Source organism: Carex rostrata, chromosome 8 (assembly GCF_964058835.1).
Source record: "Carex rostrata chromosome 8, lpCarRost1.2, whole genome shotgun sequence".
Taxonomy (NCBI): Eukaryota; Viridiplantae; Streptophyta; class Magnoliopsida; order Poales; family Cyperaceae; genus Carex; species Carex rostrata.
The window spans coordinates 10841425-10973962 of NC_135925.1; the positions used below are offsets into that span (position 1 = coordinate 10841425).

The 132538-nt window shown below is 34.9% G+C and overlaps 7 protein-coding genes, 3 long non-coding RNA genes and 3 pseudogenes across 21 annotated transcripts; 8 read left to right on the forward strand and 5 right to left on the reverse strand.

The window, feature by feature from the left end:
• The first annotated feature begins 4401 nt into the window (after positions 1 to 4401).
• On the forward strand, positions 4402 to 6011 carry LOC144558799 (uncharacterized). Its single transcript, XM_078307679.1, has 2 exons — positions 4402 to 4763; positions 5046 to 6011. The coding sequence occupies exon 2, from the start codon at positions 5062 to 5064 to the stop codon at positions 5977 to 5979; it is 918 nt and encodes a 305-aa protein (XP_078163805.1). The 5' UTR covers positions 4402 to 4763; positions 5046 to 5061; the 3' UTR covers positions 5980 to 6011.
• A 23504-nt stretch (positions 6012 to 29515) lies between these two features.
• LOC144558652 (caffeoyl-CoA O-methyltransferase-like) lies at positions 29516 to 32521 on the forward strand (annotated as a pseudogene). Its single transcript, XR_013512956.1, has 5 exons — positions 29516 to 29798; positions 29889 to 29995; positions 30965 to 31109; positions 31574 to 31705; positions 32132 to 32521. The product of XR_013512956.1 is annotated as a caffeoyl-CoA O-methyltransferase-like (transcript).
• Positions 32522 to 33529: 1008 nt separating this feature from the next.
• Positions 33530 to 36054, reverse strand: LOC144558432 (caffeoyl-CoA O-methyltransferase 2-like; annotated as a pseudogene). Its single transcript, XR_013512908.1, has 5 exons — positions 35874 to 36054; positions 35689 to 35768; positions 34296 to 34438; positions 34045 to 34176; positions 33530 to 33932 (listed from the first exon to the last, which is right to left on the reverse strand). The product of XR_013512908.1 is annotated as a caffeoyl-CoA O-methyltransferase 2-like (transcript).
• Positions 36055 to 38567: 2513 nt separating this feature from the next.
• Positions 38568 to 39518, forward strand: LOC144558853 (uncharacterized). The gene is made up of 2 exons (XR_013513006.1): positions 38568 to 39134; positions 39247 to 39518. It is a non-coding gene; the product is annotated as an uncharacterized LOC144558853 (long non-coding RNA).
• A 5424-nt stretch (positions 39519 to 44942) lies between these two features.
• LOC144557756 (WPP domain-interacting protein 2-like) lies at positions 44943 to 48320 on the forward strand. Its single transcript, XM_078306328.1, has 2 exons — positions 44943 to 46186; positions 47521 to 48320. The coding sequence occupies exons 1-2, from the start codon at positions 45187 to 45189 to the stop codon at positions 48117 to 48119; spliced, it is 1599 nt and encodes a 532-aa protein (XP_078162454.1). The 5' UTR covers positions 44943 to 45186; the 3' UTR covers positions 48120 to 48320.
• Positions 48321 to 51455: 3135 nt separating this feature from the next.
• On the reverse strand, positions 51456 to 59574 carry LOC144557757 (putative WD repeat-containing protein C2A9.03). The gene is made up of 10 exons (XM_078306329.1): positions 59544 to 59574; positions 56740 to 56885; positions 55220 to 55378; positions 54364 to 54450; positions 53188 to 53322; positions 52979 to 53089; positions 52737 to 52828; positions 52509 to 52614; positions 52270 to 52356; positions 51456 to 52190 (listed from the first exon to the last, which is right to left on the reverse strand). Exons 2-10 carry the CDS (start codon positions 56872 to 56874, stop codon positions 51777 to 51779), a joined length of 1326 nt encoding a protein of 441 aa, XP_078162455.1. The 5' UTR covers positions 56875 to 56885; positions 59544 to 59574; the 3' UTR covers positions 51456 to 51776.
• A 5987-nt stretch (positions 59575 to 65561) lies between these two features.
• LLG1 (LORELEI-LIKE-GPI-ANCHORED PROTEIN 1) lies at positions 65562 to 67436 on the reverse strand. Its single transcript, XM_078306979.1, has 3 exons — positions 67103 to 67436; positions 66887 to 66943; positions 65562 to 66277 (listed from the first exon to the last, which is right to left on the reverse strand). Exons 1-3 carry the CDS (start codon positions 67182 to 67184, stop codon positions 65907 to 65909), a joined length of 510 nt encoding a protein of 169 aa, XP_078163105.1. The 5' UTR covers positions 67185 to 67436; the 3' UTR covers positions 65562 to 65906.
• A 3482-nt stretch (positions 67437 to 70918) lies between these two features.
• LOC144558192 (phosphatidylinositol/phosphatidylcholine transfer protein SFH13-like) lies at positions 70919 to 77474 on the reverse strand. Its single transcript, XM_078306966.1, has 15 exons — positions 77209 to 77474; positions 76284 to 76380; positions 75776 to 76094; positions 75440 to 75539; positions 74593 to 74859; positions 74159 to 74236; positions 73974 to 74075; positions 73663 to 73712; positions 73463 to 73562; positions 73223 to 73336; positions 72884 to 72997; positions 72319 to 72499; positions 71831 to 72219; positions 71486 to 71560; positions 70919 to 71381 (listed from the first exon to the last, which is right to left on the reverse strand). Exons 2-15 carry the CDS (start codon positions 76288 to 76290, stop codon positions 71361 to 71363), a joined length of 1917 nt encoding a protein of 638 aa, XP_078163092.1. The 5' UTR covers positions 76291 to 76380; positions 77209 to 77474; the 3' UTR covers positions 70919 to 71360.
• Positions 77475 to 105221: 27747 nt separating this feature from the next.
• On the forward strand, positions 105222 to 106668 carry LOC144558193 (uncharacterized). The gene is made up of 2 exons (XR_013512863.1): positions 105222 to 105596; positions 106437 to 106668. It is a non-coding gene; the product is annotated as an uncharacterized LOC144558193 (long non-coding RNA).
• Positions 106669 to 107106: 438 nt separating this feature from the next.
• LOC144558666 (uncharacterized) lies at positions 107107 to 108299 on the reverse strand. Of its 2 annotated transcripts, none has more exons than XR_013512958.1 (3): positions 107969 to 108299; positions 107719 to 107828; positions 107107 to 107616 (listed from the first exon to the last, which is right to left on the reverse strand). It is a non-coding gene; the product is annotated as an uncharacterized LOC144558666 (long non-coding RNA). The 2 variants fall into 2 exon arrangements; XR_013512959.1 differs by having other exon boundaries at positions 107719 to 107869.
• Positions 108300 to 111871: 3572 nt separating this feature from the next.
• Positions 111872 to 117990, forward strand: LOC144558194 (polyadenylation and cleavage factor homolog 4-like). 5 transcript variants are annotated; one of them, XR_013512865.1, is made up of 8 exons: positions 111872 to 112286; positions 112539 to 112896; positions 114113 to 114502; positions 114721 to 114831; positions 115060 to 115644; positions 115996 to 116718; positions 116814 to 117387; positions 117472 to 117990. XR_013512865.1 is itself a non-coding variant. In XM_078306967.1 (8 exons), the coding sequence occupies exons 2-7, from the start codon at positions 112555 to 112557 to the stop codon at positions 117312 to 117314; spliced, it is 2652 nt and encodes an 883-aa protein (XP_078163093.1). In that variant the 5' UTR covers positions 111928 to 112286; positions 112539 to 112554; the 3' UTR covers positions 117315 to 117328; positions 117472 to 117990. The 5 variants fall into 5 exon arrangements, 1 of the variants encoding a protein (XP_078163093.1); XR_013512864.1 differs by having other exon boundaries at positions 111928 to 112286; positions 116814 to 117391; positions 117477 to 117697; XM_078306967.1 differs by having other exon boundaries at positions 111928 to 112286; positions 116814 to 117328.
• A 3817-nt stretch (positions 117991 to 121807) lies between these two features.
• Positions 121808 to 126334, forward strand: LOC144558196 (uncharacterized). 3 transcript variants are annotated; one of them, XM_078306970.1, is made up of 2 exons: positions 121808 to 122900; positions 125734 to 126334. In XM_078306970.1, exon 1 carries the CDS (start codon positions 121854 to 121856, stop codon positions 122895 to 122897), a length of 1044 nt encoding a protein of 347 aa, XP_078163096.1. In that variant the 5' UTR covers positions 121808 to 121853; the 3' UTR covers positions 122898 to 122900; positions 125734 to 126334. The 3 variants fall into 3 exon arrangements, with proteins under 3 accessions (XP_078163096.1, XP_078163094.1, XP_078163097.1); XM_078306968.1 differs by having other exon boundaries at positions 121808 to 122927; positions 125734 to 126333; XM_078306971.1 differs by lacking the exon at positions 125734 to 126334 and adding an exon at positions 124917 to 124929.
• Positions 126335 to 127204: 870 nt separating this feature from the next.
• On the forward strand, positions 127205 to 130305 carry LOC144558195 (transmembrane 9 superfamily member 12 pseudogene; annotated as a pseudogene). Of its 2 annotated transcripts, none has more exons than XR_013512868.1 (3): positions 127205 to 127368; positions 127824 to 127849; positions 127892 to 130305. The product of XR_013512868.1 is annotated as a transmembrane 9 superfamily member 12 pseudogene, transcript variant X1 (transcript). The 2 variants fall into 2 exon arrangements; XR_013512869.1 differs by lacking the exon at positions 127205 to 127368 and adding an exon at positions 127407 to 127421.
• Positions 130306 to 132538: the final 2233 nt, after the last annotated feature.

A 132538-nucleotide genomic window follows, 5' to 3' on the forward strand; every position in this document is an offset into this window, starting at 1 on the left:
GAACAACCATTTTAACTAATAAAGTTGTGTTCATATTACTTAAATTTAAGGATCATGATAACAATCCCCGCAAGTCTATCCCCGCAAAAAACCCCGCACTAACTGCCAAAAAAGTCATGGGGGGACCGCTCAATCATTAATACTCCGCAAAAAATGTTAGTATTTAACTTGAAGCATCAAAGTATTTATCCTGAATTTGCAAAGTATTAATCCCTGTGCAATGATCTCTATTTATGACTGAATAAATCAATCCATTAATTGTCCCCACACAAAATTTCCTTTTTTTTTGAATTGTCCCCGCACAACTGGGGACCATTAAATAAACAATCCCCTCATAAATACTTGTCAGTTATCACCGCAAAAAATTTCCTTTTTTTTTGGATTGTCCCCGCACAATTGGGGACCATTAAATAAACAATCCCCTCACCCAATGATAAATACTTCTCACACATAATGATAAATACTTTATGTTACATAGATAAATACTTCTCAGACATAATTTCAATTTTCAGTAAAAACATCAATGATAAATACTCTAAGACATAATGATAAATACTCTATGTTACATGGATAAATACTCTACGTTACAAAGATAAATATTTCTCAAACATAATTGCACTTACAGTAAAACATCAGTGATAAATACTCTTAGACATAATGATAAATACTCTCATGTATAAGGATAAATACTTTATGTTACATGGATAAATACTTTATGTTACATAGATAAATATTTCTCAAACATAATTGCAACTTACAGTAAACATCAATGATAAATACTCTCATACATAATGATAAATACTTTATGTTATATTGATAAATACTTTATGTTACATGGATAAATACTTCTCAGAAATAACAAATAAACATTTATTAACGGTGATTGTTATTATATAACAGTATAATTAATGCGGAAATTATTTTTAAAGGAATAATTAATGCGGGAATTGTTATTAGAGGAAAGCATAATTAATGCAGGGATTGGTATTAAATGACTCTAATTTAATGCGGGGATAAATGGAAATTTTTAGCCAAATAAGTGAGGGGATATGACAGTTAAGGAAGTGAGAGAGTGCGGGGATAAATGGAGGGACAGGGGTGAGGGGCTTGTTATAATTATTCTAAATTTAAAAGCCCTAAACTCCCTTTCTCTATCTGCACATACAACATGCCAAGAAACTAACGATATTTTTTTCCTCACTGAACTACCTCCATACCATAAAAACCTCCTCCTTAACTGATCAATCATCTTTCTAATCTCTACATGCATCTTATAAATAGCAAGCCAATACATGAGAATTGTTGAAATGACAGCATTTAACATAGACATTCTACCACCTATAGAAAGTAATATACTTTTTCATCTCTGTAACATTTGTTCAATTTTATCAATTAACACATTTCAACACTCTCTTGACAAAGTTTTTCAATTAATAGGTACGCCAAGATAAGTAATCAGTAAATTAGTGATTTTACAATTAAATATATCAGCTAATATTTTATTTTTGTCCTAACTAATGTTCAAATGTATCATTTCACTTAATGATAATTAATTTTTAAACCAGTTATATTTTCAAAACCAGAAAGTTTGGTCAAGTATATATTTGATGATTTTCATTTTAGATGGGATAGGCATGAGAGTTTTTCTGAAGTTTTACGGGACGACGAGATTTTTTTTTTTTTTTTAAAACTTGAAAAGACTAATATGTTATGTAGATTTGAAAGGGTAAATTAAATTTTGCTAACAAAAATGTCAAAACTAAAAAACAACACGGTTGATTCATTACTTTGTCAATTTACCTTGTGGACTCCAAATAGTTGACTTTGTCTTGAGCCCAGCGGAGTAATGTACAAGCCATCTACGCAATCTCAACCTCCCAGATCTAATCCTACAGTTGAGATTGATTTGTCGGCTTGAACTTTCCTCCAAATTCTTTCCCTTAAATTGTAGAGTTGTTGCGAGCTTCATGCGGCTTTATTGTCTTCGCACTTCAAAATCAACTTTTCTTGCGCTGATTACATCTGCAAAGAATCAAAGATATATCAACCCCCCTATATTAGGGGGAATTTCATATATAGCCCTCAAAAACATGGAAATTACATATTTTTTCTCTAAAATTTTGTAATATCATATTTATTATTATACTTTAAAAACTCAACCCAATTTACTATATTTTCTGTTAAAACTCATTTTAAATTTATAAAGTATCCATTTTATATTTTATTTAAAAAAAAATAAAAACTAGCAGCATGTTTTAAAAAATGTCAATCTTCTAACTGATCAGTTTGCAAGGGAAAATAAGGCATTTCTCTATTTCTGACGCTTACACAAGTATCTACCTAAATATAGTTGTGGAAGCGTTAGAAGTAGAGAATGACAAATCTGCCTCAAAAACCGTCCAATTAGAAAACTAATATTTTACTAAAACATGTTATATACTTCTTATTTCCTTAATGAAAGATAAAATGGATACTTCATCAATTCAAATAGGTGCTTTAAACTTATTAATTGAGTTTTAATAAAAAATGACACTAAAATGGATAAATTTGTGTACATATGATATTATGAATTTTAGAGAGGGCCATACATAATTTCCAAATTTTTGAGGGGTATACATGAAATCCCCCAAATAAATTATATTTCATGTTCTCGCCACAATACCCTGCACTATGTTTTGTTATTGCCACCTCCACTATTATATATACCGTCAGTATAAGTAAATTTAGTATATGAGCTTAAGCGAATAAAAAGTTCGTAAATTTAATTTCAATCTGACATATCAGATCAGCTTTAAATGTTAAGATTAAATCGTTATTATTATTTTAATTGATTAGTCAAATGTTAGATCTTTTTTACCTTTCAAATTCAAAAAGGCAGATGATTAATTTTTATTAACCATTATACTTGCAATTCTAATAATAAACATGGCAGTCAGAGGTGTATTTAAAAAAAACGAGGGTTGAGAATTTGGGGGGTTAATTTGGTGGTTTTTGGCCTCTGAGCAAAACACAGGATAAATATAAAGAAAAATAAAGAGAGACTGAGGATACATTTTCTGTATGAAAATCACAGAACCATTTATATTTCTTTTTTTTTTTTTTGAGGGTTAGTGGATAATGATCCACTAAGATAGATTGATACTAAGAAAGTCGTACATTGTGGCTACAAGGATCAAGTAATCCATGTAGCCGGAAAATTATTTACAATCCTCTTACTTATTAAAAAGCCCAGCTAAAAAAAAAAAAAAAAAAAAAAAAAACAACAACTCCCAGAATGTCCATGCCTCTCCTGACGTTCTTGCATCTAACTGAATAATAGCCAATTATGTATATCCGTTGATGACTCATTAATCAGAATCACCTCAGTCTTTCTTTTTTGGGTGAAGGTCCTTCTGTTCCTTTCCTTCCACAGAACCATTTATATTTCATATTTGTGTAATTCTATCATATATCCGAGTATTAAGTTTTTCATGCATTCTAAATAATAACCCTTGATTCTTAAACAAGAGCAAAGTCATTCTCAATAATAATCTCAAATTGATTCTCTTAACAACAAAATTCATATCATAATTTCATAAATTAGTCTATATTAGTTTATCACAATCTCAATCTGTACGTTTGATGCAAATACTTTATTTTTATTTCTAATAAGAAAACTGACGAAAATACTCTTCTTCTGAAAAAAAAGGAATATTTTATTTCTTAAGTTTAAATTTAACTATTAATTGTATACTAAGACATTATATACCTCAAAACTTAAATATATGTATACGATCGAGAATCAACCTTTATATTTATAACTCGTACTTTTAAATAGACTAAGTCATCATAAATAATACTATAGTAGACTATAGAACATTGAAGTCAAATAAAAAATGTATACAAAGAATTTTTTTAATAAAAATTCTAATAACACTCTAGGCTAAACATACTAAAATCAATAAATAATGAATCGATATGATGTAGAAATTGGTGGTACCGTGAATGAAGCTCTTTAAAGTGTTGCTGAAATTTTTTAATCAGTAATATTTAAATTCGAACTAATTTAAAAAAATATAGCTGAATTTTAGGAAATAAGATAACGGAATTTGATATCATGTCGCCTATGGGCTATCCATTTTTCTGACCGGAAAATTAAACCTGCACACTACTCTACCATGAGAGGCCATAAATGATTGCCTCCGATCAACTCCGTTATAATTAAGAAAAAAACCAATTTTGAAGTTCTGTTTGTCTCATCTTGATGGCATTTACATATAGGGGCGAGGTTACAATTTACATATAAACCAAGGTGACCAAACACTAGGCATGTAGATTATAATAATATAGTGTGTAAAGAAAATTGAGAACTTAAATTCAAAGTGTGGTTGGTGGTGTATAATATGCATAGTACCATAGACTCACTCATTGTTTATTTCAAAAGTTGACTCCATCTCTAGACATCTTATACTTGGAATTCTCAATTTGAGAAACCCTATTTTTATTCTAATTCTAGTTTCCATGCATTAATTAGAGCCATTTAATTTTCTATGATTAGATCTTGCCTCGGTCGAAGATAGTGTGTTTTTCTTTATTACAATTGATGATAGTGTGTTTCAAAATGCACAGCAAAATCAAAGCGCGCGCACCAAAACACACAATCGCGCACCCCCATAAGCACTAGTACAGTAGTACGTGATTGATTAAGTCTTTTGGATGGAAGATTAGAGCGAAACTAGAAGAAACTGTATTTATTCAATTTGTGATGTTAATTTCCTCAATTGGTGAGTGCTTCAATCCTTTCAATATCATTGTTATTTCTCTTTGTTTTAATATTTTTCTGCCCTTCTTTGATAGATGAAACCATGAAATTTAAGAAAAAAAGGTTCATGGTCATTTTCAGAGGTTAGGTATTTCCATAATTCAAAGGTTCCTATTTTGAAGCTTATCCAAATTTGGTGTACTATTGCTAAAGAATAAATCAGTCAAATGCTATATTTTTGAACTTCTAATCTTGAGCTTTTTATGATTAATTTTTTTTCTTCCTCAAAATTCTCTTGATACAGGTTACTAGAGATAAAGATGGGTTGTATCTCTTCAAAATTATTAGGAAAGTCAGGGAATTTCTCAGAAACAGTCAGCCAAAGCTTTCCAAGGAGATCCAGTAATGTGTTAGAACTACTAATCTCCAATTCAGAAAGCAACAACGATCAACAGTTCCTTGCCCTTCTGTGTTCAACAAATACAGCAACCTCTATTAAACCAAATGGGTCTGAACCGACCCAACTCAGCAAAGACCCGGATCCAACTCCATCTCCTGATCCAACAAAGGTAGAAACTATCAATTCGTGGGAGCTGTTAGCTGGTTTGGAAGAAGAAAATGAAGAAAAAGAAACAGATAATCATGAAGTAAAAAATGCAGAGCAAAATGTCGAAGGAGTTATTAGTGGTAAAGAGAGAAGTTTTCGAACTGTCGAGGAGTTAGATGTAATTTTGACCTCCTCAGACAGTGAAGATAGCAACAATTTTGTAATTGAAGATAGTTCCGGTAGTAGCGACACGAGCAATAGCAGTAATTCGAGTGGTGCAAAGAGAAAAACCAGAGCAAGAGAACTTGCAGCGCTCGAATTACCAGCATTTGAATTTGGTAAAAGTGGCAGTTTGAGAGATTGGCTTTTAAAAGGAGGTCAGGTATTTTCTCCGGGTTCATACGTAACACCAAAATTCGGCTCTTCAGTTCAAAAGGAGGAGATAGTAAATAATAATTCAAATGATGAAGAACTTGTAGGCGGTGGATCTGTGTTTGATCCTGAAATGTTGGCACAGTTTGAAGATGCAATAGAAGAGATGAGAAGAGAGGAGGAGAGCATATTGAATGGGATTGTAGAGAGGTTAGCAGGAAATGAAGAACAGGAGAGACCTATTATGAGTATAGGAAAAGAATATATTGAATTAAATTGTCAAGGTAATAATGGATTTATTGGAGGTGTGTTAGTGTAGTAACCTGAACTTGAAGATTATTTTTATCGTCTTCATTTGCTTTTGTTTGTATTTTACTTTCCTTTCTGTTTTGGGTTGGTTTTGTAGTACTATGTATAATCAAATAGCTTAACTATGTTTATGCGAAATAAATTCCTCTCTTTCATTGTAAGTTTGTTTTTGAGACGCTCATAAGATGACATGGTTAGTCTTGATTTAAACTAGTATAGATTTCAACAAAACTGAAAAGAGCAGCTAAACATGTAAATATAAAATATGCAATAACAATTGAACTAGTTTACTCTTGCGGTGTTGTTTCTTTCGAGTAAATAAAAAAACTAACAATGTTTTGGAGAGAAGCGAATTTTCGCTCGTTTAATAAATTATATATGATTACTATTTACTAACAATCTTTAAAATCGTCTATTTCTCGTCCAGCACAATTTTATACACAATTAAGTATTTATATACTTTAAAACAATGTTTTGGAGAGAAGCTAATTTTCGCTCTTTTCTTGGCGACTCAAAAACCCTAGCCGGCCGTCATCCAAACCTCTTCTCTCTTTCCATTCAACTCCATCTTTTTTATATTTTGTAGTCTTTGTTTTCAATACAACATCTCTCCTTTCTCTCAATTCTATCTTCTCGAGTGGAGAGAAGAATGAGAGAGAAGGGAGAAACCGGAGCCAAGCGGAGCTGATTGGAGCTGAGAGTGCGGTATTGTCGGAGCTCTTAGTGTAGTCTCCATCTCAATTAGAGTGCAACGGTGAGTAGATCCGATCGTTGTCGGAACGCAGCGACGGTCGAAGAAACAAATCCGATTGTGGAGCAAGATAGTGTTAGAGTGATCGACATCTCGATTAGAGCGCAACGATGAGTAGATCTGGTCTTTGTCGGAGCACGATGGCGGTCAAAGAAGCGGATCCGGTCGTGGGGCGAGATGGCGTTAGGGTGATCAACATCTCGATTGGAGCCCGATGGTAAGTAGATCTAGTCATTGCCGGAGCGCAGCGGTGGTCGAAAAAGCGGATTCAGTCGTGGAGTGAGATGAAGATTAAAGTATTAGAGTAACTAAATTAGATTAGAATATTAGAGTAGTTTAAATATTTTTAAGAATAAAAGAGTAAATTTAGAGATTATGGTCATTTTATCGATTGTAAATATATTTTTTATCAATGAAATTGTTAGTAGGTATTTAAAACCACTAACCTTAAAAATAAACAATGTTTTGAAAAATAAAACAGGATCTTGAATAAAGGGATGTTTATATATTCCGCTAGAACATTAAAAAAAAAAAAAGAGGTGCTTGATATTGTCCATGATTGTATTCTTTTTATATTTGGTGCTTGATATTGTCAAAGAAAATGAGAGATAATATTTGTGGAATCATGGAATAAATTGTTTCGAAATTAACAAAGGAACTCAAGAAAGTTAATTAGCTCCGAGTACAAGGAATTCAGGACAGAACCAACTAAAGTTTCTGTTGAATTTGAGATAGAATTTGAAGAGTAGATATATTATTAATAATTATTCTACTCTCTATTATAGTCTTATTAAAATGCATGATCTATATATAATGGATACAAGGCGTATAGTCGTTAGAGAAAAGAAATACAATTAGAAAGTAAAGTGTACAAAACCTGTTGGAAAAATATTCATAAATGATAAATTTCGGAAGAATATAAAAAAAGCAAAAAGTTGGGGGATATTTTGTAAAGGGTTCACTTTATAGCATCTCCAATTTGTGTTTTGTTTCTTAATCTTTAACATTCTCTTTTTAAGTTGGGTTTGAACGTAAAATTTTTGCCGATTCTTTTACTTTTTTCTTCTTTAGATTTTCTCTTTTGAGCCCAAGTCTTAAATTCATTTTCACTTATTTGGACTGCTTCTCTTTCTTCCATTTAAAAAATTTTAGTCCAATTTATTCTCTTCGTTGGGTTGATTTCTTTTTTACTAATCTCGTTTTTCCTCTTCTTTTTTGGGCTTTGGCCTTTTTAATCCTTCTTTTATTTTTTATTATTATTTTTTTAATCTCCTGATTCTCCCAGTTACCTTCCATTCTCCTCTTTTATTTTACTCCATTTCATTATTTTTTATTTTTACTTCTCTTTTCTCTCTTTTCGACTCTTACAAAACTTCTTATCTTTGTTATTTTGTTCTCAATCCCGATCTAGGGTTTTCTCTCTTTGTGACACGATGTTGCTACTTTAGTTGTGTAGTGCGCAAGCTTGTCGCCGCAGCTGACGACAGAAGTACAGGTTATTTGATGTTTAATACCTTCCAAATTTTGTCAATTTGAATATCATTTGATTATTCATTTGAGTTGAGTTGAGATCCAGTCCCACAAAAAAAATTTCATGCACATATTTAGTTTGTCCGTTTGCCTTAAAATCTGTAAAAGACATGTCTCGTGCGTAAAAAGCAAAGGATTCGTGCTTATTTAAGATGGTTAGATTGTTGAACATTTGAACTGCGAGCTTAGTGCAGTGGCAAGAGCACTCGTTTCTCTTCTAAAAGAACGCAAGTTCAATTCTTAAAACTAACATCTAAAAGATACTAGGGTATGTCGGAGCTATTTAATAAAAAAAAAGAAAAAAATGTTGAATATTTTTTATTTAACAAAGGTTGGGGTTCAATATTTCATTTTCTATTAGCCATAAGTACAAGATGAAATACAACTAGTACAAGATGAAAAATAACCAGAAGAAGATGAAAGACAATTAGAAAAAAAAATATGAAAGACAATCAGAAGAAAATAAAATACAACAAGAAAAATATCAAATACAACTAGAAGAAGATAAAATACAACTAGTAGTAGACGAAAGACAAGTAGTATAACTTAAAAGACAACAAGTATAATATGAAATACATTGAGAAGAAAATAAAATACAACTTGAAGAAGATGAAATGCAATCAGTAGAGCATTAAAGACAACTAGAAGAAGATAAAAAATAACTAGAAGAAGATGTAAATACAACCAGTATTAGAAAGACAACCGAAACAAGATGAAGTACAACAAGTAGAAAATGAAATAAAACTAGAAGAAGAGGAAATACAACCAGTAGTAGATGAATGACAATCAGTAGTAGATGAATGACAACCAGTAGAATATGAAAGACAACCAGAATAATATGAATTATAACTAGAAGAAGATGAAAGACAACAGGAAGAACATGAAAGACAACAAGAAGAACATGAAAGACAACTTGTACACGATGAAAGACAACAAATACAAGATGCAACACAAATTGTACAAGATGAAAGACAACTAGAAGAAGATGAGAAATAACCATAAGAAAATGAAAAAAAAAAAAAACAACCAGTAGTAGATGAAACACAGCCATAAAAAGATGATGGACAATCAGTATAAGATGAAGCACAACTAGAATAATATGAAAGACAACCGGTACAAGCTGAGAGACAACTAGTATAAAATGAAAGACAACTAGAAGAACATGAAAGACAATAAGAAGAACATAAAATACAACTAAAAGAAGTTGAACTACAACCAGTATAACATGAAAGACAATTAAAAAATCCATCAGTAGAACATGAAAGACAACTAGTGCAAGATAAACAACAACTTGTACAATATGAAAAAAAAAACAAGAAAGATGAAAGACAACCAGAAGAAGATAAAATATAATTAGAAAAAAAATCAAATATAATTAGAAAAAAATCAAATACAACTAGAAGAAGATGAAATACAACCATTAGTAGACGAAAGAAAAAACATAAGAACATGAAAGAAAAACTAATAGAACAAGAAATACAATGAGAAAAAAAATAAAATATAACTTGAAGAATATGAAATGCTCAACAAGAAGAATATGAAATGCTCAACAAAAAGAATATGAAATACAACTAGTACTAGATAAAAGACAATTAGAACAAGATGAAATACAACAAGTAGAATATGAAATAAAACAATCAAATACAACTAGAAACAGATGAAATACAATCATTAGTAGACGAAAGAAAAATATAAGAACATGAAATAAAACTAATAGAACAAGAAAGACAATGAGAAGAAAATAAAATATAACTTGAAGAATATGAAATGCAATCAGTAGAATATGAAAGACAACAAGAAGAATATGAAATATAACTAGTACTAGATGAAAGACAACTAGAACAAGATGAAAGACAACAAGTAGAATATGAAATAAAACAAGAAAAGATGAAATACAACCAGTAGTAGATGAATGACAACTAGTAGAATATGAAAGACAACCAAAACAAGATGAATTACAACTAGAAGAAGAAGAAGAAAAACAATCAGTAGTAGATGAAAGACAATCAGTAGAACATAAAAAATAACTTGTACACGATAAAAAACAATCAGTAGAAGATGAAATACAAATTGTACAAAAGGAAATACAACTAGAAGAAGATGACAGAAAACCTGATGAGAATGAAAGACAACTAGAAGAAAAAAAAAACTATTACAAGACACAACCATAAGTAGATGAAAGACAACTAGAAGAAGTTGAAATACAACCAGAAGAACAAGAAATACAGCTACAAGAACATGAAATAAAACTAGAAAAAAAAATGAAATACAATCATTATAACATGAAAGTCAACTAGCAGAACAAGAAAGACAACCAGTAGAACATGAAATACAACTCGCACAAGATGAAAGACAACCAGTACAACGTAAAAAATAATAAGAAAAATATGAAATACAACCAAACAAAGATGTAATACAACTAGAAAAAGATGAAATATAACTAGAAGAAGATAAAATACAACCAATAGTAGACGAAAGACAAACATAATAACATGAAAAACAATTATTAGAACATGAAAGACAACAAGTTGAATATGAAAGACAGTGAGAAGAAAATGAAATACATCTAGAAGAAGATGAAATGAAATCAGTAGAACATGGAAGACAATCAGAAGAAGATGAAAGACAATCACAAGAAGATGAAATACAATACAACAATAAAGACAACAAGTACCAGATAGTAAGAGAAGGGAGTGGTTACTACACTCATACAACACTCCAATTGAAGGTGTTTGAAGCACTCTAGTAGAGTCCCCAAATGGCAAGAGAAAAAGGTAGTTGCAAACCTAATACAACCCTCCAATTGAAGGTCTTTGCAGCACTTTACAAGTGTCTATTGGTAAGGAAAATGGATAGTTGCTATCCTACTAAAACACTCCAATTAAATGTATTTGTAGCACACTTGTAGTGTCTCTAGATGGCAAGATATAATAACAGTTGCAACCCTAATACAATACTCCAATTGAAGATCTTTGTAGCACTCTAGTAGTGTCTCTAGATAGCAAGAGAAGGGGGTGGTTGCAACCCTAATACAACGCTCCAATTGAAGGTGTTTGGACCACTCTAGTATTGTTTACAGATGGCAAGAGAAGAGGGTAGTTGCAACTCTAATACAACACTCCAATGGAAAGTCTTTGTAGCACAACAATAGTGTCTCCTAATAGCAAAAGAAGGGGGTGGTTTCAACCCTAATACATCACTCCAATTAGAAGAAAAACAACCTTAATACAACACTTCAATTAAATACAACCAGAAGAAGGTGTATCCAGATGGCAAGATAATAGGGCATTTACAACCCTAATGCAACACTTCAATTAAAGGTGTTTAGAGCACTCCAATAGTGTCTCCAGATGACAAGATAATAGAAAATTTAAAACCCTAATACAACACTCCAATTGATGGTGTTTGGCGCACTCTAGTAGTGTCTCCAGATGGGAAGATAATAGGGCATTTACAACCCTAATACAATACTCCAATAGAAGGTGTTTGGCACACTCTAGTAGTGTCTACAGATGGAAGATAATAGGGCATTTACAACGCAAACGCAACACTCCAATTGATGGTGTTTGGAGTACTCTAGTAGTGTCTCCAGATGGCAAGATAATCGGCCATTTACAACCCTAATACAACCCTCCAATTGAAGGTGTTTGGAGCACTCTAATAATGCATCTATATCGGAAGATAATAGGGCATTTACAACACTAATACAACCCTCCAATTAAAGGTGTTTGGAGTATTCTAGTAGTGTCCCATGATGGCAAGATAATATGGCATTTAAAACCCCAATATATCACTCCAATTGATGGTGTTTGGAGCACTCTAGTAGCGTCTCCAGATGGCAAGATAATATGACATTTACCACCTTAATACAACACTCCAATTGAAGGTGTTTGAAGCACTCTAGTAGTGTCTCCAGATGGAAAGATAATAGGGCATTTACAACCCTAATACAGCACTCCAATTATTGATGTTTGGAGCACTCTAGTAGTGTCTCCAGATGGCAAGATAATCGGCCATTTACAATCCTATTATAGCCCTCTAATTGATGGTGTTTGGAGCACTCTAGTAGTGTCTCCAAAAGGCAAGATAATAGGGCATTTACAACCCTAATACAACAAGCCAATTGAAGGTCTTTGGAGCACTCTAGTGTCTCTAGATGGCAAGATAATAAGGCATTTACAACCCTAACACTCCAATTGAGGTTGTTTGGAGCACGCTAGTAGTGACCCCATATGACGAGATAATAGGGCATTTACAACCCTAATAAACACTCCAATTGATGGTGTTTGTAGAACTCAAGTGGTGTCTCTATATAGCAAGATAACAGGGCAATTACAACCCTAATACAACACTCCAATTATTGGTGTTTGGAGCACTTAGTGTCTCCAGAAACCCGTTTAAGGCATTTACAACCCTAATACAACACTCAAATTGATGGTGTTTGCAGCACTCTACTGCTGTCTCTATATAGCAATATAATAGGTCATTTACAACCCTAATACAACTCTCCAATTGATGGTGTTTGGAGCACTCTAGTAGTCTCTCCATATGGCAAGATAACAGGGCAATTACAACCCAAATACAACACTTTAATTGAAGGTGTTTGGAGCACCCTAGTAGTGTCTCCAGATGGAAAGATAAAAAAACATTTCCAACCCTAATACAGCGCTCCAATTGATGGTGTATGCAGCACTCTAATAGTGTCTCTATATGGAAATATAATAGGCCATTAACAACCCCAATACAACTCTCTAATTGATGGTGTTTGGAGCACTCTAGTAGTGTCTCTAGATGGAAATATAATAGGGCAATTACAACCCTAATACAACACTCCAATTATTGGTGTTTGGAATACTCTAGTACAGAAAGCAAGATAATCGGCCATTTACAATCCTAATATAACCCTCCAATTGAAGGTGTTTGGAGCACTCTAATAGTTTCTCCATATGACAAGATAAATGGACATTTACAACCCTAAAACAACACTCAAATTGATTGTGTTTGTAGCACTATAGTGCTGTCTCTATATAGCCATATAATAGGCCATTTACAACCCTAATATAACTCTCCAATTAATGGTGTTTGGAGCACTCTAGTAGTGTCTCTAGATGGCAAGATAATAGGGCAATAACAACCAAAATATAGCAACTCTAATTGAAGGTGTTTGGAGCACCCTAGTAGTGTCTCCAGATGGAAAGATAAAAGGGCATTTCCAACCTTAATACAGCACTTCAATTGATGGCGTATGCAGCACTCTAGTAGTGTCTCTATATGGCAATATAATAGGCCATTTACAACCCTAATACAACTCTCTAATTGATGGTGTTTGGAGCACTCTAGTAGTGTATCCAGATGGCAAGATAATAGGCATTTACAACTCTAATACAGCACTCCAATTGATGGTCTTTGGAGCACTCTAGTAGCGTCTCCATATGGCAAGATAATAAGCCATTCACAACCCTAATACAACACTCCAATTGGTGTTTTGAGCACTCTAATAGTGCCTTTAGATGGCAAGATTATAGGGCATTTACAACCCTAATAAAACAAGCCAATTGAATGTGTTTGGAGCACTCTAGTACTGTCTCTAGATGGCAAGATAATAGGACATTTACAACCCTAATACAACACTCCAATTGAAGTTGTTTGGAGCACTCTAGTAGTGTCTCCATATGACGAGATAATAGGGCATTTACAACCCTAATACAACACTCCAATTGATGGTATTTGTAGCACTCTAGTGCTGTCTCTATATAGCAATATAATAGGCCATTTACAACCCTAATACAACTCTCCAATTGAAATTGTTTGGAGCATTCCAGTAGTGTCTCCATATGACGAGATAATAGGGCATTTCCAACGCAAATACAACACTAAAATTGAATGTATTTGTAGCACTCTAGTAGCGTCTCCGGATGGCAAGATAATAAGCCATTTACAACCCTAATACAACCCTCAAATTGAAGGTGCTTCGAGCACTCTAATAGTGCCTTTAGATGGCAAGATTATGGGACATTTACAACCCTAATACAACACTCCAATTGAAGTTGTTTGGAGCACTCTAGTAGTGTCTCCATATGCCGAGATAATAGGTCATTTACAACCCAAATAGAGCACTCCAATTGATGGTGTTTGGAGCACCCTAGTAGCGTCTCCAGATGGCAAGATAATAAGCCATTTACAACCCTAATACAACCCTCCAATTGAAGGTGTTTGGAGCACTCTAATAGTGTCTTTAGATGGCAAGATTATAGGGCATTTACAACCCTAATACAACACTCCAATTGAAGTTGTTTGCAGCACTCTAGTAGTGTCTCCATATGACGAGATAATAGGGCATTTCCAACGCAAATACAACACTCCAATTGAATGTATTTGTAGCACTCTAGTAGCGTCTCCAGATGGCAAGATAATAAGCCATTTACAACCCTAATACAACCTTCAAATTGAAGGTGTTTCGAGCACTCTAATAGTGCCTTTAGATGGCAAGATTATGGGACATTTACAACCCTAATACAACACTCCAATTGAAGTTGTTTGGAGCACTCTAATAGTGCCTTTAGATGGCAAGATTATAGGGCATTTACAACCCTAATACAACACTCCAATTGAATGTATTTGTAGCACTCTAGAGTGCTCCAAACAAGATTATAGGGCATTTACAACCCTAATACAACACTCCAATTGAAATTGTTTGGAGCACTCTAGTAGTGTCTCCATATGACGAGATAATAGGGCATTTCCAACGCAAATACAACACTAAAATTGAATGTATTTGTAGCACTCTAGTAGCGTCTCCGGATGGCAAGATAATAAGCCATTTACAACCCTAATACAACCCTCAAATTGAAGGTGCTTCGAGCACTCTAATAGTGCCTTTAGATGGCAAGATTATGGGACATTTACAACCCTAATACACTCCAATTGAAGTTGTTTGGAGCACTCTAGTAGTGTCTCCATATGCCGAGATAATAGGTCATTTGCAACCCTAATAGAGCACTCCAATTGATGGTGTTTGGAGCACTCTAGTAGCGTCTCCAAATGTCAAGATAATAAGCCATTTACAACCCTAATACAACCCTCCAATTGAAGGTGTCTAGAGCACTCTAATAGTGCCTTTGGATGGCAAGATTATAGGGCATTTACAACCCTAATACAACACTCCAATTGAAGTTGTTTGCAGCACTCTAGTAGTGTCTCCATATGACGAGATAATAGGGTATTTCCAACCCAAATACAACATTCCAATTGAATGTATTTGTAGCACTCTAGTAGCGTCTCCAGATGGCAAGATAATAAGCCATTTACAACCCTAATACAACCCTCAAATTGAAGGTGTTTCGATCACTCTAATAGTGCCTTTAGATGGCAAGATTATGGGACATTTACAACCCTAATACAACACTCCAAATGAAGTTGTTTGGAGCACTCTAGTAGTGTCTCCATATGACGAGATAATAGGTCATTTACAACCCAAATACAACACTCCAATTGAATGTATTTGTAGCACTCTAGTGGTGTCTCCATACGACGAGATAATAGGGCATTTACAACCCAAATAGAGCACTCCAATTGATGGTGTTTGGAGCACTCCAATTGATGGTGTTTGGAGCATTCTAGTAGCGTCTCCAAATGGCAAGATAATAAGCCATTTACAACCATAACACAACTAATAGTGCCTTCAGATGGCAAGATTATAGGGCATTTACAACCCTAATACAACAAGTCAATTGAAGGTGTTTGGAGCACTCTAGTAGATGGCAAAATAATAGGTCATTTAAAACCCTAATACAACATTCCAATTGAAGGTGTTTGGGACACCCTAGTAGTGTCTCCAGATGGAAAGATAAAAGGGCATTTCCAACCCTAATACAGCACTCCAATTGATGGTGTATGCACCACTCTAGTAGTGTCTCTATATGGCTATATAATATGCCATTTACAACTCTAATACAACTCTCCAATTGATAGTGTTTGGAGAACTCTAGAAGTATCTCCAGATGGCAAGATAATAGGGCATTTACAACTCTAATACAGCACTCCAATTGATGGTGTTTGGAGCACTCTAGTAGCGTCTCCAGATGGCAAGATAATAGGCCATTTGCAACCCTAATACAACCCTCAAATTGAAGGTGTTTGGAGCACTCTAATAGTGCCTTTAGATGGCAAGATTATAGGGCATTTACAACCCTAATAAAACAAGCCAATTGAATGTGTTTGGAGCACTCTAGTAGTGTCTCTAGATGGCAAGATAATAGGGCATTTACAACCCAAATAGAGCACTCCATTTGATGGTGTTTGGAGCACTCCAGTAGCGTCTCCAAATGGCAAGATAATAAGCCATTTACAACCCTAATAAAACCCTCCAATTGAAGGTGTTTGGAGCACTCTAATAGTGCCTTTAGATGGGAAGATTATACGGCATTTACAATCCTAATAAAACAAGTCAATTGAAGGTGTTTGGAGCACTCTAGTAGTGTCTCTAGATGGAAATATAATAGGGCAATTACAACCCTAATACAACACTCCAATTATTGGTGTTTGGAATACTCTAGTACAGAAAGCAAGATAATCGGCCATTTACAATCCTAATATAACCCTCCAATTGAAGGTGTTTGGAGCAGTCCAATAGTTTCTCCATATGACAAGATAAATGGACATTTACAACCCTCATACAACACTCAAATTGATGGTGTTTGTAGCACTACAGTGCTGTCTCTATATAGCCATATAATAGGCCATTTACAACCCTAATATAACTCTCCAATTGATGGTGTTTGGTGCACTCTAGTAGTGTCTCCATATTACGAGATAATAGGCCATTTACAACCCTAATACAACACTCCAATTGATGGTCTTTGTAGCACTCTAGTGCTGTCTCTATATAGCAATATAATAAACCATTTACAACCCTAATACAACTCTCCAATTGATGGTGTTTGGAGCACTCTAGTAATGTCTTCAGATGGCAAGATAATAGGGCATTTACAACCCAAATAGAGCACTCCAATTGATGGTGTTTGGAGCACTCTAGTAGCTTCTCCAAATGGCAAGATAATAAGCCATTTACAACCCTAATACAACCCTCCAATTGAAGGTGTTTGGAGGACTCTAATAGTGCCTTTAGATGGCAAGATTATAGGGCATTTACAACCCTAATGAAACAAGTCAATTGAAGGTGTTTGGAGCACTCTAGTAGTGTCTCCATATGACAAGATAATAGGGCATTTACAACTCTAATACAACACTCCAATTGATGGTGTTTGGAGCACTCTAGTAGCGTCTCCAGATGGCAAGATAATAAGCCATTTACAACCCTAATACAACCCTCAAATTGAAGGTGTTTCGAGCACTCTAATAGTGCCTCTTTAGATGGCAAGACTATAGGACATTTACAACCCTAATACAACACTCCAATTGAAATTGTTTGGAGCACTCTAGTAGTGTCTCCATATGACGAGATAATAGGGCATTTCCAACGCAAATACAACACTAAATTTGAATGTATTTGTAGCACTCTAGTAGCGTCTCCGGATGGCAAGATAATAAGCCATTTACAACCCTAATACAACCCTCAAATTGAAGGTGCTTCGAGCTCTCTAATAGTGCCTTTAGATGACAAGATTATGGGACATTTACAACCCTAATACAACACTCCAATTGAAGTTGTTTGGAGCACTCGAGTAGTGTCTCCATATGCCGAGATAATAGGTCATTTACAACCCAAATAGAGCACTCCAATTGATGGTGTTTGGAGCACTCTAGTAGCGTCTCCAAATGGCAAGATTATAAGCCATTTACAACCCTAATACAACCCTCAAATTGAAGGTGCTTCGAGCACTCTAATAGTGGCTTTAGATGGCAAGATTATGGGACATTTACAACCCTAATACAACACTCCAATTGAAGTTGTTTGGAGCACTCTAGTAGTGTCTCCATATGCCGAGATAATAGGTCATTTACAACCCAAATAGAGCACTCCAATTGATGGTGTTTGGAGCACTCTAGTAGCGTCTCCAAATGGCAAGATTATAAGCCATTTACAACCCTAATACAACCCTCCAATTGAAGGTGTTTGGAGCACTCTAATAGTGCCTTTAGATGGCAAGATTATAGGGCATTTACAACCCTAATACAACAAGCCAATTGAAGGTGTTTGGAGCACTCTAGTAGTGTCTCTAGATGGCAAGATAATAGGTTATTTAAAAGCCCAATACAACACTCCAAGTGAAGTTGTTTGGAGCACTCTAGTAGTGTCTCCATATGACGAGATAATAAGCCATTTACAACCCTAATACAACCCTCCAATTGAAGGTGTTTAGAGCACTCTAATAGTGCCTTTAGATGGCAAGATTATAGGGCATTTACAACCCTAATAAATCAAGCCAATTGAAGGTGTTTGCAGCACTCTAGTAGTGTCTCTAGATGGAAATATAATAGGGCAATTACAACCCTAATACAACACTCCAATTATTGGTGTTTGGAATATTCTAGTACAGAAAGCAAGATAATCGGCCATTTACAATCCTAATATAACCCTCCAATTGAAGGTGTTTGGAGCACTCTAATAGTTTCTCCATATGACAAGATAAATGGACATTTACAACTCTAATACAACACTCAAATTGATGGTGTTTGTAGCACTATAGTGCTGTCTCTATATAGCCATATAATAGGTCATTTACAACCCTAATACAACTCTCCAATTGATGGGGTTTGGACCACTCTAGTAGTGTCTCCAGATGGCAAGTTAATAGGGCAATGACAACTCTAATACAGCACTCCAATTGATGCTGTATGCAGCACTCTAGTAGTGTCTCCAGATGGCAAGATAATAGGGCATTTACAACTCTAATACAGCACTCCAATTGATGGTGTTTGGAGCACTCTAGTAGCGTCTCCAGATGGCAAGATAATAAGCCATTTACAACCCTAATACAACCCTCAAATTGAAGGTGTTTCGAGCACTCTAATAGTGCCTTTAGATGGCAAGATTATAGGGCATTTACAACCCTAATAAAACAAGCCAATGGAAGGTGTTTGGAGCACTCTAGTAGTGTCTCTTGATGGCAAGATAATAGGACATTTACAACCCTAATACAACACTCCAATTGAAGTTGTTTGGAGCACTCTAGTAGTGTCTCCATATGACGAGATAATAGGGCAGTTACAACCCGAATACAACACTCCAATTGATGGTATTTGTAGCACTCTAGTGCTGTCTATATAGCAATATAATAGGCCATTTACAACCCTAATACAACTCTCCAATTGATGGTGTTTGGAGCACTCTAGTAATGTCTCCAGATGGCAAGATAATAGGGCATTTACAACCCAAATAGAGCACTCCAATTGATGGTGTTTGGAGCACTCTATTAGCGTCTCCAAATAGCAAGATAATAAGCCATTTACAACCCTAATACAACCCTCCAATTGAAGTTGTTTGGAGCACTCTAGTAGTGTCTCCATATGACGAGATAATAGGGCATTTACAACCCCAATACAACACTCCAATTGAATGTATTTGTAGCACTCTAGTGGTGTCACTTACAACACAAATACAACTCTCCAATTGATGGTGTTTGGAGCACTCTCGTAGTGTCTCTAGATGGCAAGATAATAGGGCAATTACAACACAAATGCAGCACTCCAATTGAAGGTGTCTGGGGCACATTAGTAGTGTCTCCAGATAGAAAGATAAAAGGGCATTTTCAACCCTAATACAGCACTCCAATTGATGGTGTATGCAGCACTCTAGTAGTGTCTCTATATGGCTATATAATATGTCATTTACAACCCTAATACAACTCTCCAATTCATGGTATTTGGAGCACTTTAGTAGTGTCTCCAGATGGCAAGATAATAGGGCAATTACAACCCTAATACAGCACTCCAAATATTGGTGTTTGGAGCACTCTCGTAGTGTCTCCAGATGGCAAGATAATAGGACAATTACAACCCTAATAAAACAAGCCAATTGAAGGTGTTTGGAGCACTCTAGTAGTGTCTCTAGATGGCAAGATAATAGGACATTTACAACCCTAATACAACACTCCAATTGAAGTTGTTTGGAGCACTCTAGTAGTGTCTCCATATGACGAGATAATAGGGCATTTACAACCCCAATACAACACTCCAATTGAATGTATTTGTAGCACTCTAGTGGTGTCACTATATAGCAATATAATAGGCCATTTACAACACAAATACAACTCTCCAATTGATGGTCTTTGGAGCACTCTCGTAGTGTCTCTAGATGGCAAGATAATAGGGCAATTACAACACAAATGCAGCACTCCAATTGAAGGTGTCTGGGGCACCCTAGTAGTGTCTCCAGATGGAAAGATAAAAGGGCATTTTCAACCCTAATACAGCACTCCAATTGATGATGCAGCACTCTAGTAGTGTCTCTATATGGCTATATAATATGCCATTTACAACCCTAATACAACTCTCCAATTGATGGTGTTTGGAGCACTCTAGAAGCGTTCCAGATGGCAAGATAATAGGGTATTTACAACTCTAATACAACACTCCAATTGATGGTGTTTGGAGTACTCTAGTAGCGTCTCCAGATGGCATGATAATAAGCCATTTACAACCCTAATACAACCCTCAAATTGAAGGTGTTTTGAGTACTCTAATAGTGCCTTTAGATGGCAAGATTATAGAGCATTTACAACCCTAATAAAACAAGCCAATTGAAGGTGTTTGGAGCACTCTAGTAGTGTCTCTAGATGGCAAGATAATAGGACATTTACAACTCTAATACAACACTCCAATTGAAGTTGTTTGGAGCACTCTAGTAGTGTCTCCATATAACGAGATAATATGGCATTTACAACCCTAATACAACACTCCAATTTATGGTATTTGTAGCACTCTAGTGCTGTCTCTATATAGCAATATAATAGGCCATTTACAACCCTAATATAACTCTACAATTGATGGTGTTTGGAGCACTCTAGTAGTGTCTCTAGATGGCAATACGAAGGGCAATTACCACCCAAATACAGCACTCCAATTGAAGGTATTTGGAGCACCCTTGTAGTGTCTCCAGATGGAAATATAAAAGGGCATCTCCAACCCTAATACAGCACTCCAATTGATGGTGTATTCAGCACTCTAGTAATGTCTCTAGATGGCAAGATAATAGGGCATTTACAACCCAAATACAGCACTCCAATTGATGGTGTTTGGAGCACTCTAGTAGCGTCTCCAGATGGCAAGATAATAAGCCATTTACAACCCTAATACAACCCTCAAATTGAAGGTGTTTCGAGCACTCTAATAGTGGCTTTAGATGGCAAGACTATAGGACATCTACAACCCTAATACAACACTCCATTTGAAGTTGTTTGGAGCACTCTAGTAGTGTCTCCATATGATGAGATAATAGGGCATTTACAACCCAAATACAACACTCCTATTGAATGTATTTTTAGTACTCTAGTGGTGTCGCTATATACCAATATAATAGGCCATTTACAACTCAAATACAACTCTCCAATTGATGGTGTTTGGAGCACTCTCGTAGTGTCTCTAGATGGCAAGATAATAGGGCAATTACAACACAAATACAGCACTCCAATTGAAGGTGTATGGGGCACCCTAGTAGTGTCTCCAGATGGAAAGATAAATGGGCATTTCCAACCCTAATACATCACTCCAATTGATGGTGTATGCAGCACTCTAGTAGTGTCTCTATATGGCTATATAATATGTCATTTACAACCCTAATACAACTCTCCAATTCATGGTATTTGGAGCACTTTAGTAGTGTCTCCAGATGGCAAGATAATAGGGCAATTACAACCCTAATACAGCACTCCAAATATTGGTGTTTGGAGCACTCTCGTAGTGTCTCCAGATGGCAAGATAATAGGACAATTACAACCCTAATAAAACAAGCCAATTGAAGGTGTTTGGAGCACTCTAGTAGTGTCTCTAGATGGCAAGATAATAGGACATTTACAACCCTAATACAACACTCCAATTGAAGTTGTTTGGAGCACTCTAGTAGTGTCTCCATATGACGAGATAATAGGGCATTTACAACCCCAATACAACACTCCAATTGAATGTATTTGTAGCACTCTAGTGGTGTCACTATATAGCAATATAATAGGCCATTTACAACACAAATACAACTCTCCAATTGATGGTCTTTGGAGCACTCTCGTAGTGTCTCTAGATGGCAAGATAATAGGGCAATTACAACACAAATGCAGCACTCCAATTGAAGGTGTCTGGGGCACCCTAGTAGTGTCTCCAGATGGAAAGATAAAAGGGCATTTTCAACCCTAATACAGCACTCCAATTGATGATGCAGCACTCTAGTAGTGTCTCTATATGGCTATATAATATGCCATTTACAACCCTAATACAACTCTCCAATTGATGGTGTTTGGAGCACTCTAGAAGCGTTCCAGATGGCAAGATAATAGGGTATTTACAACTCTAATACAACACTCCAATTGATGGTGTTTGGAGTACTCTAGTAGCGTCTCCAGATGGCATGATAATAAGCCATTTACAACCCTAATACAACCCTCAAATTGAAGGTGTTTTGAGTACTCTAATAGTGCCTTTAGATGGCAAGATTATAGAGCATTTACAACCCTAATAAAACAAGCCAATTGAAGGTGTTTGGAGCACTCTAGTAGTGTCTCTAGATGGCAAGATAATAGGACATTTACAACTCTAATACAACACTCCAATTGAAGTTGTTTGGAGCACTCTAGTAGTGTCTCCATATAACGAGATAATATGGCATTTACAACCCTAATACAACACTCCAATTTATGGTATTTGTAGCACTCTAGTGCTGTCTCTATATAGCAATATAATAGGCCATTTACAACCCTAATATAACTCTACAATTGATGGTGTTTGGAGCACTCTAGTAGTGTCTCTAGATGGCAATACGAAGGGCAATTACCACCCAAATACAGCACTCCAATTGAAGGTATTTGGAGCACCCTTGTAGTGTCTCCAGATGGAAATATAAAAGGGCATCTCCAACCCTAATACAGCACTCCAATTGATGGTGTATTCAGCACTCTAGTAATGTCTCTAGATGGCAAGATAATAGGGCATTTACAACCCAAATACAGCACTCCAATTGATGGTGTTTGGAGCACTCTAGTAGCGTCTCCAGATGGCAAGATAATAAGCCATTTACAACCCTAATACAACCCTCAAATTGAAGGTGTTTCGAGCACTCTAATAGTGGCTTTAGATGGCAAGACTATAGGACATCTACAACCCTAATACAACACTCCATTTGAAGTTGTTTGGAGCACTCTAGTAGTGTCTTCATATGATGAGATAATAGGGCATTTACAACCCAAATACAACACTCATATTGAATGTATTTTTAGTACTCTAGTGGTGTCGCTATATACCAATATAATAGGCCATTTACAACTCAAATACAACTCTCCAATTGATGGTGTTTGGAGCACTCTCGTAGTGTCTCTAGATGGCAAGATAATAGGGCAATTACAACACAAATACAGCACTCCAATTGAAGGTGTATGGGGCACCCTAGTAGTGTCTCTAGATGGAAAGATAAATGGGCATTTCCAACCCTAATACATCACTCCAATTGATGGTGTATGCAGCACTCTAGTAGTGTCTCTATATGGCTATATAATATGTCATTTACAACCCTAATACAACTCTCCAATTGATGGTGTTTGGAGCACTTTAGTAGTATCTCCAGATGGCAAGATAATAGGGCAATTACAACCCTAATACAGCACTCCAAATATTGGTGTTTGGAGCACTCTCGTAGTGTCTCCAGATGGCAAGATAATAGGACAATTACAACCCTAATAAAACAAGCCAATTGAAGGTGTTTGGAGCACTCTAGTAGTGTCTCTAGATGGCAAGATAATAGGACATTTACAACCCTAATACAACACTCCAATTGAAGTTGTTTGGAGCACTCTAGTAGTGTCTCCATATGACGAGATAATAGGAATTTACAACCCTAATACAACACTGCAATTGATAGTATATGTAGCACTCTAGTGCTGTCTCAATATAGCAATATAATAGGTCATTTACAACCCTAATACAACTCTCCAATTGATGGTGTTTGGAGCACTCTAGTAATGTCTCAAGATAATAGAGCATTTACAACCCAAATAGAGCACTCCAATTGATGGTGTTTGGGGCACTCTAGTAGCGTCTCCAAATGGCAAGATAATAGGACATTTACAACTCTAATACAACACTCCAATTGAAGTTGTTTGGAGGACTCTAGTAATGTCTCTAGATGGCAAGATAATAGGGCATTTACAACCCAAATACAGCACTCCAATTGATGGTGTTTGGAGCACTCTAGTAGTGCCTTTAGATGGCAAGATAATAAGCCATTTACAACCCTAATACAACCCTCCAATTGAAGGTGTTTGAAGCACTCTAATAGTGCCTTTAGATCGCAAGATTATAGGACATTTACAACCCTAATACAACACTCCAATTAGAGTATTAACAATACCCTTAACGGGTATACCCTACCCTACCCGCCCGTGCCCGCCGCCCGGGGTACCCGTGCCCGCGCCCGGGTATGGGTCGGGTACTCGGGTACGCGGGTAAGGGCAAAAACTAGACCGGACCCCGTTTTTTTGATCAATACCCGACCATACCCTACCCGACTATACCCGTACCCGACTAAACCCGTACCCGACTACCCGAGTATCCGTACCCGTATACCCGACCACTGTTCATGCCATTTCAAAATTCAAAATTTGTATTTTTTTTCCCCCAAAAAAATCAGATAAAAACCAGAAAAAACCAGAAAAAAACCAACAAAAAAACAAAAACAGAAAAAAACAGCAAAAAAAAAAATACCCGTACCCGCCCTACCCGTACCCGCCTTACCCGTCAAGGGTACACGGGTAAGGGTATAGGACGGGTAGGGTATGGTTTTTGAAAATTATACCCGCCATACCCGTACCCGTATACCCTTGTACCCGAGTATACCCGTACCCGTACCCGAGTCGGGTATACCCGGGGTACCCGTACCTGCCCGAGTATTCAAACACTAACTCCAATTGAAGTTGTTTGGAGCACTCTAGTCGTGTCTCCATATGACGAGATAATAGGGCATTTACAACTCAAATACAACACTCCAATTGAATGTATTTGTAGCACTCTAGTGGTGTCGCTATATAGCAATCTAATAGACCATTTACAACACAAATACATCCCTCCAATTGATGTTGTTTGGTGCACCCTCGTAGTGTCTCTAGATGGGAAGATAATATGGCATTTACAAACCTAGTACAACACTCAATTGAAGTTGTTTGGAGGACTCTAGCAGTGTCTCCATAAGACGAGATAATAGGGCATTTACAACCCTAATAAAACACTCTAATTGATGGTATTTGTAGCACTGTAGTGGTGTCTCTATATAACAATATAATAGGCCATTTACAACCCTAATACAACTCTCCAAGTGATAGTGTTTGGAGCACCCTAGTAGTGTCTCCAGATGGAAAGAAGAAATGGCATTTACAACTCTAATACAGCACTCCAATTGATGGTGTATGCAGCACTCTAGTAGTGTCTCTATATGGCAATATAATAGGCCATTTACAACCCTAATACAACTCTCCAATTGATGGTGTTTGGAGTACTCTAGTAGTGTCTCCAGATGACAATATAATAGGGAATTTACAACCCTAATACAACAAGCCAATTGAATGTGTTTGGAGCACTATAGTAGTGTCTCTAGATGGCAAGATAATAGGGCATTTACAACTCTAATACAACACTCCAATTGATGTTGTTTGGAGCACTCTATTAGTGTCTCCATATGACGAGATAATAGGGCATTTGCAACCCTAATACAACACTCCAATTTATGGTATTTGTAGCAATCTACTGGTGTCTCTATATAACAATATAATATGCCATTTACAACCCTAATACAACTCTCCAATTGATGGTGTTTGGAGCACTTTAGTAGTGTCTCTAGATGGCAAAATAATAGGGCATTTACAAACCTAGTACAACACTCCAATTGAAGTTGTTTGGAGGACTCTAGCAGTGTCTCCATAGGACGAGATAATAGGGCATTTACAACCCTAATAAAACACTCCAATTGATGGTATTTGTAGCACTCTAGTGGTGTCTCTATATAGCAATATAATAGGCCATTTACAACCCTAATACAACTCTCCAATTGATAGTGTTTGGAGCACCCTAGTAGTGTCTCCAGATGGAAAGAAGAAATGGCATTTACAACTCTAATACAGCACTCCAATTTATGGTGTATGCAGCACTCTAGTAGTGTCTCTATATGGCAATATAATAGGCCATTTACAACCCTAATACAACTCTCCAATTGATGGTGTTTGGAGTACTCTAGTAGTGTCTCTAGATGACAATATAATAGGGAATTTACAACCCTAATACAACATGCCAATTGAAGGTGTTTGGAGCACTATAGTAGTGTCTCTAGATGACAAGATAATAGGGCATTTACAACTCTAATACAACACTCCAATTGATGTTGTTTGGAGCACTCTAGTAGTGTCTCCATATGACGAGATAATAGGGCATTTACAACCCTAATACAACACTCCAATTGATGGTATTTGTAGCAATCTACTGGTGTCTCTATATAACAATATAATAGGCCATTTACAACCCTAAGACAACTCTCCAATTGATGGTGTTTGGAGCACTCTAGTAGTGTCTCTAGATGGCAAGATAGTATGGCAATTACAACCCAAATACAACACTCCATTTGAAGGTGTTCGGAGCACCCTAGTAGTGTCTCCAAATGGAAAGATAAAAGGGCATTTCCAACCCTAATACAGCAATCCAATTGATGGTGTATGCAGCACTCTAGTCTCTCTATATGGCAAAATAATAGGGCATTTACAACCCTAATACAGCACTCGAATTGATGGTGTTTGGAGCACTCTAGTAGCGTCTCAAGATGGCAAGATAATAAGCCATTTACAACCCTAATACGACCCTCCAATTGAAGGTGTTTGGAACACTCTAATAGTGTCCCTAGATGGCAAGATAATAGGGCATTTACAACCCTAATTCAACAAGTCAATTGAAGGTGTTTAGAGCACTTTAGTAGTGTCTCTAGATGACAAGATAATAGGGCAATTACAACCCTAATACAACACTCCAATTGAAGTTGTTTGGAGCACTCTAGTAGTGTCTCCATATGACGAGATAATAGGGTATTTACAACCCTAATAAAACACTCCAATTGATGGTATTTGTAGCACTCTAGTGGTGTCTCTATATAGCAATATAATAGTCATTTACAACCCTAATACAACTCTCCAATTGATGGTGTTTGGAGGACTCTTGTAGTGTCTCCGGATGGCAAGATAATAGGGCATTTACAACCATAATACAGCACTCCAATTGATGGTGTATGCAGCACTCTAGTAGTGTTTATATGGCAATATAATAGGACATTTCCAACTCAAATACAACTGTCCAATTGTTTGGAGCACTCTAGTAGTGTCTCCAGATTGCAAGATAATTGGGCATTTACAACCCTAATACAGCACTCCAATTCAAGGTGTTTGGATCACTCTAGTAGTGTCTCCAAACGCATTTTACTTCGCGGCGTGAAGTAGAAATGCATTTTACTTCGCAACTCACCGTAGCCCATATATATATATAGAGAGAGAGAGAGAGAATGGCTAATATCAAAACGTTTGCACCACGCCTCCCGTGCAACCGATTCATTTTCCGATTTTTAAAGTCCAAATGATAAATCTAAACCGTTAGATGTGTTCTCTAGATTAAAATGTGCTTGGAGACCAAATTTTACATTTTTTGGAATTTTTTTACTATTTATTAAGCCACTTTGAAAATCAAAAAAATGTAAGCGTAGCTCATCTCATATATATATATATAGAGGAGGGATCAAGTTACAAAATTTTAAATTTTGAATTTTAGATTTATGGTCCAATGCACAAACCCCTCCATGCATTGCAATGCACCATAGCCCATCTATATATATATATATATAGAGAGAGAGAGAGAGAGAGAGAGAGAGAGGTGGGGCACCATATGTTTTTCATTTATATTCTTTTTGTTTAAGCAAATACCGCTGCGTAGACTGTTTAGAGGAAATGAAAAGAAATCAGTCTTGCAATTATGCTTTAACAAAAAAAACTTATAGCATGATTGGTTAAATTATTTGTTTAATCTAATAAAAATACCATGATCAGATGATCTTTCTACCAATCGAAAATGTTTCTTAATATGTTTCAAATGGGCTCAATTAGGGCTGCAAACAAATCGAACTGAATCGAACTTACCTCAGTTTGAGTTTGGTTTGAATTAATTTCGAATCCAATTTTTACGAACTCAATTTCGAATCTTTTACAAACTTTTTTACAACAAGGAAGAGTGGCCGTAATCGCCGAAAGCGAGAGGTGAAAGTCATTTAGGATTTTAGAACTGAGAGCAAGGATTACGAGTTATGACTTATAGTTGGGCGGCCTTATGTTTTAACTTTTAAGTCATCAATGGAAATCAACGGTTCACGTTACTGTAAGATTCGAACTATAATAGTTCACGAACCTATTTCCAACTAACCAGGTCCAATTTGAATTTGGTTTGAATTAATTTTGAACTATTTCGAATTGAATTTTTTACAAACTTTTTCAAATCAAACTCGAATTTTTTGTGTAGCCCTAGGCTCAATAATAAATAAAAAATAGTTAGTGCACGTACAGAGATGTTCTACCGCATAAACAATAGAATTACAAGAGCTGATAGAACATTGAAACTGTTCTCAACTTGTCATAAATTGTTGTTTGTAAAAACTGTGGGAGTCTGTTTCAATTTGGTGGATATAGCTTTGAGGGACATTAACATTTAAGTTAAATTTTGCTTAATTTCCAAGCTTCTAGTAGCAAAAGATTCCAATTGACACACAAATTAACACAAACGAGCGTTCTTTCAAAGGAAAAGACACATTCATGGTCAAGCGTCTTTTCCATCAGCTTCATTTTGCTCAGATCTTCTAAAGTGCTTTAATTTATTGATTCTAGAAGGTAATCCGGGCATAGCTGGTATGAGTTCTTAATTGAAGACGGCATACAATATTTGGATCCACCAACTATTTTTTTATTCCTTTACTATTGTTTCATTTATCATAAATAAACTAGATTAATTATTGTTTAGTTATTTCTTACTCTTGTATCTTGTTTGTTCAATTACCAATATTTTATTGAAATTATAAATTAAAACTGAAGGGGTCTTCTAAAGTATAGCTTTGGACAAATCGATGATGGCAAGAGACGGAGTCATTCTAGAAAGTAATATGACAAACAATGAATTTGAAGGTAATAGAACAACTATAAAACCCCTTCTATCCTGCCAAAATATGTAAAGTTCAAATCTTAATCCCCACAAAAGAAATGGGGAGCTCAAACAATGAATTTCTTCATAAACTTAACTCTGTTGTAGACATCCTCAAAGAAAAAAACGAGTATATCAAGGTTCATGGAAAGAGCCTGCTCCGAAACGATGTTCTCTATAAGGTATGTAAAATTTGCATGTCATGAGTATGTAATTACAAAAAAAAAGTATCTGGCTAACAAATTGAATTTGTTTCGTGCTTGAATTTACAGTATATATTGGAGACAACAGTGTACCCTCGTGAACACGAGTGCTTGCGGGAGATTCGTCTAGCCACAAAACAACATGTTGGAATTAATTTCAATTAATTACAATATATGTGGGCTTATATGTAATATAAATATATATTGAATAATAGACCATCAAAATTAGACCCGTTATGAAGTGATCAAATTAAGTATTATTTATCGGATTCAATATGTGTCATGAGAAGTGGGGTCTTTAATGTGTGTAGAACGCGTATTAATAACTTTATGATTTAGTGATATATCTAAATTATATAAAGTTTGGTAATAATACAATTATGCTATTGGTTCCTGGGGAACACAATCAAATATGACAATGTTCCGTAAATAAGGAAATACCCAATAAGACAAGTTCTGAATTCAGACCCAGTAAGAATCCAATAAGATTTAATTAATTAATTAAATAAAAATGAAAGAGACGCATGATGAATGCACCTATTCATTTGATATCAATAAAAAGAGCATATTCATCAGATGAATTAATTAGGCCTCTTTGTCTCTCTCTCTACTCTCTCTCTAAAGAAGACTGAAAAAGAGATTAATATAGAGTGATTAAGAAGAGGAGTTTAAGTTCAGAACTTGAATCGGGTATCGGGTATCTCTCCTTGTGCGGAAGAGAACATTGTCGCTACCGCCTCTCTCGCTCTCTCCATCGGACTTGAGAGGGATTGCTTGGAAATCTAAAGGCTTCCGGTGATCAACGATGATTGTGCATCCCTGGAAGACCATGGCTACGGATCAAGGTAACTTTAAATTTCAGACTAGGGTTCACTAGAGTATCATGACAATTTAGGATTTATATATGTAATACGGTTCTGCATAGAATAATTCCATCACGACATCCTTTGTATGAAGCTTAATTTTCTTTTTGATTGATGATACTTACTCCAAGCATTTCTCAAATTTAGAAAACTTATTTAAAAAAATTAGGAGGTCGTTTAATAACTGGCTGATTATTCCTAAATCCATTTCAAAAATCAGAGTGATAAAGAATGCTCAATTGAAATGTTTATGTTATTGTTGCTGATGCATGTGCAATTCAGGGCATTGATGGCAGCATCACCAGATGAGGTACAGCTTTTACAAATGCTGCTAAAGGTCATGAACGCCAAAACAGCAATTGAAGTTGGAGTTTTCACTGGTTATTCTCTCCTTGCTACTGCTTTAGCTCTCCCAGACGATGGCAAGGTAGGAAATACTAACGAAAAAATGTTAACTGTCTATTTGATGGACAGAACAGAGAGAGTGACCCGTTTTTATTTTTAATAAAGTAAATGAGGTTTCAATGAAAAACAAACTATAATTAAAGTTGACAAAAGCCTTAGTTTAGGGACCTCTGCAAAAAAAATTATCTTTTTAGATATTTTTCACAAGAATATGCTTCGAAGAAGAGCAATTTCAAAAGTTTCTTATTTTTATACTTTCTGTTCGCCAATTTTATTTGCTTATTGAAAATGGTGCAGAAGACATGCAAATAACCCCAAAAGATGCAATTCTGTCATAAAATTATATCAAAAATCATCACAAGGGATGCCAGAAAAGGTTATGTACAACTTCCGTGTAAGGAACATCTGTTTCTTCACGTGAGTACATAGAAATTATCCTGGCTATGATCAAAACTAATGATGATCTATGTTTAAATTTTCTGGAAGATCATAGCAATTGATGCAGTAAGAGAGTTCTATGATATCGGCCTCCCATCTATTGAGAAAGCCGGTATGAACCACAAGATCGACTTTTGGGAGAGCACTGCACTACCAGTCCTAGACCAGTTGCTTTCTGAGGTATAGATTAATGAAACATCAATTCTACCATATTGTTGTCATAGGCGTTTTCTGAAGCTCAGTATTATTTTGTAATATACTGAAGTTAATAACAGCCCTCTACAAAGGATTACTCGGAAAATAATTTCATTAAAAATTTGACCTTTGCCTTCTTAATAACATAAACTTTTTTCCTTTGCCCTCCTAGAATTCTTAGATCTTCAATGAATGAAATATTTTGACATAAGAACAGCAGCAGCCTAAGTACTTTTATCTTTGCTACTTTTTTGATATATAAATATAAGAGTATATCAAGGATCCATTTGCATAAAGTAGATATAGTGTTACTAAACTTTACACAGGAAAAGAATGAAGGGTTATTTGACTATATAGCATATAGTGGTATTTAATTTCTTCTCCTGATTATTCTTATATACCTTCCAACAGGAAAAGAATGAAGGGTCATTCGACTTCATATTTGTTGATGCTGACAAAGATAACTACATCAACTATCACGAGCGTGCGATAAAATTAGTCAGAGTTGGTGGAATCATAGCTTACGACAACACTCTTTGGAGCGGATCAGTGGCGGCCTTGCCAGACGACCCGCTCCCGCAGTTTGATCGCATGTATGCAGAGTGCGCAAAAAAGTTCAATTCCGCGATGGTTGCCAACAAGCTCATTGAGGTGTCGCAGCTCTCCATTGCTGATGGTATCACTCTCTGTCGTCGTGTTGCTTGATGTTCTAATTTCTACAAGTTTATGCCAGCTCGCAATAAATGCATCATTTTATTTTCTTTCTGCTTTTGGAAGCTGCTTGAATTTTGCTTTTGATTTTATATTTCTGTTACACACACGTAGGACGTGTGAGCCTACAAATTGTTCTAGAAAAAAAAAAGTGTAATTAATTATTTGCTTCTGCTTCCTCTGACAATTTCCCAGAAGATGATTCACACTTACATGTTGTATTTTAAGATGCAAAGAAATTTTGTGGCAATTTCCATCTCCCAGACTTCGATAGGCCACTCATAGAACATGATTTGATGCCTATCTCCGTATTAAAAAATATAGAACAAGCATGAAAAATTGATAATAAGGTGATGAGATTCAAATGACTTCACTTTTTAATGCTTCTGCTTTCTAAATGTTCAATAACAAACTATTTAGTTAATTAATAATCTAAGTAACAATATGAAACCATTACAAATGATCGATACTCTTTTCTACATGCATATAAATAAATATAACATATTTATTTTTTATGAGCACCAAGAACAAGAAAAATGAAACAATGCATAAAAGTAGTCTACATCATAGTTACAAGATTCACAAATTATTCACAAATAATTTATTTCTTTTTGTAATAGCAAACCGAACACCGAATTATTCGGTTGACCGAACTTTGATCGAATTATTCACAAATTTTACAAAATTTTCTCCATTTTTTTTTGCTCCCTTGTGGGACTGAGATTTCCGGTCCAAATATTCAAAATCGTTTCCGAATTATACCTGAATTATTCCTGAATCACGAATTTTTGATCCCGCTGAACCGAAACTGAATAATCTATTTGTCACTGTGGTCCACACCAGCGGACAATTATATATAAAGAGGGTTGAATTTCTGAACTTCTTAACTCTACCACATTTGACATAACATGTCTTCAGCCATCTGATTTTGCTTTCTCTTCATTTATCATGTCAGAATGGATTCTGTTTTCAGTCCATTTTCATGTCAGAATGGATTCTGTTTTCTGGTCAATTTGTTTGTCATGTTAGTCTGCCTATTTAAAAAGTAACTATTAATATAGTTCTGTCTCCAAGAAAATAACTAATAAGAGATTTCTCAGATAACTTTGGAGCTTCTTTACATAGATCAAGGCAGTATCACACAGCCCCTTTATTCTCCTCTCTCTGTTCTTCTTTATTTAACTCAGGTTCTGTAACTAGCATGGCATCAAGCGATACGGCGGCAAAGTGTGAGACCATCAGCAATTGAGAGATGAGAAACCTCAACACGATGATCGTCTATGATTGCCTTGTTGAATTCCTTTGTGATATGCGCAAGCTGTCGGTCAATGTCTGACAGTGGCTCATCAGCCAGGGCCACCACAGAACCACCCCAGAGTGTGTTGTCATAGGCAATGATTCCTCCAACACGTACTAGCTTCAGTGCTCTCTCATGATAGTTTAAATAGTTTACTTTGTCAGCATCTATAAATGCAAAATCAAAGTTCCCTTTGTTTTTCTCCTGCAGTAATTACATATAACATGCCTCAAATGCATCCATATCATCAGCAGCGTATTAATTGAAAACATTGTCAGACATGAGTACATGACGAGGGGTTAGAGCTTGGAATTACCTCAGAGACTAACTGGTCTAGGATAGGTAGTGCAGGTCCCTCCCGGAAGTCAACCTTGTGGGCCATACCTGCCTTCTCTATTAACGGGCGACCAATTTCATAGTACTCGCGTTTCATGTCAATTGCTATTATCTGTTAATAACTTATTTTAAACAAGATCATGATTTGTAATCCTCCTAATAAACTGATTGCAAGATATGTCCAGTAATTTTATATGTTTTGTCATTCCAAAAAAATGAAGATTAACAGACCTTGCCATCACTGGGAAGTGCAAGAGCAGTTGCAAGGACGGAGTACCCAGTGAAGACCCCTATCTCCAGTGTGTTCCTTGCATTCAAAATTTTCAACAACATTCCAAGAAACTGTCTCATCAGGTGCTGACGCCATCATATACCTATTTCAGTACAATTCCAATTTCAGCACAATTTCTCCACAAAAATAATAAAGAAACAAAAAAATAAATACATCAGTTCCATAACCAAAAGGTCAAAAAGGCCTTCTTTTCCCTAAAACATCAAAAGTTAACCCAACAAAGAAAAGATAGGTTATATTGACAATAAATTTATTTCACAAACGTCACAACTGACAAAAAGTTTATCAAAATTGGATAAAAATTAAAATACAAATAAAAATAGATAGACCGCATTTCAAATTTGTCTGATTGTCCATTAAAATGACTAAAATTAGACCGTCAAAATTTTCTAATACTGATGAATGGAGTAGAACTAGGGTGTTCCTAAGTTCACCGAGCTTCTTTTTGAAATCAAACTCTCAAACCTATCAGAATGGCTTCAAATGGCGAATCTGAACTGTTGAAACTCATCTACCTTACAAGTGGTGCATCTACGTGCAAAAATTATAAACTTTTGAGTTAATTTAGTATAAAGTCAAGTTTGACCGCTTGACTTTAGTATAAACTTTTGATTTAATTTAGTATAATTTAGTATAAAGTCAAAAAATGTTCAGAAAATAAATGAATTAAAATTAATTTATAAAACTTCTAATTTTGACCGCTTGACTTTATACTAAATTAATTCAAAAGTTTATATTTTTTGTATGTAGATACAACACTTGCAAAGGCGGACCCACACTCCTGAATTTTGAGTTTTAGTGGAGATTAGAACATTACGATCGACTTTGCCCCTGAAAATTTGTTTGCCCCTTTGCTACTTGCCAGCTATCCTTCAAAAAAAAGAAAATTTTTTTGCCCCTTTGGATGTTTGATTTGTAATTCGGGTTAAATTTAGAGTTAAAATTAAAATAAATTTCTTCAATTAGAATTATAGGTTAGAGAATCAAAAATTACAAGTGATTATTGGAAAGTATAAGTAAAACATTGTTTTTAATCGAGTACCTAATTATTTAATATGTTTAAATCCGATTAATTATTTAAACCCGATTCAATATTTTTTTGCCCCCCTCCCTTGATGAAACTTGGTGAACTAAGAACACCCTAATTCTACTCCTGATGAATGTTTAAATGATCTTGAATTGTGCCAAATTTAATACTCATGCAGCCATGCTCTGTTAGAAGTACAATTTTAATTTACTCAATTTGAAAAATATCATTAATAATACTAAATCAGTGTACCACAAAACTGAATATTTATTGCTAAATAATGAATTATAGAATTGAAATTATACCGAGGGTGTTGAGCTGTAATCAGTCGGAGCTCTCGCATACAGTCGTGCTCCCGAGGGTATACGCTTGTCTCCAGTATATACTTCGGTTTATCCAGAAAGAAAAAAAAAAAGGAAAAGGGAAGTTAGAGAGTAGAAACCGAAGGGGCAGAAAGTGTTGCGTTAAGTGACTCAAGTCAGTAAAAAACCTGATAGACCGCATCGTTCTTTAGGAGAGTCTTGCTGTCAGAGGCCTCCATGAGTGATTTCTGAGAGAAGTCTTTTGTAAAACCTGGCGTTAGGTGTTGATTTTCTTACAAATCCCCGATTAGGTTTCGCATGCAGGTAATGCAAAGAGGCAAGAATTGGAAAAGGGAATGAGAAATTAGTTATATCCATTATCTCGAGTTGCACGCTGTCATCCCCACGCTATTCAGCCTTCTCTTTTTTATACTATTTTTGTCTTCCTTTTTTAAATGTCCCAATCCTACTATTTATTAATTGAAAAATCAATAACTGACATATAAAAAGAAGCATCTTTATTAAATAAATAAATAAACAACCACCAATCCAAAAGCAATCTATTTTTATCTTTGATCATTTATGGCTAAAAGTTGATGATTTCAATAGAATTGTTGTTAAATGGTAGAATGAATTTCCCCTTATTACAGATAATTTAGGACATAGTTGGCAAAATAAAATAAACTACATGGGAAGAAACATTAGAGATTGGGAGAAAATCTTTTAAGGTGCAAATAGAAAAAAATATATCTTAAATAATTAAGAGATTTTACTACTAAGGGAACATTGAATATGCATAGCTAAAAAATGAGGTTATATATGGTTTTGCAAATGTATATGTGGGCATCATGTATGAAAGAATAGGTAAATGTGAGTGTTCTAAATAGTGCGCTACAGCGGTGCTATTGTGTCAGATCTTAAATGCTAAATTATGGGATAAAAGTGTGATATTTCAGTTATGACCACTATAGCGGTAATAACGATCCACTATAGCGTGTAGCATGTAGCGCAAATAGCACACACTATGCTATCTAGATTTTTATTTCAAGGTCCAAATTAAAAATTTCTTTTAAAAATCAATTTTTCTAAGGTCTAAATAATTTTTGCTTCTAAATAGACAAATATAGATAGCTTTGACATGATACTTAGGTTATGAATAGAAAAAAAAATAATTAGTTTATGTTATGATGCTTATGTTATTTTGAATGCAAAAGATAAATAGTTTATGATACTAATAGAGATATTTTGAATAGAAATTTGAATTTTGTACTGGTTCAATATGAATATTATTATTTCTTAATCAATTTAGTGTTACTTGTTGCTCTATGAGACTTTAAATAATGTTAATAATTAGTAGAATTCTATAATATAATTTTTGAAAAAAAAAAACTATATAGGATAGTTTTCGCTATAGTGTTATGTATCTACCAACGTTTTGCAATCTGACAGGAGATGAATGTTTCACCACAGTTGTGACTCACCGGGATTCCTGCTTATCTGCAGCAGTTTTTGTAAGGCTTTGGCTTCTGCATGAAAAGGGTCTTCAGCCATTAATGGACGTCCTAGATACACTTGAATAAGGTTACTAGAAAATCTTAATAGGAGGGACTAAAAATTAAAATACAAAAATTGTGGCTAGTGGAAATTGAACCCAAGCACTTTCCAACACTACATAAGCTCTTACCACTAAACGAAAGTTAACATGTGATTATTTATGAAGAGAGCTGGACTATATAAAATGTTTCAAAAAAAAAAAATTTTAATTAAACCTTAGTATATACAACTAATATTTTAAAATCACGAGTGGCTAAAGCCACCTTTTGATTGACTTAGATCCATCCCTGGCTATCTGAGATGATTCGAGGTGCTCAATTATCATCAGAAATGCTCGAGGAAAGTTTAGAGGCAATTGGTCCACTCGGAGGGAGAAAGCCGAAAGGGGAAGCGTACCAAATTGCTCTAGAGAGGGGACAGAAGAACAATACATGGGTGATAAATTTATTCTCTATGTTGCACCTTTGACAATTGACACCTTGGGTTAATGGATCGAATCCTTCTGTGCATTGCGTCAGATGTTGCTAGACCACCATGTATCACCCCCGACCATTCCCATTCCAATTCCAGGTCACTTACTCGCACCTGCTGCTGTACCAGTAACTTATATCCTTCTTTCGTGTTGTACCTGCCTGTCTTAGTACCCAACCAAATTAGCCTGTCGTAGTTTTTTATTCATATGTATTTTTCCTATGGTTGAAGTAAAATATTGCAATCTGTTGGAGATACATCACCCGGGACATTTAGCATAACTGCTGACAATTTTACCGATTATACCTAGTTTCTTTCTCTCCTTTATGTCTCCATCCCAGTGAATTTCAAAGAAGATCGATATCCGGAATGGAAAATGTTTTCGTAGTTTCTACAAAGCACGTCACCACCATGTGGCACATTTTTTTTTTTTTTGGTTATAATAGTTAATTTTCTAATATATCACTGAACAAATTTTATAATATGGTATATATCGAAACGGAAAGCATAATTATTCAGAATTCGATGTCAAAGCAAACTTGATTGGCTGCCAAAAGGATTTGACCAGCCTAAAAAAAATAGGGGGGAATTTTATGGATCCCCCTCAAAAACTTCAATATTATGTATTTCCTAAAAAATTTGAAATATAATATTTACCCTTCAAAATCATAAAAACTCACGTATTTATCCAAAAATAATAAAATAATAGAACTTAACACTTAAATTTACCCAAAAATAATAAAATAATAAAACTTAACACTTAAATTTACCAAACAATATTAATTAATTGAAAAAAGACCATTATACCCCTCTTCGTTTTCTCCTCTCTCTGTGCCTTTCCAATTCCTGACGTCAAACAAAAAGTACTCCAAAACGCGCCTTGCTCCTCTTGCATATGGCATCCTTGCCCCTATATTTGTCTATTCTGCGCCTCTCCGATACTGCATCAGACTTGAATCGCTCCTTTTTGTTTGCTCTGTGCTGTGTCGATTCTCTGGACTTGGTTGTCAACGTTCCCTCGAAACCAAGATGGGAGATCATACCTGAGTCGCCTTCTATCGATTAAGTACTGAAATTAGGGAACTTGTGAAATCAGAGTCAAGAAATTTGTGAAATTTGTGAAATTTGTCAGTTATTTGTATTTTAAGGACATGCTTGCTGAAAATTACCAGGTCATTGCATTGTTTGTGCCACTGCCATCTACATGTTGTACCTTCAGTAACATGCCTTTGACGTGCTCCGTTTGTACCAGTAAAAAGTTTCATGGTTTAGAAGTAATTACAGTAGTATGTAATTAGTAAAAGGTTATCAATTAGTAATTCATGGTTTAGAAGTAATTGCATGCCTTGGGCGTGCCTCTTGTGAGTTGTGACTACATCTCAAGTATCTAAATCTGGTTACTCTCAACCATCAATTAGTAAAAGGTTTTCACTTATCTATGTTCTTATTTGATTAATTTTTTAGAAATTAAATCTCCATATTTATGGATGTCATTATAGTTTATAAATACTGACATTCTTTTCCCTTTTTTATTAGGGTACGAGGAAAGAATTCACAAGTATGTAGGAGTAAGAAGTCGAAGTCGTGTGATGCCATGAGTTGATTTTGTTTGATTGTCTAATAGTTATGATGTGATTTAATTTTTGGTTGTGATTATGATTGGCTATACTTGGCATTTTGTATGTTAAAAACTTGTTGGTACTGCAATGGCATTTTTCGGGGCTTTTGATTTGTATTAGGAGGGTACTGATATAGTGACTTGATTTGTAATATGGTAATACGGTTAAGGAGATAAATCAATTATGGAATTTTGGTCGAGAATGAGTTAATATTATGATTTGTTCAATCTTGAATTCTCCATTTTTATGCATGACACACTTATAATCTCTTGCCGTAACACGAAATTGTATCAGTTATGACATGAACTTACATTTTTTTGTTTAAAAAAAGATTGACAATGGCTCTCAAATTTGTGCTACCTCAAAGCAATTTTACAACTCTTAATGAGAGCATCCCCTTCAATAAATAAAAGAAACCAAAAACTACCCTGCACAAGTGATCGGTATCAAAACTGGTACAACACCTTAGTGCTTAATCCAAGCACTATCCTGTACCAGTGACCAGTACCAACACTAATACGGCACCTTGCAGTTCTTTAATCCAACTGCTACACTATACCAGTTACCGGTACCAACACTGGTACAACACCTAGAAGTGCTTAATCCAAAGTAAAACCTTCCTGAACTGCTGCATCTGCTGCAATGTTTGATGATAGCTTTCTCCATAAAAAAAACTCTCGCATTTCTTTGCTTCTGAATCAACCAACACGTTGATAAGAAGAGCAAGCCCCAAGTGTCAAAATTCATCATTTCCAATCTTTTAATTCTTGCAGCCGAACCCAACCAGACTTTGTGTACTGACTCATGCGGCCACATTATGCGCATGCCCAGTATGAATGCAACAAAAGAACATGTGAATAAAAGGTGTGGCGTTGTTTCAATTGGCCATGTCTCGCATGTAACACACTTCAAGTCACAATGAAATCATCTTCTACTCATCACTTCATGTGTGAGAAGTTTTGTCGTGAGCACTAGATATGCTAAGATACACCTGAATTCAGTTGAATATATGTAATGAAGAAAATGTAACTGAGTTATAAATTCAGTTGTATAAATCTTAAAGAAGAAAAAAAATTCAGGATATCAATTGCTAGAGCTCATCTCCCTTTTTCCATCGTTTTGAAATTGACGATGCTTCTAATGCCATCTCCACCCCTCAAATTTAAACAAAGTAAATTTTAATGCAATTACTTCTAAGTAATAAATCATAGCGGTTTTTGTTTGGTGCCAGGGAATTGGAGTGTGATTTGGCGCTTAGGTTGGAGAGGATTTTGTTTGGCGCTGAAAGGCACGGAGAGAGAACGGAGAGAACGGAGAGAACTTAGGGGTATAATAGTCCTTTTATTATTAGTTAATATTGTTTGGTAAATTTATGTGTTAACTTTTATTATTTTATTATTTTTTGGTAAATATGTGAGTTTTTATAATTTTGAAGGGTAAATATGATATTTCAAACTTTTGAGGAGAAAATATGTAATATTAAAATTTTTGAGGGGGATACATAAAATTCCCCCAAAAAAATACGACTGCGGTAGTGCCATACCTGTTATAAGAAAAAAAAAATTTAATATAAGCTTTACATAAATTTAACTAAGGAGTATAAAGAACAAATAGCAATGACCAATGAGAACTTAATTTAAATAAAAGGAGCAGCAGTTAAGGCATTTTAAGATTTAAGAACAGTAATCAGTCAATAAAAAATGATAACATAAAAGAATCATATTTAGTTCTGTTGAATAAAATATTTTTTGTTGGAGAAGGACACGAGAGTTGAAAACTGACTAATAGTTTCGGTCGGGTATTAAAAAAACAGACAAGCCATTTCATTACCTAAAAATATGATAAACCAAAAAATATATGATCGTTATATGCATATAATTCATCTCCGTTGTTATTTGTCTTCAGAAAAGTAGGAACTAGGAACAACATTTTTTTAGTTTTAACTATTTAATCTAAAACAAAGATATCATATTTACTTGTTAATCTAAAAAAAATATTCAATTCCCACAAGACTTTTTTTTTATTTGCAAGTTCAATGTATCTTGCCCTTATTAAATAATTAATCTAAATTAATTCGTTCTGAGACATCCATCGAACCAATCTTCTGTTGGGTGAACATTGACATTAGACCTCTTATAATTTGGTATGTAAAGTACTCGTACAATAGATTGGTGCCACCAAAATCGGAAATAAAATTAAATAAATGGATAAAAGGAACGGAGTGGAGCGAACCTCAATTCTACTTTTAGATTTAAGATGAATTTTAGAATAATGAGGTGCTGATGTGTTAGTTAGGGACAAGAAGCAGGTAAGTTCCTTCGTGTCATAGGTGCTTCCTCGTTGTTTCTCAAAAAAATAAATCAACTTTCTTTTAAAAAAATAAGGGTGATATCATAAGAGTTTCTCACACTTTTGGCTTTTGGCTTTTGCCAATTCTCATCTTATTTAAGGTACCCATTGACACTTTTGTTGGACAGTAGAATATAGGTAAAGTCAATTTTAATTGAAATGGGTATGAAAATGTCTTTACTTGATCTCTATTATACTAATTGACGCCTCTAAATGAATATTCTTTTTCAGGTAATCTATGAGCTGCTGCTTAATAAATATCATTAATTTTATGTGTATTATCAATGTGTATTAATTAAAAATAAATTTAAAAAAAGTACCACACTTTTGGCTTTTGCCAATTTTGGTTAAAAAGGTATCATTGACACCCCTATATTCATTATTCAAGTGAATATCCTGAGATAAGAAGACAAAATAGAAGCAATACTTGAAATGACAACCTATAAAAAAAACATCTATATCGAGATCAGCTAAAACAAGATGAGATATTCAAAAGAAATTACTAAATAACTTAGTTGCAATCACTATCCTAAGCCATATATTTAAAAATCTAAAGTTGCAATCACTATCCTAAGCATTTAGAAGTTTATTTTATATAAAATCAAAAGAACAATAGATAAATGTACTAAAAAGGAGAGGTTGACTAATATTAAAACGTTTGTTCCGGAGCTGTGGTGTAACCAATCAGTTTTTGGATTTCAAATTTCAAAAGGACGATCCAAACCGTTAGATATGATCTCTATATTAAAGTGCTTAGAAACAAAATTTTACATTTTTTTTGGAGTTTTTTTTACTATTTATTAAGCCAGTTTTAAAATAAACAGTGAAATTTTTTGAATCATTGAAAATAGCGATTTTAAAACTAGCTTAATAAATAGTAAACAAATTTCAAAAAATGTAAATTTTGATCTCCAAACACATTTTATTATAGATTGAATGTTGAACGATTTGGATTGATTGTTTGCACTTTGAAAATGTAAAAACTAAAAAATTTGTTCCACAGCCTAAGAACAAATATTTTAATATTCGTTAACCTCCTAAAAAGGAATAAATTAATTTCCTCAGTCTATTTATGAATTGCCAAAATAAATTCAAACGAATTTAAAAATTTATGTCATCAGTTTAACTTCTGTTTTTTAGAGTGTTATCCAGTGTTGAAAAAAAAGCTTGAGAGACGAATTTTGTATTCGGCCCATTCGGCCGAACTTCTATTCTTTTCTGCAATCGCAAAGAGCCTCTTGAATCTTGATTTCCGTGTGGTGTTTACATTTTTCTAATTATAGTAATTTAATATATTTTTGTTTTCTATTAATGAACAAAGACAATAATTTTGTATGCGAGCCATGCTCCCCGAGTTTTTTAAAAATACCCAAATTTATAAATATTTTATTATAAATAACCACAGTTTTGTCAAAGTTTTCTTTTTATCCAAACCGTACAGAATATTTACGGTTTGAATTTTTTTTTTAATTTAAAAATTCCAAACCGTATATATTCCTTACGGTTTGGATTTTTTTTTTTTAGTCCAACTTTGCACCTCTGGTTAACATATCAAAACACTGTCAAAAATTATGAAAATTTACCGACATGCATTCTTGATTTCATAGAAGAAGACTGTGAAGTTTCATACAAAATCTCAAAACAGATCATGAGATATTGGCTCTCAAAAATTGCCCGAGTTGCTGAAAGAGTGCTTCTGAGCCCAAATTTGCACCTCTGATTAACATATCAAAACACCTTCAAAAATCATGAAAATTTACCAACATGCATTCTTGACTTCATAGAACAAGACTGTGAAGTTTCATACAAAATCTTAAAACAGATCATGAGATATCGGCTCTCAAAAATTACCCGAACTGCTGAAGGAATGTTTCTGAGCCCAAATTTGCATCTCTGATTAACATATCAAAACACCTTCAAAAATCATGAAAATTTACCGACATGCATTCTTGACTGTGAAGTTTCATACAATATCTCATAACAGGTCGTGAGATATCGGCTTGTTCAATATTGGAATGAAATATAATTAGGGTTGAATGTTACATACCTCGACTCTACCTGTCAGTAGTGGAACGGAGAGGACGATGGCCCTGTCGCCTACCTTGCATTTCATGATTTTTGAAGGTGTTTTGATATGTTAATCAAAGGTGCAAATTTGGGCTTAGAAGCACTTCTTCAACAGTTCGGGCAATTTTTGAGAGCCGATATCTCACGATCTGTTTTGAGATTTTGTATGAAACTTCACAGACTTCTTCTATGAAGTCAAGAATGTATGTCATTAAATTTTCATAATTTTTGACAGTGTTTTGATATGTTAATCAGAGGTGCAAATTTGGGCTCATAAGCACTCATTCAGCAATTCGGACAATTTTTGAGAGTTGATATCTCACGATCTGTTTTGAGATTTTGTATGAAACTTCACAGTCTTCTTCTATGAAGTCAAGAATGCATGTCGGTAAATTTTCATAATTTTTGACAGTGTTTTGATATGTTTATTAGAGGTACAAAGTTGAACTAAAAAAAATAATTCAAACCGTAAGAAATATTCTGTACGGTTTGGACAAAAATAAAATTTTAACAAAACTATGATTATTTATAATAAAATATTTATAAATTTAGGTATTTTTAAAAAACTCGGCATGCTCCCCATATGTCATCAGCAGTTAATTGTCAGCGATGAAATTCTTGGACACAAACTTCTGACCGGTATCCGCGGATCGAATTTCATCTCTAGTGGGTAGAATGAAGGGAGCTTTCCATTGTTCAACTGTTGCTAAAAGGCAATTGCCTAGTGCGTTGAAACTGGAAACTGGAAATTCCATTATTTTCTAAAACTGGAGAGGAATATTGACTTGAAACAGATACACGTGCCGAAGGCCACATGCGAACGACCCCCACCGCCTCGTGTCCACGTTCTAGTCACGTCCTGGTTCTTCTGATAAAATTCCTAATCTAATTCTACTCCTTTTCACGTATCGCAACAGCAAATTTGGAGTTCCAATTACCAATGAAATTCCTTACTGTTATATTTGTAAGACTTTCGAGTATTCTCGAATTATTGACCTATCATTGAAACTGCCCCTACTACAACATTTTCCCGAGACGCTATTGTGTAACAAAAGTTCGTTACGCGGTGAGCTCCTTACTAGTTTCAGGTTTTCAGTTGAAACTCTATGATTCGTTACATACTTAATTTACCAAACGATTTATAGAAACTATAACATTCCGAACCAGTTATGCTTACCTCCGAACTTTTCCCTCGACCGTGATCGTGATAATAATAAAAAGCTAAAAATATTTCCGGATGAAGAAAAGTAAATTTCTTTTTTCTTATCCTGCTGTTCTCTACTACTACGCGGAATTCTAGGGTTGAACTCGTTCCCTCGGATCTCTGATCTCTTTCCTCCTAAAATCCACCTCGAAATTCGTGCGAAATTTCCCGACCTTTATGGTTGTAATTTCCCAAATTTCCTTTCGATAAACCCCTCTTTATTTCGCGCCACCTTCTATGGATTCAGACGAGCTCAACCAAGAAGAAACAACTACCGAAGAAGCTCCTAGGAAACCAACTACTTCCAGCGGTGAATTGGATTTCCACCCCAATTCCGGTGATTTGAAATCCAACGGGAGCTTAGAGAAACCGGTTGGATCTCCGGCCACTGCCCCGGAGCAACCGGTGAATACTAAGAAAGGTAAAGGTTTGAGGAAATGGAGAAGGATTAAACGAGAATTCATCAAAGAAGGATCAGCTGAATTCACCAAGGAGGGATCACCGTCTGATTTATCTGATATAGCGCAATTAGCTCAGATGCACAAGCGGCGGATCCCACTTCCAGATTCTTCTAGAAACGCTCCGGTTGGAGATGAGCGGGACGACGTAGAAGGAGAGAGCTCAGTGGCTTCAGTTGAATCAAGAAACACGGGATTGAATGAGGTTAGTGACTTTGCGCCCCCGTTTGTGCCATCTAAGAGTCCAGAGGATGAACGTCCTTTGATGTTAAATGAACAGCCTCTGTTTTCGATTGGGGCCATAGATTCTGACAATAGTGAAGATCGGAGCAGTAAATCCTCCACGGCAGCCAGTGCACCAAAAACACGGTATGACAATCTAGGGTTCGGAAGAGAAAGACACCGTAACAAAGGCTCCTCAGTGTTTGGCACCAGTCAGAGAGGCTCACGTGCCAAAGGGGAAACTGGTAGGAGCCACAGGTTAAAGGCTGAGGCTGAGAATTCAAATTCGAATTCAAATCCGGTGAGTAATGGAAAGCACAGTGATATATCAGTAAATTATGATGGAGGGGATAATAGTGATGAAGGATTGCAAGGGGAAGAGGTACGATCGGGGTTTTACAAAGAGAATGGAGGCATGGAGAATCCAGGTCACGATGAATTTGGGCCCGCTTTCGAGGAAAGGAAGGATGTGAATAACGGTTCAGAGAATCCAAGTCTGGACCCATTTGTCGAGTCAATCATGTTTCTGCAGACTGTTCAGGAGGCGCTTGAAACAGGTACAGTTTGGTTTTTGACTTGGGGATTATTTTATTTTTAGCATAGTGGTACATAAACCAGCTTGATTGGTATGACATGAATACTAGAAACCTTTTGGCATTCTCATTAGAAAACATTACCAGTGCCAGGTCTTAGTGGAAATACATATATGGTGGCAATCAATCTAGTAATAGTTAATTCTTCCACCTCTTAATGTTCTTCCACTAATATTTTGCGTTGTATTTCTAATTTTATTGTTTATATTCAAAAATGGTACAGCAAGCCCCTTCTGTAGTCCTATTACATGCAATAGATGTTAGTGACATGAAAAAAAGAATGATCAAGACCCAGTAGTTGGCTTTTAAAAATATCCATATTACAGTACATATTTTCGGCCTACTACTAATCACTTGATAATAGTTAATTTACCTCTTAGTGTTCCTCCACTAAAATTTTGTGTTATATCTATTTTTTTTGTTTATTTTCTTGGTACAATATGTGCCCCTTCTTCGTTATTTAAATGCAACTGATTTTAGTTGCCTGTTAAAAAATGGGCAAGACCCGGTTGCCAGCCTTTAGAAAATCCGTCTGCTTGGCAGACAACACATATTGTTAGCCTACTACTACTCTCTTGGAAGAGCCAGAAAGGGGTTCTTTTGTCCTTTAATAATAATAATTTTGGTATATTGTGGTATGGGATTTTCTGTTTGTCCTAATAAAGTATTACAAGTGGTTGGCATGAAGTAGTTAGGTCTAAATTAATTAAATTTTTTTCTTCCATGTCTTGTTGTTTGTTCTTTTCCATATGGTAATATTTTTCTCAGTAAGTGATTGACATGAAGTAGTATGTTTTTGATTCAGCACCCTGAAACGGTTGTTATGTGCCCTTACCCTTGAAAACAAGACATTTATTGTCTGCATATTACAATCCATAATCTTTTTGTTGATTATGTCACTATTTTGTAAAACCTTTCATTGTGAATAATAAATTAGTAACTTACTTTCAAATGTTTATTATGCACGGATAGTGTATTTGTTTCTTTCAATTTTTAAATTTGTAAATATTTTTCAATTGGGTAACAACTACTTTGTTGTTTTTGTTTTACATAGGAAATCACTATCTGATGAATTAAAAATTCAGGAATTATTTGAGTGAAGCACGAATTTTTGTATAAGCCATCATTTTTCTGGAGTATTAATTTCACTAACAGGGAATGCTTAATGGCTTAACGTGAAATGGCCCCATAGATTCCTAATTCATTAATAGAGCTCAACTAAGCAACCATCAGAAGTTAGGATTAGATATCTAATTACAACCATAATTCTCTGCTTATGGTCTTTTCTTATTTGTCAGAAATCGGGAAGTTCGTAGAAATAGAGAAAGAAGCCACTGGAGAATGTGAAGAGTCTGAATTGGGCGAATCTTTTGATTCAAATATCGAAATTAATCAACTTAATCAGAAGATCAACAGTCTAGAATCTGAACTAGAAGCAACATTAACCGCTCTCAGGGAAAAGGACTTGAAAATAGTAGAGCTGAAATCGCACGTAAACCAAATGCAGATGCAACCCGAGCTGGACCAGCTCATTCAAGAAAAACTGGAGGCTGAAATCAATTCCCTTGTGATTTTAAAGACAACACAAAAATGGAGACGAGTAGCTGAGGATGAAATTGCATTTTATGATGAAACAAAGTCTCTCTCGTCAGACCATAAAAAATTGACTGTTAAACTCAGAGAATATGAAAAAATGGAGGTGGTGCTGAAAGAAAAGTTTGAAGAACTGGAGACTGTGTTGAACGAAAAATATTGCAATGTCGAGGTTCTGGAATTTAAGAACCTCACTTATGACACCTCTCTTGTTTTTTTCATGGAGTTGGTGCTGTTGGTTCTCATGATGTTGATGTTTATCATGCACCTCTTGCCAACTTCTAGCGATATTGTGCCCACATAAATTAGTAATCTTTTTCTCTTCTTTTGTTGGTCGTTTCTTTTAAGATCCCATTTCATGTTTTTTTTTTTTCATTACTGTAAGATTTGTTAGGAAAACGGAGGTATTTTCTGCCTTATAAATTTTCCTTTTGTAAGATTGAGTAGATCATACCAATGATGCAATGTATTTTTCCTTTTGGTCCTCAAAGAGGGTATCCTTCCATAGTACGGATATTTGTCTTGTTGATCTTTTCCAAATACATTTTTGTCTTGTAAGATTGAGTCGTGTTAGTAGTGATATACCATTTTAATTTGGTCGTTAAAGTGGGTCCCCACATATAGCACGGACATTTCTTATGTGCAATTATGCTGTTAGCTAAATACAAGAAATGGTTCAAACATATAGCATGGTCATTTCTTATTTTGAAACTGGTATCGTGCTAGTTCTAGTAGGGCTGTTGGAGTAAGGAGAAGTGTCATTTGTTGACGAACTGATGTTCTACGGGACAAGTTACCTGAATGGCTGAATCTGTACAAGGTATTGAGATGAGGTTGTCTATGAATCTGAGTACCTTAGACATACACTTAGATTTGAATTTTGGGGACCACATGGTAGTGATTTTGCTAGGAACACCCTCACAGCTTTGGTGACTTTTCCATTTCTTTTTTTCTTTCTTTTTTTTTCCGTTTGTTGAGAACATGGAAATATGCCCAGGGGGGGGGTATTCTTCTTGGATTAAAGAAAAAGCACCAAATCTGCCAAATCAGTTTGTCTGTGAGACAGCTAACTCCCCCTTCCATGTATATCTTCCATTGGCCATCGAATTCGGTGAGGTGCAAAGATTCTTCAAGCCCAATCCCCAAGTATATGTGTCACACCCTGATCCGGATGTATAACAATCTATTTACTATTCACGTAACGCAAGGCACATAATTTTTATATATATTGTCAATATTATTTATTATTTTTGTGACATCTCAATTTATTTATAAGAATTATCTGACCATTTATAGTGAATAGTGCTAGATAAATGATCTAAGCACCACATCAGATAAATAATCCCAATTCCATATTTGTAGGTGACTCATGTTAATTATAATCTGAAAACATTTATCTGATTTTGTATAATGAACCTAGCACCACATCAGATAAATAACCCCAATTCCATATTTGTAGGTGACTCGTGTTAATTATATAATCTGAAAACATTTATCTGACTTTGTATAATGAACCTGTAAACTCACAAGGGAGAAACGAGTGAGAAATAATAAATTATTTTCAGTGTTGATTTTAACTCAGATTAATGAATTCAAAGGAAATCTATATTCATAATGAAATATCTGCACGAGAAACTAACAATTCATTCTATAATAACGAATGCAAATGCTCAATAACAATATTCAATTGAACAACAAAAATTGCATAAATAAATAAATCATAACTCTGTGAATTATTTCAATTTGGATCTAAATCTTTTAAACCATAAAGTCTGGTAATGTTTGGTTTTCTAACTTTATAATTTCTAGTCTAGTAACACAGACAGATACCATCCGACTTGCCGTGCAAACGCCATCCAACAACCCACGTCTGTCTTTTCACATAACATATATCTGTCGTGTCATGGATTATGCTTTTCTAACTATCTTGACAATTTGTTAATGAAAATAATACGAAACCAATATTAAAATATTATCATTATTGAAAAGAAAATCAATGATAAGACAGTTACCACGGTTCATTAGTTTACAGTCACAACTCACATTTATTTAATATCCTCTACCCAACCCGTACTGGGTTCAGTTGTGTATAAGGGTACTGGTGTAAAGTCTAGTAGCTAGCTAGACTTTACGATATAGTAATCTTTTTGCTCCACTATATGGAGGTTCAAGGATTGCAGTATTCAATATTCAATCAATTCAATCACTGTGGTCACAACCAATCATTTGCAATAAGAATCAATCAATCGATAAACAATATCAACATGACAGTCAACAGACTTACTTGTAATTCAATTTCAATTATATTGGACTATGCATATGATGCAACAGTTCAATCAATACAGTCAATCAAATATTCAAAATGCATAGTGAATTATAATTTAATTGCTAGTCATGAATCTCAGACTAATCCAATAACCACACACCTGATATCGTAAGGGAACATGTGAGGTCACTAGCAATCTATTCTTCCCGAGCATTCCATCTCACCAATCTCTTTCGCAATTTTACCTACTTTAAAACAATATATACTATAATCAATATTTGTAACATTTTCATAAAGCATAGCGGTGTGTTCATAAAGCAATCTATTCTTCCCGAACATTTTCAATATTTAAATCGTAACTATATGTTCATTCATTTATTTTTAGTTAATATTTCTATAAATATTAATCAAACTTCCATGTTAGATTAATTAAAGTTCCCATTTTAATTAGGAAGCTGATAACAATACCTGCGCTATAGTACCCACACTTGCGGTACTGTAATGCGAAGATAATAGTACCCGCATCACTATATCCGCACTATATCCGCGGGAGGACCACCGAAAATTAAATGCAGAAAGATAACTTCCTGTAAGGACTGCAAAATTTTCACAATTTTAATTTTTTTTCTATATTATTAATATCTACGTAATATTTTCTTTCAAATGAGATCCATGATGACGTACTTTCAGACTCGTCGTCGCGCAAGTATTTATACCTCGCCGTACAAGTATTTATACCTATACTTGCAAGTATTTTTTACATATGTCACTGAAAGTATTAATATCTAAGTATTGAAAGTATTTATACTTATACATTAAAATATTTATACGTATGAGGTTAACTATTTTTATTAGAGGAAAGCTAATGTATGGATGATTGGAAAACTCTAAAAAGGATAATCATAACAAGTCACGCATCAAAGTATTAATATTTTTTTAAGTGTTAATATCTTATCTTCTAAGTATTTATAACTATGAAGATATACATATCTAAGTATTTTTTACATATGACACTGAAAGTATTTTATAACTACAAAGGTATACATATTTAAGTATTTTTTACATATGACACTGACATATGACACTGAAAGTATTAATATTTGTGATGATACAATTTTGGTTGGTATGTTTCTGGGATCAAGCTTGAATTACACATTTGTAGTTCTTTTTATGCTAAAGAGCAAACATCAAATCTCATAACCAAATTCTACAACTACAGCACTTCATTTATAAATGGCATAGCACCATTAAGTACAGTATTTGCCAGAAAAATGATAGTAAGCATCATCTTCTACTGTAATTAAGGAGCTATCGTTTACCAGTCAGGTATGGAAATAATTAGCTAGACTTGAACATTTAGGGCACAGGTAAATGTTCAAGAAAAGAATTAATAACCATTGTGATACAAGGACACACAACAGGTGTGTGAAATGTCAATAAATGATATGAGAGTACATAAGCTCAAAGAATTACATCACAAGACACAAATCAGAACCAAACTCTAAATGCAAGTTATGCACTCTTAGCTTCTATGACAACCTATCTTATGCTTATACAATTTTAACCCCCATCAATTTCCCTTCGGTGCAAATCTCTACATATTCTGTACATTCTTTTTATATACTTTCAACTCTCCAGCATTTCTCCAAGCACCCCTTTCATAAACTCTAATCTTCTCAAACAAACAATACCCTCTCAGATTAGCAAGTCAAGGTATGAGTAGCTTCTTCTTCGGTTGTACTGTAACAAACTACCATATGTACGGTCCCAAACACCAATAAACAATGACTCTGTATCCGGACTGAAAGATATCCCTGAAATCTCACCAAAGAAATCCACCTCCTGTCTCTTGTTATACCCACTTGACACATCAAAAATGTGAACAAAATCAGCAGGCTCAGCCATGGCCATATACCGGCCATCTGATGAGAATCTGACAGAGCGAATTGCACCAAGGTTACCCCGCAAGACAGTAACAGGTTTGGATAGGTTTCGGGTATCCCATACCCGGCAAGTCCTGTCCTGGTTTCCTGTAGCAAATGTGAAACCATCCGGGTTCCATGCTGATGCAAAGGAGAAATCCACATGGCCCTTTAATTCGTGAATTGTCTATAGAAAACATCTGTTAGGTATAACATGCACATATACTAGTAGAAGCAGCAGCAGATAAACATTAGAAACATTTTACCTTTCCAGAGGTGGAATCGACTAGGAGAGCCTCAGGGTTGTCACCAACTACAACTACAAGTTTTCCATCTGGGCTAAGTGCTGTATGCTGCATTCACAAGAGAAGTAAATAATAAAAATACAGAAGTATAGCAAAATCCACTTTTGGTGGAACAATTGCTTCATAAACAATGTTATTCTATTTATGTGCGTGCATGTGTCATGTTGAGAGGTGGGGGAAAGAAGGATAGAAAAACTTACATTAACAGGCCAATCGAATCGAAAGGTTCTGCAAAGCAGAAATCGCTCCATGTCAAAAACCCTGATTCCACTGTCATTGTTTGAGGCCATGAAATGAACAGCACCGCTAAAAATCAGAAGAAGACAAAGTGCTTGAGGTGAAATGACTCCAATCGCCAATAGCCAAAGACCAAGATTACCAAAAGACCACAAATTATAAAAACCAAGATGACCAAGAAAGAAAGGTACCTAGGACCATTGTAGATCTCGATGGCATTAGTGATTGCATTCTCATCGAATGTTGTCCTGCAACAGTAGCTTACTCCTTCCCTATCTAAAAACTGAGAGAGAGATTCACACATATTGGTTCACATGTCAGTTTCTGAATTCTAAAACTCGTAGTTGCAAGAAAATGTAACTAATGGTATATCACAAGGAAAGTTATACTTGTGTTTAGTAAAAGAAATATGAACACAGATATGAAGGATTACTTTGCAAATTATCTCTCCTTGAAATCCACCGGCAACAAGCAAGTTATCTTTTATAGCTAATGTACTAACTTGAGTCTGGTAAAACCCTTCCAATAGACTTCCTGGATGTTTCTGTAATAAAGAGCAAAAAAAAAAATTAGTAAGAAAAAAGAATGACCATCACGAAGTTCGACAAAGACATGAAACATTTTGCACATAATTTCAATTACCTCAGTCGGGGCGACATGACCTTGCACGTCAATGAGCACTTCCTTCTCATTGGTTAAAGCTGACCAATGAAGCACTGAATAATGTGACATGAAATATACATCGTGTTTTGATGTTGCCCACACCAAATTTCTCAACTGCATAAAAAGCAGTTTAGTTTACAATTTTAGAAGTACTGTTCTTGTAGTGGAGTCCCCTCATGTATTATTATTTATTAATCAATCACTTGAACTCCTTATAGAGGTCATTTAACTGCTTGTTTCGCAACAGAATTCCGTGTAAATTTTATTTTCAGGGTGATCTGACTGTATATCAATGTATTGCCCTCATTAGCTTAGCTGATGATTTGAAAACGACAGGAGTGTAATACTCCACACTACCCCCACACACTAAGAGCCAGAAGTAATGTACATTCCAATCCCACTAAATGCATTGAAATAACTAAAATAATATATAACTTATTTTCATATGTCCATTTTGTTATGAGATATCATATGACAATGGAAACTTTTTATTAAAAGTAACCCAAATTTAAGTTTAAAAGTGTGTCGTTAAACATAAAGATAGCCTACCTATCAAAGTTTCATTCAATTTGTGTATAGTCTAAAAATGCATCAAGGTTCATTGAATTCCAACCGTAAAATGTTCAAATCATGAATTGTAAAACGCTACCAATATCTTATAATTTTCTATATGCATGATTTGTGTCCCATATCTAAAATGATGAATTACTTATTTAAACTTAATTTAACCCACTTGTTTCTTAAATGCAACCTCTTAGCCTAGCAAAAGATAGACTTCTTTCATAGTGACTGGGTGATTGATACTAAACATTTGTTTAACAAAAAAGAGCTAAATCAGTTTTTATCACTTGTCAAATTTTGTGTTTTTGCAAGCATCTTACATAGTTAAAAAAATTGAGTTGCCAAACAGTATCTTATTTTTTTGTCAACATTATCTTTTTCACAAAATAATTATCACCATTGTGCATCCATCGGAACCCTATAAGAACACAGCAATATCTAACAGCATGTGAATTCTCTTCTCGGATGGAAAGTCCCTGAGAATGCAGTTCCGTAACTAACCGAATACAATGAATATTAGGTGCTCAAATCTCCAACCAGCATATTAAAGGAACAGAAATGATAATAACAATACTTGAGAATTTAGTCAATTACCTGGAAATGAAGAATGGTAGATTTCACAGATCTGGAGTTATGATGGAAATCATAATAATTTTCTCCTTTCTCTGTGATTACGCTTTCCTGTTTTATAACACCAAAGAACTTGTAAGCAGAGTATCAAACAAACATTAAATTGAATCCAAAAAATCATATCTTGACATTATCAAGCTAATAGGTGAAAACAAGCACAAATTGAACAAAATCACCAAATATTCTATTTACTAATCATCGCACCGTTACAAACAGACATCAGACAAAACCAGTATGTAACATCAAATGCCAGACAAAACCAGTCTGTAACATCAAATGCCCCAATACCGGACAGTATTTAAGTGTTAATTTGTCAAAATTTGTTTTAATCACAAATCCTACATACAACCTCAACCAAACTAAAAATAAGGCGCTGATCACCAACGAAACAGATCACTGAATAGCAAACCATAGAATTTCCAGACATGCCCAAAATACCCTAATTTATATTTGAGCCTGCTTTCTCTTTGTTTTGCGCAAAATTATTGTATGCATATAAAATTATAAATGGCTGTCCCAAATGTAAATCATCCTTATGGTGCCCTTGACAGGAAGAAACATTAAAGAAGAATGATTTAGAATCTGACATCAAATTTATACCATAAAGAGTTTAATTGTCTTTGACACTTAAAAGCTATATTATCAACAACAACAACAAAAAACAAAGGGAAAAAATTATCCAAGAACCCTGCACCAACATATCCCCATAACAGGAGTATAGCGAACTGTGCAACTCAACCAGTACAGTGGACACCAGTAGACCAATGTGTCTGTACAATTGGGCCATTCCTACCTCTGGGTGTAAAATAGTAGTCAATACCTTCTGAGATTTTTCTCCAGAATTGGGTACATTCTCATAATTCTTGTATTGCGACAATCTGGTTAGGCGGTACTTTTCTCGGGTAATACTTAGCCTTTCCCAGGGAATACCCTGTATATCCTTCCCTTTCCGTGCCTCTGCTGCTGTTGTGTCCGTCACCTTGTTGTGCATGGAAGGAAGAGCAGATTAATTTGGTTCATTCAATCATTCAATTCAGTTTTCAATTAAATATAAAAATTTATATCAAAAAAGCTTCAGACTTATTACAAATTAGGTTTTAGGTTGAACATAATTTGTAACATTTCCAGTTTTGTGTGTTTCATAATTACAAAATAAATGGACAAAACAACAACAACCAAGCCTTTAGTCCCAAACAAGTTGGGGTAAGCCAGAAATGAAACCCAACTGGCTTCACAAAATCAAGGTAGATAGTAATATAATAATAATAATAATAATAACAACAACAACAACAACAACAACAACAATAGGAGTAATACTAATAGTAATAATGGTACCAATAATAATAGTATAATACTAATAATAATACCAACTATATTACGCCTACACTATTGATCATAGGGACCGAGGTCCTAAGCCCTACGTCCTTGACCCCGAATCACCAGACCTATGACCTAAAGCCTATAACAGTACTCCTAAAGCCTTAAGTCCTTCATTTTTGCGTTTGCCAACCTAATTTTATTTTGGTCATCCATTTATTTTCCAGTATTATATACGTCGCTCTCATTTACTATGACACAAGGGGGTAAATTGTCCACACCACCCCCCCATCCCCCCTCCACACACACACACACACACACAAAATAAAAAAAAAACAGAACAAACCCCTTGCACATAGGTAGAGAGAGAGGAAAAAAAGCAAAATTATGGGATCTCAACTTTTTTATTCTGTCATACTGGCCACTATGTATCATCTAAAACTTTGCAGAGGACAAACAAATGTGCCAGCTAAAAAAAAATTCAGTCAACTACACTACTCCAACCAAACAATTTTTTTTGTTTAGAAAATGTGTTCTAATACTTAGACCCAAGTTTTTAAAAAAATTCACCACACACTGTAAAGTCTTCACTATTCCCAAAAGAAAACTTTTACCCTGACATATATTTAATTGAATGATTTGACAAATTAATTTGACTACAGCAAATTTTAAATTTCAAATTAACAGAGCAAATTTGGACAATGCAAGACAAATAGTTGGGTGTCCAATTTGAAACAGGTGGTGATAATAGAGGTGATCTCAATTGAAATTGCATATGCATTATTGTTTATGTAATAATAAATTTTACTTACTCAGTAATGCTGAAAAAATGAGATTGGATTGATGATTTTCAGTTTTGTATGCAATTCATGACAATTTTTGCATTCAGATAGGTCTACATTTCACAGAGCTAACAAATTCAGTTTGCCTAACCCTGTTCGTAGTAAACTGAGACAGCCAAACAAAACAAAGGAAAAACGAAAACTAGTGCTAGAAATAAGAAATTAGCTAGAGGCAAATTACAGATTGTTCTTCGTCATCTGAATCAGAACCGATGACACGGGCCCCGTTGTATTCATCATCCATGTCATTATCCATATCAGACAAGTCATATTCATCAGCCATTTCTTCAAGTTCATCATGCCCTAGCTGAGACATGGCTCCTAGACCTATATGTCCATTTGAAAAATAAATAAATAAATAAATAAAAAATGAAGAAATCAACATTGAAATTATATTGTGCATTAACATAGTAAACAAGCTAAGGGCCTGAGCAATGATTCCACAAAGCTAATCATACCACTACTCAGACACAACCCCCCCCCCCCCCCCCCCCCCCCCTCCTCTTATTGCTTGTAAAGTACCTTACTTAAAATTAAGACCCTCTACCATATCAAGCCATAGTTCGACAATTGCTACCAAGGTTTGGAAAATCAATCGGCAGCCCACGATCCGACTGTCGAGAGATTTTCAAACCGACTGGACGCGTTTTTGGCGGAAGCGGAAGGATACTTCAATGGGAATCGGAAGAGACTCACCGTCGAGTTGTGTCGATGCTTCTAATTCTTCGCGACTGATGAGTCAGATTTGATTTTGCTACCTATTCTTCAGAGTTGGGTGCGATTGTTGATCGCGAGAGAAATTGGGGGTAGCTTTTGCTGTTGATTTGGGAGAAAGAAGATGGGTCGGTCTGCCGGGTCGGGGAGGGGCTCCGAGTTCCGATGGTCAATACGTAGGCTCGGGCTGCTGAGAGAGAATAATTGTCGATTGGGCCGTAAATTTAGAGTTATTATTGGCCCAGCTATTACTTTTTTTTTAGCCTTTCATTTAATTAAACTGTGAAATTATAATTTAAGTATATAAAAAAAAAATTTGTGAGTTGGTAAAGAAGGAAATATGTGACACGCCGTGATATGACGTGATAAATATATCGTTATCAAATTTTTTTTATCACATAATGTAACGTGACGTGACTAAAATGGTGGTGGACCGTCATGTCATGTGGTCACGCCATGACCACACGTGACATAAATTACGTCAAACTTTTTTTATATTGTAATTTAAATTGTTGAAAATTCAGAAAAAAAAATATCAAAAAATATGAAAAATTCTAAAAGAAATAAATAATGTTGCAAAGTTTTTTTTTTTTTTTTAAAGAAAGGTCTTTGTCTGTTAAGCATCTGACATTACTTTAAAGAAAGGCCTTTGTTACCTTGTTGTGCATGCAAGGAAGAGCAAATTAATTTGGTTCATTCAATCAGTCAGTTCAGTTTTCAATTAAATATAAAAATTTATATAAAAAAAGCTTCGAACTTATTACAAATTAGGTTTTAGGTTGAACATAATTTGTAACATTTTCAGTTTTGTGTGTTTTATAATTACAAAATAAATAGACAAAACAACAACTACTAAGCCTTTAGTCCCAAACAAGTTGGAGTAGACTAGAAATAAAACCCAACCGGCGTCACAAAATCAAAGTAAATAGTAATCTAATAATAATAAGAGGGGTGACAACTTACCCCCTTGTGACATAATAAATTAGAACTACGTATAATACTGCAGGTATAATGTTGCCAACCTAATGTTCTTAATTCATTTTATTTTTGTCATCCATTTATTTTTCAGTATTATACGTAGTTCTAATTTATTATGTCACAAAGGGGTAAAGTGTCCACACCACCTCCCATCCCCTCTCCACACACAGAGAAAAATTAAAAAAACAGAACACACTCCTTGCACATAGGCAGAGAGAGAGAGGGAAAGGACAAAATTATGGGATCTCAACTTTTTTATTCTGTCACACTGGCCACTATGTATCATCTAAAACTTTGCAGAGGACAAACAAATATGCCAGCTAATAAAATTCAGTCAACTACACTACTCCATCCAAACAATTTTTTTTTTTTTTTTTTTTGGAAAATGTAAAGTCTTCACTGCTCCCACAAGAAAACTTTTACCCTCACATTTATTTAATTGAATGATTTGACAAATTAATTTGACTACAGCAAATTTAAAATTTAAAATTAACAGAGCAAATATGGACAATGCAGGACAAATAGTTGGGTACTTGGGTGTCCAATTTGAAACAGGTACTGATAATAGAGGTGATCTCAAATGAAATCGCATATGCATTATTGTTTATGTAACAATAAATTATACTTACTCAGTAATGCTGAAAAAATGAGATTGGATTGATTGTTTTCAGTTTTGTATGCAATTCATGACCATTTTTGAATTCAGATAAGTCCACATTTCACAGAGCTAACAAATTCAGTTTGCCTAATCTAGTTCGTAGTAAACTGAGACAGCCAAACAAAACATAAGCAAAAAAGAAAACTAGTGCTAGAAATAAGAAATTAGGTAGAGGTAAATTACAAATTGTTCTTCGTTAACTGAATCAGAACCGATGACACAGACCCTGTTGTATTCATCAGCCATTTCTTTAAGTTCAACATACCCTAGCTGGGACATGGTTGCTAGACCTATATGTCCATTTGGGAAAAAAAAAAAGAATAAATCAACATTAAAATTATATTGTGCATTAACTTAGTAAATAAGCTAAGGGCCTGAGCAATGATTCCACAACGCTAATCATACCACTACTCAGACCCCCCCCCCCCCCCCCCCCCCTCCTCTTATTGTTTGTGAAGTACCCTACTTAAAATATAGACACTCTGCCATATCAAGCCATAGTTCGACAATTGCTACCAAGATTTGCAAAATTAATCGGCAGCCCACGATCCGACTGTCGAGAGATTTTCAAACCGACTGGCCGCGTTTTTGGCAGAAGCGGAAAGATACTTCAATGGGAATCGGAAGAGACTCACCATCGAGTTGCGCCGATGCCTCCTTGTAATTCTTCGCTTCGTGTTGAGTATTTTAAGTATAGGATTTTATGCTTATTTTTATACTCTTTAGACTTTTAAATTTATAAACTTAAATACTCAAAGAATGGTCGGATGCGAGCGCATAACCTATCCTTGTAGTACTTTAGGTATCAATCCACAGGAAAATCGGGAAATACTAGTCTTTAACTCTATTGATTTGTTTTAGACTTGTGTAAGAAAGTAAAGATTGATTGGGGGGGTTTGTTCTAACAATCCTAAGGTTGGGGTTCAATACTCGAGAAGAGAAGGTTTAAAACAATAAAAGTAAAGTAAAATAGAATCTTAGTTGCTTTCAAGAATTAGGAAGATCTAGGGGCATTTGATTTACAATCCCTTGCTAATTCTATTTATTCATTTGTTTAAATTCATGTTTGATTATGATGAGGTTTCTAACTTATGTCGTCCTTGGAATAAATATTGACACCATTATCTTGGGTGGATAGTTTAATGTTCTTCAAACTCTATCAGTTTTACCTTACCTAGCGGGATATTTAATACACATGCTCCAAAACAAACATCAATATTTATTCTAAGAAAGCTTGAAAAATGGTTTATAATTTGTGTTAGCCTTTGGAACAAATATTGATACAAATACTTTAGGTGGATAGATTAATGTTCCTCGAATTCTATGGCTGTCACTACCTAGAGGGATATTTAAGTCACATGCTTCAAAGTATATATCAATATTTGTTCTAAGGTGTCCTAATTAGGTTTTGACTTCAATTTAATACTTCACCAAACCCTAACCTTAATTTCTGGAAATCCGGTTTAGATATCAAAGTACGGTCACTTCTAATCCAAATCCTAAGATGTATGTTTATGGTTTCAATTAGTACTATCCTTACCTTGACCAATGATAGAATTTAATAAACTAAAGCGGAAAGACACGATATAACATGATTTCAAGTTACTTTAATTCATTTAAACCTAACCAGGTGAACTATAATTCAAGTACTAATGAAATTCATAAAAAATAAATCACAGAAATTAACATCAAATCAAACAATCATCATAAAAACTAAAATTCGAATAAAATAGAATTAAACAAGTTCATGCATTGATCTAAACTCCTAGAGAGAAAACTAGCCTCTCATGGAGATACAATAATTCAACAAAAGATTCATTACACCATTCTCTAGATGAAGAACCCTTATTTTTGCCTTCTTCTTGAAATCTTCTTCTTCCTCCTTGAATTGCTTTCTTGATTGAAGAATTTTTTGCTAAGTATTAGTGGAGAAGAGATTTTGAGAGATGAGATGATATTTGCGAAGAGATGCATTGAATGGGAAAAAATCTCCTCTTTTATAGCTGAAAACCATACCCAATTTAGAGGCTAGAATATGGGGTTAGTGGGTGCTATCTTTACATGTTTTTCAGACTAACATGTCTAATTTTAGGCCCTTGAAATGTGGCCAGTAGTTTCAAAAATAGAAAAATGCATCGAAAACGCATTTTTAAGTTGTCTGCAACCAAAGTGTAATCACACTGTTTCTCAAGTTGTAGATCTTCTTACTAGCTTTTCGAAAAGTGGTTATATGCCCAAAACAAAGTTACGAGTCAAAAGTTATGGCTATTTTAAGTTCAGGCTTCGGTTCTGCTTGCTGCTACAGTGCGGCCAGGCCACCCGCACTGGCTGCATCGATATCCGTGCATATGCATGGATTTTGATGCACAGCTCATTATACCTTTTTAAAATTGGCGCGTGTCCAGAAATCCATCTAAGTACTTAGTGTGTCTGCACTAGACATTTTTCTTCGTTTCCTGCAAATTAAAACTAACCAAACGTAGTAACTTGATTCTAGGTGTATTATATTCTCTTTATGTTCAAAATACAAGATATTTGACATTATTTCGTGATAAAAATTAGATCGAATATATATATAATTTAGGTCTATTACTTCATGACTGATGAGTCAGATTTGATTTTGCTACTGATTCTTTAGAGTTGGGTGTGATTGTTGATCGCAAGAGAATTTGGAGTCTGCGTCGTTTGTATTAACTAAAAAATGCTCTTTTATGCTATTTTGAGTTAATACATATCGGAACGGAGCCCATCCGACCCCGCCTAAAACATAGGCGCCTTTAAATTAGCGTGAATCTTAATGCTCTTTTTTAGTTAATGCAGAGGATACGAATTCGCCCATCCCAAGCCGGCAGACAAACCCTTTTCTTTCTCCCAATTCAATAGCAAAAGCATCTCCACCATCCGATTGACTTTAAAATTTGTGCAAATTAAATTTGCACTAATATTAAAGACCTCCTATATTTAGGCGAGGGCCAGATAGGCTCCGTTTACTCAAAAGATGCTATTTTGAGTTAATGCAGACGATGCGGACTCGGAGATGGACTCCGAATTCCAGGAAGCGTATCCTCTGCGGAGTCATAAGCTGGGGAGATGTGCGGAGCTTTTAATCTGGTATGTTCGTTTTGAATCTCGGACCAGATCAGATCTTGCCCAAATTGAAAAAAAAAATTCTCAAAATTTGCCCTTCCCTCAGAGGATACGCTTTCTGCCCGCTCAATTCAAAATGAATGAACCAAATTAAAAGCTCTGCAGCTTACGACTTCGCAGAGGATACGCTTCCCCGAATTCCTATGGTCAATGGCTCAATGCATAGGCTCGGGCTGCTGAGAGAGCATAATTATTGGGCCGTAAATTTAGAGTTATCGTTGGTTATTACTTTTCTTTTTTTTTCCTTTCATTTAATTAAACTGTGAATTATAATTTAAATATATAAATTTTTTGTTGTGAGATTAAAGGGTTAGTCGGTATTAACTGCACGGGTGATAACAACATAATGTAACTTTATAAAGTAGATAGAAATTTATTTGGAGGTTATTCAAGAAATGTGGAATACCGGTACACAGGTACTAACTACAAGAAACTCACAAAAGTTCCAATATACTATATATCAATAAGATAAGAGCAATTAAAGACAAATACAACTTGCATTCAACCAAAACTAACAGCAATAAAATAAAGATATTACCGCAAGATAGATCGAGACCTACAAGCACACAAGATAAAGCATACAAGAGAAAGCACACAAGAAGTAAGGTGGTTCAATCGAGCCTACTCCACTGGGAGGCAACCAACAGACAAACTTTACTATTAATTCTTGTATTCCAATTATTAGCACAAACAATCACTCTATCTCACTAATTTCTCTTCCTCTCTGTCTCTCTTTCTCTGTTTAGAACAAGAGCTACCTCAACCATCTATCTAAATGGCATGACCTAAAGAGAAGAAATAGGAAGGTTACAACTTTGATATGGGCCAGGCCGATTGGGTCTAAACCCAACAATCTTCATCGTAGGCTCAAATCGGCAACTCACTCCATCATCAACCGTCACGGCCCAATAGCTGTATGTCGGTATCACGTCGCCTCACCCAAGCCCCCAAGTCCAAAGACTACACCATCAAACCTGAGTCCACGGCCCAGGGCCGCCCAGGTCCAATGCCCCATGTAGTGTCAGTCACCACATATCCACGCCTATCTCTACCGGCAACAAGGCTCCTGCAAGTATCAAGGCAGCCAAACCTGCCACCACCGGCTCGCCTCCGTACAGGTCGCTGTCCAATGGCACGCTCCGGCATACGACTTGTGTCCACCGCCACGGCTCCACCGCAACGTGTTACATCATCGCCTCCTACAGCTCTGCTCCTCGCAGCCTCGCACAAAGACACGGTACAATGGCTGCCAGCAAGCATAGGCATGGTCCCGACGAAGATCGTACCACTCAAGCCATACTTCACCTGTAGAAGTGTCGGCTGGTACAACAGTGGCCGTGAACTCCACCGTACCAACCATCTCATAGAGACCACCGCGTCTGGAACCCCGAATGACAATCATATCACCTCGAAATACGTCAATGGATTCACCGCGGATCCGTAGCTCATACCCACGTGAATCCAACTCACTAAGTGACACAAGACCCCGTCGAATACCGAGTACATACCGAACACCTGTAATCGTGCAAATCACACCATCCCACATCCAGAACCTAACCGAACCAACTTCGGCAACCGACAAAGTCGATCCATCAACCAAAGTCACGGCATCACCGAACAAGTCTCGAAAGGAAACAAAGCACTCCCTCCATGGACAAATATGGAATGTAATCCCAGAATCTATCACCCAGCTACCACAGACACTGCCGCTACCGCTACATGCCCCGTCACCAACAACCTCATACACATCCCCCTCACCTGTACACACAATGGCATCACCATCATGAGTCCATTTAAACCTAATTCAAATGGAATCCAATGTGGTTCGCATGGTCTCCAATAGACTTGTCTTTCAAGCAAACCCTCATCTCTTAATTATGTTGACCAGGTCAACATAACTCTCATCCATTAGTCAATTTCGAGTTTGACCAAATTTGACTTTCGCCAACCTTCCTTCTTTTAGCCATATCTTGTGATCTACAAGTCTATTTCGCGTGTTTCACATATCCACATGCTCGTTTACTAATCCTCTATCATTTGGTACAATCTAATTGACCAAAATAGCAGGATTATTTGACTCCATTTTATGTTGAATCTAATTAAACATTTCCTTATTTAATCGAGTCATCCTTTGTACATCTAATGTACTAAATTAATTCGACTAATTCTCATATTGTGTTGAATGAATGTTGTATTATGTCTAACATAATTATGCACTACTAGATTCAATATATGTTGTCCAGCAACATAATCATCAGTATCACAGACGTGGTGATATCTCAACTAGGGATCTTGTAGGTGTGATTTGCTTGGATCCGGTCATGGAATACATATTCCACAAGTCATGAGAAGCATCTAGCATAATGCATCAAGATCCCCAATCAATACAGACGATATGTAACTGGACATTATCGTGATCCAATATAGATAGTGCATTACACACTTCCTATGTTGTTTTCAATATCGCATGATATCTATAATGATAAGCATAAGATAGGAAAGTGTCATTCTTGCTATCTTGTCGATTATGTTTCTTGATCCGTGAGTGCAATTGTATCCACACTCAACTATTGATCATGGTGACCATATATAATGCTACTTTATCAAGGGGCCCAAAAGATATCATCGCTTACGCACCATATGCACATAAGGAATATTCGTCTTCTTGACATAAGTGAACTTCTCGACATAAGTGAACTTCTCAACATAAGTCATACAGATAGAGATGATGTCCTTATAATTCTCTATCACGGTGAGCGGTAACCACCAACCATTGATAGGCATTCCTTAAACTAGAAAACCAAATGTCTCAGACATAAGACAACAACACCACATGAACTATTAATGGACACAAACACAAAATCCATATAATGTTAATATATGGTCAATCTAATGCCACATAAACCTCTACATGCATCTATGAGATTAAATCGACATACTGATCGCTATGATATGTGAAACATGATCATCCTTTAGTCATCACACTGATCTCAGGTGTAATTAGAGTTCATGTGCTAATTACCTTGACCAGAGATAATTTAAAGTTTATTACTTGTGAATAATAAAACTTCACAATTCAGATCCAAAACCTCGGATGAACTATCAAGTAACCAAACTCAAAGCAACAAATTGAACAAATTAATCATTCTATAATCAATATAAAAAATAACAAACATGTTTACTCTAGAACACTAATTCCTTCAAAAGTAAAAAATTCCGAACAGGAATATCATTTTCACCTCAATGTAGCAAGGTTTCATAAGCAGATGGGTTAGTCTCAGGAAGAATTATTTGAGATATATTTTCATCATAACCGGTAAAAAAATTGGTTTCGTTAAAAATGGGTGATTTCCAACTAATCACCAAATTTGAGAGAATTTACGGGTCTACTAGGCCTTCAGCATATACGAGTATATAAATAAAGCGATCAAGTAAACACAAACCTACATCAAATGAAACAGCTCAATCCTTGGAAAAACCATAACCCAAGAGAAATGCACACAAATCACACAATAACCTTCATTAACGTCTCATGCCAGATTACTCGCCCACCTTGTAGTTCAGACAAATGCCCAAACAATTCCATATTAGTGTAAACAGTAGAAAGTTTGATAATGCCTCACAAATCATAAAGCATGTAATGCTATCTTCCTCATTACATCAAAAATCACAATTTCAGAACTGGCAAGGCTTTCTTGGCCAAAATATCAGAACTACTCTTGTAAATTTCTACATCCCACGACTCATTTACTTTCAACCATCATGCTGGTATCAAATTCAATAAGTAAAACTCAAATTAAAGTAAAATTACAAAGAATGACAGCACATAACAAGTTGTGGACCGCAGAGTCTCATAAGAAGAGAACTGCAAAACCAACCACACCCAACAACCCAAACCAAAACCGAGACACACCACGGTTAGCAGAAATAGCGCCTGATTTCTCAGATTGGGAGGTGGAGGTGGAGTTAGAATCAGGGCAGGGGAGTCCGTTCTTGTCGCCCTTGCACTCGCTGGCAAAGAGGCCTGGAGGGTACTTACCATAGATATTGATGTAGCTGAACATGGTTGAGGCACAGTCATTTGATGCATCATTGAGCTCGCTGGCGTATGGGCATGCGAACAGCACCAGCGCATCGCAGCACTGTTTGGCTGGGTAACTTGGCCCCTTGCACTGGCTTGTTATTATCGTGTAGTTCTGGAACTCGAAGTTCACTGGACAACCTGGAACAAACGTTGGTATTGAAGTTTAGCCAACTAAAATTTATTGGTTCCAACTGATAATAGGATCGAGGGTTTGAACTATGGTTCTGTGTTAACGTGATCTCACACGGTCATACTGTTAAATGCTTAAACTGGTTACTTGATCAAGGATTTCATTGAACTTTTTTTTAATAAAGCAGGGACTGGATTAAGTGATTAACCTAGTAAATACATTAGGAATAAATCTGCACTTTGACCTAATTGCTGGAATTAAAGGCGGCACTATTTGTATCATGAGTATCTTATTTTTATCATGATCCTCAAAATAGTAAATAAACAAAAGGGCATTGCCCATTTTACACCACAAATCGTAATTTCTTAATTTTAATAAGATTATTATATGATTGGATCGGTTTCAGACTTGTATTCCAGCACAGGTTCTTTTTACCCTTTTCTAATTCCACGAGAATACGTTGATTTACAATTGCATCATTGTTCAACACTGACTTTGACTATGACTAAATTGAACAAAATTATGAGCACAATACTAAAAAGTGACCATTTTTTCTTCCATAGAAATAAATAAATCTAGAATTGGAAACTAGATTTATTCAAAAGAAAAATCATTACTCTTCTTTGCCTGCAGCAAGTTTCTTCCTGTAGATCTGTGAGAATTGAGCACCTCATCTGACAAAAGCAAAAATGAATATATATAAAAACAATTAATATCTACTGAAACGCGGCAAAAGAAGGAAAGAAGTAAGTTATCACAGAAATTAAAAAGAATACTCCATTGAAAACCATCAAAAATTTTAAAAAGCTCCAATGAACAAGCATATCACGCACCTGAGATGAAACTACTAGAAGCAAAACCGATCAAAAATGCAAGTACAAGCGCCCCCATGGAGAAAACTCCATAGAAAGCCATGCCTCGGCGGCTGAAACAATGGATCTCTAAATTAGTTAATTTCTCGCCACCAGTTCGGATAGGAAAAAAAGAGGGCTACAGAAAGAGAGAGGGTGGCACGAAGGCAAGGCTGGCTATGCAAGACCCGTCAAAAGAATGTTAAGAAACTGAAAGAAACACTAATAAAATGAATCAGATTTTTACTTCACGGAACTACGGAAGTGGCGAAGACCGCTAGTTTAGTAATTGGTTGGATAACTCCGTAGACCGGAGACTTGGAAAGTGGATGTCCATGTCACGAAGACCTGGTCCATGGAAAATTGACGTTTCTGGGCCCTACTACTAGCAACAGTTCTGCCGTTCTGGTGTTTCGCCAGGCTGATCGGTTCACGCGGTTTCTACTTTCTAGCTGGATACCAACTAGCGAGCCAGCTATTTTCGAATTTGAATAGACTGTCTCGGCTTATACTAATTAAGAAGGTGCAAATGTTTAATGGTCGATGACAGGTGGGACCAGAGATAAGCCCCTAAATTCGAGAGGAAATAATGGTCTCGGTTCCCATCATAGTATTCATAGTTTACACTTTACAGAGGATTTTATATTCGAGATCGGTGCTTGTCCCTATCTTCATCGAGTCCATCGTCTGCATTAACTCAAAAGAGCATCCTTTGAGGGAAAATTTGATAGAATGCCCTACCTCCAAAAATTATTAAACAAAATACCCTCCTCTTAAAATCATTCTCTTAAAATCATTGACAAAATGTCCTTGTGGGCCTTACTTTTTCCTTTCCTCTCCTTTATCTCTAGGTTACTCCCATGAACCTTTTTAATGCACATTGAATTCCTATGACCCATAATTGGCAACCATTTCTGCCTTTATTAATTTATATATGTGTACAAAAAAGACAAATCAAATTACATTGCTTTTTAGACCTACGCTATCTGAATCAGCACAACTAGCTAGAGTTACACAGGATATACAAACGATACTGGCACAATTATCACTCACACCTAGAATACTGGATGATGCATCATGGAAATGGACTGCCTCAGTCAAGTTCACTGTCAAGAGTGCTTACTTTACGATGAAGAACGACCCCATACCAAATTAAGTTACACAAACACAAGGTATGGTCGTTGCAGGTGCCATATAGAGTAAAATCCTTTGGGTCGTTGATGACTCTAGACAAAATTATGACGATTCAAAACTTGATGAAAAGAGCCATATGCTTGCAGAACTGATTCTGAGAGTGTTAATCACCTCTTCAATGAATGCCTATACACCTTGGCCTTGTACAACCGTATTGAAGCCCTCACTGACAACACAACAAAGCTAGTACGGCCACTGATACAGCCCTCTATGGCAATTATGCACGATACGGCCACTGATACAGCCCTCTATGGCAATTATGCACGATACAGACACCTAGAAGGAGGCAACAATCACATAACACAATTTGTAGTGTGGAGCATACAGCCACTGAACACCCCGCCGAACCTAACCCGAACTATTCATTTGTCACTGTGATGTGGAGAGAGAGGTGCTTGCGGATATTCAGAGAGGTAACGAAGGACATAAAGGATCGACCTTGCACAAGAAGTACTAATACAGCTCAAATATGTGCAACCCAGACTAACCTCAATTGTAGGAGAATGAATATTATGAATGGGTTTCGGTCTGATAAAAAAGTAGGGATCACATCTTGTATGATACAACACTAGTACCGTGTGCCCTACTTTCATGACAAAACTTTTTTGTTTCTCTTTTAAAAGCTCTAATTGAGCCAATTTTTTGTTTGTTTGTTTGTTATAAAACCCTTGTAACTATTCTAATTAATGAAATCCAATGAGAGCGAGGTCTATATTTTTTCTCAAAAAATATAATATAATTATTCTGAATACTAGCTAGGTTGAGTAAGAAAAAGAGACGTCATTATAGGAATTCAATAAATCAACAAAGAGCTGATTCAAATTTAACAAGAAATGTTTACATCAATACTAATTAATTCATGAGCGAATCTGCTATAGAAAGATCAATTACTAGATAATAAAAAAATATAACTCATGGCCCTAAATTTCGTTAAATAATTTACATAATTACTTTCTATGAATGGTGCATTGACAAATTGAACCTGCCACATCGACAAAGTGATGATTTGCCTAAATAAATAAATTAATAATGGCAAAACTGATTGCCGGATATGGCATTCAATGTGCATTAAAAAAGTTTATGGAAGTAAATAAGAGGTGAAGGAGAGGGAGTGGAAAAGTAGGACCACAAGGGCATTTTGTCAATAATTTTTAGAAAGGGGTATTTTATTTGATAATTTTTGGAGGTAGGATATTCTATCAAATTTTCCTCCTTTGAGTTAATAGATATCTGCCGTTTGATTGTAAACGGAGTCTATTTGACTTCCACCTAAAACATAAGAGGTCTTCAATATTTATGCGGATTTAATTCACACGAATCTTAAAGCTTATCGGACAATCCTAATGTACTAACTCAAAAGATTCCTTTTGAATTCATCTTCATCCCTGCTTTCAAGATCGGTGCTTGTCCCTATCTTCATCGAGTCTGCATCGTCTGCATTAACTCAAAAGCTCATTTTTGAGTTAATAGATATCTGCTGTTCGATTGTAAACGGAGTCCATCTGACTCTTGCCTAAAACATAAGGAGTCTTCAATATTAGTGCGGATTTAATTCACACAAATCTTAAAGCTTATCGAATGATCCTGATATATTAACTCAAAAGATTCCTTTTGATTTCATCCTCATCCCTGCTTTGGCACTCCAATATCAATATGCAACTCAAGAGGTGTCATGTTGCCTTTTTTTGTATAGCAGCACTTGGCAAGACTCGAGAGGTGTGATGCACAAAACTCTGAAGCAGCGGATTTGCAATCTTGATATCCACACACTTGACCCATGAAATCGCCAATATACTTGCATAGCGTTTCTTTAGAACTCGGAACAAAAAAAAAAAAAAAAAAAAAAAAAAAAAACGAAAGTTTAGGTTGAGTTTTACTGTACTTTCAATTTGGATAAAAAAAATTAATATATCATGCAAATTTCTCGAAAATGATGTATGGTAATTGGGTAAATGTCAGGTGCTTTTACCTTCTTTGTAGGCCGCAGTGTTTCGACTTTGGAGGTTTCTTGGGCTTGATCGGATAAGATTATCGTCCCAAATTGGATAACACTTGCTGCAAACAATATTTTGGGCCGAATTTGACTGGACCTTGTAAGGATCATGCTATGGGATATTATTTAGGCCCAATAAAAAGAATTTATGCGCTGGGTATAAGAATATATATAATATTACTAATTCATTTTCGGCTGGCTATAAGAAAATATTATATTACTTTGATTTCATAGTATCATATTCATACCAGATGGCATGGAGAATGGAGACAGCTGATAAACAAGAGGAATTGAACAGATGGCAAGAGGGGTACAAATGTGAATTGTACAAGATATGTAGAAGAGGCAGTAGGATGGATTTCAGTCCTGACTCGAGTCAGGTACACATCAAGTAAAAAGTGCTTATCCTTTTTATTGTGTATTGAACAGCATGCTGCTATTTTTGTGTTTTATTAGTGATGTAATACAGTGGACTGCATTTCTGTTGTAGAGAAGTTAGTGAGTTGTTTGGTTATGTAAAACTCGATATAGTCCCATAATGGTCATCGGATGTAAAAATATGGGGTGGTTGTAAAAAACAGTACAAAACTACTCGTAAAAAAAATACAGTACAAAACACAAAACTGCTTTGAGACACCTTAAACCATAGGTAGCTTTCTACATTTCATTTCTACGGCAAGGGGAGCACTTAGATGAAGTCAGATCAAACAGCTCTCCATCCTCCGAAGAGGTCAACAGAAACTAAGAGCTTGCGATGGCAAATGACGCCAAATTTACAACAACAAAATTACTCTATGTTCCTTTCTGTGACCTTTCATTCATATAGTCAGTTGACAAAAAAGCAAGTGGAACAACAAATGCTCCTAGTCCTAGTATGCCTCTAAACCAAAATCCCTCCTGCAGTCAACCAGCTCACATTTCTGTACCAAGAGGTGGAGAAAACAAGAGAGCACAAAAAAAAGGTGGGTCAAGGAGAGATCCGGAGCAGAAGGTATCAAAAGAGATTATCTTGGCGCCATGTTATATGTCACAGACCAACTGTATAGCCTTGTCCTATGAGCAAAACCTCCGTCTCTGCAACAGACGCGTTATTTCCAGATCAGATCTTTTTATATTAGCAAAAACAAAAACAATATATTTTCTTGAAAATTGAAGTTGTATACTACAGAGAGACGTACTCTGAGGCTTGCTTCCTGTGCAGCCTCTAGTGTATCGGCCATCTCCATCTGTTGTATCACTGTTGCATGCAGAACCTACAAAGGCAAAAAGGTAAAACATCTAAAGACCAGCAACATAAAAAAGTAGCCAATACATCTGTAAGCTAACATGCATAGCTAACTGAGAACAGAAAAGGTAGAATTCTTTCTGCTGGCATATTATCCAAAAAAACATAATCCCTAAAAACAAAAGCATAAGATAAAACAACAGAGCAATTCATAAGCTCTCCATCAAATGGCATGGAGGGAGCTGAAGAATTAGTAATATTATAAAATTTAATTAAAAACAATACCCCCCAAACTCACCTTCTTGGTCTTGTCAAGGTCATGCTCAATACACTTGATTCTATCAAATGATTCCAGAAGCACACGGTCTTTCTCCCTTGGAATCTCTGGGGGCTTGTTCATAAGCTGATTGAAAATAGACTCGAGCCGATCAAGCCGTTCCAAGCATGGTTTTACATTCAACTCAGTAGTCTGTCGTACAACTGGCTGATTAACAGCTGGTGAGGGGGACTGTTGAGCTTGAGCCTGCATGGCATATGGTGGTGAATGTACCGGTCTTCTGACTTGTCGAGTAGAGAAGCCTCGAATAATGTTCCAAAGTTTTATTAATAACACAAACATTGCTTTAACAGTATACCATAAAGTGCTTTCACCATGTGTGTCATTTTGCAGAACTGGAACTCGTCGACCTAATATCATCAAATCAGACAAAAAAGCAAGTTTAATCCGTGCCTGGATCACAAATATGCATGAAATTGTGAAGTACAAGTATAAAAAAAACTAGCCACCTGTGGGAGTGTGTGCAGTTGCATTGGACAAAGCATTTCGCTGAATGCTCAGTCGTTGCTCAGATTCATGTGAAGTTGTTGTACTTGTTGAAGTACTCCCTTGAGCAGCATTTAAAGGCTTTTCTATACAAGTAGGTCTGTCATTGCAACTATAGTACGTGGTAGCATCTGATCCACTAACCTGGTCAGCAGTAACAGAACCATTTAAATTCAGTGCTCAGATACAGCATTTTAAGAAAAGATAAATGAAAGGATGTTAGTGGTAGGGTTAACACTTCTCAACTGACCAGTAAACGTTGCAGGCCAGTTTGGTGAGACCTAGATATATAAAATTATATGCCATATTTACAAAGTACAAGATACAATCAATTAGGAGGAAAACTTCACTTGTAAATTCTTGTTTGATACAATTTTTGATGAATTAGCAAACAGAAAAACAAACTGCCGTATATTCAGGTAAAATTAAAGAAAGTGTGTTTGTGGTGTGCATTTGTGTAGTAGTATGAGGTAAAAAGCCCAACCAGGCCAAACTCATCATTATCCATTATTAGTATATAAAAGTTACCTCTTCACGAACAGGAGTAAGACGGGCATAGTCAAAAATTCTAGAAGCAACTGGAGAACCGGCATCATCAACCTCTGGTTTCGATTCACTGTTTGCGGTTTCACCAATTCTTCTCTGTTGTGTTAAAAAAAATGTCTATATTATTATTATTACATAATTGGACCTAACGAACAGAAAGGATTACAGTATAAAACCAGCATGAACCAGAATCGTACAGCATAACCTATAACTAAGAATAACAAGAAACAAACACCAGCCAGTACCAAACCAGGACATTACTATCCATGGTACTGGTACTGGGATTGACAATGAACTCAGTGTAGTTACACAGTTGCATACCGTTCTTCTTGTCTTTAGAGGATCCAATCTGAAGGATGGATCACTAGTCTCTTCTCCACTGGATGCTAGTCTTGCTTCTTCCCTCAATGTAGCTGAATCTATCCCATGCACAAGCTATATGCCGCAGATTAACAAACAAAAGGTAAGCAAAAATAACTTTAGGTTAATACACGCTTTCTTGCAGTAATCCAACTAGCGTTTCTTAAATGCTTCTTGCAATAGTATATCAAAATGAATTACCTTTTGAATAACAGGGTCATTCCATGGTCCCCTGTTAGATTTAAGGCAACCTCCCTGATCTATGCAAGTACATGAGCCACCAAGAAAATCCGGCAATTGGCTGAAAAACAATTTGCTAGCTTAGACCAATGATCAATATTTGATTGATATCACAACATTGAAGAGTACTGAAATGTCATGAATTATATAGTCATAGAAACCTGGGATCAATAGCTTCAAACAGCCTGCTCTGGAACTTGTTACCAAGCATCTGTAAGCAAAGTCAAATAATTTTATTTAATTAATATGAAAACGGTGCCAAAGCAACATGGAAGAGGGAAATAAAATATACAAAAATAGCAAAACAAGAATATCATGTTTGGTCTCGCTGGTGAATATAGAAAACTGAACCACACAAATAGCACACAAGGGCAAAGCACCTGGTTGTTACAGTACAGAGATAGCTCTGTGGCAAGACCATAAGCTTACCTTGATATCTATTTGGTACCAAACAATTAGGAAATTGACTTACATGTATCTTGGATGCAGTTTTGGGGTCGATAAATCCCTTAACGCTGCTCCAAATCAACTTGAATGCAGATCCCGCATTGACAATGAACATTTGATGCATCGTCTGAATTAATCCAAGTCTTTCAATTTATTTCTGATAACCAACAAATTGGAGGATAATCACACATTTACAAAAGTCAAAATTACCTCGGGATAGTAATTGCTGTCTATTTTTAGGACTTGAAATACTAGATCTCTTGCTGTCTTTCCAAAATTCTTTAAACCCTACATTTCTCAATTCCAGGAGACGCATATTAGAAGAAGAAAAAAATAACAAAAAAGGACCTATTGTTGGGACAACCTTTTGTGAGGCACACTAACATCCTGACATGTCAGAGAGAGAACATCAGGAAAATTATAAGAAATGAAACAAATTTTCTAAGCAATTCACTTCCTGCAAGCAATAATTATTACAAGAAAACTATACATTAAAGAAATGGTATAGTAAAGAGAGAACATCAGGAAAATTATAAGAAATGAAACAAATTTTCTAAGCAATTCACTTCCTGCAAGCAGAAATTATTACAAGAAAACTATACATTAAAGAAATGGTATAGTAAAGCTAACAGTAAAAAACGTACCACACCCTGCACGTCCAATATAGAAGTGGTAGAATCAATGTGGCGCTTCACAGCAAGTGAACAAGCAGGAAACCTTTCTTTGAAGGCTCTTTCAAATTCTTGAACATGATACTTGATGTAACGCTCAATAGTGGTCGCTTGTACCACTTTAGCTGGTTCAACCTTGCCGAGCCTCTCTATGTACACAGGTCGGCCCTCCCTATCTACCCCGTGGTACCCATGAGGATAGTGGACTTGCACCTCCTCTAATTCTTCGAAATGAAAATCCTAAATACAAATTTTGGGAAGTACAGAACATAGTAAAAAAAAGTGAACAGCTATATTCTTTAGAAGAAATTGTCAAACATAGAAGACAGGCACGCTAATTTTTCTAAAGAACAAATTGTAAACATAATAGCACAAGTTACTAGGACTTCAAAGAAAATTCATGTTCCTGTTTTTAGTGGATTAAGTCAAAAAGACCCATCTATACTTAAACAAAATATCTTGACTAGCTAATATAAATATAAAATTTGCATGCATCGAATGTAACAAAGGTTCCTAGCATTTTTGCATGGCTACAACTCCCTTCTAAAGAACAGAAATGCAAATTAGAGGAGCTCGTGGAAGTGGGATTTACTCCGGAAGGAATAATTCAAATATAATGAAGGCAAAAATAATTGACTAAGAAATATAACTAATAATATTGCATATGCTTCTGACATAAAACAAGCTAGGAGCTTCCTACATGAACACCACTGATACGATTATATTGTTTTGCCGGTTCTGGCTACTAAAGGCACCTTTTTTGTACACTCAGACTGCAAAGAATATACATAAATCATTGGTACAAAATCTTAATTATTACCTCCAGGATGGTGTCAGCACCAAATTCCTTTCTCCATTTTAGCATCTCACGCCACATTTGGGTCGCCTTATCAACATCAAGCTTTCTGGCTTTCAGAAATCTGAAGGGAGAAGAAACAAATAAGTCACCACTATGTTGCTTCAAATGTATTATTGTCCTTCTAAACAATCTATTAGATTTTCTTCCTGTTTCTGATAATATACCAGGATTGTAAAGTACAAACTGACCAACCAATGGTGTGCACCAAAACAGAGAAAGCAATAAGCAAAAAAATTCAAGGGAAAATAAGTATTGCTACAAGGCATGAGTCCCCAAAAAATTAAAAAAGAAGTTCACCTTAGCATCATGTGATAATCATCATGTTTCTCTGGCAATAAATCATTGAGAACAAGTGTATCTCTAAATGCATTAACCGCTTGTTCTTCTCCCGGATCTCTGACATCTTCAATAGAAATCGAAGGAAATCTATAGTGGACTTTCCTTTTCCCTCTTTTCTTGAGAGAATGTGTGAGTTTGGTTGAGGCATTTAATGCCTTCTTCTTTAAAGATGCCATCTTTGTTCTCCTTCTCTCATCCTCTGAGTTTTCAACATCTGATCTTCTATCTTTTCTGTCATCATTGCTGAAGGATAGTTCAATTGCATCCCCATGATTTCCTACAAAAGTTAAACAGAGTAATTGAATCTTCAATATAAAAAAATGGAATAAACTGAATTTTATAAATTCATAAGAACATTTCTAGCTTTATAAATCTGATCCCAATTCCCAAATAAAGGTCGTAAATAAAATAGCAAGTTACAAAACGTAGTTTTAGCTACTCAAAATAAATTCCAACTTTGTCATACCTGACATTTTTTCAGCCGAGAAGAATGGATATTTTTACCCGTATCCTTGAGAAGTCTTAAATTAAAATTATATGCTTCTTTCGGCACACTTCCATTTCTGTAAGAAGAATATATTATGTTCAGCTTTTCAGACGGTAATTAAAAAGATCAGGGGGTAAAAATGAATAAAGTGAGGCAGAGCCAAAGCCTGAGCAGCGCATTGTGCCGAGACAAACCGGAAAAAGAAAAAGACAGGTCGATTAAAGCCGATTCTGTCAGAAGGTTTAAAACACACAAAATTTAATTAAGAAAAGAAAGAAAAAAAAAAAAACAAAGCTCAGAAACGAATTCAAGTGAACTAAGGAAACCCCAGATAGAAGATTTTTCGTGATAGGAAGCTAAATTCTTTGCTTGAGGCTTTCTAACGGGAATCTATTAAGCTTGAGGGGAAGAAAAGAAACTCAACGTAACAGTAAAATATTGAAATTTATATAAGCAAATAATCCAAAACCCAATGCAGATTGAAATACATAGATTTTAGAGATCCTAGATCTAAATAAAAAGGATTTTTCTCACACCCGTTGTTAGTACATGAAACATAGTTCGAAAATTTACATCAATATTATTATAAAAAAAGCTGGATGGAAGTACCAAATTCCTTCTTTAAGAACAAATATATTTGACAAAATATTATTAAAAACGGCACAGCAACAACGAAAGCCAATAAAACAGCGAACGAGTAAATGCTGCGATATTCGTCTTAAAAATCGAGAACAGATCTGTTACGATTATCGTGATAGAAACCCCATAGTATCAATTACAATCACACAAAAACAAACAGAGAAACAGGATAAGAAAATGGGGATCGAGATCGAGATGAAGATCACAAACCGGCAATGGAGAATCTGGAGGTAGAAGTTGAAAGGGTGAAATTGAGATTCTCTACCTGCTGTACATGCATCTCTGTTTCCCTCTTTTACTTTCTTCTTTAGCTTGCTTGACGCTCTCGGTTTGTGTTTTGAATAAGAAAAATAAATCGGGAAATTCCAGTCGAAGCTCCCTATTAATTCCAGTTGAAGCTCTCTCGCTCTCTCTCTCTGTCTCCCGGGAGCCTCTGTTTGGTTGTTACTTGTTAGAGTGGCGACTGTTTTCTTTTCCTTTCCCTTTTCTCTCTCTTTTTTGTATCTAATTGTTTTTGCGAAAGACACTTTAGTACTTTACCCACTTGCCGTTCTTTACAGATACCTACTCAAAATGACGTGGCTTCTTTGTACACAATTTCTTCTCCGAACTATCTGCTCCTTCATTGGTTATTTTAATTTTGGATAAAATATCGCAACGTCGGAAACCAATTAAATTCCGAGAAATCAATAAAAGAAGTCTAAATTTGAAAAACACTAGTCAATCTTGAATTTACGACAATCACACTACCAAATAATTATAAATCGTCTGATTGGTTCGAATAAAACGTTCAAACTTCGGATGAAATAATTAAAATAACTTTGCAAACAATTAATTTTAGTTGGACACATGGACGGAATCAGAATTTAAGTATACGGGGTCCGTATATTGAAAACTGCATGAATTTGGTTGTATGAGATTTTGTATGCGAAATACCACTGCATAAATATATGCAACCGCATATACAATCTATGCGGCCGCATTTTAAAACACTACCCCCAGTTAAGCTGATGTTCCGCTCCTAATTGGACCCAAAATATTTATTTTTTTTTCAGACGCATGATTTAATTGGAGCAAAAACGTCGCTCGTTGTTTGGATTTTTTTTTTTTTTTTAACTTTTTCTAGTATACATGATGTACTAGATTTTTATGTTCAAAATTGATAAGCATATTGACAAGGCTAGTTTTCTTTAAATTTTAACGTCGAACTTTGATTGAAATTTGTTAGTCATATTCAACATCGGCAAAATCAAAATTGTAAAATACTAAAATATTGTGACATAACTTTTGTAAGAAAAAAGTTTATAACTTCGGGACAAAATTTTTATAACCTCCTATATCTGTGTGGCATGATTTGGTCAAAACCAACAAGAATTTTTTCCTGATAAAAAATTCAAAAGTTCAATACAACGTTGTCTGGAAATGATTTGGCTGAATGAGATTTAGTTTGGAGAAGGAATTAATTTTAGACAAATAAGGCCTATCGAAAAGAGGGTTTGAATGTGAAAATCAAATATGTAATTGGTTCGATTTTTCAAAATAGTTTTTTTAGTGGTAAAAAATGGACGAAGATGTGAAAGTTCTTTTGTGAGAAGAGTGAGTAAATTTTATGTGTTTATAATAAAATAAAAAATGCCAAAAACAAGAGAAAGAAGATAGAAAATAATTTAATTTTCATTTCAACCTTGTTTTTAAATGAGCATTATCGCCTTGCTTAAAACAATACAACAATGAAAATGAAGATAAGATAAAATAATATATTTTCCTAAAAGACTTGACAAAATAAATTACATTTAAAATAATAAACTTGGACGCTAAAAAAAAGTAATTGATAATCACATATTGTGAGTCATACGACAAACATTATCAACATTAGAGACCTCAAATATGTAGAGAATGAAGTTGGAATAGTGGTGACAAGATGGAGGGTATTTTGTTAGTTATCCAATTTATAACAACTTTTGAAAAGAAAAGAAAAAAAAAGGAGAAGTCACAAGATGTAAAGAGTGTATGTTGTTGTATAATTATTTTCTAGTCTTAATAGTATTTTCATATCAATTTTAAATTACTAGAAAAAGCAAAGAGAAAGTTCACGGTGCAAGTTTTCATTCTGCGCACAAACAGTTTATTTATCTGATATTGTATTAAGTATCATTTGATAATAGAATTTGACAAATTCAAATCATCATTACATTTAGATTGTTTGATTAATATTAAAGCACGTACTAAATGTTATGTGTATTTTATAAAACAATGTATATCATATAGATTATATAAAACAATGTTGGATTTTCTATTTAATTATTTGTAAGATGTCAGGAAATTAGCATGATCAGATTAAAACAAAGTGTTTGATGGTTGGTTTGACTGTTTTACTATTGTTGTGTCTGAACATATATTCCTCAGTCATCTGGCCGAGTGCGATACTGTAATTAACTGTTTCAGTAATGAAACGGACTTAATAGCCTCTTTTTAAAAAAAAGAAGAAGATTAAAACAAAGTCAAGAATCTTTTATTTACCTAGTATGTTTATTTCTATATTAAAATGTTGTTTCTTTTTTTTTCAATTTTACTATAATCAACGCACAGTTAAGCATTGTAATATATACTTTTATCCAGTACCAGTGTATGTCGTACTTCCATGCAATGCTCTCCCTTTAATATTTTATCTGAATTGTAATGTTCAGTGCTCCAACTGATAGAGTCTTGATTGTTGTATTAAAATTTCAACATAAACGTATTTTCAGAAGAATAGAATAAAGATGTAAAATGCACGACATCAGAGGAAACCGTACCCATAAAAAATATCATATTATAAATTATGAATAGTTCATTGCGGAGTGCATCGGCATTTTAGTAATATTCTTTCGACATGCTTTGGTAAAATTGGAGAGTGCACTTAACAAGCGAGCCTGGCGAGGGCTTTTAATTAGTGAGGTCCAATTACGTGGATGCTGATTCAGAACGAGAGAGGTCGGTGGACGCACACGTGTCGACCATCCGTTAATATAACTTGAGCGCAGTTTGTGCTTTTTGTTACACGCCAAGTCTTAAAATTTCGATGGCAATTGGCAGGTCCTTTTCAGGCTGATCGGGTGGACCAACGACCCTTTGCTCCACGACCCAAATTATCGGAATTTACGCACCTAGATTTTTTATTAATTTTTAATGAGACAAAACTATTGTTAGTAATAATTAAAACACAACTAAATCCTCAAAGGCACACACAAACCGAACTTGCTTCTGAGCCGTCAATAGTCTAAATGATTTTTACAAATTTTGTACGATTAATTGAGGCACGGAACGTCGGAACTTGGTTTGAATCAAAAATTTAAATTGATTTCCATTTTAAAAAAAAATATTTGTTCCCTTCTGAGCCGTCAAATTCGATATGATGCTTTGGTAAACAAAAACCTACGGATCAAAAGGCACACCTTTGTAGTTTGTACGATGGACAAACTTCCCGATGCGTATTGTCTCCAGAGCCTATCAGCGCATAGCCCGGTCGTACTTTTGCTTTTTTTTATTGAAATATAGCCGTGTCGTGTAGGCTCTTTCTTTTCAGTCAATCCAAGGCTCGGTCCGGTCGTACAAGCGCCTGGGGTTTGATGTACGCCGTGCCAAGTGCCAACGGCCAAGCATGCATAACTTGGCGGCCTAACAAAAACTAGTTTAAGTTGGTTAGCCATTCATTTATCATTAGGTTGCTTCTTTTAATCATCCCTGTTTCTATAGGGCCTATGTCCCTCGCGAACATTCGATTTCGTGGCGGGTTTTGATTGGTTTCGAAAAAAGCTGCTGCTGCTACTCAAGGATACGGTGGATTGGTGTACTGAACCAGATCCATCTAGACGAGGCAGATCTTTTGTCACGAAATAACAGCTGTCTTATATGTAACGAACGAAATACTAGATTCAAAACCAATTGATTTGAATAATATCACTTTTATATCTTGCCACATAAAATCATAGATATAACAAGGATGATTAATTAAAAGGTACCCATGCCCATGTTTGACCTGTGCTCGCTCCACTATTCGACTCTGCCATGGTTCTTAATGCAACTGCAGGTCTGTGGTCATTTAATGCTACTTTAGTTTGGTAATACATTCGGATCATGATTACCCCATTGTTTGGGAATTCGCATCCTCTGCATTAACTTAAAAAGCAATTTTTTGAATTAATGTACAATCAGCTTTATGATTCGTGCAGATATGCATTAATATTAAGTATTCTTATATTATAGACGAGATCGGATGAGCTCCGTTTACAATCAAACGATCGAGATGTATAAACTCAAAAGATACCCTTTTGAGTTCATACAGATGATGCAAAATCATTGTTTTGGGGGGGGGGGGGGGGGGGGGGGGGGGTTATATTATCTTTTTTACTCATTACTTGTTTATCCATTCTGCATTGTATCTTAAAACATAGATAATATAAGATTTTTTTTAGCTTCTCGGATACATATAAGAATAACAATCTTTTGAAGTTATCTTATTTATTTTCATGTAAGATAATAAAATAAAATGATATATATATAGAGAGAGAGTCGCTAATATCAAAACGTTTGCACCACGCCTCCCGTACAGCCAAGTCATTTTTCGATTTTTAAGTCCAAATGATTGATCCAAAGCGTTAGATGTGATCTTCATATTAAAATGTGTTTGGAGACCAAATTTTATATATTTTGGATTTTTTTTTTTACTATTTATTAAGCCACTTTGAAAATCGCTGATCGAACAGTAGCTTATGATTTTACTGTTTGGCCACCGTTAGATCAGTGATTTTCATAGGCTTAATAAATAGTAAAAAAATTCCAAAAAATATAAAATTTGGTCTCCAAGCACATTTTAATATGGAGATCACATCTAACGGTTTGGATCGATCATTTGGACTTTAAAAATCAAAAAATGACTTGATTGCAAGGGAGATGTGGTGCAACCGTTTTGATATTAGCCACATTTTAATATGGCTAAATTGCTACCGATAGCACTTCGACCTAAGTACCTACGGGGTCATATTTTAGTATTTGATGTTCAAACAACAAATCCAAACCGTTAGATGTTCAATTTATATTAAAATGTGCTTGGAGACCAAATTTTACATTTTTGGGAATTTTTTTACTATTTATTAAGCTGGTTTGAAAACCGTTATTTTTTAATGCTGCAAAAATTTAATAAAAATAGCGGTTTTCAAACCAACTTAATAAATAGTAAAAAAATTTCAAAAAATGTAAAATTTGGTCTCCAAGCACATTTTAATATAGATTGAACATCTAATGGTTTGGATTTGTTGTTTGAAGATCAAATACTAAAATATGATCCCGTAAGCACTTAGGTCGAAGTGTTACCGGCAGCAATTTAGCCATACTCTCTCTTCCTCTGTGGGTGTGGGTGTGTGTGTGTATGAGTTGGGCTAAAATGAGCCATGGCTCATAGCGTGTTGGTGAGCTATGGCTCATTTTAGCCATTTTGAAATTTCAAACAATCGATCCGAACTGTTCATCTTGTTCTCCATATTGAAATGTGCTTTGAGACCAAATTTTACATTTTTTGGAATTTTTTTACTATTTATTAAGCATTTTTGAAAATTGCTGATCCGATGGTTCAGAAATTTTTACTGTTTTACTGTTCACAGCAAAACAGTAATTTTCAAAAATGCTTAATAAATAGTAAACAAATTCCAAAAAATGTAAAATTTGGTCTCCAAGCACATTTTAATATGGAGATCACATCTAACGGTTCAGATCAGTCGTTTGGACTTTCAAAATGAAAATACGGCGTGGAGTACAAACGCTTGGTGAGGCATGGCTCACCCAAGTCAACCTCACACACACACACACATATATATGAAGATGATACATTATACAATAAAAATTTGTATTTTATTAAAATTTTATAATACAAATTAGTTAAATTAGTTGTATTTTTTTTTCTCTTTTTTTGTTAAGAAAAAATATCGAAAGCACAAATTGAAATGTCAATGTCATTTTTTTGTCTGTTAATTTGATGTGTACCGTATTAAAAAAATACATGTAAGAATAATTTTTTTTTTAATTATCATAATGAATACGGATATGAACATATCTCCACCCGATTCATATTGTACCCGTTTACACCCCTACCTATCCTTGACGCATTAATTGGCTTGGAAGAATTTTTCTCTTAAAATTAGCTTAAAATGTAAGGCACATATCGTCAGAAGCCTGCGTCTGCTACTGTTAGGATTCAGGGATGCACATTCTTACATTTAAACCACCTCCAAGGAATTAATAATTTTTTGTTTTGTTGCGCTTGTCCGAGATCATCTTTTAGCATTATGGAGCCCAATTATTCTTCCTCTAAATCAAATCATGTGTTCTTTCGTTCATACGTCTATGTAATTTTGGAACTGTTCATTGTAAATAGCAGAGTACATAAACTCACGTATAAATTACAAAAAAATAAAAATAAAAGGACAGCATGTCGTTGTCAAATTTCTATGACCAGTATCCAGTTTTGGTAGTACTTTAATTTGTTTTCAAAAAAAATATTTTCAATAGCCCGATCAAAATCAAACATTTGCGAATGGAATGCAGCATTGCAGCCTCCCTCGTTGCCATCATTTGTGAATGGTGGAGTTTGTTGGTCGGCACCTCTCTACTTTCCTTTTAAAGGAAAACCCTCACATAATTTATTGTAACTAGAATAATTTTATTAATAAATTATATATATTGTGAAAATTTAAGATTCAAATTGAGGCAGTAGAATTAAAGAAGATGCAATGTCAAGAAATGTTGGTAGATGGTCATTCAATGACTCTAGTTCTAGTAGTAATTAACTATTCTTGATTTGTTTTATTTTATAGGAAAAATTAGTTACATAAATTATTCAAATTGAAAAGGCTATTTTAATTTATACATTACGAAGTAAAATATTTTAATATTTTTTTATTGATATTGAAAATTGCAAAAGTATTATAATTCATAATTACATAAAGTGGGATAAAGTTATCATGGTTTCTGGTAATTTCATCCTTAAAGACAAGTATTAAACAGTGGTAATTATCATGGATTGCATTCTTCAAAATTTCGTACAAAAATAATGAGAAAGGTTTCAATACCTCATCATGTCTCATGTTTTATATTTTTGTTTTTAAAGTCCAAAATATCAATCTGAACCGCTTAATATGATATCCACACTAAAATATGCTTAAGCATGAAATTTTATAATTTTTGAAAAAAATTTACTATTGTTTAAGATAGGTATAAAATCATTGTTTTTGGATGGATTAGAATCACTAATTTTGTACTATCTTAAAAAATAGTAAATAATTTTCAAAAATTATAAATTTTGGTCTCCATGTATATTTTAGTACATATATCATGTTGAGAGATTCCGATCAGCAGTTTAGACTTTAAAAACAAAGATATAAAATATGAGTTATGATGAAGTATTGAACCTCCTCAAAAATAATTATCAAATTAAAATTTCGGAGATTTATTTTGTAGAAACTATAATTTAAGATCCTCCAATAACATTCTCATTTTTTGAAAAGATAACGCGCAGGGCATCATCTATTGTACACGACAAGTATACTTCCGTAAATAAAATAAAAAATGATACAAATATTTAATCTTTTGCTCCTATAAAGCTACAAGTTAGTTTGATTATATACTTAGTTTTTATTTTTTAGTGAACAAAAATTATAAAAATGTTACATTGCATTATTGCAGAGTTTAGCTAGTATAACATCAGTGTCATTTAAGCCTGTATATATAACACCAACTTCAAAATTTATTGAATCGACTTCAAACGGTAAATCCAAACCGTTCAAACCGATCTACTTTTTAAGTTAATTTTAATACATTCATTTTTCAACATTTTTACCGCTTGATTTGATACTAAAATAATTCGAAAATATAAAAAATTTGCATGTAAACGCATCACTCATAAAGTAAATCGGTTTGAACGGTTTAGATTAATCGTTTGAAGTCTATTCAATTAATTTTAAAGTTAGTGTCATATGACACCAATGTCATACTGGCCGGACTCATTATTGCAACCATGGATTAGGAAACAAAAAAACAGTCGTCCTGCGGTGTCGTCTCTCTTGTAAATATTCTTATGATATTTATTATCATATATCTATTTATTTCTCATATCTAAATCTGAAACAAATATTGGTATGCTAAAGAATAAGATATATATTCATTGTAGTTAATACCGCATCTAATGCTTATTAGTTTTTATATTTGCTAAGAAATTGAGACACAGAATTAATGAAAAACACAGGAGAATTGTTGTAATTATGTTTTAAAAAGAGTTATGTAACAGATCATTTAAATAAAGAACCTACATGCATATCTAATTTATGCAAGTTAATCCGAAATTTCTATTCTTACCATAATAAAAAAAGATAAACCAAAAAACATACCTTTTAGGGGATTTCCATATTTATCTGGGTCGCACAGCCAATTTGCAGCCCATTTATGGGGGGCCGCAGATTGACTTAGAGGTTCCCAAAACCTCTAAGCCAATCTGTGTAGCCCCTAAAAGCACAAATTGGGCTAATCTGTGTAGCACTATCTGTGGGAACTATAATATTAAATATATTTAGGTTTTGGGCCAATTTGCAGCCCATTTATGGGGGGCCGCAGATTGACTTAGAGGTTCCCAAAACCTCTAAGCCAATCTGTGTAGCCCGGATAAATATAGAAATCTCCCAAAACGGAGGTGTTTTGATTATGGTATTAAAAAAAAATCGGCAAGTTAATATGGGGCGACCTGTATGATCTTCAGCCATGCGATCAACATAAGTGGAATAGAGACAATTTCAAATATGTTGGAAGGGATAGGTACAAGTTCAGATCCAATGAAGTAACTCAATCTTTGGGTTTTGAATCAGAACTATATGATATGAATCTATGATAATCTATCTAAAGTGAAGTGCAAACATTCCGAGAGATGAATTCGAATCGCGAAGCAATCTCAAGCGACAGATTCGGATCGAATGGTCTCGATCGAAAACCTAATCTTTAGGGGATCCGGACCCGACAGGTACGGGGTGCAATATTGATTGACAACGACATACGAATGTTATCAGGATGAAATAGATATCTTTCTTTTTTTGTTCGTACATGTGACATAACATATCTGTGTAGAGTCCTTTTACCTCAAAAGTCGCCCCCACAGGTTACTTGAGGCGCGATTCGATCGCTTGCTTGTAGCCGGCTCTAAAAGCTGCTCAGTACTCTAGCGGACAGTTGAGATAACAGGGTTGTAAGCTCTTGCGTTCCATCACGGGTTTTTGTTTTATGGATACTTTTTTTGAGAGAATGTTTTATGGATACATGTGTTAGCCTAATTCGTATCCTCTGCATTAACTCAAAAATGAATCTTTCGAGTTAATGCATATGGACCGTCCGATCAAATATAAGATTCGTGTGAATTTAATCCAAACTAATATTTAGTCAATGTTTTAGGCGGAGTTCGGATGGGCTCCGTTTACAATCGGACGCTCGACATGTATTAACTCACAAAATGCTCTTTTGAGTTAATGCAGACAATGCGGACTCGTGTTAACCGAGTATAACGGTCAGCCATAATAACTATTTGAAAGAAAATCACTGACGTTTTCTTAGGATCAAAGAATTGCTATTACAGAATTCGTATCCTCTGCATTAACTCGAAAAGGAATCTTCCGAGTTAATATATCTGAAGTGTCCAATCAACTTTAAGATCCGTGCGGATTAGATCCGCACGAATATTAAAGACCATGTTTTAGACAGAGCCGGATGGACTCTATTTATAATCAGACGACCGAGATGCATTAACCAAATATATGTTATTTTGAATTAACGCAGACGACGCGGACTCGCTATTACACGCCTCATCTATTGGACCCAATTTTACTCTGTAATTTGGAACAACGTAATAAGGGCATGTTCGAATTTTACTATTCACATGGGAAAAAAATTCACTCTTGTGGTCCTGTTCGGCCAACTAATGGGAATGGGTGTAGGCATAGGAAAAGTAAAAATTCAGTTGGACTGAATTTTTTTTCTTCCCATGCGAACAGTAATCCAGCCAAACACGCTCTCAGACAGAATTTTTTTTTCTCTATGTGAACAGTCAAAATCAGTTCAAAATTTTTTCAATCCCATTCCTATACCTATATCTATACATCTCACCTAACTGAATAAGCAACTAATCGGTAAATGAAGCAAGCCATAGCAGGCCGAAAGGTACACTATTTCAACTAAAAATAAGTATCGCAGTAGTTCAACACCATAACTAGTTTTTTTATCTAGTGTCTAAGACAATATATCCATGTGAAAAATCAAATTTGAAATTTAAATGAAAATTTATTTGTGAATATTGAATAGTTATGTAGCTCAACCATAACTAAAAAAAAAAAAAAAAATTCAACATACAGTTAATAAAAAAACAAATTGCTATTTCTTCCAATTGGATGAAATAATGAATTAGAGAGATATGAAATAACAATTGTTATTATTCATTTTTTTATAATTATTTATTTTTATTATAATCACTACTATCGTCAGCATTATAATTATTATTATTATTTTTATAATTTATTATTGTTGTTGCTGGTTTTGACATAATAATAACAAGAAGACAATAATAGTAGTTGTAATAATACGGGACGGATCCAGACTTTCGAACTATGAGAATTAAACACACATTAAAAGTCAATTATATAAAATTTTATAAGAATAGAGTCAATTTTACAATATAATTATATCTTACAAAATCATTCATAAAGACAAAAAAATGGTGATCAATTGACTCTCATTCGCTATATATAATTATGCCTTGGTAATAATTGCAATGTATTATATGAGAATTTCAGTTCAATGAAAATTACTATATAAGCTATGTTGATGTAAATTTCTTTTCGTATTATCTGGTCCAATAGTCACGTCCAAATACTCAACAGATAAAAAAAATATATATTTAAATTTTATAATTGTCGTATTGAAAAATAACAAATAAAAGTGTGCTCTATTAAGATTATATGATTTTTATAATTCTCGTATTGAGAAATAGTGTAACCATGGAAATTTATCGTCGAACAAAAAAAAAAAAAAAAAAAGAGTTCGGAAATGTTATATTATTTATAGTTTGTATTATTCTGGCTTCTATTAAATATGTACTCTGACTGCTTATATAAATTTTAACTAAAATGTGTTCTGTTAAACTAAAAGTGATCCTCGATTTGATATGATATGATTAAATACATTAAAGCGTCTGTTATTTAAAAATATGAATACTGAATTATTTTAACAAATGGCGGAACGAACCGTAGGTTTTGGAAACAATAAAGAATATCTGTGAAATTTTGTGTCGGCAAACATGTTCTAAAAATATATAAATCGACTAGATTTTTCAAGCAATATCTGACAAATGTTTGGTCAAAGATAAATATATAAAGGCAACTGGCAACTGTCATTTGCCTTTCCTAAACTCCAAACAATACCGGCCGAAGCTGATCTGTGTACGAATTAAGATCAATCCGTCAAAGTGCTTTTCATTTATCTTGGCTGGTTCCCCCTGTTAGTGTCTGGCTGATCCATGCGCTTTCTTTTAGCGAGGTCTTGTCACGGCTACACGATATAAAGCACCGACACCACACCATGAGAACTACCGACTACGGCAACGAGTCTTCCCCCGCCTAATGATAAATTCGCATCGTATGCTCTTTGGAATTCGTATCCTCTGAGATATCTCAAACTTTGCGTGACTTTATGGAAAATCCCACCCGTTTAAATTCGTACTGCACATATCTCAAAGCACAAATAATACTGACCCCCTACATCCTCCCCGAATAGGCACCGGACACGTCGGTCACGCAAAAGTTGAGATATCTCAGAGGAAACGCACCCAAGTGGGCCTTTGCCTAGTTTTAACATTCCAGATGACCGATAAATGTGTCGAAACTTGTTGCGGGTCAGTGCAGGGACCATACGTGGAGTGATGGGTGGGTCGCTACACTATAATGTTTGATGGTTTGAACGGAAGATCTTGCTTTATTCCCGTTGCATCTGTCTTCGCGCCAACTTTCACGGGGCCCCGCGATGTTCTGACGGTTCGTACTGTGTCCATCAATGCCTACCAGCGGGGGGTACTTTTTGGATTTAAAACATTTTTGGGAGAATCGTCGGTACAGGTACTTGGTGATTAATTGACGAGAGATGACTTTATTTTACTATTCTTTGCCTCATGGTCAATTCGAAGTGTAACATTGTGCCTAAAGGGCTTCCATAAAAAAAAAAAAAAGTGTAACACTGTGACGAAATGTTCAATGGCACATGATGACTCATGAGGATCCGATTAATCCGGGAAAGGTATCTCTCAGGTACCGTAAAAGATTCCCCTTATTTTATGATTTGAGATTAATTCAGAGCAGTCTTGAGATTCGGACTAGAGTAAGGGCAGTATTTTTGAATCCCTATCCTCTCCGGTATTGCAGAGAATCACAGTTTGAGATTAAATCTCAACTGGTTTGATATTCGGATCACAATAGGGGCAGTATTTTTGGGCTTGGAGATTCATGCCAAGTTAAAAAGAACGGTTTAGATCTAGTAATTGTAAAAGATTCCCTTATCAGGTATTGGAGAGGATGATTTAGAAATATATTAGTGGCAAACTATACTCTTTTTTGGGTATAATTATCAATACTAAATTTATGAATAATAGCTAATAATTAACCTACAATAAAATTTAGGGAAAAAATAAATTAGAAAATAATTATGATTTTTCGATAATAATATTAAAATGATAACAAAAAACATTATATTATTGTTTTTAGAAGTGAGGACGTTCTTTTGTAATTAGAAAATTAAATTCAGTGAAAAGATAATAGTTATAATTTGTATGCATAATAACTTGTTTATATTCAAAAACAATTTATAAAGTCTAAATTTTGTAATTTGTTTAAATACATATAACATAAATTATTTTTGATATGTTCTCATAGTAACTATATTATCTTAAGAATAAAATAGATGTGAATATGTCATTATTGCTATGGATTAATATTGTCGACTGAAAAATTAAATAAGAGAACAATAATATTTGGAAACGAAAAAAATACAGTCTGATCAATTTTTGTGTTCCCACCAAATAATAAAGAGTTAGGAATAAAAATGAAAAATATAATTCAACACCATCTCTACAAAAAATTGCAACACAAACGGTGTAGTAGAATTTTTTTCTACCAAATTCAAAATCCTTCAAATTCCCATGGATGTAAAGGTCTCCGAACAAGTCCGAAGTACATTCTAGTTGTGGCATTACTAAAATATTTGTTAAAACCTCAGCCGACTTCGTAATGTCACAATTTGTATAATTTTTTGAGTAAAGGAGTTGGAAGTCAACCCTCTCAATTATTTAGTACTCTTGTTATTACAGTAAATAATTTTATTCATCTGGGTTTCGAACCTATGACCTCTCATATAAATATCATGTATCTTTTCTATTAAACCAAGTAAGTTTGTATAATTTTTATAAGAGGTCTAAATTTAGGTTTCAATCAATTTGATTTTGAAAATAAATTATACTCATGCAAGTTGAAGTTGTCTACCTCTTACTTTGCTTACTATATATTTTTATTCATTAATATAATTAACAATATTATTAGAGAAACGTTTTTATCATTAATTAAAAAATGTTGTGTTGGATTATATAAAATATTAATAATTAACTATGCATTTATGTGTATAATATCACAATCCAATTCACTCCCGCTTATGATGTACGGGATCCTTTAATATTTGTGTGGATCTTAATCGGAAGGTCCATATCTATTAATGTAGAGAATACAAATTCGGTCCCCACCCGACCCGTGCACTTTTCTGTTGGCTCCATTTTATTGGGATCTTATTCAGTTTTTCCTTTTTGCCGAGGGGTTCTTGCCTTTCAAGATACTTATTTATGCTTTGCCCCAAACTTTCCAACTGTTCATGCACGGGCATGGAGCACTGTACAGTTTTTTATTTTTTATTTTTTATTTTTATTAGAAGAGCGATTAGGGATATGATACTATCCTATTGTGGTTAGATACATTTTGGTAGTGAGTAGAACTAGGTGTTCTTAAGTTTATTAAGCTCTTTGGTGAACTCAAATTTAAAACTCATTGAATCAGCTTTAAATGATGAACTCAAATCGTTGAAATCCGCCTACTTTACGAGTGATGCGTCTACGTGTAAAAATTTTAAACATTAGAATTAATTTGGTATAAAGTCAAGTGGCCAAAATTAGAGTGTTAATAAATTAATTTTAATATATTTATATTTTGAATCTTTTTTTACCACTTGACTCTATGCAAAATTAATTTTTTCTACATGTAGACGCATCACTCGTAATATGGCGGGTTTAAACTGTTCAAATTCGTCATTTGAGATCGATTCAATGAGTTTTCATCACTCGTAAGATGGCGGGTTTAAACTGTTCAAATTCGTCATTTGAGATCGATTCGATGAGTTTTAGATTTGAGTTCACTAAAAGACTTGGTGAACTAAAGAACACCCTAGTTCTACTCTTTGGTAGTACTAGATCCGAAAGATCGCATATATATATTAGCAAATACAGATAAATACGGAAACAATTTTCCAAAGGCTCGATTGTCAATCAAATTTGAAGTTTGCATTTCAATAAAAATTTATGGAGCCTGATAATGGTGCCTCAAACAAAATCATCGAGAGCGTCCCTCAAGTAGTTAAATGAAAAAAACTTTCAACGTTATATAACTTTCATTTCCAGCGCTAATATCAAAACATTTAAACCTATGTTTATAACATTTTATAATGCTACTCGCAAGCATTTTAACCACAAGAATTAAAATTCTAAATCTGTATAGTTTTAACTCGTACCTACTTTTGTTTTCAAGCAAAAAACTGAAAGATTCCTTTCACCCATTTTTGTTTTTCTTTTTTCTCTGATCATTCTCATTCATTTTCTCGACGATCCGTGATGAATTTTACGAATCTAAAATATGAACGTTTTTTACCCGATTTTGTCTTTCAAATGAGATCCATGAACAATAACTTTCGAGTTATATTGGTGTAGTAATTTTTTTACCACTTTAAATCGTTGTGACTTTCAATATTTTTTATTTTGCTTCAAAATAATTTAAACCTCTGTTTACAAGCATATAAACCTCATGCACAAGCATATAAATCTCATGTACAAATAATTTAAACCTCAACAATAGCACTTCAAAGCATATTGTTGTTTGAGCAATAATCTTATTCGTCTATTTGACTAATTTGCAAAAACATACAATTATTGAATTTTACAATGTGTTCTATGTTTCTAAGATATATAGGTTCAAGTCGAATGAAATTGCATTATGGAATACTTGGACTGAAGAAGACATGAATACACTTATCAAAAATACAAATTGTAAAATTAGAAATTTGGTAAAGTATGTTTGAGGCTGTTTAAAAAGGGATAAAACGTTGGTAACGCTTGTAAAACATTATAACGTTTTATGCTTGTTAGAAGTAACAAGTTACAACGTTATAACGTTTTATAAACGTTGTAACATTTTAGTAGTGACAGAACTACTGAAACACAGCTGTACAGTATCAGCTTGAAACGTTGTAACGTTTTATGTATGTCAGAATGTTAAGTACAGCTGTACCAAAGATTAAATTCAAACTTAAAACGTTGCAACGTTTACAGAAAATGTGGTAACGTTTTAATTAAATTTGAGCTTCAAAGAACATCTATTTTGATCAAATTTTTACAGGAGAAAACGTTACGTAACGTTTTGCTGAGCTGTCAAAAAATTAAAATCCTAAATCGCACTTTGAACAACGACGTTGTAACATTTTATAAAACGTTGGTAACGTTTTATGGCAAACAACTCATTTTTGAGCTGACTTTATAAATAGGGCATTGGGCTTTCTGAGCCGACCATAATCTTCTAAAAAACGATTTTCTGAAAGCTTATTCTACTCCATTGTTGTGTGAGCTTAAAACTTCAAAATCCCTCAAACACACTCAAACACACTTCACTAATCTCAACTTAGATTAGGTTATAGTAATCTATTAAGTGTTTCTCTTGATTAGCTTGAACTAAGAGACCTTGTTCTCATCTCTTTGAATTGGCCGTTTGACTTCCCGCTTGGAGTGTAAGGGTTCAACGATTCACAAGTTGTAATCCTTTTGTATTGGGTAATAGAAAGGCGCACCACTCAAGGTTGCGAAGCCCCGGAGACGTAGGTCTTTATTTTGCCGAACTCCGTTAACATCCCGCGTGTCAAATTTCTCTAAACTCATCTATTTATTTTCAATTGCAATTTAATTTCAGTTTTTGTTCAATTAGAGGTGTACTTAGTATAACACATATAAATCTCAACAATAACACTGCATTTACAAAACTCATTTACAAAACATATAAACCTCATGTACAAAGCCTTGAAAATTTTAATGGTAGTAGGCTAAGATTTAAAGACTTAAAAATTTAAAGTGCTCATAAGTGTTACTTAAAAAAAATAAATGACTTTAAAATTACTCAAAAGTGTTTTTTTGATGGATCTTATTTGAAAGATAAAATCGAATAGAAAACGTTCGTATTTTTAGATTTGTAAAATTCATCACGGATCGTTGGAAAAATAAATTATAATGATCAGAGAAAAAATAAAAAATAGTGGGTGAAATGAATCTTTCCGTTTTTGGCTTGAAGACAAGAGTATTTAGAAGTTAAAACTATACAAATTTTGAATTTTTATGCTTTCAGACAGAAGTTTATATGCTTGCGAGTAACATTATAAAATGTTATAAATATAGCTTTAAAGGTATATATATTAGCGTTACAAAATAAAAGTTAGATAACATTGAAAGTTTTTTCTATAAACTACTTGGGACGTGTGCAAGTATGATGGCTCGGGTACATGAACATTTCTCACAATTTATTGCCAACTCAATAGACACTTTGGGTGTAGTTAGTTAATTAGACCCAATTACATTTTCTTTTCTATGAAGATATACGAGAACGATTCAAATGTCTTGTGTTGACTCTTTTATTACGTCTTCATTTTTAAATTTCAATAACTTCAGATATAAAATTTAAATGGTAAATTAACATCATCATATATGATCAATTTCATTTTCTTGATGTGCTTGTAAAAGGTCACGCTATTTCGGTTATATTTTAATTGATATGAAAAATCTAAAAAAAAATATTGATCTGAATAATTTGTGGACAATTATTTATGATCTAAATTATTATCAAATGATAACAAAAACAAAACGAGATAATTATGTATGTATACATAAAAAAAAATATAAATCAAGTTTAAAGGTAATATTTTGATATATAAGTGTTAAAATTTTTGTTAGCAGAAAATTGAAAAGTAAAAACATAATAGATGCATATACCATGTCATTTTCACTGTCAAGTGTCAACCACTTGCACTCTTTCCTTTTCCTAATTTCGCATAACCATATAAGTTATATACGAGAAGGATTTACTTACACTCTTTTTTGGTGACATCGAATTACACTCTACGTTTTCAAAGTTTTCAAAGTCAAAACAGTCGATCCAAACCATGCAATATGATAGATATGTTAAAATGTGCTTGCATCAAATTTTATATTTTTTTAAATTTTTTTACTATTTATTAATTATTTTACAAAATCGTTATTTTCATACTATTGAATTTTTGTACCTATCTTAATAAATAGTAAAAAAATTCAAAAATAAAATAAAATTTGATCTACAAGCACATTTTAATATATTTATCATGTTGAACGGTTTACATTGACTGTTTGGACTTTGAAAATGTAAAATATGATTTGATGTCACAAAAAAGGATGCAACCAGATCCCTCCTCCTTATATATTCTTACTTCTCTCTCCTTATTTTGAAAGTGATCAAACTCTTATGTGATTATTCCACATATATTATCACAAAGCTAATTACAGTGTTCTCTGTTTGGGGTGTTTATTGGTCCGGTTTAATCAGTCTTAAACTGAATCGCGAAAGTTCAATTTAATTGGTTCATTTTTTTCAGATTAAATTAATCAATTTGGTTTATTTTTTAAAAATATGTTTAATAGTTCGGTTTGGTTTAATATTTTTAAAATGATTAGACTGAATTGACCGAAAATTTTGAAATTCATCTCCCATCATAATAAAACATTTAAAAAAAATAAAAAATTTACGGTGTAATGTATATTACTTGTTTCGGTTTAAAACCGGTTAAACTGAACCGAACAAATTTTTTAAGAGTTCTAAAAAAATTCCGAAAAAATAATAGATAAATATTTATTTTTGTGATTGATATCCTATTTCAGTGAACCAAACAAACTGAAATCTCTTTCGGTTTGTTCGGTTCAATTATTATTCTATTTTGATTCGGTTTGATTTTATTTTTGAAAACCGAATAAAACTTTAGTTTGCCAGTTTTAATTCAGTTTGGAGTTTAATTGAACCGAACTGATGAACACCTCTATTCTCTCTTCTCTGTTGTTTAAAGTTTTAGTTGTTCAAAATGGCACTTATTTAATTACTTATTTCAAAATTGGTTGTATGAAAGTTTTGTTAAATTGAAATCGTGTCATTTTAGATTTTAATTCATTTCATTGAATATTTTTACTGGGGGGACGGAGTCTGAAAATTAGTTCACGCATCAAATTAAACGGTTACATGCAATTGATATCATTGTTTTCTACGTACGTATAAATAATTATGATATTATGACTAGGTTTTTATTGGCATGAAATTTTTTTAAATTTAATAATCTATATCAAAACAAAGTTGAAAACATATAATTTTTTATTTACTCATAAAAAATAATATAAACCATTTCCATTAATTTGGTCATGTTAAAATTATTCAGTATTTATAGGAAATATCCTCTAAGATATCTCATATTTTGCGTGACCAACGTGTCCGGTGCCTATTCGGGGTGACGTAGGGGGCCAGTATTATTTGAGCTTTGAGATTCGCGCATAATGTATTGTAACGGTTGAGATTTTTAAAAAAGTCACGCAAAATATTAGATCTCAGAGGATGCGAATTCACCAGTTCACCACGCTTAAGATTAAGGGCATGGAATATATAAATGGTAAAAAGGTAAACATTTGGAAAGGGATTGAAGAGCCAGAACAGGACAAATGATCCAAAAAATAGAATCAGGGACAGGAAGTGAGCATGGTCTGGTGGAAAATTACAAAAAATTAAAATAATAGAAAAGGAGGGGGGGAATAACTGGCCAACAAAAACCGGGTAAACGAGCATTTAGTGCGCGGAGGTAGGGACATCATGAGTAGGACATGATAAGGAACTCATTGTCTCATGTCTGCTATTGCATTAATTGATCATGCCTTAAGTGAGTCCTGATCTAGAACTGTTGGGAGAATGTGATCAAGATCTCTGAATTTTACCATTCCACATTAATTACTATATCTATAGTTCTATACAATTCATTTTTGGCTTGATCCATTCTGTATGCACAAAAGGACAACCCACGTTCACCGACAAGAAATAAAATATAATCGATAATTAATTATTTTTAAGAGATAAGTGGATAACTAAGACTAAAAAGCGATGATGATAACAATAATATCGTTGTGAAACCACCACTAGGTTACAAGTTACAACAGAATATTATAATTGAGCTGTGGTGATTGCTGAAACATAGAGCATTGGACGCTTCCCATGCAAAACCAATTTGTGAATCAACATTAAAACATGATTGAGTTAATTTAATATAATAATGTTGTGAACCCTCTAATAAGTGTTCGGTAACTTTTCTTCAGACAAAATAGTGCGCCATTTTGTTATTCCATAGCATCTAAGTTCTTATTAACCATGAATAACACGCTGACAATGTAAAGAATATGAGATATTGCATGCCAATTATCTTTCCTCTCTAATGTCAAAGTATGGTGTAACTAACCAATTTTGCTCTATCTATATTTTAGTTTTTTTCATCCTCTTTTAATTGTTATGATAACAATTTATTAAACAAAGATATTTAAGCCGTTGAAGCTAATATATAATATATTTTATGAGTGATTATTTTACATTTTACATTTTTTTTTTTTTTAAATTTAATTAGTACAAAGTTAAACAGTTCAAAAGAATGAAGTTATAGGCTGCTCATTCCTGGATGCCTGTGATAGAAGATGTTGTGCCATTGAACATCATTCCACCTAACATGGAGCTGGTGCTGTACGAGCCTCCTGCAGTGGTAGCCGCTAGCGTTCCCTCCACTTCTGAATGAATGCCAATGAATCTCCATTTACAGTTCTTTTAATGCTTAGCATAATTTTGAGTGGCTTAAGCCTTGCTACTTGTGTTTACTTTTGATATATTGCCTCCAATAGAGGATGGTTGCACTGTAGGTTAACGTTTGAACTTTTATGTTTTCTTCCTGTTGCTTTGACTCAAATTCCTTGGCTGATGATGCTCTTGTAATTATAACATTTGAGTAATGGAATGGGCTTCTAGCCTCTTTTTTTTTTAAAAAGAATGAAGTTATAAATTACTTGAATACATTTATTTTTTTATTTTCTATTGATACTTAATTTTTGTTAAAATAATTACAATGACAAGTTTGAGATCTTTTTGCGAGTTTGACTCCGTCGGAATTTTAAAATATTTATTCTGGAATAATAAATATTAATGCGATTCATTAATTTTAAATTGCTCATATCAAATGCCCAAAAGGCATAAAACGATTTCCATAGTCCGAATAACCGACAGGCGACAACTAAAAGATTCACTGCCCGTAATCACATGACGTCTGTAACAATCATGTGGCTAACAATGTCGTACAATTAAAATGGGGAAAGAATGTGTTCAATTGTTCCTTTATTACGCATTTGAACGGGAAGGTACATGTTTAGGGCGTGTTCGGTTGCTAAGCGGGAACGGGAATGGGTTTGGGTTTTGATCCAATTTGAATGGCCAAAATACTATTCGCGTGGGAAAAAAAAAATTCACTCTGAGTAAATTTTTTTTTTCCCGCGGGCACAGTGGCACGCCGAACACGCCCTTAGTCAAATTAATTAACCACGGTAATATCCTAATAGGACACAAGAGGTCAAATGGTCAAAGATCATTTAGTCAAATTAATTTCCTTTTCTCTGATCAATCTAGTTGGTTGGTACATAATTGTCTCTCTCTTGGCCAGATCTACTGCAAGCCAGTCCTCTATCTCCTTAGTGCGCTGCACCTGACATATGGGCCAACGTTCTGCTCTGGTAGTCAGGTATAGTAATATGGTTGATTTGATTGACCCGCTATACAGAATCACATACATAGGACAGCGTCAGACGACCGAGATTATTAGGAACGCAGAGATGCACGAGAATCGAGAGCATCGAGATGCCCTTTTGCCACTTTAGTCGCGCCAAAAACAATGAGTGGGGCCCACCACACCTTGTACTCCATCTTTTACCTTCGACCCATTTAATGCGAATCTGTCGGGGGTACTTTCGTAATGTTGTACTGTTCTAGATCCAGAATTTTTTATAATTGGGACCCTTGGAGCCTTGGAGCCGGCGAATGCGCAACCTCCACGCACACGACACTTTTCTGCGCGACTCCGTTATTTTAATTGCTGAAGAAAATTTGTTGACCTTTTGAATTCAGATATTTTATCATGGTCATCAAAATGTATCCATTTGACCAAAAGAAAGAAACAAGTATTCAGCATTAAAACATTTATCACTAAATCAGGGACGGATTGAGTGTGTATCAGAAATGGCAAATGTCTTTTTAAAATTTTGGAAATTAATTTTGATTTAATATGCCTAACTTCCTTATCATTTTTGTTGTTTTTAATATGCAAAGAATACATTATTTATTTATTTGTATAAAACACTATTTTTGATGTTTTTTTATCTAATACTTAATTATTTAATGGATTTAAATCCGATAAATTATTTGAATTAGATCAATTAATAAGTTTGAACTCAATAAACTATTTGAATCCGATTCTTGTCCCTTCCTAACCAACATAAATTATGAATCCGTCCCGGTACTAAATATTTATAATGTATTTCTTGAATATTAATTATTGATATGTAAAATATTTTCTAGAAAACAAGAGAAATGACATGCAGGACAACGAGAGCCACATTGAACCGGAAACAAACAATTGCTTATCACTAGATTTTAAAAATTGAATATTCCATATGTAATTCAGTTGTTGGTTGCTTTTGGACAATCTGTAGTCTGCTAGTTGTATAAGTAAACTTTTTTTATATATAGACCTTAAATAAAAATTCTAACTATACTTATTGGGGGAAATAAAATATGCCAAAGGAAGATAATCACTATGAGTAGCGAAATGAGTTAAACAATGCTGTCATGCCGAATAGAGAAAGATAGAAGTTGAGAAAGTAGCTGAGTTTGTATCCTCTGAGGTATTGCAGAGGATTACCCTCACTTTACGGTTTGAGATTAAATCTCAATCGGTTTGGAATTTAGTACACCATAGGGGGCTTTATTATTGGGCTTTGAGATTCGTGCCGAGTTAAAAAAATGGTCCAGATCTAGTAATTGTAAAAAATTCTTATTGGAGAGGATGTGAATTCAAAGAAGCTGGGGGTGAAGATTTTCCCATTTAACAAAATGATGGTGGAGCATCGTAATCTCCTGAAATTTGGTATGAACTTGACTTGATAACTAAGCAAACACAGCTGTGCCCATGTGTTTTACCTCATTACTTCAAGCAAATGCCACCAAAAAGTAAAGCTAAAATCAATTAGGTTGAAGGCAACTTGTGTGTGTGTGTATATATAATAATTATTCTTTCATGTCGTGATAAAAATTGACAGCTTCGAATTTATCTTTACTCTAGGATCTCTGTGTACCTAACTGAGCTAGTTAAAAATTTAAGATGGGATCGTGCGGTGAACCAGCCATTATTTATATAACAGAAGCTTTTCCATTTAAATACACGAACAATTTAAAATATAATCAATAGATTCTGTGATCTAATAGTACTGTATGTACGGTGTTTCGTAATATATGTACGTACCTAATGAGTAATGACCATTAATTTTATTTAAGAACATATTTAGATACATGGTCCCGTCCAACCGAAATATATATATCTGTAATATAATTGTAGGCTTGTAGCGTGGCCTATGAAGAATTTTAAGAATAAAAGGCAATCAATTCAATTTGCAGTTCTCGAAAAAGACACTGGCACACTCTGTGCTGCCTGAGCTCAATAACTTTTTTGAGTTCCATTCAATAGTGCCAATCTGTCATTTGTCCAACCATTTTCATAGTTTTCTTTGTCTCTGTTCAACCCTGTGCCAAAATAGATAGATGAAAATTACGAATTCACATCCCCTCAGGTTAGAATTCACATCCTCTCCAATACCTGATAAGGGAATCTTTTACAATTACTAGATCTGAACTGTTCTTTTTAACTTAACACGAATCTCAAAGCCCAAAAATACTGCCTCCTATTGCGACCCGAATCCCAAACCGGTTGAGATTTAATCTCAAACTGTAAAGTGAGGGCGATCTTCTGCAATACCGGAGAGGATACAGATTCCTCAGGTTACCGGACTGAGTACAATTGAATCAGACGGCCCAAAATTGTTCTATTTAACTTGGCATGAATCTCAAAGCACAAATAATCCTGCCTCCCTCTGTCATCCTGAATCCTGACCGGTTGAGAGTAAATCTGAGCCGTCTGTTTCAATTGTATTGAGTAAGGTACCTGGGAGGATACATATCCTGAAAATTACACCATAGGAAGGTGATATAAAATGTACAAACCATTTATGTAAGAACTAACGAATTAAGGAGATTGACGGCCTACATTAACTGAAGTATATGCAAATTTAAATTTAAATTTTCATGTTACGTGGACTGTATAGATCAGCTCTATATATAATATTGATTGTCAAATGACCTTCTTTATAATTAATTCAACATAATGCGTGATTGGGAAATAATTTGGGACGACATAATCTATGTAACATGAACCAAATAAAAGATAATCTGACCATACTGGTTTTATAATCCTTGAAAAGATTGGGGGAGAAAGGAAAGCGACCAAGCATGTGGGAAATAATGTACCTGTTCTCTCTCATTGCCACTGCCACCGTCATCAAGTTGGCATTAATTATGGTTATTAATTAGGTGCGTTCTCATATTCTCATAGTAGCCACTACATACCCAATTTATTACTCTTATTTATTGCCACTGGGGCCAAATTAGTACTGGTGCATGCTTTGGCTACTTTACGGTTGCACGAAAAATGGACCCCAATATTAAAAGAAAAAAAACAGCAAAATGGTTTTGGTTAAAAGAACTTTAAATAACATATTTTTTTTAAATTAAAGAATTTTCATGGTAGCTAAACTAAGGCTTTAATTTCATGAATATTTAAGTAAAATCAGTGTTGTAAATAGTGCGCTATAGCGTTTTTGGACCCTAAATGCTACGCTATGGCATCAAAACGCGCTATTTGAGCTACGGACGCTATAGCGGTAATAGCTGTCCACTATAGCACATAGCGTGCGCTATGCAACATGAGCTGTTGTTTTTTTCTTTTCAATTTATATGGGCTTTAAATAAATGCTCAGATTGGATTTTAACCGTTATTTTTTTTTTCAATTGACATACTAAGGTTTATATTAAACTAGTAGTTATTAAATGAGAGATCCATCAAACGAAATCAAATAAGGAAGCTACAGCGCGCTATACAACATGAGTTGTTTTTTTTTTCAATTTATATGGGCTTTAAATAAAAGGCTCAGATTGGATTTTAACCGTGACCGTGATTTTCTTTTGCAATTGACGTACTAAGCTTTATATTAAACTATTAATTATTAAATAAGAGATCCATCAAACGAAATCAAATAAGGAAGCTACAGCGTGCTATGCAACATGAGTTGTTTTTTTTTTCTTTTCAATTTATATGAGCTTTAAATAATGGCTCATATTGAATATATTAAAATATTTCTTGAAATAACAAAATGATACTTACTACATGGTAGTTTGAATATTTTAAATAGATTAAGATAGTTAATTATGCCATGATATCTAGGTTATTTTGAAATTTAAATAGAAAAAGATAGATTATGTCATGATGCTGAATATATTTTGAATAGATAAAGATCGATAGTTTATGATATTAGTATTACTATAAATATTTTGAGTCGCAATTTGGACTTTGTATTCGTTCAATATGAATATTATATTTTTTTAATCAATTTGATGTTATTTATTGTTCTATGAGACTTAGATGATGTTGATATTTAGTACAAATATATGATATAATTTTTATAAAAATAAAAAAAAACGCTATGTAGCATAGCTTTCGCTATAGCGACGCTATTTACTATAGCTTTTTTTTGTAGGCTTCCTGCTATGAAGCGATAAACGCTATTTAGAACCTTGAGTAAAATATTTGCTTATGTGATTTACTAAAAATAATAAAGTTGAATGCATAGGTGAAACTGGCACCACTGCACTAAGTCTGCAGCTATTTAAGCGTGCAATCTATACAGAGTTCGTATACTTCCAAATGATGTAGAAAATCTAGCGTGAGAAAATGAATAATTTTGTGGAAGTTAGCATTCTTCAACATTCATGTACCGTTCTTCAGGATTGGTACCAAAACAGTTGGTATAAGTTGGGTATTCGTAAGTTGACTGGATGTTAGAAATCGAGCCCCGTGAGACCCATCAGATGAAGAGTCCGTGTCCCTTCCGATACCTGAGATACAAACTCAATCCGGAGCCAGTTGGTCTGCTTTGAGATTCGTGCCACATGAAAAAACGGTCCAGATCTATAACTTGCACCTCAGGTACCTGGGGTAATACGGATTCTCAGCTGAACTTAAAAAAAGAAAAGAAAAAAAACCTACTCAAATCAAATCAACACATTTGTTTTTCTAACAATATAAGAAATAAGAGGAGGGTTCAAATGCCTCCATTTTTTGTGCCTTCACCATGCCTCCATTTTTCAAAACTTTAATAACTCAAAATTTAAAACTTAAAAGTCAAAATAAAACCGTTAGATGTGATCTATATTATTTTCTTTATGTGCTCATAAAAAATTATCACATTTCAATTTTGTTTTTATGTGAATCAATAAGTTCAAAAATCAACGTCTAGAAATCATCCACATTAGTGCATTTTTTACAAGCTCTTGATAACAATCAAAATAAAATTGAAATGCCATATTTTTTTGCACGTGCATAAATAAAATGATATAGATCATATTCAATAGTTTTATTTTAACTTTTAAGTTTTAAATTTTGAATTATTAAAGTTTTTAAAAATAAATACATGGTGGAGGTACAAAAAATGGAGGCATTTGAACCCTCCTCAAGAAGTAATATGGATTTTCGAGATGATACCACTGTTAGCAATAAATCTCAACTTCCCTATAGCTTGACTGACGGGGAACAACCCCTTCAGGCAGCTCTCTCTCAACCTGACACCATGAATTTATTATATTTCCTTTGCCCTCTGTTTTGTCACTCTGAAAGAAGACTGTTGACAATAAATGTTAGATTCATATAATATTCTGAAAATATTTTACCAATTGCAACATGGCGGTTTAAGTAATGCATGTTTATCTAGAATTCATGTACGAAATTCCCTCTAAAGTGCGTAAAATTTGAAGAAAACAAAAGCAAAGAATAAGCTGAGATTGTACCACTGAGCTGAGCTTTTTGGGTACATGTTTGGGTGACATGTTGTATATTCAGCTATAATTAGAGGCTCTTAAACAAGAAAAGAGAAGAAAACAAAAATGAAATTTTCAAAGAACAGTGGTGCATTTATTTGCAGGAGCCAGGTAGGGAATAACTGGACCATGATTAGCAGTTCATTGTGTTTGTTGTTTGGTAGTAGCATTAATTTTCTCTTGTCTTTTGCTTCTATAAAAAAATTAGCTCTACCTAACAGGAATGTAGGCATGCATTAGTTCTCTTTGATTCTCTGCTTTGCAGTAAAATTTTGTTCTATGCGTTGATTTGAAACGAAACCCTGAAGTTTCTAAATTTAGCAAATTTTGTTCTCCACGGATCTATTTTTAATTTATTTCTAAATTTAGTAAAATTTTGTCTGTGTTCTGTTCTTCATATTTGCTATTAAAACATTTTGCATGGAATTGTTACTTATTATAAAACATCAAGCTTATACTAATTTTATTTATATGTTAACCATGAATATTTTAAACAGGTACAGCTAGAGAGTGTCCATATTGAAATGCGTAGTGCTCTCTGTTAAAATAACAAAATAAAAAATGATGATGAAACTGCCATAGCGATGTATATTTTTTTTGGGTCAAGGCCCAAAATGTTTTCTACCGAGTCTAGTATACAAAGCCCATAATAAAGCCCGGAATGAAATGGGCCCTTTTTGTAATCCGATCATAGTTCTGACCATTATTCCATTAAGCGAATGCTGGTAGCGCACTTTTCCTTTTCTCCCAGCTTATCTTAAAAAAAAAAAAAATGTTTTCAGGTTTTAGAAGTCAATGAATACATTAAAATTAGAGTGAGTCTATGGTACTATGCATATTACGATTTGTTACCATGCTACGGCTCTATATTCGAGTTTTTAAATCCTAACGGTCGATTCGAACCGTTCATCTTGTTCTCCATATTAATATGTGTTTGGAGACCAAATTTTACATTTTTTGAAATTTTTTTACTATTTTTTTAGATTTATTGAAAATCACTGTTTTTGGATGGTCCAGAATTTTCAGATCAAGTGATTTTCTAAATATCTAAAAAAATAGTAAACAATTTTCAAAAAATGTAAAATTTGGTCTCCAAACACATATTAATATGGAAAACAAGATGAACGGTTCGGATCGACCGTTAGGATTTGAAAACTCAAATATAGAGCCGTAGCACGGTAACAACCCATGATATGCATAGTACCATAGACTCACTCTTAAAATTAAGTTAAAAGTTCTCATATTTGACTGTTTAATTTGATATTAAATAAATTTAATTTTTTAAAATTTTATATGTAAACACACAACTAATGAAGTAGATCGGTTTTAATGGTTTGAATTCATCGTTTGAAGTTGATTCGATAGATTTTAAAATTAGTGTTATATAGGCTAAAATAACACTGATGTCATATCAATCAGAAAATGAAAATTGAACTCGTGCTGCTAATCAATTCCATGTCATCGGTTTTAATGTGCGAGGTTTTTGGGTACACATGTCATTGGTTTTTTTTATTATGCATTTATTTAAGTCCAATAATTACATATAAAATTTGGAGGAGGGATCCACTGCCTCCATTGAACCTCCAAATCTAAGCCGTATATCAACCAGCTTAATCAATGGTTTGGATTAAAAGGCTCATCAGCGAAAAATTCTTTCAATTCGCCTCCAGTTTTTTTTCTCGCTTTTTCATTTACCCTCCCGACCTTACTCCAGTCCGCCCATCCTCTCATCGGCGCACCTCCGTGCCCGCCCTCCGGCGACGACGCTCTGCGCCAGCCCAGCGCTTTTTCACTTGCTCTCCCCACCAACTGCCGATTCTCGCCCCTTCCCTTCGCCCCTGCGACGACAACGCCCCTTCGCACTACTCTAGTAGTACTCTATGTCGTGTCTAAGCTCGCACGTGAAAACAAGGAGCGCCTCCAGCCGTCTCCCTTACCCTTTCAAATCTTCTCTCCATTGATGGTAAGCACTCCCTCCTCTCTCTTGTTCTCACTAATTTTGTTAAATGTTGCCGCAATTAAATTGTGATGTCAGTAGAGGTAATATACTTTTAAGAAGGTACAAAGAATATGATGACCTGGACCTAGCAATTATACTGGTAAGTATATGGGTTAAAAAAAAACTCACAAACTGAGCTAAAAGGGTGGGAGTAGACCTACTTGCTTATACTGGTAATTCTGGAAGCAAGCTTGCATTCAAAACACCAAAATGGTCATTGACTGTATCACAAAGCGGTAATCAAAACATCAATTTTGCAAATTTTTCCCTGTCGTGCTTAGCTTTTTTTCTTTTTTTTTTTCTTAAGCAATGGTCATACAAAGCAATATATACATGAGCAATTTTTCATTTTTGTACAAAAAGACATTATAGATTGATTTGAAGCAATAATAATGTTCGAAACTTCCTCAAAAAATTTGCCAACTTTATATTGATGTTACATAAAGGCATTATATATTGATTTGAAGGTTAAGCACAACCAAAATAAATTATTTTTAACTTTTTAGATTTTTTCTTGAGAAGCGGTAGTTATCAAACGTTCCAAGGAGATAAAAAAGGTCATGCAAAGATAGAAGTGAATTTGGACACTATTCACCTACAAACTAGATACTGATTTAAATATGTTTTAAGATTGTGCTGTTATTGTGACTTTTGCATTGTTTTAAAAGAGACGTATTATATGAACCTATCCTTCCCTAATCATTTTTGAGTTCTAACATGTGTGTTTAGATTCCAGGTATAATTTTTTAGTTGTGAAAAGAAATTTACTTAATTGATTCTTGGTATACTGGTGTTTCATTACAGGCCTACAAGTGGGAGCAGGATACCAGTCTGTAATGAATTCACTTTCCTTCGCTAATTCTCAGGGTAGGTTGTAATTTATATTAAGTTGTAATTTGATGATTAATTAGTTGTAGTAACTCTTCTGTTAATTTCCTTTTCTTTTTTTTTTTCTTTTTTTTTCTTTTTTTTGCTTTTGAATATGTGGCCTATCTGTAAGAACTATTTTTGAAGTCGGTTGTACAACTTAGTTAAATTTTGGATTTGTTTTACAACTTAGTTAAATTTTGAAGTTGGTTGTAAGAACTATTATGTTTTACAAATTGGAGTTGTTATGATATCCATTTGAGTACAATTTGGTGTTGTTTTATAATTTGGAGTTGTCAAATTTTGTTCTCATTCTAAATATGCGCATACGTCTCAGTTTTTTATGCATCTTTTTTCACTTGTACCACCTGGTACCAATGACTAGTTGAAACAGTATTGAAACATAATATATGAAAATAGAAACTATAATTGCATATATGAATGCATATTGGTACTAATTGCATGTATGAAGACTTTCCTGTTGTAACACAGAGAGTGTGTAACATAATAAGCGCACGTCATCTACTAGACAATCATGCAAATTAGCATACCAAAAAGTAACACGATGAGTGTGAATTTTTTTTTGGGGGGAAAAAATATGAATCATGTCCATATTATTCATTGATAATAAAGTTACAACTACAAAATTTTGAAAAAGAAATGCTCAAAACAGATGAGCTTTAAAAAAAGGCAAAATGTTGATTAAAGGTAGCAACAGCAACAGGTGCTTCAGTGATATACTGGTAAATCGGTCCAGCAGCCACTATTATTATGAGGAATGTGTAATATGTCAACTTATTTCTTCCACCAAGTCATCCACCGCTTTGTCTCTGTCTCGGGAGATTCTAGAGCAACTTTTTCTCCACAACACGAATTGTGCAATGAGTAACAGTGTCCTTTTTGAATTGATTAGATCTGTAAATATTGATTCTTGATCGAAACACACAAATATTTGTACTAAATTGCTCCATTTGAAACGGGGTGATGTTGCTTATTACCTCCAACTATTTACTAGTATTTACCAGCAGTGAAGAATAAAATCAGTAATGGTACCGATGCTTGTACCAATTCGAAAGAGTTGAATATGTAACAGCAATGGTGTTGCCTTCAAAAGTACCTTCAAATTAAACAGTAAAAAATACATCAATTTTAGCTAATTTTCCAATTAAATCGTACGAAGAGCTGAGCAGCAACTCTTTGATGACCTAGGTGCTTCTACCTTTGTGAGTTTCACTCTATAAGTAAATCGATGAAGGAAGCCTTGCTTTGATGGATATTTTCTATATCTTATCTCACCATGTCTCCTTACACACTTGTAATTGAAGAAAACTAAGAAATTGTTGCAACAATTCCGAGTTAGGGTTTTTAAACTGAAAAACAATTATTAAACAATAAATAAACAAAAGTTGCAAAATCGTGGGGGCAAATATGAACGAAATCTGGGAAAACAGGAGGTAATTTGAACAAACCGGTAAATAAAATTTTCTGCAAACACCCTGTGCGAGATCAAGGGATCCTGTTCGACGAAATTGAGAGACCAAGAGAGAGTGGCGAAAAAAGGTGGGTCAAAAGGGAGGGAGCGACATGGGGACAGGTCCGAGAAAAGAGCAGTATGGGGACATGTCGGAGGAGGGGCCAACAACGAGGGCAGTTAAGAATAGAGCCCGGGGAGGGGCGCTGGGCTGGCGCGAAGCGTCGCCGGAGGGTGGGCATGGAGGTGCGCCGATGAGGGGATGCGAGGACTGGAGGGAAGGTCGGGAGGGCAACTGAAAAAGCAAGAAAAAAGAAAACTGGAGGCGAAATGAAGATTTTTTTCGCTGATGAGCCTTCTAATCCAAACCGTTGATTAACTTGGCTAGTATACGGCTTAGATTTGGAGGTTTAATGGAGGCAGAAAAAATTGAGGTAGTGGATCCCTCCTCTAAAATTTGTACCTATTTAAACAAATATTAAACAATTTAGAGAAAAATATAAAATTTGGTCTTGAAACACATTTTTAATATAAAAATTATGTTAAACGGCTGGAAAATTAAAATCGACTATTTGAACTTTTAAAACAGAGATAAAAAATACAAGACACAAAAGGCACAAGACATTTTAACCCTCCTCTATTCTCATGCAAAAATTTCTTTAATTTTTTTTTTTTAGAAAAAATCGATTATCAAATTCTTCCAACAAGTCACACATAGACTTGCTATAAAAATTGCAAAAAAAACAATGTATACATATAAATATATAACCATATCTCACAAAAACAAAATCAAAGAAAATAATTTCTTTTAATTTTATAAGAAATATAAGATTAGGGGCTTGACGCCTACCTTATTTTCAAAAAAAAAAAAAAATTATACATGCAACATTAACAATGCTTTTTATTTATTATTATAATTTTATATTTTGTTCTTATTTTACCTCTCAAGTTATCTTAGTCTTTTGCTTAAATTTCTCGATTAAAAAGGCACTTCAAGTAGCAAGTTAGATTTTAGTTTTTTTTTACTGAATGTTTAGTTTTAAAGGCTCGAAATCAAGAGGCATGGAACAATTTTTTTAATCTTTACTAACTTTAAATTTTAGTTAATATTATAATTTTTTAATTCAACAATTATTATTGTCTTATGATAAAACTGGTCCTGCTAAAAAAAAATTATGACCCTCAACGAAACCTCCTCCAAAAGTTTAGTAAAATTGAGAAAAACCGATCAATCTTTTGTTGCATAGAAAGCTATAGTTGTTCGTCATACTGCTGAAAGTTGATCGAAAATTTATCAAAATTTATTAGGAAACTGAATAAGATAGACATATTGTTTAGAGTATTAATTAGTTTTCTTTTTTAAAAACTTTGCAGAAACTACTAAATTGTGAGCGGAGCTCAAGCTCTCGACTTTTGAGTAACCACAATTTTAGAATATTTTTTTTGGAGCTAACTGTGCTACCGCCCCAAAGTAATAATTAGTCAAACAAATAAAATAGTTGATCATCCATAATACAAAACTAGCAGTTATGATACGGTTTTGCTTAATTTATTTGTTACTTTTTTCTTTAAAGTTTTAGTCGATTGTTGATAACTGCGGACAAGTTATGAATGCTTCTTTATTTTTTCTAATTTTATACACATGCTTGTAGATTTTTTTTTTTTTAAGGTCAGCGACAAAGAGTCACTAATAATATATTGATAAGAAAAGTTATTTACAAACTAGTACTGTACAAAGATATCTAAAGTAGATAATCAGTAATGCAAGAAAAAAAAATGAATTATTTAGAAAATAATGTCTCAACAAGGGGTGGTTCTGAAGGATGCAATATGCCCCCGCAAAACCGCCCCTTCTTCTCCTCTTACACATAATGTGACCAAGCATTAACATCCCGGATCGTATTATGGATTAACCAGGTACCATTCCATAATGCCTTCTCTGTTTGCGTAAATACCCGTTGTCCTGTGATTCAGGCATCGTAGATGTTCGCACCTCGCGATTGCCCAAAGTTGATGAGTGCCATTAATCCCCTCCAAAGTTGATCAAATACATGCTTGTAGATTCTTATACCAACTGAACTATTAATTCTACTATCATGATAGGTGTGCCAAGTGGACGGGTAAATTGAAACATTGAAAAAAAAAAAAGAGATTCATTTTTTGTCGCTGAAGATGACTCGTTATAGTTTATTAAAAATACAACTTGGCCTGGGGTTACTATACTTCAATTGAAGGTCAAAAGTTGCTACAAAGCCTACAATGAGTTATATTATCTTGTATTATAAGAATATGAAAATTCGCTCGCTATCTTAGTTCTTAAGTTAGCTGCATATTAAATGAAATGTGCAAATGACCAAATGCTAATTCAATTCTACTGCTATCTAATTGTATTTTTAATTCACCCAAAAATTGCACCGACCATTATAGATTGTGCACCTTCTATTATATTGGCATATAGTGTACTCATAGAACCTTCGCTTTTGTTGGCATATAGTATATTATATTACATACTTCATATTACTCTGCTGAACATCTTTATATTACATACTTCATATTACTCTGTTTTTCTTATTTCTTATTTAAAAAACAGAAATAAAATAAAACAGAAATAAAAAAAAAACAAAATAAGAAAACAGAAATAAAAAACAGAAATAAAAAAACAGAAATAAAATTCAGAAATAAAAAAAACAGAAATAAAAAACAGAAATATGAAAAACAGAAATAAAAAAACAGAAATAAGAAAAACAGAAATAAAAAAACAGAATTTAAAAAACAGAAATAAAAAACAGAAATAAGAAAAACAAAATTTAAAAAACAGAAATTAAAAAACAATATTTAAAAAACAGAAATGGAGGGAATTTGGGTTTAAATTTTGAATTTTAGATCAAAAGTAAAAAAAAAAAAAAAACTGCCACGGGCACGGGCACGGGCGCACGGGTTCACGGGCACGGGCATCACGGGTACGGGTTACGGGTACGGGGGTCCGGGTTCTCACGGGTATTTTTTCAAAAAACCGGGTCCGGCCCGTTTAATACCCGTGCCCGTGTACCCGTGCATACCCGTGGCACGGGCACGGGCACGGACACGGGCGGACCGGTCGGGTTGGGCCCCCGGGGGCATTTACCAAACACTAATCCAAACGCACCCTAATAGTGTTCACACACACACAAAAAAAAAAAAACTATTCTAATTGCTACTTCCTCGAGACTCGAGAGCATCTGTCAAGGTAGCATACCGAATTTCTTTTATAAACCATAATTAAAAAAAAAATTATGAAACCAACATTATTATTATTATTTTTTTTACAAAGATCATAAGAACTTAAATGTAATTTCAGTTTGAATATTATTTTTTTTCAGGACTGAAATGACAATTCAGTCCGAGATAGTTTCACAAGTTCTACAACATCATATTTGTTTTAAATTTGTTGAAAAAAAAATTCAGTCAAAAAAAAAATAACATCTCCGTTCTTATGGTTTTATAAAATCCAAAACAATCAAGTTGGTTTGATAAAATTTATTTTTTTATTTATGGTTTCTAAAAAAAATTCTAGCATACCGGTGTACCATACTACCAGTACCTATTTGGGCTTTTTTTACCCTTCCATGTCAAAAATACTGGTAAGGTGTGTATTCATTTAAAAATAAATACGACCATTTAAATATAAGGGAGGTCACGTGTGACGGTTTGAGAGTTTGGAGGGCAGTGCAGTGCTACTGAATTCGCATCCTCTGTGTTATCTCATATTTTGCCTGACTTTTTGGAGAATCTCAACCGTTACAATACTTTCTACGCGAATCTCAAAGCTCAAATAATACTGGGTCCCTACGTTACCCCCGAATAGCCACCGGACACATCGGTCACGCAAAATATGAGATATCTCAGAGGATACGCACTCAGTGATACTGTGCTACTCAAATTCGTTTCGTACAAAAACGAAATTTTCGTTCTCGGGCCTGGTGGATGGGGCTCATCTTATTCTCAGCCCGGTCCTGCCTATCAACAAACCAAGCTCTGATCGGAACGCGGAGCAAAACAAAGAAATCAGAATTGAAATGGAATTCGCGACTTGCGGCTGATCGGAAGCGGAGAAGTGACGAGAAACACTTCCAGTCGATGAGATTTCTGGGAGGCCAAATCGCGTGAGAAAATCCTCCCCAGATCGATCGGATTTGACGAGAACTGTACGGAATAAAGCGACGGGACCGAAAACCCCTTCTCCTCTTCTTCTTCGCTAGGTTGTTTTCCTTGTTTAGAGCTTTCCGTTGTTGGTAGAGAAGAACTAAAACGCCGGCTGGACTATACTACTCTTCAAGGTGATCACTGTTTCATTCTATAATTTTTTTTTTCTTTTTCTGTTATTTCTGCTCAAGGTATAAACTCTAGTTGATGTCATAAATGATAAATTACAAGAATAAGCTGACTTATTTTGAGTTTTACCAAATTAATTCTTCTCGGTGAAAACATTCATTCCGATCAGAAAATTTCAATTCTAATTCGTTTCAATTGAAGTCATCTAATATTGAATCGAATTGAAATTTTGTGCTTCTTGTTTCTGATCATTGCAGGCTATACAAAGTGAGGATGAAAATCACGGCAATAGATCGACCTTTTGCCATGGAGGAAGAGAGATACTCCAACCCAAACCCTAACCCAAGTTCCCAAAATAAGGTCCCAGCAACATCGATTCTTATCGATCGGTTTCAATCGATGGTACGGGAACGAGATGATGAGATGCGAAATCTAAACCCTAATCAGTCTCCACCTCCGCTTGACATGACCGAGGTTGTGAGCTTTTATGAAGAGCTTCTGAGAGAACTCGCATTCAATTCGAAGCCAATCATCACTGAGCTCACGATTCTAGCTGGAAATCAGAGAGCCTATGCTGAGGGGATAGCGGATGCGATCTGTACCAGGATTTCTGAGGTCGAGCCCCACCTGAGCTGTTTGTTCTATACTCGGAAAAATTTGCTCACTTAGTGTAAATAGAGATTTCAGCTGGTTGTCTTGTGTCTTTAGTTTTTTTTATTTCTTTTTATTTTTATGCGAGATTTTGGTTTCTTTTATTCTTTTCTTGTCCGCATGGAGAGAACATGGATTCTGAGCAACTAATTTCATTTCCAATTAAAAATCACAAACTAAAACCAGTAAAAAGAAGAAGAATTTAGATGAAATTGGCAGAATTGTGTAATACTAACAAAAATTCAGTGAGAAAACGCTTGAATTTGGTAATTATGAGTTGTCATTTAGTTAGATCATCTCAAATTTGAACTCTGTTCAATTTCACAGTTTGAATTTGGGATCAAATATTTGGACATGGCCATAATAATCAAAAGATGTCACACTAATATGAATAAAAAATCAAATGTTGGAAGCATCTGAAATACTTTGATTTCATAAACAATTTAATCTTTTAAAAGGAAGATTGATTAAAATGGGGAAAAATTATCTGTGGTACCAAACTGGTTTGGGTTTGGTACTGCCTAGTACATACCAGACCTGTCTGTTTGGTAGGATGTGGTTGTCTGGTACATAAATAACCGTGTTGTAATAGTAGCTACCTGACTTGACCTGGTTGGTTTGCTGTTTCAGTTGCTGTATGTTCATCCTTGCAAAATAAATTGGAAAATTGATATTTGATGAAGCTAAAATTTTGAACTTGGTTTATTCGGATTTACTCGATAATAACTTCTGAATAAAAAGTCCAAGTTCATTAATTAATTATCTTGAATTTAGTATTGAAAGTTTGGGGAAAAGGTTTTGTACTGGTACCAACAATCCCCAGTTCACTGACTGCGGTTACCATACCAATAGCTTTTTATTTTTTATTATTTTTTTCCCAAACAGAACATTTGGTTAGCATTGAGCTCTTGTTTTGTGTTTTTGAAGGATCTTAGTGATATTAGAATTTTGAATTAAATGGAAGCCAGAGGGTGATTTAATTTGCTTAAACTAATAACTAAATCCAATTCATTGTAATTGAATCAGCTTTGGAATATATAGCCTAGATTATACCCCTCTTGTTATGATCTCACTAGTCCATTTGCTATGTTACCTGCATTTGTATGCAAAAACATCAGATGTACATAATACTATAGTTCTCTCCTTACCTCATCAATGTATTATATTGTTGTTCTTCCAGGTAACACCAGACCAGAAATTGCCGTCGCTCTATCTCCTAGACAGCATAGTGAAGAATATAGGCGGGGAGTACATCCGCCCTTTCACAGTCCGGTTGCCTGAGGTCTTCATTAGTGCGTACAATCGTGTCCATCCAAGCCAGCACCCGGCAATGCGCCACCTCTTCAAAACCTGGTCCCAGGTCTTCCCTTCTAGTGTTCTCCGAAAAATAGAGGATGCCCTGCTGTTCAATTCGTCTTCTTCTTCTGGTACAGGTCATCAGCAGCAGCAGGTGGTGGGACCTGTCGGACAAACTCAGTTAGACTCGCCAGTTGACTCGCCTCGCCCGTCTCGGATACATGTAAACCCGAAGTATTTGGAGGCTTCTCACCAGCTCAAGAGCTCTGCTGGGGTATGTTTAATTATAAAATACTATCACAGCTTATGATATCAGGGGTAACATGAACACAATTTCAGTTAAAATGAAAGAAAGAAAGGTAAATTTAGGAAATTATCCTGTTCAAAGAAAGCCCAAATCAGCACTGGTATGGTACCTAGAGTTCTTTGGTAGGGTGGGTCCTTTTCGAGGTGTGGCATAATGTAATAGTCTTATTTGATTTTATGATACAGACACATCCTGTGGGGCCCACCGACTATAAAAATATAAGCAACTATGAGACTGAACGTCTTGAGCAGCATGCCCAAGAGAGCCCATGGTCTACAATGTCGCCAAGTCATCATGTACTCTCTCTCTCTCACACACACACAAATTTACCATACACTAGACATTTGTTAGTGATGCATGCTTTCTTTCAATCATCTACTGAATCATTTGGTAAAGTTGAGTCGGTAATATATAGAACTTTTGCCTTTGAGTGGTTATTAATTTGTTTTTGTTCATATAATGCTCACTTTTGTTTCTTTCTAAATAGATAAATATAATAGTTATTTTTTTACTCATTCATCTAGTACGGAGGAGACTACGATCGGGGAGAGGTACTTCCACCACGAGTCGGGTCAAGGGTCAGCACACGTACAACTGCATTCAGTCAAGATGTATCATTACAATTTCCTTCTAGAAGAAGCAGCATTCTACCTCCACCAAAGCCTCCATCACCAACCCGAATCGGGATTCGACGGTCTAGATCACCCCCAGCTGACCTATACACAGACAGGCCATCCACCTCTCACATCTTCAGAAATGGGTATCGGGTCCAGAACCCAAACCCACGAGACCTGATAGATGCCTATGGAGGTGACAATAGGAAGATTCAGAGGCTTGATAATGGTAGAGAATGGAAGAGGTCAGAAGAAGAGGAGTTTGTATGGGAAGATATGAGCCCAACATTCTCAGATCGGGTTAGAAGGGAACAAAGAGAGAGGATAGGTTTGTATGGGACTGGGTCAGGCTTGGTTGGCAGCCGGGCTGGGTTGGACCGACCTGATTCGAGGCCAGTTGATCCCAGTTACAGGAGGAGTTGGCCTGGGCAGGGTCGGTTGGGCCCAATTGAGGAACGGGTCTACGTATTGGAAGAGAGAAAACCTATTTCTAGTGTACGTGTACCCGCTCACCTTTTCTTTTCTTGTAATCTCAGCTATTGTTTTTTTTTTTTATATTGTGGTAGTTAGTGTAGATGGAGTGGTACCAGTACGTGTACCTGCTTTCGTTTTTTAGTGCATAATAATTGAAGTTACTAATTTTAGGGGAAATCTGAGGCTTGACTATGCAATGTGAAACTTAACTAGCTTACATGCCTATGCGATGGTTATTAAGGCGTGAGCACTGTAAATTTTTGTTTTTAAAAAAATTAAAATGGGGTTCCATTTTCATACAAAATTGCATCTTCTCTAATATTTTCATGTCTTCATACAAATTGTAATATCTGTACATCCTTACATTTGCAGTTTGGAGATACAGTGGCATACAAGAAAAATGAAGGTAGTATTGCATCTCATTATGAACCTATTCCGTACCAACACCCAAGCTCGAATCATGAACATGAATCCTCTAAATTACCACCATACACCGGATCAGTGCACATGCAAGCAAACCATGGTGCACTGCACCATGTCCGGCCACCTCATAACCCTGCTGTTGTAACACGAGTCATGCCACCTCCTTTAAATGCTCCTCGCAGGTCATCAATGGTTCCACATGAGAGCATGTCTGCACCAGCTAACTCCATCAGACCACTTGCACTAAAACCTGACTATATGAGAAGTGCAGCTGATACCTCCTTAGATGTTAACAAGACGTCTCTCTTCGTACCGAGCATTTCAGCTGGTACGGTACCAGTACCTGTGGCAGGGCATATACCAGCTCAGCAACCAATAGTGATTATGCACACGCAAGGAATTGCAGCACCTCGAGTTTCGGCATTGCCTCAGTTGTTGCCATCTCAGTTGCATGCAGGGGTTGTTAGTGCTCCTTTGCCTGGCAACATAAGTATGATGCCACCTTTGCCCCCTGGCCCACCTCCTTCCTCATCAGCTCAAGTGGGACCCACATCTCTGCCCACTGGGCCTGTGCAGTCGTCTGGTTCTGCTCCTGTTGCTTTCTCAGGCCTGCTTAGTACACTTATGGCTCAAGGCATTATTTCGTTGAAGCCACAACAAGCCCCATCTGAGGTACTAACATGATGTATATATATTTCATTAAATAGTTCTGAAAATCTTCTTTTTATATCAGATATTCTTATTATTTCATGTTTTAATCCAAATAGGATGCATTAGGCTTTGACTTCAACCTTGACCTCTTAAAAGTAAGGAATGAGTCAGCAATAAATGCATTATATTCTGAGCTGCCGAGGCAATGCACCACTTGTGGGGTCCGTTTTCGGCATCAGGATGAGCATAGTTCACACATGGACTGGCATGTGACCAAAAACCGTGTTGCCCGAAACAGAAAGCAGAAGCCATCGCGTAAGTGGTACGTAAGTGCCAATGAGTGGTTACGTGGGGCTGAGACGGTAGGTACCGAAGCATTACCAGTTGTACCAGCTGTGGAGACTGAAAAGGAAGAGGAGGCAGAAGTGGCTGTACCGGCTGATGAAAACCAGACAGCATGTGCACTTTGTGGGGAGCTGTTCGAGGACTTCTATAGTGATGAGACCGAGGAGTGGATGTATAAAGGGGCTGTCTATATGAATGGTACAGATGGGAGTGGTGCCGGTTCCGGTCCCATTGTGCATGCCAAGTGTAGGTCTGAGTCAACCAATGCTTAGAAATATATTTAGAGGTGAGTCTACTCGTGAAAAAACCAAGTGTAGGTCTGAGTCAACCAATGTACTTGAAGAGGTGAGTCTACTCATTGTGTTGTGTTATATTGCATATTTAATTATTGGTAATGGGCTCATTGAGTAGTTGTTTTTGATGGTGCAGGTTAGGTAAGTGAGACCTTTATTTATGAAGGTTATGTGAGAGATGTAAATGGCGGCGGTAAATCTGTAATGTTGCTGAGGAACATTTGTTGCATACCACTGGTATTGATGTACAAGCTACAGCAAAAGTCAATTGTACAGTTATTTTAATTTAGTGAAACAAAGAATGAAGTTTTCACTCTCTCTCTCTATCTCTCTGTTATATTTCTGTTATTTTTCCTTCAAAACTTAGCAGTCTCTCTCTCTCTCTCTATCTATGTCTTTCTCAGTGACGAGCAATTTATTGAATAGCCTTCTTCCTAACAGAGCATGTTTATTGGAAAGTATTTGCTTACAGGGGTAAGAACTGTTTTAATCGAAATATCCAACTTTTATGTATTGTTAAGTTCTAAGTTTTAACCAGCCATGTTGTGCAGGTTAGTAGTCTAATTTTCTGGAGTTACAGAGAATGTAATGCAATATGGGCATGTTATTATTACTTCCATAAGCGGATTGCGAGATATGCTATATATGTTGAGCATTATTTTTGTATTTTAACTTCTCTATTAAAAAAATTCTACGTTGTAAGTTGAATTGTGGTTGGATCAGCTGATGCTGCAATAAAATAAAACTATTGTTAAGTTAAAACTGTGTTTGTTAGCATTGTAGCCATCTTTTTTGCTTTTTGGTTTTCTTTTTGTCAAAAATTACTAAATCCATTTCTTGTTATGTTATTTTCTCTTTGTCACAAAAAAACCATCGATTTTCTCTCTGCTTCCATCTTTCTATCTTGACTCTCTCTCTCTCTCTCTCTCTCTCTCTCATCGGAAACACTCCGCTTTACAAATAAGTTGACTATCCTCCCCTCAAAATAATAAATCAAAATGTTCTTTCAAAAACAAAAGTTTAAATATTGCAAGAAATTTATGTTGAATCATACAAATTGATGCATCAAGTTACCATCAGTTGCAAGTAGGGGTGGCAACGAATTTAACTTACTCTAGGTTTGACTTTGGTTTGAATAAGATTTGAATCGAACCTGGTTTGATTCATTTCGAACTGAACTCATTTCGAATCGAATTAATTACGAGCTACACATTTTTTGAATTGAATTCGAATCGAATCACAAACTAAATTATTTTTTAGCAGCCCTGTTATACCGGTAGTTTATACATTATTTTTTTCTTGCGTGACAAAATTCACATGACTTCCTTTTACCGGTATGAAATTATTGTTTTTAAGTTGAAAAATTATTCATGAAAAAATACATCACAACAAATAATCGTAAAAAGAGGATTAAGTACAAGAACTGAAATATGCAATAAAACAAGTAATCATACCTCGAGTGCTCACTCGATCAAACCCTCGATTGGACCATCTAATGAAGTGAAAATCCGAAAGGTAGAGAAGGCGGAGGAGAGACGGCCGAAGAGAAAGGAGAGATAGCCAGTCACCGAGAGCGTCGGCTAGATTTTAAAGCGAGAGGGAGAGGTGGAGAGAGAACTAGATTATTGAGATTTGAGAGTGAGGTAGCGTCGGCTAAGCTAAATTATGACTCTCTATCTTGGGTTTTAATTTCATTAGGTAAATGAATGACCGATGTTATTATGAGATTCGAACTATAAAAGTTCGTGAACCCATTTCGATCGAATCAGACTAGGTTTGAGTTTGATTTCAATTAATTTTGAACTCATTTTGAATCGAATTAAACTCAAATCAAACCCGAATCGAATCACAAACTACGAACTTTTTTGCTAGCCCTAGTTGCAAGTATAAATAATCCCAGATTATTGTCTACATTAATTTATTGCTTAATGAATCCCAATCTTCTTTCATTAGCCATGATAACTACACAAATTGTTATCGTACCAAGTTGGCAACTTGCAATCATGTAACTCTAAAATATTTCGTCACTTGTGGGTCAGCAACTCAGCATGCTTAATTTGGGCTGTCATTATAATATATCAGCTGGAGAAGTTACCAAAACCCATCTACATAAAGTTTGGCTTGGTGGCTGCCACAGGCCCACAGCAACCATTTTGCACCAACATGCCAATTTTTAATCTAATTTGGTTGAACCACTGATAATATCTCATGCCAAAATATCCAAATATATAAACCCTCCAAATCAACATCCTCTCAGCTCTCTTGGCGCATATCTCCATTAGTTGTCATGCACACAGTAGAACCAGAATCTACACATTTTTTAGGGTTACCATGGCCCAACTACAGCGAAGATCCGCTTTACTTCCCGAGACCACGACAAGATTACATGGTTAGGCGAGCGTTCTTGCAAAGTTATCAGTTGTCGGCTCGGGAATGTTTCGGTGATTGGCTGAGACGCAACCTGAGGGAAGCTGGTGATGCTGGAAAAGCAATTATCAGTAGGGTCTATAGTAGCCGTTTTGTCATGCGGAAGTTGCGCAGCGCTTTCGTTTCGAGAATTTCTCCTTTTAAGTGCTTTCACTCAAGGGAAAGTGGATTCATTGGAGATTACTTTTGAAGTTTTTTCTGTGTAAAGTACATCATCAGAATTCAAATCTCTTCTCATGCGTCCTTGATTTGCCTCCCGTGAACACGATTGTTCGTGTTTCGGATGCGGTTCATGAAACCTTGTATAAAATTATGATGATTATTTTTCTTTTTTCCTTTTTCTTATTATCAATAAGAGAGTGCCGGTGTATACAATATGTTTTGGTGTCAAATTCTGAAAACAGTTTTGTTGGTCTTCAAATCCAAGATTTTGAAATCACAGAAAATTACAGAGTGATTTATCTAATTTTTCAAGATGTGCTACAGATTATATTGCCAATTGAAATTTCAGACTTCTCTTACCTGAATTTCTGACATCTCCTATGGATTGTTCTTTTTTCATTTCTAATATGTATACAAAATAATGTTTTAACATTCTTAATTGGTAGTTGGAGTACTGTACTTGAAATTGGTTGTTGCTTTTTGATACTTGTACCGCACGAATAGGTATTTAATGTTGGTTATCTACTCTTAGACTCAGACTGTGTAGGATTCTGATATTCATTTGATATCAGTACTTGCAGAGTGCAGACTTAGTTTTTGAACAGTGATTTTTGTTAAATGAATAACTTTAATTTATTGTTAAATATCTAGGTTCTACAATGTTATAAGAAAATATTTAGGAATTTATAAATTCTCGATAAAAAAAATAGAGAAAAATAATATTATAGAAGAGTGAGGCTATGGTACTATGCATAGTGCGGATTTGCTTATTTAAGTACTCTCTATATAAACCTGTAAAAAGAAAAATAATAACATAGCGGGCATAAGTGATAGCTTGCAAGGTAACCGCCCAAAAAAAAGAAAAAGAAAAAGAAAAATAGAAACTCGGGTTTATTTTGGGTTTGGTTCACAGATTTTAGAAAACCGGTTGGTTCTTTGCTTCAACTAGACCGAACTGGATGGGCCTCTGGTTTCAGTTTTTCTAATCAAAACTAGGGGTGTCAATGGGTACGGTACGGATCAGGTAGAGACATTTTCATACTCATATCTATTAAAATCAGTCTTATTCATATCTTATCTTTACCCATTAAGAATTAATTTTACCCTATCTTATCTTTACCCGTTAATATTATTGAGTAACGAAACGGTAGCGGATGAATAACGGATAATATTAATATAATAATTAGTTTCATTATATTTTACAAATAAAACATAGAAAACTCATTATGTTTTACAAATTATATTTTATTTATTACATAAGATAACAATTTAAATTGCTATTTCACTCAGTATATTTTTTTATTGCAACATTTGAAAACAAAATTGAGTCACAACCACTGTAAAAATTAAAGTGGAAATGTAACTATATGAATCAGATTCTTACTACATTTAACGAAGAGGGAAAAAAAATATCAAAGATACAGTTTAAAGCACTAAAATAGAAAAATAAATCTAGATGCGCTGGAAATTAAATTGAATTTATATAATTTTAAATTTTATAATTATTTTATAGAATATGTACAAAGTAGTTATTACTTATATCTTTATCCATTTAGTTAATTAAATTTTTTATTTATCCATATCCATACCAAAGAAAAAAATATATCAAATACTGACCCATCAGGTAAAGGAAATAAATCTGCTGTGATTCTAAAGGGATCGCAGGACCCTGTTATTCCAAATCCATCCATTTATCTGTCTGAAGATTGGTGCATAAAAATAAGTGTTATTGAGATTTGTGCATTCCAAAAAGTGAAAGGCTGGATTTGGAATCACAGGGTCCTGCGATCCCTTTAGAATCACAGGGTCCTGCGATCCCTTTAGAATCACAGCAGATTTATTTCCTCAGGTAAACGGCATAGAAGGTACCATTGACACCCCTTTACAAAACCCACAAAACCCCATAGAGAGAGAGAGACGGCGACGGCGATGGTGCTTCTGGAAGAGCTGATGCGTTGCCAAATCAACGAATGGTACCATCTCTTCCAACCCCACACCATTCCAACTCTCTTCCTCCCTCTTTACCCCTCTTTCCTCTCTTACCTCCAGGGCCTCTCTCTCTCTGACAACGGGTCCCATTCCCCTGCCCCCTTTCTCCTTCCTCGCTCCGTCTCTAATTCTGCTTCCAGTTCCTCTTTCCATAAATTCCCTTCTCATTCCACTGTTGCGGATCCGGACTCCAATTTCAACTCAGATTCCGATTCCGGTTCTGAGATCGAGGCGCCGGTGTTTCCTGAATTGGAATTGGAGGTCGAGAAATCAATTGCAGCTCTAGGTGGAGGTGTGGTGCCCAAATTGAACTGGAGCGCTCCTAAGGATGCCACGTGGATGTCTCCCTTTGGTTCTCTAAAGTGTGAGTCTTTCTCTGAAATTTGTTTGCTGCTTCATTCCTCTGATTGTATTATCCATGATTTGACCGAGGCACTGCCGTCTTCCCAAGACTATTCAAATCAGAAGCAAATTGAAACTGAATTCCAATTCGTCCTGGCTTTGAGAAAATGGGTCCCAGATATCAGACCTGAATACGAATTCCGGTGCTTTGTTCGAGATAAGAATCTGGTAGGTATCTCTCAGCGTGAAGTTACAGCCTTTTATCCTTCTCTTCTGACCCAAAAGGACCAAATTGTCGATTCAATCTCGGATTTCTTTGAACAAATAGTAAAACCTGTTTTCGGGTCTAGAGATTATACCTTTGATGTATATTTAACCCAGAAAAAGAAGAAGGTGATTCTGGTTGATTTTAACCCTTGGGGGGGTTTCACCTTACCTCTGTTGTTTGAATGGGACAAATTGGAGCAAGAGAGAGAAGAGGTGGAGCTGAGGTTAGTGGAGGGTTCTTCAGGGGTAAGGCCGGGAATTAAAACAGCGGTGCCGTATGATTATCTGGATATGAGTGAAGGAAGTGGATGGGACGAGTTTTTCAGGAAGGCTGAACTGGAGATTAGAAGCCAAATGGTAACTGGAGAGGATTGACAGGTAAACACTCTTGACTGGTTTCTTCAGGTTGTATTCCTCATAGTTATTTCAGTACCAGTCAGTTTAGATCGGTAATGACTAGGGTAGAGGGTAGTATCAGTTTGGTCTATTAATATTTTTGTTCCTTGTACATTCTGAATAATCAATGTTGTATCTTTAAGATCTCTAATATTTCAAGTTTCGTGGCAAATTTCTGGTACTCTCAGTTTTTGTCGGTATTGACATCAAATACCATTCAGTAAAGTAATTTTCTTTTATAAAAGAAGGATTTGTATTTGCTCTAGTAGGATTTCCACTTATTTTTCACCAGGTTGGGTAGGGACCTAATGAAATAAATTTTAAATGTTTAGAGGATGACCATTGCTCTAATTCACATTAATTTGGTAGTCTGTGCATTGATATCACTAGAAGTTGGTTCTACAAAATGTTTATCCATCTTCATGTTGTACTAGTCAGGTTTAGTACCAGTATATAACAGGCAGTTATTACTCTGTACAGTCATTTCTCAAGGAACAATCTCCCTGTATAATTTTGTAAGAAGAGGGTTCAAATGCCTCCACTTACGGTATCTTCATTATGCTTCCATTTTTAAACTCTAAGAACTCAAAATTTGAATCTCAAATGTCAAAATATAACCGTTAGATATTATATATATCATTTTATATATGCATATGTAAAATCATACGATATATCAACCTTATTTAGTTTGGCATCAAGAGTTTGCAAAAATACATTGATGTGCGGTGATTTCTAGAGGGTGATTTTTTAACCTGTTGATTTATATAAAAATTGAACCAAAAAGTGATCGTGCAGAGAAAGTAATATATATTAAATTTAAATGTTTTATTTTAACATTTGAGTTTTAGAAAATAAAAAAAATTGGAGGCATTTGAACTGTCATTATTTGGGTATTCAGAACCAAATTTTTATCTTATGGATTAATCATTTCTTTTATTACACACTGGTTGATATCTCAAGGTCCAATGTGGTGTTAAACATATATTGTGTATACGTACAAAATTAAGCTGACAACTTGAAGTTGTGAGTAGAACTAGAGTGTTCTTAAGTTCACCAAGTCTCTTTGTGAACTCAACTCTAAAATCTATCGGATTGGCTTCAAACGACGAATCCGAACCATTGAAATCCGTCTACCTTATGAGTGATGCGTCTACATGCAAAAGTTTTAAATTTTCGAATTAATTTTGTATAGAGTCTAAGTGGTAAAAAAACGTTAAAAAAATGAATGCATTAAAATTAATTTATAAACCTTATTTTGACCACTTGACTTTATAATAAATTAATTCGAAAGTTAAAATTTTTTGCATGTAGATGCATCACTCTCGTAAGATAGATGGATTTCAACGGTTTGATTATCATTTGAAGTCAATTCGATAGGTTTTAGCGTTGAGTTCACAAAGAGACTTGGTGAACTTGGGAACTTGCAAACTTTTCAGCTCTTAATGTAATATGGACCAATAAATTTTTTGTTAATTATTGTGCCTTCAGAGATTTTGTTTAATTCTGTGTTTGATTTCTATGCTTGTAAAAGTTTTCTTGTACATTTTTTCACCTTATTGTATCTTTGTTTAGGAATGCAAGTTTTTCGCAAATTTTATTATATGTAAGAGATATGCATATTTTGAGTAAAGTTAAGCTTGCTTACTGTAAATTTTTTTAAATAAACTCAAAATATGCTATGACAACATATTAGTCCCTGAATCAATTTAATAATAATTTCACAGAAAAAAATGTTTTATATTTCAACAAAAAAATGTTTACCACCAGGTTGAGTAGGACTCCTCTGCCTTTTATTTGTTTTAATGAACATGACCAAGACATGATATGCAAAATTGCTTCAGGACCATTATAACACTGACATAGTAGGGACAAAATTTTGTAGTCAGTTTAACCAAGGACTTGCTTTGAATAGCCTCATCAGATATATATTTTTTTATTTATATTTTTGGTGCTGGAATGCTCCAGTTAACTATTTTAGTTATTTTCTTATTTCTGTAGCTTATCATGTTTTGTTTAGGAGAACAACATTTGCCAAATTGCCAATTTACCAATTTACCTGTATATTCTTTTTTTTTTAATGAAATTGATTATGGTTATACTGGAATGAAACTTGCCTGCTGAAACAATCTCAAATAAACAAAAATATGAAAGGGCCAACAATTATGAAGAGGGAATCATGATACGATACAGTGGCACCATAAGTTCTCACTATTAAAAGACGAGAACTACAAAAGCGTAAAAAGCTTGAAACAAAAGTGGTTGTAATCATAGATTACCAAATCTTGTAGCCTTGTAGAATATAAAGTTATCTAATTTTGTTTGTTTTTGTTTTTTATTCAGTTTCCTATAATCTTGCCAATTAGAGAAATCTTCCTATCTAATTATTACGAGTGATTATTTGTGCTGTTATTTTTTTTTCTTCACTACACATGAAATTTTGTACATGCCCCTCTATTTTTGGATTCCTATCCATATATATACTTCCTCTAGCCTTGATTAGAACCACTTCAAAAGCCAAAACTCAAAATTAGAAACATAAGTCGCTTTGGAGTATAATTATGTCCGCCCCTAAGTATAGTCCTATCTGCTTTGATTAATATCTTTTTTTTTTTTTTTTTTTCTAAAACTTTGTGTGGCTCTTAAGTACAAATTTTGTTGGCCCAGAATGCCCCTTTACTTTATTTTTATTCAACACAATTACACAAATCATAAAACACTGGTGTCTATACTATTCCTATTTTTTTTTCTTGAATATATATTAGTCAGGTATTATTGTCTTATACTCACCAGATTATTCTTTCTTCTTTGGTTGTAGGTTGCGGGTCACATGAACCTCCTTGAAGCTGATCCATTCTTGAAGCAGAGGCTAAGCCTGCGTGACCCTTGTAAAACTACCCTGAATGTTTGCCAAGCTTACACTTTGAAAAGAACAAGGGAGCATCAATTGAAGGCAGAGGCATCAAGGCCGCGTCTATCGAAGGAGTTCACTAATTCTGATAAGCCTGACGAGCTTGTGAAATGCCACAAGCGAGTATGGACCTGGATTGGAAGATACCCTTATATTGACCATGAAGGATATTGCTGCTGGAATGCGTAATAGTGGTTAAGTTTGATTGGTAATTTAAGAAATAGTACCCAACTTTCTTCAGAATTTTCAATTGGTTAACTGACATCTAAATTTTTCCTACTGATCACTCGAGCTTTAATGTACTGGAAGTAGCTATCCTTTTTCTCTGTAGTAATAACTAATAAATGAGTTAGCGCATGCATATTAGTGTAACTAATATGTAGAAAAGTATATCTTCTACTAAGGGATAGTTTCTAGGTCTCATGAGTTTATTGTTCGGCCTTTGAGTGCCCATTGCATGCCCCAATTTGATACACAATTTGGTTGGAAACGAATCAAACTATTCTGGGTGGCTAATTGCAATAAAATATGTTTTTTTGAGTGGTCTGAGGTACAACATTTTTTTAAAACAAATCTGATGTAAAACTTTGAAAGTCTAACAAACATGCTCGCAGATTATTTTCTTGCACGAACTTTAACCACGAGCTTCCTTCAATCGCAGATTATTTTCTCTGGTCTGAAAGTTTTGCGTATCCTCTGAGACGTCTCATATTTTTGAGTGTGACGGACGTGTTCAGGGATAGCGCGGGGACCAGTATTATTTGAGCTTTGAGATTCGTGCAGAACTTGCTTGGACGGTTGAGATTTTCCAATAAGTCGCGCAAAATATGAAGATATAAACCTCCAAAAGTTTTAGTAAAATTTACAAAAGCCGATCAATCTATATATCATAGAAAGCTATATAGTTGTTCGTCGTACTGCTGAAAGTTGATCGAAAATTCATCAAAATTTATTAGAAAACTTAATAAGACAAGATAAGTTTAGACTTTTAGGTCCTGTTCAGCAACCTGTTAAAGAATAGGAATGGAAATAGAAATAACAAATTTTAAACTAATTTTTATTGTTCAGAGTGAAAAAAAAACAATAATCTACACTGTCGAACAGGCCTACAGTATTAATTAGTCAAATAAAATGGTTGACCATCCATAATAAAAGAACTACTAGTTAGGGTATCGATTTGCTTAATTTATTTGTTACTTTTTCTTGAAGTTTTATTTTTAGCGGGTCGAGGTCTCCTACAATTTTCATCCTACCGCGTATTTCTACGTGCTCCTTACCTACCCATGTTTAACCTACCAACTTATCATTCCATTTCAACACCCTCGTAATTCTTTCGTGGAAGGAACTTTCACGTCCAGAAATCACGGCGGTCCCGAGCCTGTGGCACCGACGTTTTTTGTTTTGTCATTTTTTTCTTCAGTTATCACTTACGCTCTCTCCCTCCTCCAACCAACCGACACACAGCACAAATCTCCCAAAAAAGTAAAAAAAAACTGAAGATAACGAGATCTAGATTGAGGCGCTCTCTTCTCTTCACGAAAGGTAAAGCCTTTACGAAGAAATTGCGGCCTCGATTTTCTTTTTCGTTTGAATAGGTTTGCTATTTGAATCACATGAATATTTTGTATTTGCACAATTTGTGATCGTTTTTGTTCACCAAATGATAACTTAATTGTGTTAGGATATATGCTCATAGTTCGGCGGGGATCTCGATTTTTTTTTTAATCTTTTGTCCGATTCTTTTACAGAATCCGAGGAAGAATAAATTTGCAAGTATATTCTATGAATACGGGAAACAGTTTAGATTACAGGCGGCATTAGGAAATGTGCTGTTGGATCTACGACTGTCATTTCACAAATGCTACCATTATTTACCAAATACGAATTATATTTTATTTTGGAACAGATTTCTTCCTAATAGCTTGCGTGAAACTCTCGTCTAAAGTTATTTTATTATCTCCATTTTTGTCTAATTTTGAAATTATTCTTGATTTTAGGTTCTGTTTATGGTGACATAGGCCATAGAAAAGCAGTAAAGCACACCAATCGACCTTAAAAAAAATAAAGAAAAGCACACCAATCTCCAATTCTACCCCAAAATTCACTGAAACTCAAAATGACACCCACTTCTCTAATTCTTCACCTGTTACCTTTTCTCCTCCTAGTTTTCCCGAAAACCGATGCTTTCTATCTTCCTGGGAGCTACATGCATACCTACTCTCAAGGCGAGGCCATATTCGCAAAAGTTAATTCCCTTACTTCCATTGAAACTGAGCTCCCTTTCTCTTACTACAGCCTACCCTTTTGCCAACCACCAGATGGCATTAAAAAAAGTGCTGAGAATCTAGGCGAGCTCTTGATGGGGGATCAAATTGACAATTCCCCATACAAATTTCAGGTGAATGTCAACGAGTCACTGTACCTCTGTACCACCAAAGCACTTACTGAGGAAGATGTCAAAGTACTGAAAGAGAGAAGCCGTGACTTGTACCAGGTGAACATGATGCTTGATAACTTACCTGTCATGCGGTTTACTGAGCAAAACGGGCAATTTATTCAGTGGACTGGGTATCCTATTGGGTATGCGCCAACTGGTACTGATCAATTTTATATTATAAATCACTTGAGGTTTAAAATCTTTGTGCACGAGTATGATGGTAGCAATGTGGAGATCATTACTACAGGAGAGGAGGGTGGGATGATTTCAGAGAACGATAACAAAAATATGTCAGGTTATCGGATTGTGGGTTTTGAGGTCACTCCTTGTAGTTTCAAACGGGACCCAGGGTACTTGTCAAAGCTTAGCATGTACGAAAAAATAGACCCAGTATACTGCCCAGTGGAGATAGGAAGGTCTCAACCAATAAAAGAGAATGAAAGGATAAGCTTTACGTATGACGTAGAATTTGTGAAAAGTGATACCAAATGGCCATCTCGGTGGGATGCGTACCTGAAAATGAATGGTGCGAAGATACACTGGTTATCTATCATGAACTCTGTCATGGTTATATTGTTCTTGGCCAGTATCGTATTTGTCATATTTCTACGTACTGTGCGTAGAGACCTTGCGAAATATGAGGAGCTCGACAAAGAGGCGCAAGCACATATGGTAGAGGAATTATCGGGTTGGAAATTGGTGGTGGGTGATGTATTTAGAGAACCTGAGAACTCAACACTTCTTTGTGTGATGGTAGGAGATGGGGTGCAAATTCTGGGGATGGCAGTGGTTACAATTGTTTTTGCTGCACTAGGGTTTATGTCACCTGCCTCTAGGGGTATGCTTCTGACTGGTATGATAGTTTTGTACTTGTTTTTGGGTATTGTGGCTGGTTATGTGGGGGTTCGTCTTTGGCGTACCATTAAAGGAGGTTCTGATGGATGGCGGTCAGTGGCGTGGTATATTGCATGCTTCTTCCCTGGCATCTCTTTTCTCATCCTGACATGTCTCAATTTCATTCTCTGGGGAAGTAAGAGTACTGGGGCCTTACCAATTTCTCTCTTCTTCACACTTCTTGCACTCTGGTTCGGCATTTCGGTTCCGCTTACCCTAGTAGGTGGCTTTCTAGGTACCCGTGCTGACCCAATTGACTACCCGGTGCGCACCAACCAGATACCAAGAGAGATCCCAGAAAGGAAGTACCCTTCATGGTTACTGGTACTTGGTGCTGGTACGCTCCCCTTTGGCACACTGTTCATTGAACTGTTCTTCATTCTGACGAGCATCTGGCTTGGGAGGTTTTACTATGTCTTTGGGTTTTTGTTAGTGGTGCTTCTGTTGCTTGTAACTGTTTGTGCAGAGGTATCCGTGGTTTTGACTTACATGCATCTCTGTGTAGAAGATTGGAGGTGGTGGTGGAAGTCGTTTTTTGCATCTGGGTCTGTTGCACTTTATGTGTTTCTTTACTCGGTAAATTATTTGATATTTGACCTGAGGAGTTTGAGTGGACCTGTCTCAGCAATACTGTACCTGGGGTATTCTCTGATCATGGCACTTGCCATTTTGCTGTCAACTGGTACGGTCGGTTTCCTTGTGTCTTTTACTTTTGTGCATTACCTCTTTTCTTCAGTCAAGATTGATTGAACTGGAAGCAGGAAAAAAAAAAAACAAATAGGAAGCTGCTTGGAAGGCTAAAGGCACTTTTGCCATAGCAAGTGATACATCTGAGATGACTTTTCCCTGATTTATTATGAATCTATCTACTTAGCTTAAGACTTGGATGTTGATCATCCATGATTAGTAATCTATTTGGTTAGATATTTATTTTATCTTTAATCTTTTGTTTTGAGTTCACATACTTTGGTTAAACTGGAAATTGTCCTCACTGCCCTGATGAATTAAGGATGAGATTGTTATAGAATAGAAAATCATTTTTTTTTTTCAATAAGGAACACATTCTTTTGATTTGTTACATTTTCTGTTTGTGGGTGTTAAGCAATAACTGTTCTTCGGGATGCTTATATCTGCTTAGATGTTTTATTTACTGCTGTTAAGTACCTAGTATAGTTAATTAATACACTTGGCATAATGCCCAAGGGCTTTTCCTCAAAAAAAAGAAAAAAAAAATACACTTGGCATAGTTTAAATTATTTCTCTGTCGAAATTACTTTCAATTAGATATATTTGTGCTTAACCCGTAGCATAATATCTATTAAGCTGTCGCATTCCGCATTTCAATTAGGTATAGTTGTTGGCACTTACATTTGTAATTTAGTTCAACCTTTCTAACCAACTTTTAAATGTGTTGGAGGATATTGTTAGGGCGTGCTTCCGAATTTAAAGTAGGAAGTAAAGCGAAAGACGAAGGAGGCTTAAATTTTGTATATTTTAAATTGGGTGGGAGTAATTTTTGGAAATATATATATATATATATATATATATATATATATATATATATATATATATATATAGAGTGGCTAATATGCATTCGGTTGCATATGGACCGAAGTGTTTACGGTCCAAATTTGATTTTTCAAAATCCAAACGGTCGATTTGAACCATTCATCTTGTTCTCCATATTAATATGTGCTTGGAGACCAAATTTTATATTTTTCTGAATTTTTTTACTATTTATTAAGTATTTTACAAAATTGTTGATCCAACGGTAGCTGCTGATTTTACTGTTTTGTTACGCTACCGTTGGATCAACAATTTTGTAAAATACTTAATAAATAGTAAACAAATTCAGAAAAATATAAAATTTGGTCTCCAAGCACATATTAATATGGAGAACAAGATGAACGGTTCAGATCGACCGTTTGGATTTTGAAAAATCAAATTTGGACCATAAGCACTTCGGTCCATATGCAACCGAATGCATATTAGCCACTCTCTCTATATATATACAGAGAGAGAGAGATGGGAGGACTTATTTTTTATTTTTAATAATTAAAATTCAGAAACAAGATGAAGGTGATTTTTTTTCTCTCCTTTCCTTACTGTTCATTATCTCCTCAAGAGCAGAAATAAGAAGGTGAGAGATCTTAATTTAAAGGTAGAGGTTCCTTCAGGAATCGAGCATGATTAAAATTCTGTCATGATTTTAAAGAAAGTAAAGTTTAATTTCCGCTAAGATAACATTATTTGGCAGGATTAAGATGTTAATGAATTTCAAAGAGGCTTAAAGAGGCTCCCGTTGACGAACACCGCCATGGCGCCATATCCAGGGTGATTTAACTAGACATATTTGATGGAACAGTTCTCCATAATACCGCTGAATCTAATATATGTTGAGAAAAAGTAGAATTTCAGCGATGTAGGAAGCCACTACGATCTTTCAATAGCTTATTTAATTCTAATCCTCATACTTTATTATGAAATGTCATGAGACATGATATTAAAATGAGGGGAACAAGGAGTGTTACGAGTTGCTATATTCGATGTAGCAATATTCTTAAATTTAACTTCTCAATCTTCGTACAAAATCGTAAAGACGACCCTTGTTCACTTCTTCTTAGTATATTCTTCAATCAATATAGAGTAGCTGACATCCAATATTCAAATTAAGTTTATTCTCCATACTTGCATTTATTCGTGCTCAATCAAAAACAAATACAATGAATATTATGTAAATAGTTCTGCTAGAATACATTTATAGTGCTGTTTGACTATATTCTGTCCATGGTTATAAATAGCGTGCTATAGGATCATTATAGTGCTTTCGGACCATAAAAGTTACAGTGCTATCGGCGCAATATGGCCATAGCGTCGTTTTTTTAGCTGTTCCGGTATGACGCGATAAACGCTATTTAAATCTTTGAATTTCTGTCCATAGCTATTTTTAGTACCGAATTTTTTATTAATAGAAATAAAATAAAATAAAATATTTAAAAAGAGCGTTACTTTAATTTTTTTGCGAAAACTAAGTAGATCGGGTTCTGTTAACCCGTCCCGGTTAATCATCATTAAACCTTAACCAACACCACGAAAAAAAAAATTTCTCGACGGGTCCTCTTAACCCGTCCAGCTCCGTAAAAAAAAAAAAAAAAAAAAAAAAAAAAAAAAAAAAAAAAACTCAGTTGGTTACCCAAATTCGGCATTTAATTCTATCCCTTCATTTGTGTGAATTCTTCTAACATAGCACAGAAAAATCACCCTCCTAAAGAGGGTAGACTTCCTCGGAAATATTGAAAACAAAGAACTTTTTGAAACTTCATACAAATTTTGCCACTTTTGCAAACTTCCTAGCATAAAGAGTACCGGCTTCTCAGCCTC

What these genes read in the sequence shown, in the direction of transcription:
- LOC144558799 (XM_078307679.1), top strand. Translation starts at nt 5,062, where the DNA reads ATGGGTTGTATCTCTTCAAAATTATTAGGAAAGTCAGGGAATTTCTCA.
- LOC144557756 (XM_078306328.1), top strand. Translation starts at nt 45,187, where the DNA reads ATGGATTCAGACGAGCTCAACCAAGAAGAAACAACTACCGAAGAAGCT. An exon ending in TCAGGAGGCGCTTGAAACAG is followed by an intron (nt 46,187 to 47,520) that starts GTACAGTTTGGT and finishes CTTATTTGTCAG; the next exon opens with AAATCGGGAAGTTCGTAGAA.
- LOC144557757 (XM_078306329.1), bottom strand. Translation starts at nt 56,874, where the DNA reads ATGTCTCAGCTAGGGCATGATGAACTTGAAGAAATGGCTGATGAATAT. An exon ending in CAGATGACGAAGAACAATCT is followed by an intron (nt 55,379 to 56,739) that starts GTAATTTGCCTC and finishes ATGCACAACAAG; the next exon opens with GTGACGGACACAACAGCAGC. An exon ending in CTGGAGAAAAATCTCAGAAG is followed by an intron (nt 54,451 to 55,219) that starts GTATTGACTACT and finishes GTTATAAAACAG; the next exon opens with GAAAGCGTAATCACAGAGAA.
- LLG1 (XM_078306979.1), bottom strand. Translation starts at nt 67,184, where the DNA reads ATGGCTTTCTATGGAGTTTTCTCCATGGGGGCGCTTGTACTTGCATTT. An exon ending in TTCTAGTAGTTTCATCTCAG is followed by an intron (nt 66,944 to 67,102) that starts GTGCGTGATATG and finishes TGCTTTTGTCAG; the next exon opens with ATGAGGTGCTCAATTCTCAC. An exon ending in CTTGCTGCAGGCAAAGAAGA is followed by an intron (nt 66,278 to 66,886) that starts GTAATGATTTTT and finishes CGTTTGTTCCAG; the next exon opens with GTTGTCCAGTGAACTTCGAG.
- LOC144558192 (XM_078306966.1), bottom strand. An exon ending in ACCTTGACAAGACCAAGAAG is followed by an intron (nt 71,561 to 71,830) that starts GTGAGTTTGGGG and finishes TTGCCTTTGTAG; the next exon opens with GTTCTGCATGCAACAGTGAT. An exon ending in CACAGGAAGCAAGCCTCAGA is followed by an intron (nt 71,382 to 71,485) that starts GTACGTCTCTCT and finishes CGTCTGTTGCAG; the next exon opens with AGACGGAGGTTTTGCTCATA.
- LOC144558194 (XM_078306967.1), top strand. Translation starts at nt 112,555, where the DNA reads ATGAAAATCACGGCAATAGATCGACCTTTTGCCATGGAGGAAGAGAGA. An exon ending in AGCTCAAGAGCTCTGCTGGG is followed by an intron (nt 114,503 to 114,720) that starts GTATGTTTAATT and finishes TTTATGATACAG; the next exon opens with ACACATCCTGTGGGGCCCAC. An exon ending in CACAACAAGCCCCATCTGAG is followed by an intron (nt 116,719 to 116,813) that starts GTACTAACATGA and finishes TAATCCAAATAG; the next exon opens with GATGCATTAGGCTTTGACTT.
- LOC144558196 (XM_078306970.1), top strand. Translation starts at nt 121,854, where the DNA reads ATGGTGCTTCTGGAAGAGCTGATGCGTTGCCAAATCAACGAATGGTAC.